The sequence below is a fragment of the Bombina bombina genome, chromosome 1 (genome assembly GCF_027579735.1).
Source record: "Bombina bombina isolate aBomBom1 chromosome 1, aBomBom1.pri, whole genome shotgun sequence".
NCBI classification, from domain to species: domain Eukaryota; kingdom Metazoa; phylum Chordata; class Amphibia; order Anura; family Bombinatoridae; genus Bombina; species Bombina bombina.
Window position 1 is genome coordinate 1,440,995,777 of NC_069499.1, and position 144,179 is coordinate 1,441,139,955.

Below are 144,179 nucleotides of genomic sequence, written 5' to 3' on the forward strand. Positions count from 1 at the left end.
CTGACTAGTCCAGGCTGTCCTTTGTCCAGAGATGGTCAGTCTTCTGGCACAGGTATGGTCTGTAGAAAGGGAAGAGAAAAACACAAAATTGCCCCAAAATTGCCTAGTACAGTCAGGATACCAGATAATAAGACAAAATCACTACTCACATGGATCAAAGCACCAAGAGGGATGCTTATATTGCGGGCTGGAACTTTGTAGTCATTCAGCTGACTAAGAACAGGCAGTGCAGATCCAGTAGATGAGTGAGGTATGGATATCCAAAGATGTGGGTAATTTCTAATTGTAAAAATCACAAAGCCACATCGCCTAGCAAAGTAAAACACTCAGACCACACACAGTGATAAAGTGTACTTACATATGTCTAGCACCAAAAAGTGCTAAAAACACAGGCTTGACTTCCGGTGGGAGGGCTTGGCAGACGGCAGCAAGGAACGAGAGCTCCGACATTAGAAACATCTAAACTTGCTATATACCTTGCTTTTTTGCTCCTGATCTGCCTCCCCGCAGCTATATCTTGTTGGGATTCCCTCACAGGGGACATCGCTAACCGACCAAAAGTGCTGCGCTAAGTCTAACAGCTACTTTATCCCCCGGTTGCGCTGCAGTGACTTTACCCACGTGGGCGGCCAGATTGCATGGCGCCACGATAGCAATATACTCTGAGGGGACAGCATTGGAGGATCCGGGACTGAGTGGCGTCCCTTAAAGTACCCAGAACCCGACTCGCTCCGGTGTGCTTGGGTTTGAAGCTTTGGGGAGCTGTGGACAAGCTACCTCCGGTCACGGCTAAGGAGGCAATTATCTAACTGTGCAGACTGGGCATGCACGATCGCATCAGTCCGGTAAGGAACAGACAGCCACTGAGATATCACACAAGCTGGCCCTACAACACACTTAGGCGGGTCTATAAAAGTATTTAGCCTGGGACTGTTTAAGACAGAGGCTTGGGTGGAGGAGTGAGTGACTACCGCAATACCTACAGTGACCGGGGGCCACATCTGCTAGGATCCCTTTTTGCTCTCTGGATCAGATTGAAGCTAACTATCACCTTATCCCCTTCTACTCTGTCTAAACTGGACTTATGAAATAGCTGGGGTTTTGCATCTGTGAGCCATTTTGATCTTTCTCTTCCCCTGGCACGCACCTTTACTATTGAGGCCTAACCTGGATATTTGCTCTGCTGGAGCTGTGAGATCTGTAATCTACATTACCAGCTTCTATATAAATATTCACTGGCGGACTCTGGGTGATTACTGAATTTGCTGATGAGAGTGGACGAATACTTTCAGAAATTGAAATCACATCAAAGTGACAGCATGAGCCAGAAAAATAAAAGCAGCGATAGAAAAGCTAAGCACCAGCTAGAAACTCAGGCGGTGATTGAGATGTACCCAGAGGACACCGCCAAACGCACTGGAGATCAGACACAACTTATGAAAGACCTGAAATCCTTTTTTCTCCCAAAAATGGAGAACCTGCAAGCAGGACTTGACACCCTAACTAGCGAGGTCAGGCAGTACTCTACCCGTATCTCTGAAGCAGAGGGCCGCATCTCTGAAATAGAAGACAGACAGGCGGCATCTAGTAATTCCCTGCAACAAATACTACGTCAGAATAAGTTACTGCAAGAGCGTGTGGACGACCTGGAAAACCGCAGCCGCCGCAATAATCTGCGGGTGGTGGGTCTGCCTGAAAAAGTCAAGGGGAAGGATCTCCTGGCTTTTGCAGCTTTAATTCTGCCAAAGCTTCTGGGCATACCACACAATATATTGCCCTTGGATGTGGAGAGGGCTCACAGAGTAGGCCCTGAAAGAAATCTGGAAAACAACAACATGAAACCGAGACAAGTAATCTTCAGGTGTCTCAACTTCCAAGAGAAGCTGCGAATCTTAAGGGCTTATCGCCTCCAGAAAGAAGTTTTATATGAGGGCAATCGGCTCTTGTTATTTCAAGATTTTTCTTCAGAGGTATCCAGGCAACGGAAAGATTTCTCACCTATTTGCTCACGCTTATATGAGCAAGGCCGACAAGTAGCCCTGCTCTTTCCAGCCAAGCTTCGCTTGCAAACCCCTACAGGCCCGAAATATTTCCACTCCCCTCAGGCAGTGGAAAGCTATTTGGAAACGGAGAGGAAACAGAAGGACGCGGGCTGAGGGCCCTGGACTCTCTCATGACGCAGCACGTAACTATATTATAATTATCACTGTTACTGTTTATGTTTTTATTTGTTTTTGATAGACTTTCACAAAGAAAATGCACATATGACTCTAAAAGAACACTCCTAGAGACTGGTGATTTGAAGGAGAGACCTGGTCTGGGTCTCACCTTGCATGCCCGAGGACAATGTGTAATCACGGGCTTGAACATGTTATGTCAGTTATTGTTAACTAGTGTGATGCTCGTTGTTTTAATTTTATTTGATGTTTGTTTGATTGCCTTGCTTATACTTGCACCTAACAGTTCTGAACTAACACTTTTCTTATGTGCCCTCATGGCTAGATGGACTCTAACATTGAATTTTCCTCCCATACAGGTCCTCAGGCGTTATACACCCTACCCATTCCTACTATTACTCTGTGTGTTTAAGACTTTAGGATGTCTGGACGGGTGTGGACTCTCTTTTTGGAGGTTCCACTCCAGGCCCGTGTTTGGCGGTCGCCTGGCCCGATTGCTGCTACCTCCGCGGGCGAGGCCCGCCTGTGGGGGGGGCGGTAGGGGGCCCGTGTGGGCCATAGGATTAGCAACACCATCACCTATTCGGCCCAGTGTATATCAATGTACTATGACTTGTCCTCTCCTATCCTGTGTACTCACCAAATTGCACTCATCACACTGTATTACCTTTTCCTTTCACGAGGGTTGACTTGTTACATGGGAGTTTCACATATGTGTATTTCTATCTGACTTTCCTGCTGCCTCCTCCGCGGGCGGAATCCGCCTGTGGGCTGGGTGGCGAGGGGAGCGGATCTGGTAATCGATTCACTGTATTACATGTCGCCAGGTGTGTTGTGTATTGCTGTGGAACCCCTTCCGATCCAATAATTTGCACATATCCCCAGACATTACCATTACAATGTATTGCTAGATATCTTTGCTGGGAGCTCATAGTTGCTTTATTGCTACAGGGGGTTCAATTTCTGGGAAATATTTGGGTTGTGGTTGGGATAGGGAGAACATTGCTGTGGGAATATATTGGTTCATATGGTATTATGGCTTATCTGGGAGAAATTTGCAAGTTCTGTTTCAGATATATATGGATAAGACCCCTCGTAACATTGCTATATATGTTAGTTGGATGCCATGTCCAAGCTTGTAGAATATAATATATACCTTATTCTGGCCAAACTAGGTAACACATACCTTAATTCCACATGTACACAGTTTAACCTTCTTCCCCCCCCCCCCCCTTTTTTTTTTTTTTTTTCTCCCTCTCTTTCTCTTCTTCTTCCCTCCTGCCTTTCTTTCTCCTCTCCCGCCCTCTCTGTACTCATTCCTCTTATCCCCTCTATATGGATAAAATGACACTTAAATTGACGTCTTGGAACGTGGGGGGTATTAACTCCCCAATAAAGAGGAGAGCGATCCTCTCTCATTTAAAAAAACTAGACTCTGACATAGCGCTCCTTCAAGAGACCCACTTAACAGATACAGAACATGACAAATTAAAACAAACATGGGTGGGATCGATCTCTTACCTGTCTTATACTAGCTCAAGTAGAGGTTTGGCTGTTCTATTTGGTAAGCGCCTTTCATTTGAACTGTTGCAGACGTATAAGGATAAGGAGGGTAGATTTCTGATACTGAGGGTTAAAATTCAGGACACCATCTACGTTCTTTGCAATATTTATGCCCCCAACTCTAAAACTTTTGCCTTTTGGAACACTTTGACTCAAGCATTGACTCCTTTTGGTGATGCTCCACTTATCCTGGGGGGAGATTTTAATCTGACTCCAAGCCCGCAGCTGGATAGAACTTGGTTGGGTCCGATAGACGCTAATGCTCGGCTTTCAAAACATAAGGGAAGATTTGAAACAAAGGGTTTTCTCCAAACTCCACTCAAATTAGAGGTGTGCGACATCTGGAGAAGGAGACATCCTCTGGAGAGGAGCTATACATGCCTGTCCAAGACAGCAAGCTCTCTATCTAGAATTGACATGTTTTGGATATCAGAAGGGCTAATTCCTAGGGTTAGTCAAGAGAAAATATACACTATCTTACTATCAGATCACGCCCCAGTGGGACTGATGCTGAAGCTCCACAGAAATAAGCCAAATAGGAATATGCTCAGGTTCCCATCATACTTGTTGACCTCGGAGGCCTTCAAAAAATACCTCACACACTGCTGGAACGATTTCTATACAGAGAACCACCAGCATCTGGATCGACCACAGCTGTTCTGGGATACTGCCAAAGCAGTTCTAACAGGACACATTATTTCCTATGTAGCTAATTTAAAGCATAGGGGCACAACAGAGACATGACGAGCTACAGAAGACCCTGGAACAGTCTTACCAAACTTACCATGTCTCCAGATCCAGGGACACACAAGAGGCTGTTCGTTGTTGGCTAGGGAGGAGTTAGAGGCTTTCCTGAAACAGAAAGCGGCTTCTGACCTGTTGAAGTCGGCGAGTAAATTCCAAGATATGGGAACAGATCGGGTAAGCTGCTTGCCAACCTAGTAAATGCAAGAGAGACGAGTCGAGAGGTCGCGGCGATACAGCTGAACGGCGATACATATAGGACACCTCTAGAGATAGCGGAGGGTTTTGCTCTCTACTATAAACAGCTGTACACTAGTCAATCAGAGCCTCCAACGGAGGTATTGGAACGATTCTGGCGCTCAGTATCACTTCCAAAGTTGACAGATGACCAATTGGAGTCTCTTAACGCCCCCTTCTCAGTGGAGGAGGTACAGACCACAATCAAATCCTTGTCTGTGGGTAAAGTAGCGGGGTCCGGACGGTCTCCCCATAGAACTTTATCGTCTGCTACTGCCGCAGGTGTCGCCCATACTTAATCAAGTGTACAATGGCCTCTTCAAGGAAGGTAACCACCCTTCCGATACCTTTCTTCTTCGCTCATATCACTCTAATTCCGAAGCCGGGACGAGATCCGTTGGAGCCGGGATCATATCGTCCGATCTCGCTCTTAAATTCGGACTACAAGATCTTTACGAAGATTCTTGCAAATCGCCTAAAAGTTATCTTGCCTACTCTCCTAGACCGGGATCAAACTGGTTTTGTGTACCAGCGTACCCCGGTAACCAACTTAAGACGTGTGCTACATGTTATCAACTATTACTGGGAACGGGGGCAGAACCGTCCTGGAGGAGACAATTCGGAGGCATTTCTCCTTTCCCTAGATGCAGAGAAGGCCTTCGACCGTGTCGAATGGCCTTATCTATTTGATGTCCTGAATCACTTTAACTTCCGAGGCTCGTATATGGAGGTATTGAGGAAACTCTACTCAACCCCTACAGCTCATATCCTGGTTAACGGCTGCTTCTCCTTGAGCTTCTCCCTAGGGAGGGGCACTAGACAGGGGTGCCCCCTGTCTCCTCTGATCTTCGATCTGGCCCTGGAACCCCTGGCAGTGACCCTGCGAAAAAAAATTCCGGGAATAAACTTGGGGAAACGAGTACTTCATCTTGCACTGTACGCAGACGACATGTTGTTATTTGTGGATTCCCCTAAGTCATCTATACCTAAGATCCTTGAGACACTGGAATTATTCGGCCGATTCTCGGGATATAAGGTGAACAACACTAAGCTCCGAGATCTTGTGCTACACAAACACACATCGGACACTACCCGGTACCCCTTTGTTGAGGTAACTGACTCCCTTACATATTTAGGTATTAACCTACATAAGAATCCACATAAAATATATGACCTCAACATCACCCGACAGTGCAATTCGATATGCTCTCGTTTGACAAGCTGGCATAACCTTCCGCTCAGTCTCACGGGACGGGTAAACTTATTTAAAATGTCACTATTACCTAGGCTCCTGTACCCACTGCTTGTTTGCCCTTCTTGATGACTAATGGAGGGGTGAGGAGGCTCAATAGAGCTCTGAACTGCTTCATATGGAAAGGGAAAAAAACCCAGAATTGCAGCCAATAAACTGCATGCCTCATTTCTTAATGGTGGCTTGGGTTTTGCCACATATCCAATATTATAACTGGGCTGCTTTAATAAGACTAGTACTGGATTGGCAGCTGGGTACGGCACACTTCTATGATAAGCAACTGGAGGAGGGCGGTAATTGAGCGCTGTGGCCTGGCATACCTCCCATATTGCCAACCAGGGGATATACCCCAACACATAAAGAACAACGTTTTTGTATAGAGATCCGCTTGCGGCCTGGTCTAAGGCGCACAAGGCACTGGGCCAACTGTGCCCTTCACCTAAGTATATACCTATCAGGGGCAACATTAAATTCCCAGGAGGAGATGAACATGCTCCATTTGCAATATGGGACGAGAGGGGACTGCGGAGGCTCGGGGATGCTTTAGACCCGTTGTCGCACACCGTCAGAACATTTCAGGACCTGAAAGCGTCCTACAACCTTCCAAATCAACACTTTTATGCCTATCTGCAACTCAGGCATTATATCAGAGCCATAATGGACGCCAACCCAGGATTCTGGAATCAGGCCCCATTTGCAATTCCCCAAACTGCCTTCAAACTGGGGAACTTTTCTATGTCAGGGATATATCAGGAAATTCTTCGGCCATATAGTGCTAAGGCCCAGGTAGGATTATTGGAAAAACTGAAATTGGACACTACTGCAGAGATATCCATTCAGGACGTCAAAGATAGTCTCCTGAAAACCAAATCAGCAACTTTGGCACTGCCATTGCGGGAGGCGCAAATTAGATTGATTAACAGAGACTATATCACCCCTAGTAGAAGGGCGAAAATGGAACCCCCATCTCCCAAACCAATGCATAAAATGTCAGTTCCCCAATCCCTCTTTAGTCCACTACTTTTTTGACTGCCCCTTACTTAAGAAATTCTGGGGATGCCTGCAATACTGGCTTAAGGTAACCATGAGTCTTGACATCTCATTCAATCCCACCAATATATATCTGTTTACATGGACTGGTATAGATAGTAAGAAACAGCCTCTACTGACTTTGTGTACACTACTTGCAAGACATTGTATTCTTACCCTATGGTGTTCTCGCTCAGCACCTTCATTGACACAGTTTAAGGGGGTTCTCTTTAGGCACATGTTTATTGAGAGACAAGACGCTTGCTGGGACACTAAACATAGACTACAACCTTTTCTGAGGAAATGGAGACATCTTATAGAAAAGCTACCACCAGGACAGCAAAAACAAATTCTTAAACCCTTTGCACAGCATGAGATAGTGTTGGAGGGCATTCTGCGGGGAGAATGGGCCGCTTTAACCACCGAGGAGACCCCCCAGAACAGAACTGATGGGTCTGAGATGATTCTGATTGAATCTTTCTTTTAATTGCACCTGGGAGGTCCCCCTCCTCCTCTTCACACTACACCCACACCCTCCCCCCCCCTTTCTCCTCTTTTCCTTCTTCCCCCTTTTTTTTTTTTTTTCTCTTCCTTCTCTCCCACTTACACATTTTTATTACGCCATAGGGCTGGACATGTGAGGGTCAACATGAGGGTATACTACTTAGGTAACAAGGCACTTAGTTTTAATTGTTGTTAGATGTATTAGAAATGTTAAGTTGTTGTTGTTTTTTAAGTTTAAAAAAGAAAAAAGATATTGAGGGATACGTGCAATCATCCACTGGAAACTAATACCTGCTTTTCCTTGTAAACAACGAATGGTTCTACAATACGGCTGTGTCTTACCCTTCTATGTGGGCTTAACTAGTCGGAAAACTTACTTACACTGTCCATATGTATCCTGTTAACTTTCTGGCTAATAAGTATGTAATCTTTTTATATGAATGCTGAGACGGTTGTATTTGTTGGTACCTGTACTCATTTGTTGTATCCTCAATAATAAAACCGAATTTAAAAAAAAAAAAAAAAAAAAACACAGGCTTTGATCTTCTCAGCTGCCCAGCAGACTGTTCTCCAGCAAACAGCTCACAGAGTTCCTGTGTAAAAATGTCTACAGCACTCCCAGGATATTAGGTTCCTCCAGGATTAATAAAAAGCAAGTGTATATAAAAAAGTATATAGCCTTTATTAAAAAAACAGCAACGTTTTTCTCAGTCACAAGAGGACTGTTTCATCAGACTAGTAAAAGCAATGAAATATACTTGCTATATATAGCCCCTCTGGAGGCTGTAATAAAATTAATCTAAATCTCAATTGGTAGCACCCTGTTGATGGGTAGTCATAGATACAAGAATAGAAACATTCTAATATTGTAAACAAACAGCATTCAAAACACAATAAATCAAATAATATACATAACTAAAGAAAAAAATAATAACAAAAATAACAAATAACAAAATACCACATCAATAGAAGAATTATAAATATATATATATATCATACTTACGAAGGATCACATATGTAGGGGGGAATCCTCTGTTGAAATGTAAGCCGAGATCAACTGACCTTATCTTGTCCCTGAGATGATGATCACACTTACCTGCAGGTGAATGGCAAACGGCAGACAGTGGTGGAAGCCCCACCCTTAAACAAAACGTGTTCGCGGACCATCTCATGACAAGATCACACCCCAAACAGGAGTTTGGCGAATCGTCTGAGAGAAAATAAGCAGAAGGAATGGCCATGACAGGAGCAGTATAAAGGCTGGGCTCCTAACTGGAATAGTGGGGGAGGAGAAAGGGGGGTAGGAAGTTAGAGGGGGAATAGGGAGAGAGCGATAGATAAGGGTCAGAGGAGGGCTTACAGGGATAGCAGGTAGGGGGTGGGGAAGAGGTATATATAGTTAGGAAAACAGGAAGTACAGTATTACTAACCTTTTTGTTTCAGAGAAGGTGTTTGAAGATGTCTACTAGAAGCAGGAAGATCCCCAGGCGTTTCCTTACCCACGATGAGACCCTTTGGAGGACAAGGGCAATGTGGGTGCAGAAGAGGCTGAAGCTGCTAGAGAAAAAACAGAAGGAGAGTCAGAAGCAGAAGTTTGAGGTTCCAGTTGGAGTTGAAGTGGTAACAAAACCTGCGAGAGCAAGCTTAGGAGAAGGAGCCATGAGTATTAGTAGGGTGTTTGATGAGGATGTGGTGGGCTTTGTCGGAAACATCCAATGTAAGTATGGGGGATCTTTTGCTCTTTAGTGACTCTGAGTGCTCAACTAGCCCCGAATTTCCCCTACGGCAAGGAGACAGAGCGGGCCCAACAGAAAATGAAAGGGCGGCTTCTAGGGAGAGTACCGGGTGGGCCGCCCTGCATGGTGCTAGATCCCCAGCCGGGAGGGAGGGCTTGCGTTTCGGCTAACAAGTGGCCTGTGAGTAGGGGCATAATAGGCGGCAGGGGGGCGCAACAGGCATAAAGCAAGGAGTCGCATCGATCTAATGCGGGGGATGCCCTCCATGTTTTTGGGTGTAGCCATAGCTGTAGAGTCCCCCCCTCCCCCTGGTCGCAGATCCTCAGCGTGCGCGTGCACTCTGGAAGGGTGTCAATGTATGTATGACATCACTCTAAAAGCAGCAGCGGATGCGCCCAAGGGAAGTCCGGCCCACTGGCCGGAGAATGATAATAGGAGCGGGAGGGGGGGTGCAATTACACCAGAGTCTATAGCGGATAGGAGGGGGGAGAGGTCCCAACCAGGCTGTGCTCGATCAAGGGAAGAGGGGCAATTGGCAGCGGAAGGTCCTAAGGGAGGCCTGGCACACTATACGGATAACGTTGATAGGAGCTGGAGGGGGGCCAACACCGCTGGAGGCAATAGCTGATGAAGGAGGGAAAGGGCCCAAACAGGCTGGGCTCAATCAAGGGAGGAGGGGGCCCGGTTGTGGACCCAGTGGTCCAAGCCGTGCTGGCACGATAGGAGCAGGGAGGGAGGGCAGTAAGGGAGAGAAGGGGAGTGTACAAGGGGCCTCCGGGTATGTGGAGGTTTAATAGCAGAGGAGTCAGAGGGAGAAAGGCCCAAGAAAAGAGTGAGGCAGGAGGGGTTTAGGGCAGAGCACCCCAGGACAATCAGGGATGTAGAGGGCAATACATATATAATGGTGGACGCTGGGGAAAGGGGAAGAGAGGCTATGAATTTAAATGTGAAAGGCCGCAGCAGCACAAGGGCTGGTCAGAGATCTGGGGGACATAACAGCTATAAGAGGGGTGATAGGACTAATGCGAATGGTTGATATCTTTCAGAAAGGGGATAGAGGGCTGGCAGCGCATAAAGGAGCAAAGGACAAAGAGGAAGGTGGAAAAGATGCAGCGTTGCAGGGAGCGGCAACAGCGGGCAATGAAGGAAAGAACGAGTTTCCTAGGCAACAGATGAAGCACGGTAAGAAAATGTATTATTGTGTGAGTAGTGAATCAGAGTCATCTGAGAGTTCCAGCGAATTTGATTCTGAGGATGACGGAGAGCAATGGTAGCAGGCAGAGAAAAATATTGAAAATTGTGAGAAGGATATATGCAAAGCAGAGAAAAAAGGGGGCGGGGAGAGAGATAGCAGAGGGCGTATATAGCACCGGAATGGGGTGAACCTGGATGATGAAGTAGCAGGGACCAAACTTTTACCCCTTCCCACGCATTTGAAAGCAAAGGTGGTCAGAAAGCGCAGAGGGGCAGATATGTGGATGTTTTTGAGATGACTAGGGATGCACTGGCATTTAAGTCCAGGGGAGACGAAGGCAAGGGGAGGAAGGCAAGGCAAACATTTCCAGAATGGGGATGAAGGGAATAGTAATCTATGCGGAATGCTTCATAACGGCTAACCCTGATAAAGCGAAGGGGGGTACTGCGGTACATCCATTTAATAGCCAAATTCTATACCACATATGGCGGTTTCGTCTGGAAGGATTACGATAGGGAATTCAGGAAGGGGAATTTACAATTAGGAGAGAAAGGGAGATAAAATTGTTGATGAAGGTATCTGATCCTTTTGAGGGCACGAGAGCAACAGTAACGGGACAGGAGTAGCGGGAAATGGCCAAAACACCACTGAGAACCGATAGAATTATTGAGGAATTAGCAGCATATCCGCCGAGAGAGGAAAGAAACCTATTAACAAAGGGTTTGCACGAAGGTTTTATTGTTCCAGTTAAAACAGAGGTTAAAGGGGCAAAGCAGGCTAGAAACCTGAAATCTGCAGCAGAATTTCCCGAGGTGTTAGCAGAGAAGTTGGAGAAGGAGGTTAAACTGGGTAGAATGGCAGGGCCATTTAAGAAGAGGCCTTGTGTGGATTTGATTGTTGTCTCCCCTTGGGGTAGTACCTTGAAAAAGAGAAAGGAAAATACAGGATGATACAGCACCTGTCCTACCCCAGGGGGAATTTTAGTCAATGACGCAATTGATAAATTGGATTTTTCAGTGCAATATCAATCCTTTGATAGTGCGGTGAATATAGTGAAATGGCTAGGGGAAGGGAGCATTGATGGCAAAGATTGATATGGAGTCTGCTTTTAGGTTGTTACCTTTGAATCCGGGTAGTTTTAATTTGATTGGTTGTAAGTTCGATGGTTGTTACTATATAGATAAGTGTTTGCCCATGGTGTGTTCGGTTTCTTGTTCAATTTTTGAAATGTTTAGTTCATTTTTACATTGGTTGTTTACGGAAAAGATGGGATGTGAGAGTATGATTTTCTGGTTGTGGGCAGGAAGGAAACTGATGAATGTAGAATCTGGAAAGCTGGAAGTCATGTTCAAAGAATTGGGGGTGCCAGTAGCAGCAGAAAAGTCGGAAGGGCCAGGTACAAGGCTTGTTTTTCTGGGAATCATGATAGATTCGGAGAGAGGCCAATGCGAGCTTCCTGTGGATAAGATTGATAAGGCGAAACATATGATTAAAATAATGTTGAAAAGAAATAAAGTGACACTCAGGGAGATGCAGAGACTGCTGGGGGGTCTTAAATTTTGCGTGCAGAGTCATACCAGTAGGTAGGTTATTTAAAAGAAGGTTGGAGATGGGAACAAAAGGGGCCAAGCTGCCTGAGCATATGGTCCGTGTGAATAGGGAAATGAAAGAGGACCTCAGAGTGTGGTATTCATTTTTAGACAAATTTAATGGAGTCAGGATATGGGAGGAGGTGATGTCAGTGGAGGAATTATAGTTTTTTTACGGAATGCAGCAGGCGTGCGGGTTTTGGGGGCATACTTTCAGGGTAGATGGAGCACAGGCGAATGGCCTCCTGATTGGAAGGAGAAAGGATGGGTAAGGAACATGACTCTGTTAGAATTATTTCCCATTATAGTGGCAATAGAGCTATGGGGCCATATATTGGAGAAGAAAAGAATAATATGCTGGTCTGATAACAAGCGGTAGTTGATGTAATGAATAATTTGTCATCATCATCTGGCCCAGTAATTAAATATTTGAGGTATTTTGTCTTGAAGTGCCTTAAGTATAATATTTGTTTCAAGGCTAAGCATATACCAGAGTATAGAAATATTGTGGCGGACGCACTTTCACATTTTAAATGGGAAATATTTAGAAAAGTCGCTCCTGGAGCAAGAAAGGAAGGTGATTACTGCCCTGTTTTTCTTTGGCAGATTGGCAGCAAATAGACGGAATCAGGGAAATGGTAGAGAAGTCTGTGGCGTCAGAAACGTGGGCAGTATACGTGAAATATTGGGAACGGTGTGTGAATTTAACAGGACTGTAGGTCAGAAGGAAGAAACCAGTTTTTTAGAATGGCTAGGGGTATTAAAACAGGGAGTTATGAAGAAAGGGCAGTTAGGCACAGTAATGGCAGGAGTGTCGTATTTTGCAACAGCTACACAAGGAAGAAAGGATGTAACAAAAAGATTTGTGGTGAAGAAGGTATTAAGGGGATGGGGCGCAGGAGAAAGGAAGCAAAAAGATAGAAGGTAACGATAACAGAGGATAGACTTGCGGAAATGATAGCGGTGCTTAAAGAAGTATGTTTTGATAAGGATGAGGCACTGGTATTCAGGGTGGCGTTTTCACTGGCTTTTCATGGAGCATTGCGAATAGGGGAGTTGCTGGCTAGGAATAAAAAAAGACTCAGACAGTGGTCTCCGACAAGTGGAGTGTGAGATGGGGTGCGAAGGCAGTACTAGTTCTGATCAGGAAATCAAAGACGGATACGGCTGGTAAAGGGGTATGGGTTTCAATGGGAACAGCAGGGGGTGCATCCTGCCCAGTAGCAGCAGTAAAGGAGTTTATGTTAGCAGAGAGGGCAGGGGGCCCGCATTTTGTTAGACATAAGGACGGGACTAGCATCTCAATTTTTCAATTTCGGAAGGTGCTAGAACGGGTGGTGAGGAAACTAGGTCGGGCAAATGTATACTACGCCCCACATTCATTTAGAATAGGGGCAGCAACAATCGCGGCAAGCAGCGGGGTGCTCGGCTGAGCAGATTAAAAAGATGGGGAGGTGGGAAATCAGCGGCATACAAGTCCTACATCAGGCTGAATGGGGGCTATAATTGCATTTAGAGGAAATAATTTATCTTGTAATTATGAACCAACCTGAATGAAAATGTTTTTTCTCCATCTTGTTGCAAGGAGGAGCTTTGTGGATATGGGTGGTGGGACACTCATACGTATACTGGGCACACGTTAGGGCTGCATCATTGGCAAAAGGGCGCACTTAGGTTTTAAACACACTGAGGCCAGTGTTAGAATGGATAGGTAAGCGGGGAATGAAGTGGGAAGAGTTAGAAGGCACCATACATCAGGCAAGACAAAGATGGGGGCGCCGGACGTATTGATTATACATTTAGGTAGGAACGATATTGGATCATACCCACTAAGAGAATTGGAGGAGAAAATAAAAGGAGTAATGGGTTGGCTGGCAATAGCATGGCGAGGAGTAAGGAATAGTATGGTCAAACATAATATTGAGATTGTTTTGGAGGAATACGGACACACAAAGGGCGGGCTATAGATCCAGGAAGAAGATTAATCTGGTAGTGGCCCAAGGCAGTGAGGGACATAGGAGGCCTAGTACTGGAGCATCCATTAATAGCAGCAAAAAGGGAGGAGATATTCATGCAGATGGAGTTCACCTAAACAAGGCGAGTAATTACCAGTTCCTGGAAGACATCAGGAGGATGCTGGAGGATATAATAAAGGTAAGGAAAGGTCACGGGAAAGTCTAAGTGGTGATTGGCGGAAAGAATCTTAGTGGTGGTGAAATTGGGATCTGGCATGTTGGCGGGGCATGCGAGGGGTGGAGGGGATCCTGTAGCAAACCCAGCCTAAGTCGTGATTTTGGTGGTCTAGCTAATGGCTGGTATATGCTGCAGGTTCTCTCCTCCCCATCCTGCTCTGCCACAGGGGGGGGTTTTGTGGTCTCCACCCCTGACACATAGGATCCAAGTTCTGGTGTTGCAAATGCTGGTGCATTTTGGTTGTTGAGTTTGATTTAGGGTATGTTATTACCCAATAAGAAATGTAATTAAATTATTAAACGTGACCTTTACATATTTAGCCAAACTCTGGTGTCAGTGTGATTATTTCAGGTGTCACGTGTCACCATAAGGGTGAGATTGGGGCAAATGGTGGGTTGTCAAGGGGTAGGCTGAAGATTTAATGGTATATGAAAGAGGAATGGAGCCTCTAAGACCTTAAATAAGCAGAAGGAATGGCTATGACAGGAGCGGCATAAGGGCTGGGTTCCTAACTGGAATAGTGGGGGAGGAGAAAGGGGGGTAGGAAGTGGGCAGGGCATGAGAGGGGCGGAGGGGATCCTGTAGCATACCCAGCCTAAGTCGTGATTTGATGGTCTAGCTAATGGCTGGTATATGCTGCAGGTTCTATCCTCCCCCTCCTGCTCTGCCACAGGGGGGGGTTTTTGTGGTCTCCCACCCTGACACATGGGATTCAAGTTCTGGTGTTGAAAATGCTGGTGCATTTTGGTTGTTGAGTTTGATTTAGGGTATGTTATTACCCAATAAGAAATGTAATTAAATTATTAAACGTGACTTTCCATATTTAGCCAAACTCTGGTGTCAGTGTGGATTATTTCAGGTGTTGCCATAAGGGTGAGATTGGGGCAAATGGTGGGTTGTCAAGGGATAGGCTGAAGATTTAAATGGTATATGAAAGAGGAATGGAGCCTCTAATACCTTAAGAGTAAAACAACATGACAGAGAGGAGGATAGTACACAAGTCATAACGGGAAAGAGTGGTGTCATGAATTGGATCGGCACATAAAAGAACCAATATATGACTAAACAAAAAAAACTGACATATCAAGAAAATTAAAGTGCTAAAACATATCTGATATATCAAAAACTAATACCATCTACCTATACACCACAATATAAAAATGAATTATGTCCAGGACTTTTAATATATGATGAAATTGAAGTGCCTGGGTGGAAGAAACTGATAGCTTAGGGGTGCTGAAAAGGAATGTGCTGGGAATAGGGCCACTAATAAAAATATATAAGGTAACCCTGATCATGGTGCCCTAGTCATAGACTAAAATGTATACTGGTGTCAAGCAAATATCGTTAATACTCTAGAAGTAGTACTAACATGTGGATGGGTGTCAAACAGGTGTCGCTGATAAAGTATGAGAGAATATCATACTGAAATATGAACTGCAGTGCAAAGGGACTTCAGGGGTGTAAAGGAGAGAATACTCTAAAAGGAGCAGAGATTAATAAAAAAGGAAGTATGGGTATGTATGAGAGCGACACACAGTCATAGACCATAAATGGCGGGGGAAAAAGCAATGTCTATTGATATGCATGAAGAGCAGAATAACAGTAAAGGCCAATATAGGAGCCATAATATGCAATAAACATCTGGTGTATTAAGCTAAAAACAGTGTTTGCAAGCCTCACAAGGACCAGTTAACCCACAAGGTCACCCTATTATTGCTGGTATAGGTAGCCTGACTGATTCGTTATCAGCATACATTGTTTTCTTCCTTCAAAAGTATTTTGTCACCCTGCCATCATATATTAAGTATTCAACATACCTTTTAAATAAACTAAAGGGCATACAAGATGATGAAGATTGTTGGTGGCTTACATGCGATATTTGCGTTTTATACTCCAACATTAAACAAGACTATATGTTCTTTTTTAGAACAAGATATATATATATATATATATATATATATATATAATATATATATATATATATATATATATGCCCTGTAGACAAAGGGAGTTTATTCTTGAGATAATTTCCTATATTCTCCAGCACAATTACTTCCTATATTAAGGTAAATTGTATCTACAGACAAGGGGAACAGCCATGGGCACCAGGTTTGCCCCTAGTTTTGCAAATTTATTTATGGGAATTTTTGAGAATCAATATATTTTTCGACTCCATGTTTGCGGCAAGCCTGATGTTCTATGGTCATTATATTGATGACCTCTTGTTAGTAATTAAAGGATCTGAATCTCATATTGTTAATTTTGTCACTCACCTTAACAATAATGTTTTTGGGATAATTTCTTTTATAACATATATCACATAAGGATCACATTGCTTTTCTTGATATATATCTTTCCTGGTCTAGTGAAAGATTAGTATCTTTCAAAACATATTTCAAACAGGTGGGTTGCAATAGTTTTATTACACTATGAAAGCAACCACTATTGGAAAAAACAATATCCCATTACAGCCAGTTCAAGAGAATAAGGAGGAACTGTTCCACTTTATTGGATTATGAGGAACAAGCGACAATTATTAGCGATACATTTTTGGAGAAAGGCTATCCGGAACATCTCATAAATAGAGACTATACCAAAGTTAGAGAGAAGGATATAAATCACTATTTTTTAAAGACCAAGAAACATATTTTTTAGAGAATGGTCCTACTTTACTCATTACCAAGTACAACTCCAATCATTGGGAGATTAGAAAGATACTTTATCGACATTAGCCAATATTATGCAATGACTCAATACTTAAGAACATTATTGGTACAAAAAAACAAAATAACATACCGTAGAGCCCCCACTTTGAAAAACACGATTTGCCTCTAGTAAAATCGTGTGGGACAAACTCACATCGGGCCTCTCATAAGAACAGCCTTACTAAGATGGGGTGCCTAGAAATGTTTTAAGAAACGTTGTGTTATGTGTAAATATATCACACACGGGGCTCAATCCTTCAAGTCCAGTATTACGGGTGAACAGTTCCCCATTAAGAAATCCACCTTTGTGGTTTATTTACTACACTGAATTTGTGGGCCCAATATGTAGGTCGCACCTGCAGGAAAGTAAACAAAGAGATGGGGAGAATATGCTAGTAATATGAAAAATAATATAAAAATATCTAGATTTGCACTCAGGCACACAAGGGACTATTAAAATGTTATTACAATTACTCCCATTGAACAGATCTTTAGGTTGAATCCAAATGCTTTCCTGGTGACTCTTACAAGAAGGGAAATCTTTTTGGATCACCGCTCTAAGAACAATTAGGCCCCGTTGGCCTGAATGAGAATCTAGAAATGGCAGCTTTTATTTATTTTCTCTGTCTATAGCATTATCTAAGGAAAGAACACACAATCTACATTACCTGATTCTATTATACTCTGCACTAGTGTATCCCATATTCTTATCTTCTCCACCTCCCTTAGTGTCTTCTGTCTCATTATAACATTTTCTCATTCATACAATATTTTATCTCCCTGAACATCTCATTTTCTCATCTATCTCACCACACAAATACTCCCCTTATCAACCCCCTGTTTTTGAGGCTTACAAACACAGTTTTTCAGCTTAATACACCAGCCATTTATTGCATATTAATAGTTCCTATATTGGCCTTTACTGTCATTCTGCTCTTCTTGCATATCAATATACATTAATTTTTTTTCGAACATTTATAGACTATGGCTGTATGTCACTCTCATCACATACCCATAACCTTTATTTTTATTAATTCCTGCTCCTTTTAGAGTATTCTCTCCTTTACACCCCTGGGGTCCATTTGCATTTGGTCCACATTTAAGTATGATATTCTCTCATACATTATTAGTGACACCTGTTTGACACCCATCCACATGTTAGTACTACTACTTTGTTTTAATACATTTGCTTGACACCAGTACACACATTCATTTCTGGCTAGGGCACCATGATCAGGGTTACCTTATATATTTTTTATTAGCGGCCTTATTGCCAACACATTCCTTTTCAGCACCCCTAAGCCATCAGTTTCTTCCACCTAGGTACTTTCATTTTCATCATATATTATAAGTCCGGACATATTTATTTTATATAATGGTGTATAGGTAAATGGTATTAGTTCTTGATATATCAGATATTTTTTAGCACTTTAATGTTCTCAATATGTCAGTTTTTGGTTTAGTCATATATTGGTCTTTTAAGTGCTGATCCAATTCAACACACCTCTCTCTCCCCCCATATGACGTGTGTACTATCCTCCTCTCTGTCATGTTGTTTTGACACACACCCTTTCCCTTCCCTCAGACGATTCGCCAAACTCCTGTTGGGGAGTGATCCAGTCATGAGATGGCCGTGAACACGTTGTGTTTAGGAGTGGGACTTCCGCCACCGGCTGACGTTTGCTGTTCACCTGCAGTTAAGTGTGATCATCGTCTCAGGGACAAGATAAGGTCAGTTGATCTTGGCTTAAATTCCAACAGAGGATCCATTAGAGACACATGATCTCAAATAACACCCAGACAGAGAATCTTTAAAAGTTATCTAGATCTATTCTTTTGAGCTCCATGTGTTTTTATTTTGTAACAAAAACACAAGAGGTAATATGTATTTACTCTCCAAGCAATATATGGGATATATTGGTTCCTATGAAGATTATATAGGCTTGTATATTGATACACTAATAAATATGCATTCAGTAAGATTCCCCCTACACAGGACCTCTGTAAGCTGTTTGCTTGAGAACAGTCTGCTGGGTGGCTGAGAAGTTTCATCCTGTGTTTTTGGCACCTTCTTGGTGCTACACCTATGTAAGTCCACTTTATCACTGCGTGTGGTCTGAGTGTTGTACTCTGCTAGGCAATGTGGCTTTGTGTCTTTTAAATATAGGAATTGCCTACATCTTTGGATATTAACACCTCACTCATCTACTGGACCTACACTGCCTGCTCTTAGTCAGCTGGACAACTACAAAGTTCCAGCCTGCAATATAAGCACCCCTCTTGGTGCTTTGCTCCATGTGAGTAGTGATTTTGTCACCTTATCTGGTATCCTGACTGTACTAGGCCATTTTGTAATCCATGCCTTTATTATTATATTTGTGTTGTGGCTACTGTCTGCTGAGTATCAAATTGCACTGTCAGGATAGGTTAAGTCCAGAGTTAGACCCAAATGCTAGAATGAAGTTAGAATAACACTCTAGCACTGTGAGTATATTCCAGGACCTGACCCTGCGACAGCTGCAATAATATACTCACTTAAATAAACTGGAAGATGGTACATCAGGGTCAGGAGAAGAAACTTCAGGTAGTTAAGGGTTAACCAAAAGAGTAATCCATCAAGCAATAACCGGCAACATGAAATCAGGCAGGAAGGGGTTAACCAGAAGGATTTGTCAAAAAAGCAAAGTCCAGCAACGTGTTATCAGGCAGATTGGGGTTAAACAGTAGAATTGTCTAGCAAGCAAAGTTCCAGCAACGTGTAATCCGGCAGTTTGGGGTTAACCAGAAGAATAGTTAAACAAGCAAAGTCCAGCAACGTGTTATCAGGCAGTTTGGGGTTAAACAGTAGAATGGTCTAGCAAGCAAAGTTCCAGCAGCGTGTAATCAGGCAATTTGGGGTTAAACAGTAGAATGGTCAAGCAAGCAAAGTTCCAGCAGCGTGTAATCAGGTAGTTTGGGGTTAAACAGTAGAATGGTCAAACAAGCAAAGTCCAGCAACGTGTTATCAGGCAGATTGAGGTTAAACAGTAGAATAGTCTAACAAGCAAAGTCCAGCAACGTGTTAACAAGTAGTTTGGGTTTAAACAGTGAAATGCTCAAACAAGCAAAGTACAGATAACAGGAATCAGGCAGGAAGGGTTAAGCAGGGTAGGAGTCAAATAAGCCAGCAATTCTTAATCAAACAATAAATACGAAAAGTACTCACAAGCCAGGAATTAGAACAAACAGGCCCCGAGGAGAGGAGAGGAGACGCCGGAATAAGAAGGCCTTCTGACGTCAGCAGAAGGGGCCGACGAGAACAGGGTTGCTAAGCAACCAAGAAAGCTCTACCGCGCTGACACAGGGAAGAAGGAAGCGATCAGCAGCAGAGCGATCGCGACAGTGCCCCCTCCTCAAGGACCCCTCCGAGGAACACGAACAGGCTTTGAAGGATTCTGGGCGTGGAACTGTTTGATCAAAGCAGAGGCACGGACATGAGAAGCAGGTTCCCAAGAACGTTCAGTGATGGGATATCCCTTCCAATGGACCAAATAATATAGAAGGTTACCCCGTAATCTGGAATCAAGAATTTGACTGATCTCAAATTCTGAAGTACCATCCACAAGGAATGGAGAGGGAACTTTACATTTGGTGGAAAACCGGTTAGAGACTGCTGGTTTAAGAAGAGATATGTGAAAGACAGGGTGAATCTTCAAGTTGTCTGGTTAAAGCCACCCTGTAGGCAGTAGAACATACCTTGGAAACAATCTGAATGGTCCAATGTATTTAGGACCCAATTTAGCACAAGGTTGTTTGAGTCGAATGAATTGGTGGAACTCAAACCTTGTCTCTAGTCCGAAATGAGGGTGCCTTACAGCGTCTGCGATCAGCAAACGTTTATACTTTTGAGAAGAGAGAAGAAGAATTTCCCGAATCTTCTTCCAGTGTTTACAAAGATTTCTTACTGTACCGATCTGCTCCAGGAACTCCAGAACCTCCCGAAGACATAGGAAAAGTTCTGGGTACAAATCCATAAGCTGCCTTAAAAGGAGAAGTCTGTAAAGAAGAATTGAAATGGGAATGTAAGCAAGTTCAGCTAAGGGAAGAAGTTGAGACCAATTGGAGTGCTGATGATTAACATAGTGCCTGAGATAGGATTCAAGAGATTGATTTACCCGCTCAGTTTGACAGTTGGACTGAGGATGATGGGCAGTAGAAAGAGATATGGTAACTCCAAACAGTTTGCACAGAGATTTCCAAATTCTTTGATACAAATTGAACTCCTCAATCAGAAACAATGTCCATAGGAAACCATGTAATCCTGGTGATATGGAGAATAAACAATTCAGCGAGTTTCTAGGCCGATGGTAAACCAGGAAATGGAACAAAATGAGCTGCTTTGGAAAACCTGTCTACCACAACCCATATGGTCTTATTTCCGGCAGATTAGGAAGATCTGTAATAAAGTCATGGAAAACATGAGACCAGGGATAATACGGAACAGCAGAGTTTGTAAGAGTCCAAGAGGTAAGATGAAGACTGTTTTTTAGAGGTACAGGAATGACAAGCCTGCAACATAATCCTTGACATCTTTGCCCATGGAAGGCCACCAGACATTTTGTTTGAGTCTCCACAAAGTATTACGCACTCCTGGATGTCCAGACAGAACATTATCATGAGCCCAACAAAGAAGTTTTAGGCGGAATTCTGTAGGTACAAACAAGATCCCAGGAGGTATGTTAAAGGATGAAGGAACAGAGGCTTGAGCAGACTGTAATGCTTGGAAAGGAAAAGTAGATAACTGAGCTAGAACTTTAGCAGGGCGGAGAATGGGTTCAGAATCCAAAAAATGTAGAATCAGGAGGCCCGAAATTGTCTAGATAAAGCGTCTGCTTTCGTATTCTTAGAACCCAGGAATATAAGAGAGGACAAAATTAAATCTGGAAAAGAACAGAGCCCATCGGGCTTGATGTGAGTTGAGGCGTTTGGCAGTATGAAGATACAGAAGATTTTTATGATCCGTGAGAATAAGAAATGGTTGAACCGTGCCTTCAAGCAGATGTCTCCATTCTTCCAAAGCCATCTTAATAGCTAACAGTTCCTTGTTACCGACGTCCTAATTCAGTTCAGAAGTATTGAACTTCTTGGAGAAAAATCCCACAGGAAGGATCTTGCTAGTAACAGGATTTCGCTGAGATAGTACAGCCCCAGCAGCAATCAGAGAAGCATCCACTTCAAGGATGAATTGGAGACTCGGAACAGGATGGCAAAGAATGGGAGCCGAAGTAAATGCAGACTTCAGAGATTCAAATGCCTATAAGGCTTTATCAGACCAATGCTTGCAATCCTGACCCCTTCTTACTAAGAGCTGTAAGGGGTGCCGAGATGTTAGCAAAGTCTTTTATGAATTTACGATAGTAATTGGCAAAACCCCAGGAACCTTTGAAGAGATTTTAAGGAAGTAGGTCTAGGCCAATCTATAATAGACGACAATTTGTCAGAATCCATCTTGAATCCCAGATGGGGAAATAATGTACCCAGGAAATAATAGATTCTTGATGAAAAGAGCACTTTTCAAGCTTGGCAAAGAGAGAATTTTCACGTAATCTCTGGAAGTAACTAGTGTAACATGATGAACGTGATCCTGTAAATTCCGGAATAAATCAAAATATCATCAAGATAGATAATAACGAATTGAATAAGATAGTCTCCTGAATATTTCATTAACAAATGTTGAAAAACTGCAGGGGCATTGCATAACCCAAAAGGCATAACTAAATATTCATAGTGCCCCAAACCTAGTGTTGAAGGCAGTTTTCCACTCGTCCCCTTTATGAATTCTGACCAAATTATATGCCCCCACGAAGATCCAATTTGGTAAAGATGGAAGCACCCTGGAGACAATCAAATAATTCGGGAATGAGAGGAAGTGGATAACAATTCTTGATTGTAATTTGATTAAGAGCACGATAGTCAATGCAAGACGAAGACCTCCTTCTTTTTTTTCCACAAAGAAAAAACCTGCTCCTACTGGAGAAGAAGAAGGGCGGATAAAACCTCGGGCCAAATTATTCTTGATATATTCCCTCAAGTGAAACATTTTCTTGAAGAGAAAGTGCGTATGTTTTACCCTTTGGTAGAGGTGCTCCTGGTAATAGTCAATGGGACAATCAAAGTCCGGTGTGTGAGGTAATACTTCAGCATCCTTTTTAGAAAAGACATCACAAAAAGAATGATAATGTTCAGGCAAGGAATCAGGAATGTCCAAAACTGCCACAACCTGTACTAGAAGTTTTGGGAGTATTCTGAAGACACTGTTTGAAACAAGAGATCCCAAGCAACAAGTTCTCCTTTAGACCAGGAAAAAACTGGATCATGTAGTTGAAGCCAAGGGAGTCCCAAAATGAGAGGAAACTGTGGGGAAGAGATGATGTCAAAACAAATGGTTTCGGAATGAAGTACTCCTACAGACATGAGAAGCTGGTATCGTAGAATATTGAATGAAACCAGAACCTAAGGGTTGACCACTGACAGTAGTGACCTTAATTACTTGGCTCTTGGAAAAGCAAAGGAATACGAAAAGCATTGACAAAATCCGAATCCATAAACATTCCTGCAGCTCCAGAATCGATGAGTGCTTGAGCCTGAAATTTGGTGTTGCCAAAGCGGACAGTGACTGGAACAAACAGCTTGGGATTGGAGGGTAGAAAAAGATCTTTGGCTTAACTCAGTCCCCTCTTTCTGGAGTTAAGCCCTGGCTTTTACTGGACGAGTTGGACAATCTTTTAACATATGCCCCTTAATACCACAGTAAAGGACATAGTCCCAGATTACGCCTTCTGAGAAGGTTCAGCTTCGGATAATTTGATTGCACCCAACCTCCATGGGTTCACTCTTGACTCAGAGATAGAAGTATTTAGAGTAGGAAGGTTTGGTGAACGAGGCATAGGACGGATAAGAAGATCTGATAAGGGATCTTCTGTTACGGTCACGTTCATGGAGACGCTCAGAGTAACGAGCATCTAGCTTTGATACATAAGTTGATAAGTTCTTCAAGAGAATCAGGAAGATCCCTATAAACCAGTTCGTCTTTCAAACGATCACAAAGACCTTTCCGAAACGCTGCACGCAGGGCCCCCATGATTCCCACATAGTTTCAGCAGTTTAAAGTCCGGAATTCTATAGCGTATTGTGCTACAGAAAGAGATCCCTGTCTTAAATCTAAAAGTCTGCTTCGGCAGCCGCTGATCTACCAGGTTTATCAAACACATAAGAAAATATGGATACAAAAGTGTCAATATCATGGAGCAAAGGATCATCCCTTTTCCCAACAGTTGAGAAACCAAAGCCAAGGCTTTACCCTTCATAAGAGAAATTAAAAAGGTGATCTTGGAGGAAGAGGAAACAAACATCTGAGGATTATTTCTGAAGTGAAGGCGGCACTGATTAAGAAATCCTCGACAGTGCCTTCAGGATTGCGTCATATTTTTCCGGTAGCGGAATTCTGGGAATAAAACTGTTCTGCATGTTGTGGTGGATTAAATGCAGGGTTAGAACTGGCCGCAGGAACAACAGGTGTTGCAGAGACTTGAGAAGGTGGAGAGAGATTATGCAAAGAAGCAGTAATTTGATCCAATTTAGAATCCAGGGATTGCAGGTGTGCAAGAGTGGGTTCCAAGAAGCTGTCCCTGTAGAGCCAAAGCTCTGGATAACTCACCAGGGTCCATTATATGGCCTGTTTGTAAATGTCAGGATAGGTTAAGTCCCAGAGTTAGACCCAAATGCCTAGAATGAAGTTAGAATAACACTCTAGCACTGTGAGTATATTCCAGAACCTGACCCTGCGACAGCTGCAATATATACTCACTGAAATAAACTGGAAGATGGTACAGCAGGGTCAGGAGATGAAACTTCGGGTAGTTAAGGGTTAACCAAACGAGTAATCCATCAGCAATAACGGGCAACATGAAATCAGACAGGAAGGGGTTAACCAGAAGGATTGTCAAACAAGCAAAGTCCAGCAACGTGTTATCAGGCGATTGGGGTTAAACAGTAGAATTGTCTAGCAAGCAAAGTTCCAGCAACGTGTAATCCCGGCAGTTGGGGTTAACCAGAAGAATAGTTAAACAAGCAAAGTCCAGCAATCGTGTTATCAGGCAGTTTGGGGTTAAACAGTAGAATGGTCTAGCAAGCAAAGTTCCAGCAGAGTGTAATCATGAGCAGTTTGGGGTAAAACAGTAGAATGGTCAAACAAGCAAAGTCCAGCAACGTGTTATCCAGGCAGATTGAGGTTAAACAGTAGAATAGTCTAACAGGCAAAGTCCAGCAACTTGTTAACAAGCAGTTTGGGTTTAAACAGTGAAATGTTCTAAAAAGCAAAGTCCCAGATAACAGGAATCAGGCAGGAAGGGTTAAGCAGGGTAGGAGTCAAATAAGCCAGCAATTCTTAATCAAAACAAGAAATACGAAAAGTACTCACAAGCCAGGAATTAGAACAAACAGGCCCCGAGGAGAGGAGACGCCGGAATAAGAAGGCCCTTCTGACGTCAGCAGAAGGGGCCGACGAGAACAGGGTTGCTAAGCAACCCAAGAAAGCGCTACCACTCTGACACAGGGAAGAAGGAAGCGATCACAGCAGAGAGCGATCGCGACATGCACATTTATTAATTCAGTTGAAGAAACTAAAAAAAAATGTAAGCACTCTCTTTCTCCCCAAGTGTTAATGTGTGGGTTGTCAAAAATAAAAACTTTATAAAAGCCCTTCTGGACCTCCGTTTGGCGGGAGATTCCTGGTGATTCTGGAGATGGATATTCCAAAAATCCAGAGATTTTGTTGTTCCATTTCCCCAATAAAATAAAGGACAGTCTGAAAAAGACACTTCTAAAATTGATGTTGACAGGAGCCAAGAACCTTGTCCCCCGGAGGTGGAAATCAGCTCAGATTCCCACGCTGGCGGATTGGAAACAAAGTGTGCAGACATCTGCTTCTGGAAAAATATCACTATGTTAGGATTCAGAAGCTGGACGTCTATATGACGCCCTGCTCTGCGATGTGGACGGTTGCCTGCCTGGCGGGCTAGTTAGTAGACCTGGAACCACTGTAACTTAACAGATAGGTGCACAATGTGAGATTACCTATCTCCCATTTTTTTTTTTTTTTTTTTTTTTTTCCTCTCTCCCCCCCCCCTTCTTTCACCCTTCTTTCTTTTCCACATCTCTCTATTTCAGCACACAATATCTCTCTGTATATTCTCTGACTATCACTTATTGACATGAAGTCGAGGGGTACGCAAGGACCGGTCATCTTAGTAGTGATGACATACTGAAATAAGTCAATATCATTTTATTTTACTCCAACTGGCCCTGTTAGGTTTTTATGTGTTTGTTTTGCCCAATTTTTGGGCCCCATCTACAAAAGTTATATTTCATGTTACAGAAAATTTCTAAAAATTGTAAAAATGGAGCAAAATGATTGTCAAAGCTCTTGTCAAATTCTGTATATCTTTCATGCATACCATTGACTTTCATGTATAATGTCTGTTTATTTTTTTCAATAAAGCTCCTTTAAAAAAAAAAAAAATAAATAATAATAAAAGGGGGTTAATTAAAAAAAACATTGAAGGCTAGTTATGATGAAACCTCACAGAAACAGCTATCACTTGGTACTTGCCTTCTTGGAGGTCAATACTATAGTCTTAAGCAAATGTTGATTTCTTCACAAGTTATATTTTATTCAAGGTAATACTATGTAATCCAACCTTTGTAAAAACAGGGATTATAATTTCCTAGAGTCCTGTAATAGTGCTAGAATCCTTTTAAGCATTAATAATATAGAACACTATACCTTTAAATATTTTAGTACCTTAATATTTATATAGCGTAAATAGTCAAAGTGTTACTCATGTATGTGGAATATTATTGAGAGGAAAGCTGATCTTTTTAAGAGTCAGTGAAATAATATACTTTCTTTTTAAGCCTTCTCAAATTAATTCCTCATGGAATTATCAGCATGAAAGGTAACTATAAAGGTATGTGGGATAATAGTGTTAATCTGGACAGAAGTGTTCCAATTAAAGTGTATATAATTATTAATTGAGTAAAAGAACATAGGTTTAGTATTTAGTGCAACCTTGGTTTCTTTAATAAGAAAAAATAATTTGAGAAGGCAATATGCATTATGGTACAAGATAAGGCCTTAAAGAGAAAGCGGAAAGCGTATAATTTCACTGATCAGCTTTCCTCTCAATAATATTCTGCATACATGAGTAACACTTTGATTGACTATTACACAATATAAAATATAAATATTAAATGTAATATAACATTTAAAGGTATAGTGTTCTATATATTAACGCTCATAGGATTCTAACACTATTCAAGACTCTAGAAACTAGACTACCCTGTTTTACAAAGGATGGGATTACACAGTATTACATATAAATAAATACTAACTTGTGAAGAAATCAACATTTTGTTAAGACTATTAGTATTGACCTCTAAGGAGGGGAAGTACCAAGTGATAGCTATTTCCTGTGAAGTTTTATCATTACTAGCATCAATATTTTCAAAGTATCCCACTTTTATTGTTTTTTCTAATAAGGTTTGAATTTTATTTTTTTGCAACCCACACATTAACTATTGGGAGAAAGAGGGTGCTTTCTTAATATCCCTTTTTCAGTTCCTTCAACTAAATTAGTAAATAAAATAAAAAAGATAGTCCTGGAGTTATACAAATTTGCATCTTTTTTGCAATTTGCATACAGCTCACTTACATAAATAAAGCAAACATGCAACACAAGTAATACATATGCACACACTTGATCCTTTGTCTAATGCACCACACTTTATTTTATATAGAATTGCTGGTGGTAGTGTGAGTTAGAGCTAAAAGAAGTAAGAGGGAGGGGAGAAGTCAAGTAAAAGGAGAATTGAATGTTGGAGAAAGAGGGGGATCAGAGTTGGAATGATGCAAGCAGGAATAAGGGGGATAAGGGTTAGTGACAGGATGGAAGTGACACAAAGGGACCAATGATCTAAAACTTTCCGCTCTGTTGAGATAATCTATCAAGTCTTATCAGTAATACAAGGGTCCCTCAAAAAGAATTTGAAAGGGACATTTTAGGTTGAGAGCTGTTTATTTCTCTATGTGGGTCCTATATAATTATTATTATAATTTATTTGTATAGCGCCGACAAATTCTGTAGTGCTGGAATAGCGCAGGAGAGCCTAGATATGGAGAGGCATCTACATAACAATTTAGTGCTCAGAAAAGCCACCAACGACTTTGTGAGATTGTTCTTCATGCTGGCAAGTTTCTGATTATCAGGTCAATAAAGCAACATTGTGAGAGAGTGATGATAAAGAGGGGTGAACCCTAAGGATAAAATGAGAAGTGAAAGAAATTTTAGCATACGGAGTAAGTAAATGAGGAACAAGTCAGTGAAGAGGTGTGCAGGAGAGAAAGAGCTAAACCAGAAGAAAAGGACAAGACTGGGAATATACAAAAATGGTCCCACTAGGCCTAACATGCTCTATGTGTCAATAGGTGAATAATTACAAGATAGATGATACTCCTTTGGTTATAATGGAGAGTGACTCACAACTTGTAGATGTAAAGAGGAGTGTGTACATATTTTGTATTCTGCAATTTTAGGAGTTGCAATTTGAGGATTTTCCCCATTAACTATTAGTTTTACAACAAGGTTTTGTTGAATGGACGATTGTATACAATGAGTAGGAATACATTTTATGAAACTCTGTATCCAAGTTTGTACATTGTATGGCTTCAAGCAGTTGCAGATATACAGGGGGAATCATCTATCAGAAAGCCTGGTAAATAAAACATAGAAGAAAAAAATAGAATTTATCAATACCATTTTACATTTCCTTTCACAGACACAAGGTAGATATAACAATACATTTCATTACATCATGTTTTTATGTTTTGTAGAAAAATGAATACATCTCCAATCTAAGCATATTAGTTCATCTAAGCACATCTATACATCATAAAATGATAGTAACGTGTAAAAAACGCATCAACTGACCACATTAGCCACTCAGCATTAAATTTGAATGATTTAGCTAAATTTTTAACTTTCATTTTGCTCATGTATCTTTTGTTTCCATTAATGTTAAAACCCATGGAAAAAGAATTCTTGGATATCGTATGAAATGTCTGTTTTGCTATTTGGTTTTTCTTTTTTTTTTAGTTTAACAGTTTTTCATATGCTTTGGAAGATTTTACTCTAAACATCACCCAGGCTGCACATAATATTTTTGCACAGCAAACACTATTACATAATATTGTTCAAATAAAAAAAACATAAAATCTAACCTAAGCAATTATATTTTAGATAAGCTATGCGACTTTGGATCCAGCTTTAAGTGATAAAGTGCAATTTCCTTCTTTTTACCGGACAGTCCCAACGATTTTTCACAATTCTTGGCAATGATAAAAATAATAAAACATTTTGGCTGGACATGGGTTGGTATCATGGTTTCAAATGATGAGGCTGGACTAAAGGCCAGCCAGGTGCTAGAGCATGAACTCATGGAAATTGGTGCTTGTGTTGCCTTTTTGGAATTTCTTCCTTACCAAACAGCATCAAGTTATAATCATAAAAAAGAATGATCACAAATTTGGAAACCTCTTCTGCCAATGTTGTTATTGTCTATGGTGATCAAGACTATGTTCTCACTTTACAGATAGCACTGTTCATGTTTCCAATCCAAAAATCCAAAGTATGGATTATTTCTACTCAATGGGATGTTTCAGCTGGATTTGACTATACTTTTTTAAATTTTAATAGTTTTAATGGTAGTTTGGCTTTAACACTTCATCAAAGAAAAATTCCAGGTTGGCAGATGCCCTTACTGGAGTAAATCCCGACATTTACCCAAATGATATATTTATTCAAAATATATGGTGGGAACACTTTCCATTGTCTGTGGACCACAGATCCTCATGAAGAAAATAGGGTGTAAATATAATGAGACAAAGGATTTGCCCAATCATAATATTTTAACTGACATTTCTGCTAATAGCTACAACATTTACATTGCAGTGTATGCTTTGGCCTATGCCTTGCATAATATGTATTATAATAAAAACCAGATGAACAAAGACACACAAGATATTAAACATTGGGAGGTAAGTTAAACAACAAAGATTATGGAATAAGACATAGTTCTTAATTAACTACACCAAAGCTAAATATTACATTTATTTATAATAAATAGACTAGTGTCCATGATGCTAAAATGATAGGGACAGTCTACTTGAAAATTGCTATTGTTGAAAAAGATAGATAACCCCTTTAGTACCCATTCCCCAGTTTTGCATAAGCAACATTATTATAATAATACACCTTTTTTACCTCTATGATTACCTGTATCTAAACCCCCTTAGACTGCCCTTTATCTCATTGCTTTAACAATCTTGCATTTTAGCCAATCAATGCTGGTTCTCGTATAACCATTATCATTCTTCCCAGGAGTGAGCACAATGTTATTTTTATGGCAAACATGAAATAGCAAGGCTGTTATGCAAGAATTAAAAAGTTTAAAAAAAAGCACTTTAGAAACAGGCAAACATAGAGGTTACCCTTTGATGCCTCCCATCTTAGGTACTGCCAGCGGTTTGCCAGAACCTAGTTTATTTAAATGCATTTGGTTGTTTTTTTTAGCTTTTCTTTTTTTTATTAATACACATTTTTTTTCTGTATTTATCCCCCCCCCCTCTCATCGCCCTTCCCACCATTCCCCTCCAAGCGATCCTTTTCTAGGGCCTTTTTTTTCCCCTCTGCCCTTAATCTCTCTCTCAGGCTAGATTACAAGTGGAGCGCTAAATTATTGCACTCCTGCAAATGGGAAAATTGTCCTGTTTGTGGGAGCACAATAATTAACCAGCCATTACAAGTGGCTTGTTATTGCTATCCACGACCTCGCACTTAGTGCTCTGAAAATTAAATTTAGAGATTAGATCTTTAATTCATTTTCTAAAAGTGCCCAAATGCCTTCAAAATAGAGGGCATTGTAGTTTTTTATTTAAAAAAATCTAGAATTTTGTTGTTAAAGAATAAAAACTGCACTAGGCAGTTTTGAGGCATTAAAGCAGGTGCGAGTGGGGTGTTAGAAAAAACGTCACTGAAAAGTGACTTTACATTGCGGTCTATGGGAACTGTGTTTTCCCGTAGACCCGCAATATAAATATATATTGTATATGATTATATATATATATATATATATATATATATATATATATATTTATGTGTTAATATGTGTATATATTCAAATAAACACTTAAATATATATGTATATATTCATATATATATATATATAAAAATGCTGCCGATCACTGTGCAAGGTTTTGTGACGGCATCCTAACTAGGCTCACTTAGGAGCCTATGGGAGTGCGCTCTTGTGAGCAGAATGCTTCCTAGCAATGTGAATGCAAGCTTGTGGTCGCATTGTGATTAACTTGTAATACCAGCGTGCACTGGTATTACAAAGTGAAGCGCTAATATTGCTTGCATGTAAGCAATATTTAGTGCTCCCACTTGTAATCTGGCACTCAGTGTTTCATTTCTGTAGTGTATCGGTCCCACACTTTCCCCACTCCTGACCCTCCCACACCACCAACGATCTGCCCTACCACTACCAGATGCAGAGAGGGACACTGGAAGATGCAGAAATGATCTTGCCACTGATAGCGAGATTGCAACAGAAAATGTCCTGTCGGTGCTGGTCCTTAAGGGCTAAACGACCAGCGTCATTCAGGTTACAGAGCTGGTAGTTAACGGGTTTAAGAAGAAAATGGTGCAAAATATTTTTTTTAGTTACCATTTGTGATCAAATATTCCTATCATCATATTACCAAAACACCACCATGCAGAAGTGTTTTTTGTTTTAAGTAGAAACTGGCATCCCAATCAGGAAACTTCTTCATGAATTAACAAGCCGCATACAAATTAGAGTCTCTCCAACATGCGTTTCACTACCCATTTTCACACATTTATGTTAAAATAGTTTTTATTGAGATAACATCTTCCAACATAACACATGTCTCATACAATGGTTTACAAAATCGTCTCATCAGGCATTGACATACAAAATTTAGTGCATTTCATTTTCAAGTTTACAAGTCTGTCATTGATATCCTATGTATACAGTAAGTTTTTGAAACTGATATCTCATACCTGATATGTTGCCCATGAAAGACATTCAGCATATAACTCATTTTCTTTATACTAAAAAAAATGAAATTAATCGAACAAAAAATAACTGAACAAACAAACCTAACATTTGGTCTTTTAGGATCTATTAATCAAGTATCAATATAATCTCTTATGACTAATTCTTCTAGTGTGTCTCCCTTCACCACTGATGAAGGAAGACTATCGTTACCTGGTCTACTCTGACATCCCCAGTTGCTTCATGCATAGACTAACATGCCTCCTGACTGTACTCTCATCTGCATTTGTGGTATTCAAGTGAAATTGGTTAAATCTGATGCATAATCCAGTAAAACCAGATCTTGTGAAATATATCAACCGTGCCCAATATCATTGCTGCCGTTTCATGTAAGGAGTATGTCATTTTAAATCTTCTAGTATTTCATTCCATGTCGGTACTCCCTCCCTCCAGTGTCTAGCGATACTAACCCTCGTGACCGTGCACAGTATTCTAATGAGAGTATTAACATGTTTATTAAAATTTGGTAATGGAGCGTTTAACAATCCCTGAGATATAGTTAACTATATTTGCTCTTCTAAAAGAAAACTCAGGTGAGCTGAGAGTTTGGTCCAGATGTGGGCTACTCTGGGGCATTCCCACCACATGTGTATATAAGTTCCGGTTGAGTTACATCCCCTATAACAGTTACTATTCCCACCCTTTGAGTAGTGGGATGTTCTAATTGGTGTTAAATACCATCGAAAGATGACCTGAGGCTATTTTCTCGCAAGTCAGCACTAAATTAATCCTTTGCAAGAGGAATGAAATAAATCCTGCCACTCTACTATTTCCATTGTTGTGTTTGTGTCTGCCTCCCATCTAAGCATAGTAGGGTGTTCTAGTGCTCTCCCCCGAAGCCTGCATTGCTAGATATAGCTGTGAGATAGATTGTTTAGGTCTTACCGGATTCTGCAGAGCCTCTCCAGTGTGGTGCTGGGTTTGTTTACTAATGTTTGATAAGAATTTATTCAGGGCAGATATGATTTGTAAATATAGATACCATTTAAGGGGATAAGGCATTAGTTTATCTTGCGTCTGATTGAAAGTCAGTGGTTTGCTATTTATTAAGAGGTCTCCCACCCTGTAAAGACCTTTGTTCTCCCATTTATCTAGCTGTTTTCGGTATTCAGTCGGGATGAGATATTTGATTGGCATCTTGGAGGAAAATTCTGGCATCCTACCCTTCCTAAGTGCTACTGTCTTCCAATGATTAAGCGAAAGTGTGGTGATGGGGGAGCATTGCTTAATTTGGCGTTGGTATTGTGATCTATCCCAAATCAGGTCATCTGGTGAATCCAGGTTTCCTATCTCTGCCTCCAGTACCTTCCACACCACATCTCTCACTGGGGAGCTCAGCAAAAGCATTTTGGGCCAATCTAGATGCCTCATAATAATCCAGTAAGTTAGGCACCCCCACAACCCCCAGCTGCCTATGTCTCGTTAATGTTATATAAGGGATTCTTGCCTGTTTCTTGCCATTTATAAAAAGGTTGATCTCTGACTGTAGGGTTTTGAGATCAGATTTTTGGATTGGGACAGGTAGAGTCCAAAACAGGTACAGGATCCTAGGCAGGAAGTTCATTTTTATGGCAGATATTCTGCCGTACCAGGAAAAGTTTAATAGTCTCCATTAGTGATATCTGCCCGTAGCTCTTTATACAGGGGAAGATAATTTATCTTATACAAGTCAGTATATTGCGTTGATAGCTTAATACCTAGATATTTAACATGTGACTTCACCCAGGAGAATGAAAAGTTTAATTCAATTCATTTTTGCTGGTAAAGCTATGGCCATTGCCTCACTTTTTTCCATATTTATCTTATAGCCCGACACTAGGGAGAACCTCTGCAGGATATCATACAAACCTGTAAGGGATGTCAGGGGTTTAGTAAATGTTAATATGACGTCAATCTGCGAACAGAGAAATCTTATAGTCAGTGTCTTTAATTTTTGAGTCCGGTTATCTCAGACGTGTGTCTGATATTAGCCGCTAGCGGTTCCATGCACAAGGCAAACAGTAGTGGGGAGAGCGGGCAACCCTGTCTCGTCCCATTTCTTATGTCTATGGTTCTAGAATGATGTCCCATGGCCCTCACCGCAGCCGTGAGAGTGGAGTATATACTACGTAGGGCGTCTACAAAGGGGCCTTTGAATCCCATTCTATCTAGGACTGTGAACATATATATCCAATCTACTCTATCGAACGCCTTCTCTGTGTCCAAGGATAGGACCAGAGAAGGCGTTCTCGTTCGGGTCAAGTTGGGTTATCGTAGTAATTATTCGTCTGACATTGTCAGGAGCTTCCCTTCCTGCCACAAACCCCACCTGATCTGGGTGCACTATACCTCGGCAATATATACTTTAATCTGTTCGCCAAAATTTTGGTAAAGATCTTCAGATCCTGATTTATAAGGGAAATAGGCCTATAACTGCTACAGTATTGTGTTTTTACCTGGTTTGGGTATCACGACTATTCTAGCTCCCAGTAAATCGTATGGGATCTCATACCCCTGCATGATATAGTTCGAGAGTTTGACTAAATGTGGTGTTAGGGAGGATTTAAATAGTTTATAATATTCTCCAGGCAGTCCATCAGGACCTGGAGCTTTTCCCGGTTTCAAATCCTTAATGGCCCTTAGCACTTCCTCTGCAGTTATTTCCTGGTTTAAACTATCTCTATCCTTTTCTGATATAGAGGGCAATTGCGCGTCGTTCAGTAAGTTTGCTAGTATGGATTTAGTGGTTGGGGATTGGACTACATGGGTTCCCTCGTATAGAGTGCTATAGTACTGGGCAAAGCAGTGTACAATTTCCTGTGGGTGAGTGGCTGTCGTGCCATCTTGTTTTTGGATCTGTGCTATAGAGGCTACTCTCATACGTTCGCGAATCCTATTTGCTAAATATTTCTCTGGCTTGTTTGCGTATATATAATAGTTTGACTTAAGCCGAAAAGCTGCTCTAACTGCTTGGTCATTTAGGATACCTGCGAGTTCTGTTTGTTTGCTCTGGAGCTTCGTCAGTACAGTTTGAGATTGTGTGAGCTTATGTTGTCTTTCCAGTGCTTCTATTTCTTTCTGTAAAGCTAATCTCTGAGAATTTCTCTTTTTTAAAAGAGTAGATTTTTCTTTTATAAGTAATCCCCTTAAGTGAGTCCTGTGTGACGCCCATGTCATGATAGGGTTAACCGTCATCCCTGTGTTAATGCCCCAGTATTCTAACATACCACGTTCAACTGCATTAAGGACCATGGGGTCCCTCAGGCAAATTGGATCATATGTCCATGATCTCATCCTATTCGGTACTTGAATATTGCCCATTGCGAGCTGTACTATGGAATGGTCTGACCACACACAGGAGTGGATGGCAGAGTCTATCAGTATGGGTTGCAAAAATTGGCTAACAAAATATGTAGTCCAGTTACTATATGATTTGTGTGTCGCTGAAAAAAGGTGGTGTCGTTTGTGTGGCCATATAGCGTCTTCAGGAATCTAACAGTAACCCTGTGGTTAAATAATCTTGTATTACTTTAATCTTCTGGTATTGTTTATTTTGTTTATTTGTAAGCGAGGAGATATGTTTTTTAGATTGCAATGTCAGATCTACATTGAAATCACCCACCAAAATGGTCCTAGTTTGGGACCATCCCGTCAGGAGGTGGTGATTTGTCTAAAAAAGGCGTCTTGCTTGTCGTTGGGTGCGTAAACATTGCAGAGCAAAATATCAGAACCCTGAATTTGGCCTCTCACAATCAGATATCTACCTCCTTGTCTTCAATTGTTTCTTGGTGTATAAAGGGCAGGGAGGAGTGTATTAATATGGATACCCCACGTTTTTTAGAGTCAGAGGTGGAATGAAAGTGTTGTCGAAAGTCTTTAGTCCAATACCTAGTATCCTGGAGAAAGATCACATTTGCTTTCAAAGATCTGTATTGTGTGATTGCTGTCCTGTGCTTAATGTCAGAGTTTAGCCCCTTAACATTAGATTTTTCACACATTTTAAAGGTACATTTTTACTTGTCCCACAACCCCTATTTACTTGTCCCACAACCCCTAAAGAGGACAAAATGCAAATTTTGTTTTATTCAAAATGATGCAAATTGCCTAAAGCAACTACTGGTTTTCAGCATTTTAAAGAAAACTTAGTAATGTACCCCCTGAATGTACAGAATATTTGTATAGTGCTAAACACGGTGGACATAATAATAATAATAATAATGTATATTTTGCAAACTATTGAACAACGATTAAAGGGATATGAACCCAACATTTTTCTTCAGGATTCAGAAAGAGAATGTCATTTGAAACAACTTTCTAATTTACTTCTATTATTAATGTTTCTTCATTCTATTGGTATCGTTTGTTGACAAGCATGGGATGTAAGCTTAGGAGTCAGCCAATTTCTGGAGCTCTATATGGCATCGGTTTTGCAAGAAAGTTATCCATTTGCAACTTTACTAGATGGCAGCACTATTTCCTGCTGTGTAGTGCTCCAGATGCCTACCTAGGTATCCCTTCAACACAGAATTTCATGGGAAGTGAAGTAAATTTGATAATAGAAGTAAATTGGAAACTATATTTTTAAAATGGTATTCTCTGTCTGAATCACAAAAGACAATTATTGGCTTTCATATCCCATTAATGCTTTTGAATTTCATAGTTCTGAAAATAATAATCTAATTCTTTTTAAAACACAGACTTAAAGGGACAGTCTAGTCAAAACTGAACTTTCATGATTCAGATAGGCATTGCAATTTTAAACAACTTTTCCAATTTACTTTTATCATCAAATTTGATTTGTTCCCTTGGTGGTATTTTTGAAAAGCTAAGCCTAGCTAGGCTCAAACTGATTCTAAACCGTTTGAAAACCGCCTCTTAGCTCAGAGCATTGAGATAAGGGGGCAGTCTGCAGAGGCTTAGATACAAGGTAACCACAGAGGTAAAACATATATTAATATAACTGTGCTGGTTATGCAAAACTGGGGAATGGGTAATAAAGGGATTATCTATCTTTTTAAACAATAACAATTCTGGTGTAGACTGTCCCTTTAAAGGAGCACTAGATACAGTAGAAATTAATAACTGACAAATACACCAAAAAAAAAAGACAATGCAATAGCACTTACATTGTATTTGAAATGAGCAATAGAATAATTTCTGGCAAATTTTAAAGTTAATCCAATCTTCCCTCCCCCTCTATCATGTGACAGCCATCAGCCAATCACAAAATGTATATACATTGTGCACTTTTTCTGGAGCCTCAGTTTGCATTTAAAAATAACGTGCATGTTTTGAAAATAAAAGTGTATTAGAACATTGTTTTTTTTTGTTTGTTTGTTTTTTAAATTGCATGCTTTATCTGAATCATGGAACTTTATTTTGACATAAGTGGTTCTTTAAAACCTTTATCCTGCAAAAAGCTACAGTAATCTATTTATCTTTTATATTTAATTAAGCTCCATAGGTATTTGAAGAAGGTATATTTTACAAACACTGCTGGTGAAGAAGTGTCATTTGATGAAAATGGAGATATGTATTCTGGGTTTGATATTTTGAATTGGTTTGTTTCGCCTGTCAATGATACTCTTCTGGTAAAAAAGGTTGGGCACTTTAATCAACGGGATTTATACAAGGAGCTATTTATTAATGATAGTATAATACAGTGGAGCAACTTTTTAATCAGGTGAGTTTTAGTTATATACATTCAAGTTTGTAGTAAATTATACATAACAAATGTGCCCAGAAAAAAATAAAAATAAAATAAAATAATAAAGAGCTGTTAAAACCTAATTAATTTGTTACTCTAGTCCAGAACTACTGGGGAAAAAAAGAGAGATGTTTGAATTTCAAATGTTCAGAGCATCATTTACTATTTGCATTTTGCTAATGCATTAATTAGCACTGATTACCTTACAAAGTACATACATTTCTATCACATTTATTTTAACGTAATAACTTTATTTGTGTGAGTTCATAATGAAAGATTTAAATTAAATGTATGTTTTCTATCAGAAACAAGGAGGCAATCTGCTCATTTTAATTAGATTATATAGTGAAAGATTAAGCTAAATTAATTAATAAAACATGTTTATTTAATAGTATTATTATTATTATTATTTTTATACAACATTTTGATCCTCAGTTTAAGGGACATGAAACACAAACTTTTTTTTCTTTTGTGATTCAAAAAGAGAATCTAACTTTTCAACAACATTCCAATTTACTTCTGGTATCTATTTTGCTTAATTCTTTAGATATCCGTTGTTGAAGAAATAGCAAAGCACATGGGTGAGCCAATCACATGAGGCATCTATGTGCAGCTATGTGCAGCCACAATCTGCCGCTACTGAGCCTATTTAGATATGCTTTTAAACATCTTATATCAAGAGAACAAAGCAAATTAGATAATAAAAATAAATTGGAAAGCTAAAAATGGCATGTTATTTCTAAATCATACAAGAAATAAATTGGGTGTCATGTTCCTTTTAAATGTGACAGATGATTGGTGACTACATACATATGCTGCTCCTTATAAGTTAATGTTGTTTCTATGGTTGCCAGTGTGAATATAAATTGAACTAGATGTTTAACTATTTTTCAAGTAATGGTTAATTATAACGGTGTAGCCTTGCAAGAATACTTACCTTAGTCACATCAGTCATGGTACATGCCATTTGGGAGGCACATAACATGTGTCTTAAGAGGATAATAGCTAGCCTTTAAGACTTTACAGCAGAAAAAACAGAATTTATGTTTACCTGATAAATTACTTTCTCCAACGGTGTGTCCGGTCCACGGCGTCATCCTTACTTGTGGGATATTCTCTTCCCCAACAGGAAATGGCAAAGAGCCCAGCAAAGCTGGTCACATGATCCCTCCTAGGCTCCGCCTACCCCAGTCATTCGACCGACGTTAAGGAGGAATATTTGCATAGGAGAAACCATATGGTACCGTGGTGACTGTAGTTAAAAAAATAAATTATCAGACCTGATTAAAAAACCAGGGCGGGCCGTGGACCGGACACACCGTTGGAGAAAGTAATTTATCAGGTAAACATAAATTCTGTTTCTCCAACATAGGTGTGTCCGGTCCACGGCGTCATCCTTACTTGTTGGGAACCAATACCAAAGCTTTAGGACACGGATGAAGGGAGGGAGCAAATCAGGTCACCTAAATGGAAGGCACCACGGCTTGCAAAACCTTTCTCCCAAAAATAGCCTCAGAAGAAGCAAAAGTATCAAAACTTGTAAAATTTGGTAAAAGTGTGCAGTGAAGACCAAGTCGCTGCCCTACATATCTGATCAACAGAAGCCCTCGTTCTTGAAGGCCCATGTGGAAGCCACAGCCCTAGTGGAATGAGCTGTGATTCTTTCGGGGAGGCTGCCGTCCGGCAGTCTCGTAAGCCAATCTGATGATGCTTTTAATCCAAAAAGAGAGAGAGGTAGAAGTTGCTTTTTGACCTCTCCTTTTACCGGAATAAACAACAAACAAGGGAAGATGTTTGTCTAAAATCCTTTGTAGCATCTAAATAGAATTTTAGAGCGCGAACAACATCCAAATTGTGCAACAAACGTTCCTTCTTTGAAACTGGTTTCGGACACAGAGAAGGTACGATAATCTCCTGGTTAATTGTTTTTGTTAGAAACAACTTTTGGAAGAAAACCAGGTTTAGTACGTAAAACCACCTTATCTGCATGGAACACCAGATAAGGAGGAGAACACTGCAGAGCAGATAATTCTGAAACTCTTCTGGCAGAAGAAATTGCAACTAAAAACAAAACTTTCCAAGATAATAACTTAATATCAACGGAATGCAAGGGTTCAAACGGAACCCCCTGAAGAACTGAAAGAACTAAATTGAGACTCCAAGGAGGAGTCAAAGGTTTGTAAACAGGCTTAATTCTAACCAGAGCCTGAACAAAGGCTGAAACATCTGGCACAGCAGCCAGTTTTTTGTGAAGTAACACCGACAAGGCAGAAATCTGTCCTTCAGGGAACTTGCAGATAATCCTTTTTCCAATCCTTCTTGAAGGAAGGATAGAATCCTAGGAATCTTAACCTTGTCCCAAGGGAATCCTTTAGATTCACACCAACAGATATATTTTTTCCAAATTTTGTGGTAAATCTTTCTAGTTACAGGCTTTCTGGCCTGAACAAGAGTATCGATAACAGAATCTGAGAACCCTCGCTTCGATAAAATCAAGCGTTCAATCTCCAAGCAGTCAGCTGGAGTGAAACCAGATTCGGATGTTCGAACGGACCCTGAACAAGAAGGTCTCGTCTCAAAGGTAGCTTCCAAGGTGGAGCCGATGACATATTCACCAGATCTGCATACCAAGTCCTGCGTGGCCACGCAGGAGCTATCAAGATCACCGACGCCCTCTCCTGATTGATCCTGGCTACCAGCCTGGGGGATGAGAGGAAACGGCGGGAACACATAGGCTAGTTTGAAGGCCCAAGGTGCTACTAGTGCATCCACTAGAGCCGCCTTGGGATCCCTGGATCTGGACCCGTAGCAAGGAACTTTGAAGTTCTGACGAGAGGCCATCAGATCCATGTCTGGAATGCCCCACAGCTGAGTGACTTGGGCAAAGATTTCCGGATGGAGTTCCCACTCCCCCGGATGCAATGTCTGACGACTCAGAAAATCCGCTTCCCAATTTTCCACTCCTGGGATGTGGATAGCAGACAGGTGGCAGGAGTGAGACTCCGCCCATAGAATGATTTTGGTCACTTCTTCCATCGCTAGGGAACTCCTTGTTCCCCCCTGATGGTTGATGTACGCAACAGTTTGTCATGTTGTCTGATTGAAACCGTATGAACTTGGCCCTCGCTAGCTGAGGCCAAGCCTTGAGAGCATTGAATATCGCTCTCAGTTCCAGAATATTTATCGGTAGAAGAGATTCTTCCCGAGACCAAAGACCCTGAGCTTTCAGGGATCCCCAGACCGCGCCCCAGCCCATCAGACTGGCGTCGGTCGTGACAATGACCCACTCTGGTCTGCGGAATGTCATCCCTTGTGACAGGTTGTCCAGGGACAGCCACCAACGGAGTGAGTCTCTGGTCCTCTGATTTACTTGTATCTTCGGAGACAAGTCTGTATAGTCCCCATTCCACTGACTGAGCATGCACAGTTTGTAATGGTCTTAGATGAATGCGCGCAAAGGAAACTATGTCCATTGCCGCTACCATCAACCCGATCACTTCCATGCACTGAGCTATGGAAGGAAGAGGAACGGAATGAAGTATTCGACAAGAGTCTAGAAGTTTTGTTTTCTGGCCTCTGTCAGAAAAATCCTCATTTCTAAGGAGTCTATTATTGTTCCCAGGAAGGGAACCCTTGTTGACGGGGATAGAGAAACTCTTTTCCACGTTCACTTTCCATCCGTGAGATCTGAGAAAGGCCAGGACAATGTCCGTGTGAGCCCTTGCTTGAGAAGGGACGACGCTTGAATCAGATGTCGTCCAAGTAAGGTACTACAGCAATGCCCCTTGGTCTTAGCACAGCTAGAAGGGACCCTAGTACCTTTGTGAAAATCCTTGGAGCAGTGGCTAATCCGAAAGGAAGCGCCACGAACTGGTAATGTTTGTCCAGGAATTGCGAACCTTAGGAACCGATGATGTTCCTTGTGGATAGGAATATGTAGATACGCATCCTTTAAATCCACCGTGGTCATGAATTGACCTTCCTGGATGGAAGGAAGAATAGTTCGAATGGTTTCCATCTTGAACGATGGAACCTTGAGAAACTTGTTTAAGATCTTGAGATCTAAGATTGGTCTGAACGTTCCCCTCTTTTTTGGGAACTATGAACAGATTGGAGTAGAACCCCATCCTTGTTCCTCTTAATGGAACAGGATGAATCACTCCCATTTTTGACAGGTCTTCTACACAATGTAAGAATGCCTGTCTCTTTATGTGGTCTGAAGACAACTGAGACCTGTGGAACCTCCCCCTTGGGGGAAGTCCCTTGAATTCCAGAAGATAACCTTGGGAGACTATTTCTAGCGCCCAAGGATCCAGAACATCTCTTGCCCCAAGCCTGAGCGAAGAGAGAGAGTCTGCCCCCCACCAGATCCGGTCCCGGATCGGGGGCCAACATTTCATGCAGTCTTGGTAGCAGTGGCAGGTTTCTTGGCCTGCATTCCCTTGTTCCAGCCTTGCATTGGTCTCCAAGCTGGCTTGGCTTGAGAAGTATTACCCTCTTGCTTAGAGGACGTAGCACCTTGGGCTGGTCCGTTTCTACGAAAGGGACGAAAATTAGGTTTATTTTTGCCTTGAAAGGCCGATCCTGAGTGAAGGGCGTGGCCCTTAACCCAGTGATATCAGAGATAATCTCTTTCAAGTCAGGGCCAAACAGCGTTTTCCCCTTGAAAGGAATGTTAAGTAGCTTGTTCTTGGAAGACGCATCAGCCGACCAAGATTTCAACCAAAGCGCTCTGCGCGCCACAATAGCAAACCCAGAATTCTTAGCCGCTAACCTAGCCAATTGCAAAGTGGCGTCTAGGGTGAAAGAATTAGCCAATTTGAGAGCATTGATTCTGTCCATAATCTCCTCAAAAGGAGGAGAATCACTATCGACCCCGCCTTTATCAGATCATCGAACCAGAAACATGCGGCTGTAGCGACAGGGACAATGCATGAAATTGGTTGTAGAAGGTAACCTTGCTGAACAAACATCCTTTTTAAGCAAACCTTCTAATTTTTTATCCATAGGATCTTTGAAAGCACAACTATCCTCTATGGGTATAGTGGTGCGTTTGTTTAAAGTGGAAACCGCTCCCCTCACCTTGGGGACTGTCTGCCATAAGTCCTTTCTGGGGTTCGACCATAGGAAACAATTTTTTAAATATGGGGGGAGGGACGAAAGGAATACCGGGCCTTTCCCATTCTTTATTAACAATGTCCGCCACCCCGCTTGGGTATAGAAAAAGCTTCTGGGAGCCCCGGCACCTCTAGGAACTTGTCCATTTTACATAGTTTCTCTGGGATGACCAACTTGTCACAATCATCCAGAGTGGATAATACCTCCTTAAGCAGAATGCGGAGATGTTCCAACTTAAATTTAAATGCAATCACATCAGGTTCAGCCTGTTGAGAAATGTTCCCTGAATCAGTAATTTCTCCCTCAGACAAAACCTCCCTGGCCCCATCAGACTGGGTTAGGGGCCCTTCAGAAATATTAATATCAGCGTCGTCATGCTCTTCAGTATCTAAAACAGAGCAGCCGCGCTTACGCTGACAAGTGTTCATTTTGGCTAAAATGTTTTGACAGAATTATCCATTACAGCCGTTAATTGTTGCATAGTAAGGAGTATTGGCGCGCTAGATGTACTAGGGGCCTCCTGAGTGGGCAAGACTCGTGTAGACGAAGGAGGGAATGATGCAGTACCATGCTTACTCCCCTCACTTGAGGAATCATCTTGGGCATCATTGTCATTATCACATAAATCACATTTATTTAAATGAATAGGAATTCTGGCTTCCCCACATTCAGAACACAGTCTATCTGGTAGTTCAGACATGTTAAACAGGCATAAACTTGATAACAAAGTACAAAAACGTTTTTAAAATAAAACCGTTACTGTCACTTTAAATTTTAAACTGAACACACTTTATTACTGCAATTGCGAAAAACATGAAGGAATTGTTCAAAATTCACCAAATTTTCACCACAGTGTCTTAAAGCCTTAAAAGTATTGCACACCAAATTTGGAAGCTTTAACCCTTAAAATAACCGGAACCGGAGCCGTTTTAAACTTTAACCCCTTACAGTCCCTGGTATCTGCTTTGCTGAGACCCAACCAAGCCCAAAGGGGAATACGATACCAAATGACGCCTTCAGAAAGTCTTTTCTAAGTATCAGAGCTCCTCTCACATGCGACTGCATGCCATGCCTCTCAAAACAAGTGCGCCACACCGGCGCGAAAATGAGGCTCTGCTTATGCTTGGGAAAGCCCCTAAGGAATAAGGTGTCTAATACAGTGCCTGCCGATATTATTATATCAAAATACCCAGATAAAATGATTCCTCAAGGCTAAATATGTGTTAATAATGAATCGATTTATCCAGAAAAAGTCTACAGTCTTAATAAGCCCTTGTGAAGCCCTTATTTACAATCGTAATAAACATGGCTTACCGGATCCCATAGGGAAAATGACAGCTTCCAGCATTACATCGTCTTGTTAGAATGTGTCATACCTCAAGCAGCAAGAGGCTGCACACTGTTCCCCCAACTGAAGTTAATTGCTCTCAACAGTCCTGTGTGGAACAGCCATGGATTTTAGTTACGGTTGCTAAAATCATTTTCCTCATACAAACAGAAATCTTCATCTCTTTTCTGTTTCTGAGTAAATAGTACATACCAGCACTATTTCAAAATAACAAACTCTTGATTGAATAATAAAAACTACAGTTAAACACTAAAAAACTCTAAGCCATCTCCGTGGAGATGTTGCCTGTACAACGGCAAAGAGAATGACTGGGGTAGGCGGAGCCTAGGAGGGGATCATGTGACCAGCTTTGCTGGGCTCTTGCCATTTCCTGTTGGGGAAGAGAATATCCCACAAGTAAGGATGACGCCGTGGACCGGACACACCTATGTTGGAGAAAAAGTAATTAGATTGCTACAGTTCTCACTGATGTATAGACAAGTTAAAGTCACAGCATAAAAAAAACACAGAACTTAAATTAAAACTTCCATGATTCAGATAGAGCATGCTATTTTAATCAACTTTCCAATTTACTTCTATTATCAAATTTGCTTTGTTCTCTTGATATATTTTATTGAAGAATAAACTAGGTAGGCTCATAAGCGCTCAGGAGTGTGCACGTGTCTTTAGTACTCTATGGCTTGAAGTGTTCGCAACATTGTATAACAAAGCTACAAATAATTTTGCAAAATGCTGCTGTCATACGGCTAGATTTGGAGTTTTGTCGGTAACGACCCGAAAAACTAACGCCGGCTTTTTTCTGGAGGCACCATAAAAATAACTCTGGTATTGAGAGACCACATAAAGGCTGCGTTAGGCTCCAAAAAAGGAGCGTAGAGCATTTTTAACGCAGCTTCAACTCTCGATACCAGAGTTGCTTACGGATGCGGCCAGCCTCAAAAACGTGCTCGTGCACGATTCCCCCATAGGAAACAATGGGGCTGTTTGAGCTGAAAAAAAAACCAAACACCTGCAAAAAAGCCGCGTTCAGCTCCTAACGCAGCCCCATTGTTTGCTATGCGGTAACCCTTCCTACGTCTGCACTTAACACTCTAACATGTACCCCGCGTCTAAACACCCCTAACCTTACACTTATGAACCCCTAATCTGCCGCCCCCCGCTATCGCTGACCCCTGCATATTATTATTAACCCCTAATCTGCCGCTCTATAAACCGGCCGCTACTTACATTATCCTTATGTACCCCTAATCTGCTGCCCTAACATCGCCGACCCCTATATTATATTTATTAACCCCTAATCTGCCCCCCACAACGTCGCCTCCACCTGCCTACACTTATTAACCCCTAATCTGCCGACCGTACCCTGAGCGCTACTATAATAAAGTTATTAACCCCTAATCCGCCTCACTAACCCTATCATAAATAGTATTAAACCCCTAATCTGCCCTCCCTAACATCGCCGACACCTAACTTCAAACATTAACCCCTAATCTGCCGACCGGAGCTCACCGCTATTCTAATAAATGTATTAGTCTAACCCTAACACTAACACCCCCCCTAAGTTAAATATAATTTAAATCTAACGAAATTAATTAACTCTTAACTAAATAAATTATTCCTATTTAAAGCTAAATACTTACCTAGTAAAATAAATCCTAATATAGCTACAATATAAATTATAATTATATTATAGTTATTTAGGATTATAATTATTTTACAGGTAACTTTGTATTTATTTTAACCAGGTACAATAGCTATTAAATAGTTAAGAACTATTTAATAGCTAAAATAGTTAAAATTAATTACAAATTTACCTGTAAAAGAAATCCTAACCTAAGTTACAATTAAACTAACACTAGACTATCAATAAATTAATTAAATAAACTACCTACAATTACCTACAATTAACCTAACACTACACTATCAATAAATTAATTAAATACAATTGCTACAAATAAATACAATTAAATAAACTAGCTAGAGTACAAAAAAATAAAAAAGAACTAAGTTACAAAAAATAAAAAAATATTTACAAACATAAGAAAAATATTACAACAATTTTAAACTAATTACACCTACTCTAAGCCCCCTAATAAAATAACAAAGCCCCCCAAAATAAAAAAAATGCCCTACCCTATTCTAAATTACTAAAGTTCAAAGCTCTTTTACCTTACCAGCCATGAACAGGCCCTTTGCGGGGCATGCCCCAAGAAATACAGCTCTTTTGCCTGTAAAAAAAAACATACAATACCCAAGCCCCCCAACATTACAACCCACCACCCACATACAGTCCAGAGAAAAGAAGGGGTGCTGTGGTTGGGTGTGTACGTGGTGTAAACTTTCATATGTGAATATTAATGATGAATCACAATACATAACCAGCCTGGTTATACAGACAAGAGTTTCATGGTCATGCTATGTCCATGGGTCCACCCCCAATGTCCCCTGACAATAGCAAGATAGAAATAAAGATGTCTTCAATATATGTAAGGAACTCTCCAATCAGTTCAAATGGTATCACATATGTATATATCATAAACAGACTCACCACAGTCCTGTTTCAGGTTGATCTGTCTCATGTGTCCTTGCGGTGCTGTTGATAATGTTGTGATACTCCTCTTTGTTGCTGGTGAGTGTCCAAGCTGGGAAATGCCAAGCCTCCGCAATAGGGATTTTAAAAAGTGTTATCAACTCGCTGTGTGTGCACACAATGGCCACAAAATCTCTCAAACGAAAACAGTTAGGAGCACCAAAAAGCAAGTGAAAAAGCAAAATTTATTTACAGTTAATTTAAACATGAGGGTTAATTAACCCCAGGGTAAGAGTGTGAAAACAGAAAACAATAAACAGGAGAACAAAAAACGGCTGACCGGTTTCGGCGTCTGCCTTAATCCTAGCCTGCTTAAAAAGTGATTGTAAATTCACAATTAAAAAACCCTTCTCTGTGTTTCCATTGGGTGTGGAGTACACACCCTTCAAGTAATTAACCAATGTCAAACATCAACTTGATTTAATTTTAATTTATTCAGACACCTGTTTCCCTACTGACTCACTGTTAATAGGTGTGGCGATTTTGGATTAGCTAACTTGAAGTCTTTTATTTTGTTGTGAACTTTCAAATGCTATCATCAAAACTGCATAAAAGTGCTCCTCGTCAATCTATTTAACCAGACAGTGTGGTGTTCATATTAAGACATTATGCTAATATAACCAAAGTTTGCATTTTTGTAGTCTCATTTGTAAATGTTTGTATTCCTATGTAATTAAAACCGCTCTAAGTTCCCTTGCGTTGATTTTATCTACCTCATCTTGGTAAAAGGAAAGAAAGAAATGATACCTGGGACCGCCAGGGTCCGAAACTGACCACTGACTGTTGTGTATGTAACCTCATGACCTGGGATGCGATTACGGTTCTTAGATTTCGTGTGTGTTTGTTTGTATACTAGAGTGACGTGTGGTGCACACCTCTATTTTGACACTATGGGCTTTCGTTCCCTATGGGCTGATCGGAACAGCCAATAGAATGCAAGCTCAATCTGATTGGCTGATTGGATCAGCCAATCGGATTGAACTTGATTCTGATTGGCTGATTCCATCAGCCAATCAGAATATTCAATACCTTAATTCCGATTGGCTGATAGAATCCTATCAGCCAATCGGAATTCGAGGGACGCCATCTTGGATGACGTCATTTAAAGGAACCATCATTCGTCGTTCAGACTCGTCGGCCAGGATGGATGTTCCGCGGTGGAGGTCTTCAGGATGCTGCCCGGCTTCGCTCCGGATGGATGCCGCTTGGATGAAGACTTCAATTGATGGAAGACCTCTTCTGCCCCGCTTGGATGAAGACTTCAGCCGGATCATGGACCTCTTCAGCCCCCCGCTTGGGCTTGGATCAGGGACATCGGAGGAGCTCTTCTGGACGGATCGGTGTGATACCCGGTGAGGTGAAGACAAGGTAGGATGATATTCAGGGGCTTAGTGTTAGGTTTATTTAAGGGGGGTTTGGGTTAGATTAGGGGTATGTGGGTGGTGGGTTGTCATGTTGGGGGGCATGGGTATTGTATGTTTTTTTTTACAGGCAAAAGAGCTGTATTTCTTGGGGCATGCCCCGCAAAGGGCCCTGTTCAGGGCTGGTAAGGTAAAAGAGCTTTGAACTTTAGTAATTTAGAATAGGGTAGGGCGTTTTTTTTATTTTGGGGGGCTTTGTTATTTTATTAGGGGGCTTAGAGTAGGTGTAATTAGTTTAAAATTGTTGTAATATTTTCTTATGTTTGTAATATTTTTTTTATTTTTTGTAACTTAGTTCTTTTTTATTTTTTGTACTCTTAGCTAGTTTATTTAATTGTATTTATTTGTAGCAATTGTATTTAATTAATTTATTGATAGTGTAGTGTTAGGTAATTGTAGGTAATTGTAGGTAGTTTATTTAATTAATTTATTGATAGTCTAGTGTTAGGTTAATTGTAACTTAGGTTAGGATTTCTTTACAGGTAAATTTGTAATTATTTTAACTATTTTAGCTATTAAATAGTTCTTAACTATTTAATAGCTATTGTACCTGGTTAAAATAATTACAAAGTTACCTGTAAAATAAATATAAATCCTAAAATAGCTATAATATAATTATAATTTATATTGTAGCTATATTAGGATTTAGTTTACAGGTAAGTATTTAGCTTTAAATAGGAATAATTTATTTAATAAGAGTTAATTAATTTCGTTAGATTTAAATTATATTTAACTTAGGGGGGTGTTAGTGTTAGGGTTAGACTTAGCTTTAGGGGTTTAATACATTTATTAGAATAGCGGTGAGCTCCGGTCGGCAGATTAGGGGTTAATAATTGAAGTTAGGTGTTGGCGATGTTAGGGAGGGCAGATTAGGGGTTAATACTATTTATTATAGGGTTAGTGAGGCGTGATTAGGGGTTAATAACTTTATTATAGTAGCGCTCAGGTTCCGGTCGGCAGATTAGGGGTTAATAAGTGTAGGCAGGTGGAGGCGACGTTGAGGGGGGCAGATTAGGGGTTAATAAATATAATATAGGGGTCGGCGGTGTTAGGGGCAGCAGATTAGGGGTACATAAGGATAACGTAGGTGGCGGCGCTTCGCGGTCGGCAGATTAGGGGTTAATAAGTGTAGGTAGGTGGAGGCGACGTTGTGGGGTGGCAGGTTAGGGGTTAATAAATATAATACAGGGGTCGGCGATGTTAGGGCAGCAGATTAGGGGTCATAAGGATAACGTAGGTGGCGGTCGGCAGATTAGGGGTTAAAAAAAAATATTCGCGTGTCGGCGATGTGGGGGGACCTCGGTTTAGGTGGTACATAGGTAGTTTATGGGTGTTAGTGTACTTTAGATACAGTAGTTTAAGAGCTTTATAAACCGGCGTTAGCCCAGAAAGCTCTTAACTACTGACTTTTTTCCTGCGGCTGGAGTTTTGTCGTTAGATGTCTAACGCTCACTTCAGAAACGACTCTAAATACCCGGAGTTAGAAAGATCCCATTGAAAAGATAGGATACGCAATTGACGTAAGGGGATCTGCGGTATGGAAAAGTTGCGGATGAAAAGTGAGCGTTAGGACCCTAATTTGAGTGACTCCAAATACCGGCGGTAGCCTAAAACCAGCGTTAGGAGCCTCAAACGCTGGTTTTCACGGCTAACGCCAAACTCCAAATCTAGGTCATAGTGTACTAAAGACACGTGCACACCCCTGAGCTCTTATGAGCCTTCCTAGTTTTACTCTTCAATTAAAGATACTAAGAGATTCATAGCAAATTTGATAACAGAAGTAAATTGGAAAGTTTTTAAAAAAATTGCATGCTCTATCTAAATCATAAAAGAAATGGTTTGACTTACTGTCCCTTTAACTGACCTACAAGAATCAATAAAATTACCTAGAGGATCAACAAAACTGTCTAATAACAGCCTTCAATAAAAAAATAACAATTTTCTTTTTCATTAACATAAATATTATAAGAGTAACAATAAGCAAGGCTGTCTCATATTTTTAAAAAATGTACTAATAAAGCATATGTGTTGTCAATACAAGATGACCAAGTTAATACAATTGCCTCTTCTATTTACATCGTAGAAGCATTTCAGGTATATTTTAAAACTTATATAATCGCACTAACCAAGGCCCCACCACTACCACCCCCAAACCTGGCAACAAATATGACTATAGGAGATGTCTTAATTTACCATGCCTCATGGATTTGCAGAGAAACTTTTTAGCCCTTTTACACCTGATGAATTGAAGCAGGTAATGAGTCATCTTCCATAAATAAAGCACCAACAGAATATGCAGCACTATACACAGTTCAAACATGTGTGGATGCATTACTCTAACAAGTACAATAAGGGTAAATTACATTTGTAAGAGTGCATAACAAACAGTGCAATAATTGAGTTTTCTAATTTATACAAAAGGAGATAAACACCCTGCCCTTGAGCACAATCATTAGTAGTTCACCTTACATACAAAGTGGCCTACAGGTAAAGTGGCTTTCAAGCATGCATTCTGAAGAAACTAAAAATGGATACAGAAGGTAATTGAGAAGGGAAATAAGTCTGATATAAGGCAGCGTGAACTGAGAATAATTGATTACTTATTGAGCATTAAGGAATTAAATTGTGAAGTGAGTGAGCAAATGAGATTTCAAAAAGTTTAGTAGAATGTTGAAGAGTGTCAGTATAAAGGCTGTGAATGTGAAGTAATTTCTCTATCCTGGATCATGTGTGACATCTTCACCTAATTATTGTTAAGATGTGTTATTTATTAAAGAAAATCTCGCGTCTTTATCCACGCACGATCACAATTCACATGTACTAAGCAGTCAAACATGCCTAAATCCACTGTTTTTTACTTGCGAGCGTACCTGTTTGCTATTACTCGATCTGACTTGTTTTTCCCACTAAAAAGACCTTGCTCGCCAAATAACTCGCAATTATTCATAATAACTAAACAATCAACTTATCCGCTTGTAACATTTTACGCAGTGTATTCGTGCAAATATGCTCGCCACCATTTAGGTTGCAAGCACAATACAAATTAATAGTAGATTCGAACCTGATGCCAAAGTATAGCTTAATCTATATTGCGGAAGTGTATTACTTATTTGTCGTCAGTGATGAAGTCACTTATGCTCTTGTTCATAGCTTCGATACATCCAAATTAGAAGTCAAAGGCAAATTCAAGAAGCTCCTGTGGATGATGACAGAAGAAGGAGAAGAAGAGTACCAAGAGTATTCCTCCAAGAGAGGGTTTACATGACCTTTCTGACAGACAAATTGTGCAAACGATTTGGCTAGATAGAGAATCCATTATTATTCTTTATAACAAAATTTCTCAATATCTGGAGCCAATGACAGCATGATCACGGGCCATTCCCGGATCACTGAAGTTGTTGGCGGCATTACATTTTTTGGCTACTGGTTCTTTTCAGGGTTTTTAAGCGTCATCATCGGAATGAGTCAGACTGCTTTTTCAAGGCTCCTTTCTAAGGTAATTGACGCATTGATGGTTGTATTTCCGCATTACGTCCTGTCTCCCATCTACCCAGGAAGAGTGGAAATCAGTCACGGCCAATTTCTACAGGATGGCAGGGATGGCAAATGTCCTTGGTGCAATTGACTGGACTCATATGGCTGTCAGACCATCATGTGACCGTGAAGAGATGTTTAGGAACAGAAAGTTTTGTAAATAATGGAAGGGGAGAGAGATGAATAAAGAAGGGGTTAACTAGCACTCTATCCTAACAATTTGTAATATGTTGCTGTTATTACGCAACTAAATAATCAGTAAACAACTTTATAATATGCTGGCCATTTCCAGCTAAAAGAGAAATTGTGAAATTGCTGTATACAATAACAGCTAAATATGTCTAAAGTTAAAATGTAACCTTTATTGGAAAATCAATAAAAGAGTGGTGGCGAAATTCTAATCGCCAACAAATACCCCCTTGTGACTTACACCAAATACAATAACCACCAAATAATTAAAACTAGATCGCTGGAAACTGCTCCTCTGTATTCCTGGCCGATAACAGGCACCATCGGCTTCAGGTGCCAGGAGTAGCTAAGAACAGCGTTCTAGGTAAAATTAAAATTGAAGCCCAGAACAATTACACAGCTCCAAAAAGTAAGGTGATATATACACAAACAACGTTTCGTCTCTCACTACTGAGCCTTTCTCAATGTGACGATTTGGATAATGTTTGACAAGACGAGTACCTCTACCCACTCTTTTTTAAACCCTATAGGTAACGTTATATCACCAATCATTGGTGGTTCTCAGTACAACACCTTTTAATCCTCCAATCCTGGTTATGTTTACTAATGACGAATGTGGGGTGACAGTTTGTGATCGTTATTTTCATATAACATGTTATTCTAACCCATCATCACTATAGAACATCTTACACATTCATGATAAAATCATTTGTCCTTGGTTACAAAATAATATATGGATGGTGCCTGTATGTACTGTATATCATAATGAATGGGTTAAAAAACAACAAAGAATGGAATGGTGAGAAAATCGTGAGCTGATTCATGAAAGAAACATTATGTGCACTTATTATAGAGTTAGTTGCCATTCTTTCCTAGCCGGGCTACAAGCATTCCCATATCATATGTTCACTCATACACATTACAATCGTAGGTTCCTGTTTAAAGGCCAATATAGTAAAATGAATGGCATCAAAACGAAGTATGATGTATTATAAAATATGTTGCAAAATACATTCACCTAGATTACGAGTCTTGCGTTAGCCTTAAAAAGCAGCGTTGAAAGGTCCCAACGCTGCTTTTTAACGCCCGCTGGTATTACGAGCCTTGCAGGTACAGGTGTACCGCTAACTATTTTGGCCAGACTCAAAAATACCGCAAATCCACTTACGTCAATTGCGTATCCTATTTTTTCAATGGAATTTGTCAAGACTGGTACCGCATGGTCAGTAGTTAAGAGTTTTACACTACAACGCCGTAGGTCAACAATTACATGTTTTAACTGGAATATTAAGCCTGCTATTTTGAGAAAGGAAACCACTTTGAGGAGTGCATTTTAAAGTCAGTAGTTAAGCATTTTATGGGCTAAAGCCGTAGCATAAAACTCTTAACTAAAGTGCTAAAAAGTACACTAACACCCATAAACTACCTATTAACCCCTAAACCGAGGCCCCCCACATCGCAAACACTAAAATAAAATTTGTAACCCCAAATCTGCCGAACCAGACATTGCCGCCACTATAATAAATATATTAACCCCTAAACCGCTGCACTCCCGCATCGCAAACACTAGTTAAATTTTATTAACCCCTATTCCTGCCATCCCTAACATCACCGACACCAACCTACATTTATTAACCCCTAATCGGCCGCCCCCCAACGTCGCCACAACTATATTAAATGTATTAACCCCTAAATCTAAGTCTAACCCTAACACCCCCTCATAAATAAAAAAATAAAATTACTTCAATTACCTAAATTATTCCTATTAGAAAACTAAATAGTTACCTATAAAATAAACCCTAAGCTAGCTACAATATAACTAAGTTACATTGTAGCTATCTTAGGGTTTATTTTTATTTTTACAGGCAACTTTGTATTCATTTTAACTAGGTACAATAGTTATTAAATAGTTATTAACTATTTAATAACTACCTAGTTAAAATAAATACAAATTTACCTGTAAAATAAAACCTAACCTAAGTTACAATTACACCTAACACTACACTATAATTAAATTAATTCCCTAAATTAACTACAATTAAATACAATTAAATAAAATTATCTAAAGTGCGAAAAAAAACAAACACTAAATTACAGAAAATAATAAAATAATTACAAGTTTTTTAACTAATTACACCTAATCTAATCCCCTAATAAAATAAAAAAGCCCCCATAATAAAAAAAGACCTACCTTATACTAAATTATAAATAGCTCTTAAAAGGGCCTTTTGCGGGCATTGCCCCAAAGTAATCAGCTCTTTTACCTGTTAAAAAAAAAGTACAATACCGCCCCAACATTAAAACCCACCACCCACACACCCAACCCTACTCTAAAACACCCACCCAATGCCCCTTTAATAAACCTAACACCTAACCCCTTGAAGATCACCCTACCTTGAGAAGTCTTCACCCAACAGGGCCGAAGTCCTCACGAAGCCGGGCGAAGTGGGTCCTCCAGACGGGCAGAAGTCTTCATCCAAGCCGGGAAGAAGAGGTCCTCCAGGCGGGCAGAAGTCTTCATCCAGATGGCATCTTCTATCTTCATCCATCCGGCATGGAGCGGCTCCATCTTCAAGACATCTGACGTGGAGCATCCTCTTCATCCGACGGCTTCTTCAACAATGATGGGTCCTTTAAGTGACGTCATCCAAGATGGCGTCCATCAATTCTGATTGGCTGATAGAATTATATCAGCCAATCGGAATTAAGGTAGGAAAAATCCTATTGGCTGATCAACAATTTTAATGGAATATTTTTACATTATGGAATTTATTGTATAATTTTAATCGATGTATTGTCATTGTCATTTGCATTTTTAAAGTATTGTACATGGATATTTGTAATATGTATGTAAATAAATTTAAATTTTAATTCAGCTGCTATTTATTGTAACCTTCACGTCAAGATCATTCAGACCTAGCCTTGTTCATTGGCGCTTTGGTTTTCTACACTTTTGTATTCTGTATTTTTTAGTAGACAACTAGGAGTCTATTTACCAGAGCCAAGGTCTAGTTTCAGTAGGCACTAAGTGTCTCCATAACCCTCAATTGTTTTCTTTATCCTAGTCACACTGAGCTGCCAGCTGATATTATTTAAAAACATTTGCCTAGTTTTTTCTATTAACATTTTATTATGGACTCCTTAAAAAATCTAAGAGAAGCTATTGATATCAAAGTTGATCAAATTAGAACTAACTCAGACACAAGCACAGATGAGGAAGCCAATGTAGACATTCAATTAATATTTAGAGAATTTGAGAAACTACTTATCACCGAGGTAAAATATAAAGCAGAAATCTCTTTTTTTGCACAAATGTCTAGAGCTAGATATCATACCGAAAGGATTAATGGTACACAAGGAATGTGCCTTTCCCCTTTCAGAGTCTATCGCTCAGAATGGAGAAAAGTGCTAATAGACACCTCCAGACAATTGATAGAACTCATAATAGAATACAGGATAGTCTTAGCATCAAACATAAATTTAGAGATTAAGGATGATGAGGAAATCATCCTAAACTTAAAAAACTCAGGACCAGAATCTCAAGAAATAATAGAAAGGAAAGAAAGTTTAGTTAAAAAAGTTAGTAAAATTAAAGAGGATGTGATCCAAAAGAAAACTAAAAAATTGATGAGAGAGCTAAATAACAAAGAGAAAGACAAAAAATTTAACATTAATAGACGGAGTGCAATAGAAAGTACACAACTAGAAGAATGTAAAAATAATAAAAACATCCACAACAGGGTCAATTTTGACAAAAGGGACTAAGCTAGATGAACAAGTTGAAGGCCATAGAGAGACTTATATTAAAGACAACACAGTCCTTACTATTCACCCAATGGACGTCAGTTTAACAATAGATACAACAATTCTTACGGGTATAAAGGGGGGGTCTATGGAAGACAATACAAGAACCAGATATGGGACAGGGGACAACGGTATAACATGAGGAATAGAGAGAATTATTCAAATAATTGGAATAAAGAGAGGAGAAATTTGGATGAGCACTCTAATCATTGGAATAGAGAAAGAAGGACAATATAGACCGGAATATGGAATGAGGGAAAGATCAAATTATTATGGAAATGGGGGTGATTATTACTACAAAGAAAGAGATTACCATCAGGAAGAAGAGATATACCCATCTAGATAGCATCTAGATAGACCAAGGAACTTCTACGCCACACCAAGAAATCAATATAGAGAATATGGTAATTATCCAGAAAATACAAATCTCTATGAAACGCCAAGATATGATGGGAGATTTCCCAGACAGAGGAATGAAAGAGATGATAGAAGGGAAAAGGAAGTCGTATGGACTGAAGAACCTAAAAAACAAACATGGACAAGGAAAATAGAAGGAGAAGCGCAATTGTCCATCTCCACCACACCGACTATGATACAACCATCCTCCTCCTCCTCTTCTTCTTCTTTTTTTAGAGTTGGACCACCAACAACAAAAAGGAACAGAGAAAAATTAACATATATCAAAAACAAAGGCAAGAAACATACAGGAAAGAGAGGAGGTGTAAAAATCAATAGAGTCAGACATGACAATAATGATGATGAAAATAAAGGGACGAACAAAGGCATTTTCAATTTAAGTCCATATGAACTAAATGAAAGTGAAAACACAGTCCTAAACTTCGGTCTCTCATTTGCTCCATCTAGGAGTTTGGATAAATGTAACACTTTCGTAAATACAAAGGAGTTTATCAGGAAATTAACCTTGAAAGGGTTCTTCTTGAAATCTGCATTGGAAGGAACAGGATATAGCACAACAGGGACTAACACTCCGCCACCAATAGAAGAATATCAACATACCGAATTGAGACCAAAGTCTACCTTCTACCCTGTGAACAGTAAAGGAATGGCAATAGAAGCCTTTGAAACCATAGTGTGCAAAGAGATACGGGAAATACAACAGAAAAAACTTAAACAAAAGAAACCAAATTTATCATTCAAACAACTGGAGACCATCAAAAAGTTGGAAAACAACCAAAACCTGATTATAAAACCTGCGGACAAAGGCGGAGGCATTGTCGTGATGAATAGGGAAGATCATGATGCAGAAAACAAGCGTATTCTGAGTGATACAGACACCTATCAAAGGCTAACAGGAAATCCGACTGACCTATATAAAAAAGAACTAACAGATCTACTAAAAGAGGTAAAAGAGGAAGGTATTTTGAATAACAAAGAATTTGACTACATACATGTGAAGTACCCGAAAATACCGATATTGTATCATCTCCCAAAGATTCATAAATCGTTGACAAAACCACCAGGGATACCAATAATCTTCGGGATAGGGTCCCTAAGCAGTAACCTTTTGGAGTATGTAGACAAACACCTACAAAAACTAGTCAGACAACTGCCGTCTTATTTGAGAGACTCAACACAAATTCTAAATCTCATAGAAGACCTACCATGGGAGAAGGACTACATACTAGCATTGTGCGATGTGACATTGTTGTACACGAGTGTCCCACATGAAGAGGGTATAGATGCAGTAAGATTCTTTCTAGAAAAAGACTCCGATATACCATCCAGACAAAGTGAATTTATACTGGATTGTATCGAATATATCCTTACACACAATTCTTTCTGTAATGACGGCAAGTTCTATCACCAAATATGGGGTACAACGATGGGGACCAGGTTCGCGCCTAGCTACGCAAATTTGTACATGGGCAAATGGGAGAATATATTTTGGGACTCCTGCCCAGCGAGTGCGGACCTGGTCCTCTATCGACGTTATATAGACGACATTATCTTGGTTTGGAAAGGAACCTTAGAAGACCTTGAATATACGTTCAAAATTATGAACAACAATACTGCAAATCTCAAGTTTACTACAAATGGAGTTACACTACCCTTACTTTTTTAGACCTCAGAATAGAAGTGAAAGGAGGGAAACTGGAGACATTCTACATATTTCAAAGAAGTGGACAGCAATAATTATGTTCACAAAGAAAGTTGTCATCATGCAATATGGAAAAACAACATCCCGAAGAGTCAACTTCTACGAATGAGGAGAAATTGTTCCAGTCTGTCCAAATGGGAAGAACAAGCTTCTATAATTAAAACAAAATTCTTGGAGAGAGGCTATGATGAAAAAATGTTGGACCAAAAGATGGACGAAGTAAGGAAAACAGAGAGGCAAGAACTCACCAAATATAAATTGAAGATCAAGGAAAATACAACAGACGGTGTTCTGAACATACCATTGATAACTGAATATAGTGATAACAAACATATTGTCGAAAACATCTTTCGAAAACATTGGACACTCCTAAAAGATGATGACATATTGGGAGAGAGATTGACTGAAACACCAAGATTCATATATAGAAAAACAAAAAATCTGAAGACCAAACTAGCACCCAGTTTACAAAAGAGGAAAACTTCAGGAATAAAGGATGTATTTGGGAAAAAAGGTGAAAGGATTTTATCCCTGCCATACATGTAAAGCATGTAAATGTGGGATGAAAGCAGCCAAATTACAATCTAATAACACCAAAGAAGAATTCAAAATAAGGGTTTTAGTAAGATGTCAAGACAGGGGAGTAATCTACCTATTACAATGCCCGTGTGGGCTTCAGTATGTGGGACAGACGTCCAGGATCCTTAGAGACAGGATACGGGGACATCTCCTATTGATTGACAAACGAAACATGGATACACCCCTGTACAGATATTTTTCTACTAAACACCAGGGAAACATTAACACACTTAAATATATGGGAATCCATAAAGTCACCAAAAATTGGAGAGGTGGTGACCATGAAAAGCAATTGTTAACAGCTGAATCAACGTGGATATTCCAATTGGACTGTCTGTATCCTAAGGGTTTAAATAATAAAGAAGACTTAACCCATCTTCTAAATTATCAATGACCAGACAATCTTTAAAATCTCCCTAGTCCCCATTGTGCAATTCTTATCACAACTGAAGATGTTCTATAAAGGACACTTTATTAAGAATTCCTTGCTCTTTTCTCCTCCCTTTTATCCAATTTTATTAACATATATGTCATTGGTCTTGTCCTTTGTTTATTCTCTCTCTTCAATGTGAGATAATGACGCAAAATATTCTCTCTTCAATGTGAGATAATGACGCAAAATATATGACAGATATGTCAAAATTCCTCTCCTTCAACCAGGCAGATAGAATGAACTATCATAATAATAAATGATAAGTATCATGTAATTATAGAATTCTCTTTTCTCCAAACTCAAAGTAATCTTTACCTACCTACTATTATTGGAATACAAATATATTGGTATACTCGCCCTCTGTCCTCCCTTTTTCTACCTCTGATAAGAGCCAATGATTTTCTATAATATGTGAGCAGCATTACACCAAGTTATGTACTATCTTCAGATAAGGTAGATAAATAATATGAGATTTTAGATAGTCTCTTCCTTTCAATTACTCTAGTTTCTCCTTTTTCTTCAAACACTTATATGTGTCAGAGAGATCTATAATTCTGATAGGGACTCCTCCTCCCATCAATTACTCTAGTTTCTCCTTCTCCCTCACACACCTATATATGTTCGAGAGATCTATACATCTGATAGGGATTCATATATTGTTAACCTATATATTTATTCTTACTTAGATAAGCATATGATAACATGCTTACCCTAATTCCGATGAGTCACACACTAATGTATGATTATTTGCATGGGGATTACTATTATGGATAATGTGATCCACTTTAGCCAAGTGGATACATTCTTTAGATCTGTTATGTTATATTAGGTAGTCGGCCAATTTACTTATATTTATTTTTATTTTTATTTTTTATTTCTTTGTATTATTCTATTTTTTTTTATGATTATTATTATTTTCACGTTAAGGAAAGTTTAGCGTTATATCACAACACCGCACCACTATAAAGGAGTCCAGACCATAAGAAATTTCTAATTTTTCATTTTAGCCAAGGGGATATATGCTTTGGATTTGTATGAAGTATTAGGTAGTCGGTCAATTTTACATAATCTCTAGATAAGGAAAGCCCCGTGGTATATTACAACTATATAGGAGACTGAATTGATAATAATGACATAAAGAAAAAAACATTTTTTCTCTGTTTCAATAATATTATTATACTTAATCTCCCTCGGGACCCTCCTGGAACTCGAAACATATTCTAAAGTGGACACTGTCTCGTACATATAGATGTTTCCTTTATCCTTATTTTAATCCAAATACCGAATGAAGAGCAAAATAGCTCATATGGGAAATATAATTAAAGAGAAAAACTATTAATCTGGAAGCGAATGTATATTCACTAGTGTTCAACAAGATTTTTTATAATAACTGAAAATAAGAAAGGAGGTACATCCATTTTTTACACCCCCCCTATATCAGCCAATAACATCGTAATAAGACATAGTGAAAGCGCCAATGAAAGGGGCCCCAACACATTTAGACAGAAAAAACACGAGTACCAATAAAATAACTGCTTGTGAAACTCCTATTTTTATTTGAATAAACCCCTTATATGTGAATAAAAAACCCGTACTAGAAAAGTAATAACATAGAAAATGCTAGGTCTGAATAGATGTTTTCTGAAGGATCTGACACAGAAAAAATGTGAAATATGCTATTGGAATGAAATGTAAACAATTGATTTTATGCAGCGTACAAGATAAAGATATATGATTTAAGGCTATCGGAAGTTATCGCACATAAAAGACAACAAAAGATCTTACACTTGATCTCGTATAAAGGATGCACAACACATAAAGAATAAATTTTTGAGCACAATAACTATTTAATAATAGCCGATGAAACCGGAAGTAGTATGGCAAACACTTCCAGTTCACAATTGTACAGACCGGTTAACGATCTGGTATAAAAGACCATAATATACACCAAATACCAGTCTTGATAAAGGTTTTGGATAAGACCGAGATGCGTCGACTGGTGAGTACTATTCCTACTTTTATTTGGAGATAAAACACTCTGCACTATTGTGTATTTCTTTTTTCACAACAGGAGTATCTTGGGGACGTTCATCTAGCAAGAAGATAGCCCAAACACTTTTGTTATTCAGAAGCTGGCACCCACACTATCTGGAGGTTTATACTTATCACATTCCCAGGCGGCTTAAAGCCTCAAGAAAAACTTTTACACATAGAACTCACGGATTTATTATTAATATTTCTCATATCTGACAGTAATCCATTTGTTTATTGTTTGATCTCAGTTACTTTTTTTCTCACAAATTTGAACACCAACAGGATTATTTATTTCGTGGCTTTGCAATTTTTTGGACTTTAATGCTTATTTTATTATCCCAGCACTTTATTTGACCACATTTGTTTTTTTCACATTGGATCACTTTTTGTTACAATTGGATTGTATGTTTTGACACAACTTATCCTATGATATTCATTAAATACATCTGAACGCTATTTTTTTCACACATCCTAAATTGACACTCTTATGTTGTCACACCCATTTGATTTGTCTATGTTAAACACACATGGCTAGATTTAGAGTTTTGTCGGTAACGACCCACGTAGCTAACACATGCTTTTTTCCCCCGCACCTTTTAAATACCGCTGGTATTTATAGTTCACAGAATGGCTGCGTTTTCAGTGCGTTAGGCTCCAAAAAGGGAGCGTAGAGCATAATTTACCGCCACTGCAACTCTCGATACCAGCGGTGCTTACGGACGCGGCCAGCTTCAAAAACGTGCTTGTGTACGATTCCTCCATAGGAAACAATGGGGCTGTTTGAGCTGAAAAAAAAACCTAACACCTGCAAAAAAGCAGCGTTCAGCTCCTAACGCAGCCCCATTGTTTCCTATGGGGAAACACGTCCTAAGTCTGCATCTTACACCCTAACATGTACCCCGAGTCTAAACACCCCTAACCTTACACTTATTAACCCCTAATCTGCCGCCCCCCGCTATCGCTGACCCCTGCATATTATTATTAACCCCTAATCTGCCGCTCCGTACACCGCCGCAACCTACATTATCCCTATGTACCCCTAATCTGCTGCCCCTAACACCGCCGACCCCTATATTATATTTATTAACCCCTAATCTGCCGCCCCCAACGTCGCCTCCACCTACCTACAATAATTAAACCCTAATCTGCCGACCGCACCGCACCGCTACTCTAATAAATGTATTAACCCCTAAAGCTAAGTCTAACCCTAACACTAAAACCCCCCTAAGTTAAATATAATTTAAATCTAACTAAATAAATTAACTCTTATTAAATAAATTATTCCTATTTAAAGCTAAATACTTACCTGTAAAATAAATCCTAATATAGCTACAATATAAATTATAATTATATTGTAGCTATTTTAGGATTAATATTTATTTTACAGGCAACTTTGTAATTATTTTAACCAGGTACAATAGCTATTAAATAGTTAATAACTATTTAATAGCTACCTAGTTAAAATAATTACAAAATTACCTGTAAAATAAATCCTAACCTAAGTTACAATTAAACCTAACACTACACTATCAATAAATTAATTAAATACAATACCTACAAATAAATACAATGAAATAAACTAACTAAAGTACAAAAAATAAAAAAGAACTAAGTTACAAAAAAAAAAAAATATTTACAAACATTAGAAAAATATTACAACAATTTGAAACTAATTACACCTACTCTAAGCCCCCTAATAAAATAACAAAGACCCCCAAAATAAAAAAATGCCCTACCCTATTCTAAAATTAAAATAGAAAAGCTATTTTACCTTACCAGCCCTTAAAAGGGCCCTTTGCGGGGCATGCCCCAAAGAATTCAGCTCTTTTGCCTGTAAAAAAAAAAAAAAACAATACCCCCCCCAACATTACAACCCACCACCCACATACCCCTAATCTAACCCAAACCCCCCTTAAATAAACCTAACACTTAGCCCCTGAAGATCTCCCTACCTTGTCTTCACCACGCCGGGTTCACCGATCGATCCAGAAGAGCCTCTGATGTCTTGATCCAAGCCCAAGCGGGGGGCTGAAGATGTCCATGATCCGGCTGAAGTCTTCATCCAAGCTGGAGCTGAAGAGGTCCATGATCCGACTGAAGTCTTTTATCAAGCGGCATCTTCAATCTTCTTTCTTCCGGATCCATGTAGTTCATCCCGCCGAAGCGGAACATCCATCTTCACCGACGACTTCCCGACGAATGACGGTTCATTTAAGGGACGTCATCCAAGATGGCGTCCCTCAAATTCCGATTGGCTGATAGGATTCTATCAGCCAATCGGAATTAAGGTAGGAAAATTAAGGTAGCCAATCAGATTGAGTTCGCATTATATTGGCTGATCGGCGGCGGTGTGCGGTCGGCAGATTAGGGGTTAAAAATTTTTAATAGAGTGGCGGCGATGTGGGGGGGCCTTGGTTTAGGGGTACATAGGTAGTTTATGGGTGTTAGTGTACTTTAGAGCACAGTAGTTAAGAGCTTTATGAACCGGCGTTAGCCCAGAAAGCTCTTAACTCCTGTTTTTTTTCTGCGGCTGGAGTTTTGTCGTTAAATTTCTAACGCTCACTTCAGCCACGACTCTAAATACCGGCGTTAGAAAGATCCCATTGAAAAGATAGGATACGCAATTGACGTAAGGGGATCTGCGGTATGCAAAGTGAGCGTTAGACCCTTTCCTGACTGACTCTAAATACCAGCGGTAGCCCAAAACCAGCGTTAGGAGCCTCTAACGCTGGTTTTGACGGCTAACGCCAAACTCTAAATCTAGCCGATAGTTAACACATACAGCATTTCTCATCTTTATTTATTTATCTCACTGAATATTGCAGTAGGGATATTCACATCAACATTATTGTTGATTTATACTGAAAGCGTTAGAATACATGCAATATATTTATCATATGTTATATACATAGTTGCAGGAAACAAGTTTGTTTCTACTTTGTATCCATTTGCACAAATAGTTTCTACATTGTCCTAAATAGGAATATCGCAGTTCATTAATCAGTTTTTACAATTTTAATGGAATATTTTTACATTGTGGAATTTATTGTATAATTTTAATCAATGTATTGTCATTGTCATTTGCATTTTTAAAGTATTGTACATGGATCCTTGATATTTGTCATATGTATGTAAATAAATTTAAATTTTAATTCATCTGCTATTTATTGTAACCTTCACGTCAAGATCTTTAAGACCTAGCCTTGTTCATTGGCGCTTTGGTTTTTTGTATTCTGTATTTTTTAGTAGACAACTAGGAGTCTATTTACCAGAGCCAAGGTGTAGTTTCAGTAGGCGCTCAGTGTATCCATAACCCGCAATTGTAACTTAGGTTAGGTTTTATTTTACAGGTAAATTTGTATTTATTTTAACTAGGTAGCTATTAAATAGTTAGTAACTATTTAATAACTATTGTACCTAGTTTAAATAAATACAAAGTTGCCTGTAAAATAAAAATAAACCCTAAGCTAGCTACAATGTAACTATTAGTTATATTGTAGCTAGCTTAGGGTTTATTTTATAGGTAAGTATTTAGTTTTAAATAGGAATAATTTAGTTAATTGTGTTAATTTTATTAAGATGTATTTAAATTATATTTAAGTTAGGGGGTTTTAGATTTACACTTAGTTTTAGGGGTTAATAACTTTAATATAGTGGCGGCAACATTGGGGGCGGCAGATTAGGGGTTAATAATTGTAGGTAGGTTGCTGCGTCATTGGGGGTTGCAGATTAGGGGTTAATAAATATAATGTAGGTGTCGGCAATGTTGAGGGCAGTAGATTAGGGGTTCATAAGTATAATGTAGGTGGCGGCGGTGTCTGGAGCGGCAGATCAGGGGTTAATAATATAATGCAGGTGTCGGAAATGTCGGGGCTGGCAGATTAGGGGTTAATAAGTGTTAGATTAGGGGTTTTTAGACTCGGGGTTCATGTTAGGGTGTTAGGTGTAGACATAAAATATATTTCCCCATAGGAATCAATGGGGCTGCGTTAGGAGCTGAACGCTGCTTTTTTGCAGGTGTTAGGTTTTTTTCAACCAGCTCTCCCCCATTGATTCCTATGGGGAAATCGTGCATGAGCACGTTTTACCAGCTCACCGCTAACGTAAGCAGCGCTGGTATTGAGGTGAGATGTGGAGCAAAATGTTGCTCTCCGCTCACTTTTCTGCGGCTAACGCCGGGTTTGTAAAAGCCTGTAATACCAGCGTTGTCTTAAGTTAGCGGTGAGAATAAAATGCTCGTTAGCACCGCACACCATTACCGACAAAACTCGTAATCTAGCCAATTGTTAGTATTACCATTTCATGATCTTAATTTTTCAGCAATAATATACTCCAGAACAACATAATGACACTTCACATTGAGGTTGAATATCTAAATTAATTATTAATAACCTAATATGGTGTCAAATTAATTGTTTCAATAACTCTGGGTGCACATATTATTATTATTATTATTGGATAAAAACAAAACAAGTTTATTGTGTGGCCATACCGCTATTAAAAAAGTATAAAACACATTACATTGAACTGCAAAGTAACTGTTACATGTTGTTATCACACTGTGCCTTAAGGGATATTGTAGGAAGTTTAACATAATGTTAATCATTGTCCCATACAATACCTATGGTTTAATAAAACAATTATTAGTTTGACTGGGCTCACATATGCCTAGATTTTGAGTTTTGTCGGTAAAAACTTGCGGAGCTAACACTCCTTTTTTTTTCCAGCACACCCTTAAGCCAACGCTGGTATTAGGAGTTTTCTGAATGGCTACGTTAGCCTCAGAAAAGTGAGCGTTAAGCCAAATTTAGCTCCACTTCTACCCTCAATACCAGCGTTGCTTACGGTAGCGGTATGCTGGAAAAATGTACTCGTATACGATTTCCCCATAGGATACAATGGGGATGAGCTGGCTGAAAAAAACCTAACACCTTCAAAAAAGCAACGTTCAGCTCCTAACGCAGCCTCATTGTTTCCTATGGGAAAATACTTTCTAAGTCTACACCTAACACCCTAACATGAACCCCAAGTCTAAATACCCCTAACCTTACACTTATTAACCCCTAATCTGCCGCCCTCGACATCCTCGCCACCTGCATTATATTATTAACCCCTAATCTGCCACTCCGGACACCGCCGCCACCTACATTATCCCTATAAACCCCTAATCTGCTCACCCCAACATCGCCGACACCTATATTATATTTATTAACCACCAATCTGCCCCCCCAATGCCGCCGCCACCTACCTACAGTTATTCGCTGCCACTATAATAAATGCATTAACCCCTAAACCGCCGCAATCCCGCCTCGCAAACACTATAACACATTTTATTAACCCCTAATCGGCCCCCCAACGCCACCACAACCTACCTACAATTATTAACCCCTAATCTGCCGCCCCCAATGTCGCTACTACTATAATAAAGTTATTAAGCCCTAAACCTAAGTCTAACCCTAACCCTAACACCCCTCTAAGTTAAATATAATTTAAACAAATCTAAATAAATTTACTATAACTAAATAAATTATTCCTATTTAAAACTAAATACTTAACTATAAAATAAACCCTAAAATAGCTACAATATAATTAATAGTTACATTGTAGCTATTTTAGGATTTATATTTATTTTACAGGCAACTTTGTATTTATTTTAACTAGGTACAATAGCTATTAAATAGTTAATAAGTATTTAATAACTACCTAGTTAAAATAATTACAAAATTACCTGTAAAATAAATCCTAACCTAAGTTACAAATACTCCTATGTAACGGTTTGTAGGAACTGTTTTGTCCTTTAAATAATGACAGAGTTCCTATGAAGACTGATAAAGGTTTTGGTGTAGGCTAGGTAATCCAGGGAAGGATTTCCCAGGATAACCTAGTACTTTTATATATGCCTGGAAAATAGATTAGAGTAATTCATATGAGATTAAACCACTCTGTCTATAAATTTGGCAGTGAGACATATGAATATGAGAAACTTTGGTAAAGCACAGTCAAATGCCGCAAACTTGAAGCTAACAGAACATGAAAACACAGGATAACATTTATGTAAATAGTCAAGTAAAAGCCAGACCTGATGAAAGTTTCAGCCTTGGTCCGGTTTCCACTGTGTCTGGGAGTCCTTAAGCTGAGTCTCCAGGGGGAAAGCTGCAGGAGCGTGGCGAGCGGTCAGATCTAACAGGCAGGGAGAGGTGCAGTCGGCTGTGTCTGATGACGTAAGCGGCAGCGTGTACCGCACAGACACAGCTGAATCAGAGAAGTAACGGAGGTGTACCTGTAGTTTGACCGGAGCAGGGAGAGGTAATTGAAGAGGTTAGTTCACAGCTTGTAAAATCCTTCAAACAGTTTAGGTAGCGGCTGTATCAAGAAATGACTGTGAGAATTATCCAAAGAATTGAGTGCGCACACGGTGTAGCCGAAAGCAACTCAATAAAGCAGCATTGAAGCATAGGTAGGAGGTGCCTTAAATAAGCAGGTGCTTAAAGGTACAGAGAGTCAGCCTTAACCCATACAGAGCTCCCCCGACAAGGAACCACAGCGTGGGTCAAGGTCTGGGACGATCCGGGTACTGCCTGTGGAAAAGGGACACAAGGCGAGGAGCAGAGACATTGTAGGCAGGTTCCCAGGAATCCTCCTCATGTCCAAAACCCTTCCAATGAATGAGATAGAACAGAACACCTCTGCGAATACGGGAGTCCAGGATGCTATGTACAACAAATTCTTGATCCGGAGGAGGAAGCAGAACAGGATCAGGAACATCAGGACATGGTGTAGATAGAGAACAAGGTTTAACTAAGGACACGTGAAATGTCGGATGAACCTTGAAACTGGATGGGAGCTGTAGGGTGACAGTAGAAGGATTACTGATCCGTATGATAGGGTAAGGACCAATAAAAACTTCCCCAGTTTTCTGCAGGGGTATGACAGTCTTAAATTTTTTGTGGAGAGCCAAACCTTTTGACCCACTGTATATTTGGGACAGGTCCTATGACGGAGGTCGTAGTACCTGCTCTGGTATGCTTGTGCTTGCAGTATGTTGTCACGGACAGTAGAAAACAAATTGGATATGTCATTGACAAGATCATTAACCAGAGGACAGGGTGTCTCCACCTTCGGGAGTAGAGTGAAACGAGGGTGTAAACCATAGTTAATAAAGAAAGGAGAGAAACCAGTGGAGGCATTCTTGTTGTTGTTATACGCAAATTCCGCGAGAGGGAGAAATGTTATCCAGGAATCTTGCTGATGTGCACAGTAGCAACGCAAGTACTGCTCCAGCCACTGGTTCACTCTCTCAGTCTGCCCGTTAGTCTGGGGATGATATGCGGTGATAAGTTTTTGTTCTATGTGGAGAGATTTACACCAGGATCTCCAGAATCTGGAGGTGAACTGAGTCCCGCGGTCACTGATTACTGTTAGGGGAATACCATGCAACCGGACAACATTTTGTATAAATAAGTCGCAAGTGGTTTTTGAAGTAGGTAAAGAGGATATGGGGATGAAATGAGACATTTTCGAGAATAGGTCAGTAACCACCATGATTGTGGTGTAGTTGTTAGATATCGGGAGATCAACAATAAAATCCATAGATACAGTCTCCCATGGAACATGGGGTGCTGGCAAAGGTTGTAAAAGACCAACAGGCAGTTGTCTAGAAGGCTTGGAGGTAGCACAGACGATACATTGATCCAAATGTTCCCTGAGATCAGTCCGTAGGGATGGCCACCAGTAGGATCTAGTAAGTAAGTAAGATTTATCCCTACCCATATGACCAGCTAATGGAGAGTGGTGTACAGAGTTCAATACTGCCTTACGGAGGTTTAGAGGTACATACAACTTGTGGTCTTTGCATAATACTCCAGTAGAGTCACGTAATAATTCCTGATGAGGAACGGAAGTGTCGGTTGCAAGGGCTTTTTTAAAGAGAGGTTCAAGACCTGTCAAGATTCCTACTATACAATCCCTTGGTATGATAGTAGTCGGGTTAGTGGCTTGTAGGGGTTTAGTGGCTTGCCTGGAGAGGGTGCCAGCCTTACCGTTTCTGGTACCTGGTCTGTAAGTGATAATGTATTGAAAACGAGAGAAATAAAGACTCCATCTCACTTGTCTGGAGGACAATGTACGGTTAGATTGCAAGTACTGCAAATTTTTATGATCCGTGTAGATGACTGTAGGTTGAATAGCTCCTTCCAAGAGGTGTCTCCAATGGTCAAATGAACATTTTATAGCCAATAATTCTTTTTCTCCGACTGGGTAATTTAACTTGGCAGGTTGTAGGAGTCTAGAGAAGAATGCCACTGGATGCAAAGGATCCTTGAAAGATTTCCTCTGAGAGAGGATTGCGCCAATGGCGAAATTAGAGGCATCCACCTCTAGTATGAATTGCTTCTGCATATCTGGGTACTGCAAAATAGGGGCTGAAGTGAATTTAGTCTTAAGACTGTCAAAAACTGACTGAGTCTAATGGTTCCAGTCAAACTGTTGATTGAGTTTGGTGAGTTCAGTCAATGGTTTAGTAAGGGCTGCAAAACCAGGAATAAACTTTCTATAATATTTAGAAAAACCGAGGAAGCGCTGTACATCTTTCTTTGTTTGGGGTGTAGGCCAATCTAAAATTGCCTGTACCTTGTCATTTTGCATCTTTATGCCATTAGGGGAGATATCATAACCGAGGAAGGATATATTTTGAGACTCAAATATGCATTTTTCAAGTTTTGCATATAGGCTATTTTTCCTAAGTCTGGAGAGGACTTCCCTGACGTGTAGTCTATGTTGATCCAGATCTTGTGAAAATATCAGAATATCGTCCAAATAGACAACTATAAACACATCCAGGATGTCTAAGAACAGATCATTGATAAGACATTGGAATGTTGCTGGAGCGTTGCATAATCCGAATGGCATCACTGTATATTCGAATAGACCGTATCTAGTTCAAAATGCAGTGAGCCATTCGTCTCCAGCTCTCATTCGTATCAGATTATAGGTGCCACGAAGATCCAACTTGGTGAAAACCGTGGCTCCCCTCAATCTTTCTATCAATTCAGGAATTAAAGGGAGGGGGTACCTGTTTTTTCTTGTACGCCTATTTAATTCTCTATAATCAATAATAGGTCTCAAGGTACCATCTTTATTTGTAACAAAGAAGATCCCAGCCCCTGCAGTGGAGGTACTGGGTCTGATGAAACCTTTTCTAAGATTATCATTGATGTAGTTTTTTAAATGATCCAACTCTGGCTTAGAGAGTGGATAAATGTGGCCGTAAGGGATGGAGACCCCAGGTAATAAGTCAATTGGGCAATCATAAGCCCTGTGGGGAGGTAGAATCTCGGCATCCTTTTTATCAAACACGTCGGCGTAATCTGCGTACTGAGTAGGTAAAATATTTACATCAGTTTGACATAGGATAGACATGTCAATGTTTGAGATGGAAGTGTTAGGGATTGGAAAAGTAAGGCTGAGGTTATCCCAATTAATAACAGGTTTATGGGTACACAACCATTCTATACCGAGTATAATGTCAAAGATAGGGGAAGTGATAACATCAAATATACAAGAGTTTGTTACAGAGTTGTTAACAGTTACCTGTATAGGTTCAGTTTGGTATAATACAGGCCCAGAGGCAAGTAGAGACCCATCAATAACCTTCACAGTGACTGGATTGCTTTTGCACACAAAAGGTATTTTATTACGTTTCACAAAACCTAGATGAATGAAATTTCTACAGGAGCCTGTGTCTACAATTGCTTCAGTGGATGTCTGGAAGTGGTCCCACTGTAAAAGAATTGGGATAGTGATGTAAGTGCTTTTAATCGTCTTTAGCATATAATTAGTATGTGAAGACAATAACCTACCCTTCTTAGATTTTGTGAGTACAGGGCAGTCCTTCACTTCATGAGAGGGGGAGGCACAGTACAAGCATAGACTATGCATTTTTCTTCTTGCTTTTTCCTGTAGGGTGAGCGGCCCCTTCATAAACCCGATATCCATGGGTTGAGGACTTTCTTTCACCTGATAAGGTGGAGTAGGAAGGAAGATCTTAGAGCTAGTAGCCTTTTCATTCCGTCGTTCTCTGAGGCATCTATCAATATTTATAGTGAGCATAAAGAATTCCTCCAGGGAGTCAGGGATTCCGATACGTGATAGTTCGTCTTTTATCTCTTTGGATAACCCTAGACGAAATTGTGTCTTGAGGGACATCTCATTCCAGCCTGAATCACGTGCAGAGATTTTGAACAGCGTGATATAGTTTTCCACTGGATTTTTTCTTTGTTTTAGTGACCTGAGAGCATTTTCGGCAGAGACCTGTTTAAAAGGGTCATCGTATAGTGCCGCCATCTGGTTAAAGAAATTTGAAAGAGACCCTAACACAGGGTCTTGGCTCTCATAGAAAGAGTCAGCCCAAGCTCTGGGCTCCCCCCTTAGGTAGGAAATGACTGTTAGGACTCTGACCCTTTCAGTAGTGTAAGTACGTGGCTTTAGGTCAAATAACAGTAAACATGAATTTCTGAACTCTCTGAAACGAGCTCGGTCTCCAGAGAATTTCTCAAGAGGGAGACCAAGGGCTCAGGTGTTTGTTCCAGAGGAATTGGCTTGGGGGCTAGTACCTCCCTTAAACAGGCTTTTAAGGCCTGATTCTCAACTTGTAGCTCATGGAAAGAGCCTGATAGAGCATCTAGTCTGTCAGACAAAACTTGAACTCTGTCACTAAGTGGGTCCTGATCCATAGTGACAATATAGAATAAGTATCAGTACACTAGAAATCTTCAAACAACAAAACCTTTAAGAATCTTTTGAGGCTGCTTTATTATGTAACGGTTTGTAGGAACTGTTTTGTCCTTTAAATAATGACAGAGTTCCTATGAAGACTGATAAAGGTTTTGGTGTAGGCTAGGTAATCCAGGGAAGGATTTCCCAGGATAACCTAGTACTTTTATATATGCCTGGAAAATAGATTAGAGTAATTCATATGAGAATTAAACCACTCTGTCTATAAATGTGGCAGTGAGACATATGAATATGAGAAACTTTGGTAAAGCACAGTCAAATGCCGCAAACTCGAAGCTAACAGAACATGAAAACACAGGATAACATTTATGTAAATAGTCAAGTAAAAGCCAGACCTGATGAAAGTTTCAGCCTTGGTCCGGTTTCCACTCAGAGTGTCTGGGAGTCCTTAAGCTGAGTCTCCAGGGGGAAAGCTGCAGGAGCGTGGCGAGCGGTCAGATCTAACAGGCAGGGAGAGGTGCAGTCGGCTGTGTCTGATGACGTAAGCGGCAGCGTGTACCGCACAGACACAGCTGAATCAGAGAAGTAACGGAGGTGTACCTGTAGTTTGACCGGAGCAGGGAGAGGTAATTGAAGAGGTTAGTTCAGAGCTTGTAAAATTCTTCAAACAGCGGCTGTATCAAGAAATGACTGTGAGAAATATCCAAAGAATTGAGTGTGCACACGGTGTAGCCAAAAGCAACTCAATAAAGCAGCATTGGAGCATAGGTAGGAGGTGCCTTAAATAAGCAGGTGCTTAAAGGTACAGAGAGTCAGCCTTAACCCTTACAACCTAACACTACACTATCAATAAATTAATTAAATAAATTAGGTGTATTTGTAACTTAGGTTAGGATTTATTTTACAGGTAATTTTGTAATTATTTTAACTAGGTAGCTATTAAAAACTTATTAACTATTTAATAGCTATTGTACCTAGTTAAAATAAATACAAAGTTGCCTGTAAAATAAATATAAATCCTAAAATAGCTACAATGTAATTATTAATTATATTGTAGCTATTTTAGGGTTTATTTTATAGGTAAATATTTAGTTTTAAATAGGAATAATTTATTTAATTATAGTAAATTTATTTAGATTTATTTAAATTATATTTAACTTAGGGGGTGTTAGGATTAGATTTAGGTTTAGGGTTAATAACTTTATTATAGTAGCGGCGACATTGGGGGTGGCAGATTAGGGGTTAATAATTGTAGGTAGGTGGCGGCAATGTTAGGGAGGGTAGATTAGGGGTTAATAAAATTTATTATAGTGTTTGCGATGCAGGATTGCGGCGGTTTAGGGGTAAATACATTTATTATAGTGGCAGCGATGTCCGGTAGGCAGATTAGAGGTTAATAAGTGTAGGTAGGTGGCAGCAATGTTGGGGGGGCAGATTAGGGGTTAATAAATATAATATAGGTGTCGGCGATGTTAGGGACAGCAGATTAGGGGTTCATAGCTATTATGTAGGTGGCGGTGGTGTCCGTTCGGCAGATTAGGGGTTAAATAATTTTATTTTAGTGTTTACGATGTGGGGGGGCCTCGGTTTAGGGGTTCATAGGTAGTTTATGGGTGTTAGTGTACTTTGTAGCACTGCAGTTAAGAGCTTTATGTTCTGGCGTTAGCCCATAAAACTCTTAACTACTGACTTTTTTATGCGGTAGGAGTCTTGGAGGTAGAGGCTGTACTGCTCACTTCTTTCAAGACTTGTAATACCAGCGTTAGCCAAATCCCATTAAAAAGATAGGATACACAATTGATGTAAGGGGATTTGCGGTAGCCAAAAGTCGCGGAAGAAAAGTGAGTGGTACACCTGTACCTGCCTGACTCGTAATACCAGTGGGCGTCAAAAAGCAGCATTAGGACCCCTTAACGCTGCTTTTTAAGGCTAACACAGAACTCAAAATCTAGGCGATAGTTTTTATAAAAATACCCAAAAATTATTATTTTCATTCATGCCATATGGCATCACTGTATTCAGATTAAAAATCCATTGTGCTTCTTCTTTTAATAATGCCTGTTCAGTATCTCCCCCTCTGATACCCAGTTTTATAGTCTCCAAACCCCAGCATTTAAAGGTACATGTGTTGCCATGATGATGTTGTACCTTTTTCTATGTCCTTACTAGCTGTTCTAATGTTACTTAAATGTTCTGTCATTCTCCTCCCTAGGTTCCTAGTAGTCATTCCTACGTAAAGTAGGTCACATTTGCATGATACACAATAGATTACATTTGTGCTTTTGCACGTTATGTGGTTTTTGATAGTCCATTTATTATGGACTATATCCACTATGAATTTCTTCTTAATCATGTATTGGCATACTTTACAGTCGCCACATGCAATGAAGTCTTTATAAAGGGGTGTTTTTTTTTGGCATATCGGTCAAAATGACTAGTAATTAGACTGTTACTTAAAGGGACAGTACACTGTAAAATTGTTTTTCCATTAATGTATGTTCAATGACTTGTTATAACAGCTGCAGAGTATAAAATATTTGAGAAATTGCATTTTCAGATTTATTTGTGTATATGAAGTAGCTGATTTTGTGCTTTTAAACCACAGCCTATTACAATGGGTTGAGCTTCAAGTAATATCAGATCTCATTATGTTATCACTTTGTGCACACACACTTGCTTCCTTATCTTTTATTTGTCTGGAACACCAAAGCTCAATACATAGAGAGAACAATGGAAAATTATAATTGTATTACTTAACTATCCTGCACCCCCACTGGCAGTGTAACTTCTGCTGCTGGCTGTGTTTACTTAGGCTTGTCAATAGCATATACTCCAGTATCAAAACTTTCAGTATATGTGGGTATACCGCAGGCTAAATCAGCTGTTTCAAATGCTGAAATAGGAGTCAAGGAGCTACTTGTAAACAATTTAATACACTCTAGCAGGTAAAATGGATCATTGGGAATAATTTAATGGGGAAAATTTTTTGGGGTGAACTGTCGCTTTAAATTATTTGTTCTTCTGTAAGTGAACAATGGTTTAACAGGGACTATTGATTGCAATCCCTCATCTGCTTGCAGGACATGCCAATGCTGGTTGATTATTTTTGAGACAAGGACACTTTGGTTAGTGAATGTGGATATAAATCTGAGGGGGTTATCATTTGATTTAGGTTTAGGCATTAAAAGCTCCTGTCTGTTCCTATTGAGAGCTTTATTATATCCTCTAGCTAAGGAGTATCCCCTTTGGAGAAGCCTATTTCTTAGTTCACTTGCTGCTTTTTTGAAGGATTCCAAGGTGGAACTATTCCTTCGTAATCTTAAATATTCACCTATTGGTAAACTCTTAATTGTATTAGGGTGATGAAAACTTTCTGCACATAATATGTTGTTAGTTGTTGTTGGTTTTCTATATATAACAGACTCTAAATGAGTTATTGACTCTTTTATTAGTCAGGTCCAGAAATTCTATCGCCTAGATTTAGAGTTTTGTCGGCAAAGACCCGCGTAGCTAACGCAGCTTTTTTTCCCAACGCACCCTTAAGACAATGCTGGTATTTAGAGTTGTCTGAAGGGCTGCGTTAGGCTCAAGAAAGGGTGCGTTGAGCCGAATTTACCGCCACTTCAAGCCTCAATACCAGCGTTGCTTACGGTAGCGGTAAGCTGTCAAAACGTGCTCGTGCACGATTCCCCCATAGGAAACAATGGGGCAGTTTGGGATAAAAAAAACCTAACACCTGCAAAAAAGCAGCATTAAGCTCCCAACGTAGCCCCATTGTTTCCTATGGGGAAACACTTTCTAAGTCTGCACCTAACACCCTAACATGAACCCTGAGTCTAAACACCCCTAACCTTACACTTATTAACCCCTAATCTGCCGCTCCCGCTATCGCTGACACCTGCATTATATTATTAACCCCTAATCTGCCGCTCCGGACACCGCCGCAACCTACATTATACCTATGTACCCCTAATCTGCTGCCCCCAACATCGCCAACACCTACATAATATTTATTAACCCATAATCTGCCCCACCCCAGCGTCGCCACCACCTAACTACACTTATTAACCCCTAATCTGCCGACCGTACCTTGCTGCTAGTCTAATAAAGTTATTAAAGCCCTAAGCCGCAGCACTCCTGCCTCTCAAACCCTATAATAAATAGTATTAACCCCTAATCTGCCCCCCTCAACGTCGCCGCCACCTAACTTCAAGTATTAACCCCTAATCTGCCGACCGGACCTCGCTGCTACTCTAATAAATGTATATAATACAATATAACAAATAATTATATTGTAGCTATTTTAGGATTTATATTTATTTTACAGGCAACTTTGTATTTATTTTAACTAGGTACAATAGCTATTAAATAGTTAAGTATTTAATAGCTACCTAGTTAAAATAATTACAAAATTACCTGTAAAATAAATTATAACCTAAGTTACAATTAACCCTAACACTACACTATAATTAAATTAATTAAATAAATTAACTACAATTACATACAATTAAATAAACTAAACTAAATTACAAAAACAAACAAACACTAAATTACAAAAAATAAAAAAAGATTACAATTATTATTAGGCTAATTACACCTACTCTAAGCCCCCTAACAAAATAAAAAAGCCCCCCAAAATAATAAAGGTCCCTACCCTATTCTAAATTAAAAAGTAACCAGCTCTTTTACCAGCCCTTAAAAGGGCTTTTTGCGGGGCATGCCCCAAAGTAATCAGCTCTTTTGCCTGTAAAAATAAAATTCAAACCCCCCCCAACATTAAAACCCACCACCCACATACCCCTACTCTAACCCAAACCCCCCTTAAATAAACCTAACACTACCCCCCTGAAGATCTCCCTACCTTGAGTCATCTTCACCCAGCCGGGCCGAAGTCTTCATCCGATGGGGCAGAAGAGGACATCCAGACCGGCAGAAGTCTTCATACTATCCGGGCAGAAGAGGACATCCGGACCGGCAGACATCTTCATCCAAGCGGCATCTTCTATCTTCATCCATTCGGAGCGGAGCCATATTCTTCCAGCCGACGCGGATCCATCCTCTTCTACCGACGCCTACTCGCCGAATGAAGGTTCCTTTAAATGACGTCATCCAAGATGGCGTCCCTTGAATTCCGATTGGCTGATAGGTATAATAGGATTACATTTTAAAGTTGATTTCAAATTAAATGCTCTATCTGAATTATGAATTACCAATCTGTGGCTTGTGTCCCTTTTTTATATCATTATATGCATTTAACATCTTCTTCTAAACATGTTCTGTAGCAGATATATATATATAGATATATATATTGTGTGTATATATATATATATATTATATATGTATATATATATATATATATATATATATATATATATATATATAAGTTGTGCTCATAAGTTGCCCCCATTTTATTGGTGGGCATTTTTCAGAGAATTTGAATGATAACACAAAACATTTTCTTTCACTCATGGTTAGTGTTTGGCTGAAGCCATTTATTATCAATCAATTGTGTTTACTCTTTTTAAATCATAATAACAACAGAAACTACCCAAATGACCATGATCAAAAGATTACATACCCTAGTGATTTTGGCCTGATAACATGCACACAAGTTGACACAAAGGTGTTTAAATGGCTATTAAAAGTAACCATCCTCACCTGTGATCTGTTTACTTGTAATTTGTGTGTGTATATAAAAGTTCAATGAGTTTCTGGACTCCTAACAGACCCTTGCATCTTTCATCCAGTGCTGCACTGACAATTCTGGATTCTGAGTCATGGGGAAGCAAAAGAATTGTCAAAGAAATTGTGGGAAAAGGTAGTTGAACTGTATAAAACAGAAAAGGGATATAAAAAGATATCCAAGGAATTGAGAATGCAAATCAGCAGTGTTCAAACTCTAATCAAGAAGGGGTAAATGAGGGGTTCTGTTAAAACCAAACCACGTTCAGGTAGACCAACTAAAATTTCAGCCACAACTGCCAGGAAAATTGTTCAGGATGCAAAGACAAACCCACAAATAACTTCAGGTGAAATACAGGACTCTCTAAAAACATGTGGTGTGGCTTTTTCAAGATGCACAATAAGGAGGCACTTGAAGAAAGATGAGCTGCATGGTCGAGTCGCCAGAAGAAATCCATTACTAAACAAATGCCACAAAGTATCCCGCTAACAATACACTAAACAGCACAGAGACAAGCCTTAAACCTTCTGGCACAAAGTCATTTGGAATGATGAGACCAACATTGAGCTTTTTGGTCACAACGATAAACTTTACATTTGGAGAGGAGTCAACAAGGCCTATGATGAAAGGTACACTATTCCTATTGTGAAACACGGAGGTGGATCACTGATGTTTTGATGATGTGTGAGCTACAAAGGCACAGGAAATTTGGTCAGAATTGATGGCAAGATGAATGTAGTATGTTATCAAACAGAACCCCTCATTTTCCACTTCTTGATTAGCGTTTGAACGCTGATGATTTGCATTCTCATTTCCTTGGATATCTTTTTATATCCCTTTCCTGTTTTATACAGTTTAACTACCTTTTCCCGCAGATCCTTTGACAATTATTTTGCTTTCCCCATGACTCAGAATTCAGAAACGTCAGTGCAGCACTGTATGAAAGATGCAAGGGTCTGTCAGGAGCCCAGAAACTCATTGACCTTTTATACACACACACTAATTACAAGCAAACAGATCACAGGTGAGGATGGTTACCTTTAATAGCCATTCAAACCCCTTTGGCCTCTATTTATCAAGCCGTCAACCGCAAATACTCTGGAATTCTGCAGCCGTATTTGTGGCGAGGCTGATTTGCCTTAGTTATCAAGCCCTACAGACTGGCAAAAGTAGAATCTAGTGACGTAACATACGATCCAATGGACTCAGTCCGACACAGATCGATGCTTACGTCATTACAGATGTTCCGAACGCAAGTTCAGCACAATCTGACTACTTTTGCTAGTTATCAAAGAACAACCAGGTACGCTCACCACTATTCAGGCCCAGCGTACCTGGTTTTCAATCCGCCGCCCTGGAGGCGGCGGATCCCATAGGAATCAATGGGAGTCTGACAGCAGCGAAAGCTCAAGTTCGCTGCTGCCCGATATCCCATTGATTCCTATGGGAAATGTCTGCACCTAACACCCAAGTCACTGAATGTGACCGCAAAGACCACACTAAAAGAGAAATCAGGTGTGCCAAGAGACCAGCGTAAGTTGCAATCTCCCTCAAGACTCCCTAATTACACATGGAATAGGGGAATACACCTTCTGATACACATACAGATTAAAGTTAAAAAAATTGCAACATAATAAGCACTTGACAGAATATCAAGGATCACTGGTTACATTACAACTATATTGAAACAGCTACGATCACAAGTGTGACGTAGGAAAAGTCACATGACATATTTTTAAATACCAGTCTCTCACTAACGGACCGGTAACACACACCCGCCACAATAGCGGGGAGGTCATCTCGTTTGGATCTTTAAGTTTTTTTAATCCAATTTCTGGACATTATCATTTGTTACACTATATAACAGGTACCTGATTATCAAATAGCGGAAATATATACTACAGTTATTCAATTGTTTTCTCTGATGAAATCGATGTTATAAGGGAGACGTCCCTTTTTATTTTATGTATGCTTTTAACAAGTTATTAAATTTCTGTCTAATTATACAAATGTTTTATTAGTTTTTATATATAGATAAGAAGCTCACATTAGACAACAAGTTTATATATATCAGTTGTATATACCTGTTTATATCTTTTTATTAACTGAATGTTGATAAATACTATTACCTACAATAAATATATAATAACAACATTGCAGTACATACATTAAACATTTATCCAATCACAAAATACAATATATTCAAATTATAGAATATAACTAAATACTCTACCCGTGCTAATCTAGTGCTGGACTACATTCACTACATATCAACCACTGTTTTCTTAGAGGGGAATACATTAGTCTAGCAGGGTCAATTCTCCAGCGTCTCATCTTTCTCACTACCAGTTTAATCTCCTATCCTCTCAAGTGTTCCATTACACTAAAGTTTGAGGCAGCTTCAGAATGGAAGATGATATTTTTATGTGGAGGGATAAAACACTTAAAGAAATAACTGAAAAAGAAAGTCATAACACACACACTGAATATTATGACCTAAACACAATCATGGGTGAACTAGAAAAATTTTTAACTAGCGAACTAAAACAAAAGACTGAACTTAGTTTCCTAGAAAAATATATAAATATGAAAATAATACCGAGAGGTTTGAGACTAAAAAAGAATTGCACTTTTGAACTAAGGGATAGTTTAAGAAAAGAATGGGAGGGGGCACTTGAAACAGCATCACTCACTTTTTTTAAATATTTTAAAAAAATCACGTGAGGAATCACTAGAATTAATTGAGAAAAATATTGCACTGTTAAAAAATAAATTGATTGATAAAAAAGAACACCAAGAATATAAAAATAGACAAAGGGAAATCATGGCTAAACTAATTAGCCTAAACAATGAATTACAAGAGGTAAAATGGAGAAAACTAAACAGGGATAAGGATGATTATTCAGACACAGAGCCAATACGCATAGATGAGAACCCTAACACTGAAACACAAAACACAAGAGAGAATATAAAACCAAAAGAAAATACAAAACTTAGAGAAAGGACAAATTATAGACCTAATCATCGGTCCAGAAATAGATATGATGATCAATATTCATCTAATATACACTATAATTCGAGAACATACAACAGACCCAATCAAATAAGATCACAATACAACCATACCAGAGACAGATAATTTGGACAAAATAGAAATATATCACAAAATGACCAATATTACAAACAAACCCAAGATAGATCTGAATATAGAAACTATATCAGATACAACTCTTGGGAACAATGGGATAGAAGATATAACGAAAGATCACATTCAGACAGACAAAGACAATATTATGATAGAAGAGATGATGAGTGGGAAAGACCTAGACACTATAACTCATATGATCAACAAAATAACGAATGGAGAATTAGAACATCAAATCGATTTGAACCATTAAATACAGATACATATAAAAATGAGAACCAGAAAAATGAGAGTGATATTTTAGAGTTACGCCATCCAACACCAGGGACTTCAAAAGATACAGAGTACAATATAGGCCCACCACAAAGGGAAAGAAAAAGAAACAGAGAGGGTCTAGAGGAGGGCGAAAGAGAAAGGGACACAAAGAGAGTCAAATAACACCTACTAATGGAATCTTTAATATAAGTAATAAAGTTTTAACAGAGGAAGAAAAAAGAGTCCTCAACTTAGGTTTAAGCTTTGCCCCCTCAGCTACAATGAACAAATTTAATACTCACATCAATGTGAGTCAATTTGTTAGAAAACTTACACTTAAGAGGTATTTCCTCAAGAATCCAATAGAAAGAAATTGGCAAACACAATCTATCAATTCAACCCCAACATCAACCACATTTAAACACATTTAAACACTCTAACTTAAAACGTCAACCTTTTATCCGGTGAATGAGAAAGGGAGAAACTTAGAAATGTTTGAGAGATTGGTACAAAGAGACATTAAAAAAGCAAATACAAAAAATAGATCTAACAATTTAACATTCACAGAAAGAAAAACTTTAAAAAATTTACAGTCAGACCCTAACATAATCATAAAACCTGCAGACAAGGGGGGAGGAGTTGTACTAATGAACAGATACCAATACACAGAAGAAGCACATCGACTATTGGGTGATACCAACACATATGAAATACTAAAACTTGATCCTACAAAGAAGTACTCACTTAAATTCATGAAATTAATCGATGAAGCTAAAGATAAAGATATATTAAATGATAAAGAATATGGCTTCCTGCTACCAAAAATAACCAAAATCCCTGTGTTCTATTACCTACCTAAGGTTCATAAAAATTCCACCAATCCCCCAGGTAGACCAATAATATCAGGTATTGACTCCCTAACCTCTAACTTATCAAAATATATAGACGGATATCTCCAAACATATGTTAAAGAATTACCTTCATACCTCAAAGATACTACAGAAATACTTCAAATTTTAAATAATATTAAATGTGAACACAACTACACTCTTGTAACATGTGATGTGACCTCCTTATATAAGATAATTAATCATGAATTGGGCATAGAATCTGTTAGAAAATATCTTGATAAAGATACCACTCTAAAGAAAGAACAACAAGAGTTCATATTAAATGGTATCAGATTTATACTTGAACAAAATTATTTCTCTTTTGAGGGCAAGTTCTATAGACAAAGGACTGGGACGGCCATGGGTACAAGATTTGCACCCAGCTATGCCAATCTCTTTATGGGATATTGGGAAGAATCTTTCTTCCATAGGCATGAGCTGGGTGCAAATCTTGTACTCTACAAGAGGTACATAGACAATGTTATTTTTATATGGAAAGGGGAACTGTCAGAATTAGAAATGTTAATCAATGACATGAACAATAATGATATGAATATTAACTTTACACATACTTTCAGTAAACAAAAAATTGTCTTCCTAGATCTAGATATAGAAATTATTGATAACCAATTAAATACGTCTACCCACTTCAAAGAAGTAGACGCTAATAATTTCATACACTACAAAAGCTGCCACCTAGAAAGGTGGAAAAATAACCTACCCAAAGGTCAATATCTGCGTATTAAAAGGAATTGTTCAAAACAATTAGACTATGAAAGACAAATAACAATCTTAGAAAATAAATTTAAAGAAAGAGGGTATGAGGATAAAATAATACACCAAGCAAGGGAAGAGGTAGATAAAATAGACCGCAAAGATCTACTATCTTATAGAAATAAACAAAGTAGGGGCCATGTTGATACAAAGAATGAGGTAAATGTGTCATTTATTACGGATTACAACGGCAATAACAAATTAATAAACAAAATACTTAAAAAACACTGGCACATAGTACAGACGGATCCCATAATAGGTGATAAAGTAACACAATTTCCAAAAATCATATACAGAAGAGCAAAAAATTTAAAAAATAAACTAGCGCCAAGCGAATTGAAACCACTAAAAACAAGAAATCAAGATATAAACTTAGAAGGAAATAAAATAAAAGGCTTCTTTCCATGCTTTGGATGCCGATCCTGTAAATACAGTAGCAAACTAAAAGAAATAGAAGTGAATAACTTTAAATACAGAATTGATGAAACAATCAGATGTCAAGACAAAGGAATTATATACATAATTGAATGTTCATGTAAAAAGTACTATATAGGTGAAACGACAAGAACCCTCAGCGATAGAATTAGAGAACATCTGTCATGTATTGATAGAGGCACTCTTGACACGCACCTCTATTCTCATTTTAGGGACATTCACAATAACAATCTCAAACATTTTAAATTCTGGGGTCTAGCCAAGATAAAACTTAATTGGAGAGGGGGAAATTTAGAAAATCAATTATTGAAGTTAGAAGCAAAAATGATCTACAATATGGACACACTATTTCCAACTGGCTTAAATTCAGAGCTAGATATTTCCCCTTTCTTATAATAATTTTACATCATACTAATATATATAAATACCTCCATTCTATGCTAACACAGAAAGTGAGATACACATAGCCTAATGGTTAAGATCTCTCTCTCTCTAACCCTAAAGGTCATAAGTTCAATTCCCACCACATTCCTTTGATGGTTCAGGTAAATGTTACTAAACATCCCTTACTACCACTAAAAACTATCTATATAGATTTTAGTCTCTTATGAATATCATCACTTCTTTCTCTATGGTCTTCATTTATACAAACAAAACCATATTGTAAATATAAATGTATATAAACATATATGTGTGTGTATATACATATACTTTTACTAATACATGTATTTCACTATATACAATGATGTGGTTTAGTGGATAATACCCTCTGCTCAATTACCAAAAGGTTGTGAGTTCAATCACAAAAGGGAATACTGAAAACAGTTTTATTTTATTTTTTATTTTTTTTTGTGAAACATTACTCACTAAGTCATAACTTTTTTATTTTAAAAAAATTCTATTTGTTTTATATATTTAAAAATTAACATATGCTCAATGTTCAAGCAACTATAAGCACATCAAAATCAATACAAATACATATATTATACATTATATAGATATATTTAGAACTCTCTAAATAATGTTTATTGCATTCTTACAAGAACCTTTCTAGGATCTATTCATTCTCTTTCATTTATTACAACACAAAGAACAAAAACAAATGAAGAACAATAAGCTTTTTGTAGACACACACAACTATATAATTCCACCTTTATATTGAATTTTCATATATCTATACTTTCCACCTTTAATTAAATTACATAGAATAGCCAATCCAAACCAGTTAAGCCCTATATATAGACTCAGGTGACACAGACAAACATGTCTTGATAAAGCCTAAGGGCAAAACGCGTTGACCTTGACACTGTTGTCACTCTGCACTTTATGTTTTTATTTTGATTGCTGTTATAATTGCCAAGAAAGGAAAGACAACTACTAAAAGACTTCCTTTGCTGATTACCTCCTGCAACATTGCAGCTGGATGTTGTTACAACCTGCATTTGTTTCTAATCAGCTCTACTAAGTTGCACAGAGAGATAGCCAAGTTTTACTTTGATCTCCAACGATACAGATCATTCTGTTAGTCACTACTAGTGACCGCAAAGATTTCCTCTAAGTCACCACTGTTAGTGACCGCAAAGACCACTTTTAAGTCACAATCTGTGACCGCAAAGATACAACCGCAAGTTAATACATGCAAGTCACAATCTGTGACTGCAAAGACCTTGCTGTATAACATCACTGATGTCCGGTAAAGATTCTACTCCTAGTCACCACTTGTGACCGCAAGGACCCCACCACTAGTCACCTCCGTGACCGCAAAGACCTCATTACAGTCACTACAAGTGACCGCCAAGTCAATTATTCTAACACAGAAAGTGAGATACACATAGCCTAATGGTTAAGATCTCCCTCTCTAATCCTAAAGGTCACGAGTTCAATTCCCACCACTACAAGTGACCGCCAAGTCCACACTGTGAGGATTGCATTATAGTCACTGCACGTGACCGCAAAGTTTAACATCCAAGTCACTGAATGTGACCGCAAAGACCACACTAAAAGAGAAATCAGGTGTGCCAAGAGACCAGCGTAAGTTGCAATCTCCCCCAAGACTCCCTAATTACACACGGAATAGGGGAATACACCTTCTGATACACATACAGATTAAAGTTAAAAAAATTGCAACATAATAAGCACTTGACAGAATATCAAGGATCACTGGTTACATTACAACTATATTGAAACAGCTACGATCACAAGTGTGACGTAGGAAAAGTCACATGACATATTTTTAAATACCAGTCTCTCACTAACGGACCGGTAACACACACCCGCCACAATAGCGGGGAGGTCATCTCGTTTGGATCTTTACGTTTTTTTAATCCAATTTCTGGACATTATCATTTGTTACACTATATAACAGGTACCTGATTATCAAATAGCGGAAATATATACTACAGTTATTCAATTGTTTTCTCTGATGAAATCGATGTTATAAGGGAGACGTCCCTTTTTATTTTATGTATGCTTTTAACAAGTTATTAAATTTCTGTCTAATTATACAAATGTTTTATTAGTTTTTATATATAAATAAGAAGCTCACATTAGACAACAAGTTTATATATATCAGTTGTATATACCTGTTTATATCTTTTTATTAACTGAATGTTGATAAATACTTAGGATTAACTACAATAAATATATAATAACAACATTGCAGTACATACATTAAACATTTATCCAATCACAAAATACAATATATTCAAATTATAGAATTTAACTAAATACTCTACCCGTGCTAATCTAGTGCTGGACTACATTCACTACATACTGCACCTAACACCCTAACATGTACCCCGAGTCTAAACACCCCAAATCTGCCCCCCCGCTACACAGCCACCACCTACTTTATACTTATTTACCCCTAAACCCCAGCTCCCGGACCCCGCCGCAACTAAATAAAGGTATTAACCCCTAAACCACCGCTCCCAGACCCCATTGCAACTAAATAAAGGTATTAACCCCTAAACCGCCACTCACGGACCCCGCCGCAACTAAATAAATGTATTAACCCCTAAACCGCCACTCACGCACCCCGCCGCCACCTACATTAAACTTATTAACCCCTATCCTGCCCCCCTACACCTCCGCCACTATATTAAAGTTATTAAACCCTAAACCTAAGTCTATCCCTAACACCCCCTAACTTAAATATAATTTAAATAAATCTAAATAAAATTACTATTATTGACTAAATTATTCCTATTTAAAACTAAATACTTACCTATAAAATAAACCTTAAGATAGCTACAATATAACTAATAGTTACATTTGTATCTATCTTAGGTTTTATTTTTATTTTACAGGCAACTTTGTATTTATTTTAACTAGGTACAATAGTTATTAAATAGTTATTAACTAAATTACAGAAAATAAAAAAAAATTACAAGAATTTTAAACTAATTACACCTAATCTAAGCCCCCTAATAAAATAAAAAAATCCCCCCGAAATAATAAAATTCCCTACCCTATACTAAATTACAAATAGGGCCTTTTGTGGGGCATTGCCCCAAAGTAATCAGCTCTTTTACCTGAAAATAAAAGAAATACAACCCCCCCCCAACATTAAAACCCACCACCCACACACCCAACCCTACTCTAAAACCCACCCAAACCCCCCTTAAAAAAACCTAACACTAACCCCCTGAAGATCACCCTACCTTGTGCCGTCTTCATCCAGCCGGGCCTAAGTCCTCAACGAATCCGGGCGAAGTGGTCCTCCAGATGGGCAGAAGTCTTCATCCAATCCGGCCAGAAGAGGTCCTCCAGATGGGCAAAAATCTTCATCCAGGCGGCATCTTCTATCTTCTTCCATCCGACGAGGAGTGGGGACCATCTTGAAGATGGCATCCCTTGAATTCCGATTGGCTGATAGGATTCTATCAGCCAATCGGAATTAAGGTAGGAAAAATCCGATTGGCTGATGCAATCAGCCAATCGGATTGAAGTTGAATCCGATTGGCTGATCCAATCATCCAATAGGATTGACCTTGCATTCTATTGGCTGATTGGAATAGCCAATAGAATGCGAGGTCAATCCTATTGGCTGATTGCATCAGCCAATCGGATTTTTCCTACCTTAGTTCTGATTGGCTGATAGATTCCTATCAGCCAATCGGAATTCAAGGGACGCCATCTTGGATGACGTCATTTAAAGGAACCGTCATTCGTCATTTAGTCGTCGGGATCGATGGATGCTCCGCGTCGGATGTCTTCAAGATGGTGCCGCTCCTTGTCGGATGGAAGAAGATAGAAGATGCCGCCTGGATGAAGATTTCTGCCCATCTGGAGGACCTCTTCTGGCCAATTGGATGAAGACTTCTGCCCATCTGCAGGACCAATTCGCCCGGATTCGTTGAGGACTTAGGCCCGGCTGGGTGAAGACGGCTCAAGGTAGGGTGATCTTCAGGGGGTTAGTGTTAGGTTTTTTAAGGGGGGTTTGGGTGGGTTTTAGAGTAGGGTTTGGTGTGTGGGTGGTGGGTTTTAATGTTTGGGGGGTTGTATTTTTTTCAGGTAAAAGAGCTGATTACTTTGGGGCAATGCCCCGCAAAAGGCCCTTTTAAGGGCTATTTGTAATTTAGTATAGGGTAGGGAATTTTATTATTTTGGGGAGATTTTTATTTTATTAGGGGGCTTAGATTAGGTGTATTCAGTTTAAAATTCTTGTAATTTTTTTATTTTCTGTAATTTTGTGTTTTTTTTTGTACTTTAGTTAATTTTAGTTAATTTTATTTAATTGTAAGTAATTGTATTTAATTAATTTAATTTATTTGATTATAGTATAGTGTTAGGTGTAATTGTAACTTAGGTTAGGATTTATTTTACAGGTAATTTTGTATTTATTTTAGCTAGGGAGTTATTAAATAGTTGATAACTATTTAATAACTTTTGTACCTAGTTAAAATAAATACAAAGTTGCCTGTAAAATAAAAATAAACCCTAAGATAGATACAAATGTAACTATTAGTTATATTGTAGCTATCTTAAGATTTATTTTATAGGTAAGTATTTAGTTTTTAGTAAGAATAATTTATTTAATAATAGTAATTTTATTTAGATGTTTTTAAATTATATTTAAGTTAGGGGGTTGTTAGGGTTAGGGTTAGACTTAGGTTTAGGGGTTAATTCATTTAATATAGTGGTGGCGGTGTAAGGGGGGGCAGATTAGGGGCTAATAAATGTAATATAGGTGGCGGTGGTGTAGGGGGGGCAGGATAGGGGTTAATAAATGTAATGTAGGTGGCGGTGGGCTCCGGGAGCGGCAGTTTAGGGGTTAAACACTTTATTTAGTTGCGGCAGGGTCCGGGATCGGCAGGATAGGGGTTAATAACGTTATGTTATTAAAAACTGAAACTGATCTAAGTTATAGGCATGTATGTTGGTTTTTAAATATGGGAGACTCATGTAAACAAAACAAAACTTTAGAACCATTGATTTGGTTGTTTTATAAACCACAAAAAATAAAATTCAAGCCAGTCTGCAAAATATTTCACAAAATGATAAATAGGGTCAGAGCCCTGATAGCAAAACTTGAAAAGAAAAGAGGCTCCTATGTTGTTCATGAGGATATATAAAGTATTTTATTTATTAGATCTAGAGGAATAACACTGTCATGAATATAGTAAAATAGATACATATGCCCATATGACTTTGACGTGGAAAGCCTACCTGGTTAACCAACTCAATTCTAGCAAACCTATAGAATCCAGTCAAAAACCTGAGGTATCTAGGAACACCTCACCTATCTAAAAAAAATAATGTGTTGCTTATGTCAATTTTGAGAGGGGCCTATAACCTAACTCCCTCACTTCCGATTGACTTACATTATAAACTGGGTTTCAATTTACAATGGTTTTGATTTACAACCATTCCTTCTGGAACTTAACCCCGGCATAAACTGAGGGCTACCTATATATATATATATATATATATATATATATATATATATATATTTCCAATACAAATGACAGCACTCTCAGGTCTTTTTATATATATATAATACCGTCCATACCACACAGGATATACCCTCCAAAGGTCGTCTGCCTGGGTGCTATGATGCTGTAAATATTTCCAATACAAATGACAGCACTCTCAGGTCTTTTTTCAAAGTGAGATCAACAAAAGTCTCTTTTTAATGGAACGTTTTCGAGGAGCTTGTCCTCGTCATCAGCATCAGAGACATGGCCAAGGTAAGAAAGGCTGAAAGACGATCACCACTGAACAAGACACACAAGCTGAAACGTCAAGACTGGGCCAAGAAATATCTCAAGACTGATTTTTCTAAGGTTTTATGGACTGATGAAATGAGAGTGAGTCTTAATGGGCCAGATGGATGGGCCCGTGGCTGGATTGGTAAAGGGCAGAGAGCTCCAGTCCGACTCAGACGCCAGCAAGGTAGAGGTGGAGTACTGGTTTGGGCTGGTATCATCAAAGATGAGCTTGTGGGGCCTTTTTGGGTTGAGGATGGAGTCAAGCTCAACTCCTAGTCCTACTGCCAGTTTCTGGAAGACACCTTCTTCAAGCAGTGGTACAGGAAGAAGTCTGCATCCTTCAAGAAAAACATGATTTTCATGCAGGACAATGCTCCATCACACGCGTCCAAGTACTCCACAGCGTGGCTGGCAAGAAAGGGTATAAAAGAAGAAAATCTAATGACATGGCCTCCTTGTTCACCTGATCTGAACCCCATTGAGAACCTGTGGTCCATCATCAAATGTGAGATTTACAAGGAGGGAAAACAGTACACCTCTCTGAATAGTGTCTGGGGGGCTGTGGTTGCTGCTGCACGCAATGTTGATGGTGAACAGATCAAAACACTGACAGAATCCATGGATGGCAGGCTTTTGAGTGTCCTTGCAAAGAAAGGTGGCTATATTGGTCACTGATTTGTTTTTGTTTTGTTTTTGAATGTCAGAAATGTATATTTGTGAATGTTGAGATGTTATATTGGTTTCACTGGTAAAAATAAATAATTGAAATGGGTATATATTTGTTTTTTGTTAAGTTGCCTAATAATTATGCACAGTAATAGTCACCTGCACACACAGATATCCCCCTAAAATAGCTATAACTAAAAACAAACTAAAAACTACTTCCAAAACTATTCAGCTTTGATATTAATGAGTTTTTTGGGTTCATTGAGAACATGGTTGTTGTTCAATAATAAAATTAATCCTCAAAAATACAACTTGCCTAATAATTCTGCACTCCCTGTATATATATATATATATATATATATATATATATATATATATATATATATATACAGTGACAACTGTCCAAGACAGACTCTGTATAACACGTAAACCTGTCCATGTCGGAAATATCCCTTCGTCCCGGCGCTTAGTGGTATACTTTCATTGTTTTACTACCTGGATAAGCCGGAAACTGTCCAACGTGGAAACGGAACGTGAGTGTTATTTGCATATACATTTGGTTCACTTACTTGGATAAGTCGGAAAATGTAACGCTGAAGGGTGTGGCAACGCTGGAACAGAAGTGAGGTGGGAGCGAGACGACGGAACAGATGCTGACACGGAAGTGATGTGAGAAGGACGCAGAAATGGAAGTTGTGTGGGAAGGAAGCGGAAGGGGTGTTGTAAGGATGCTAAAATGGAAGTGGTGTACTCTACCTGTATGTACTTTTCATTTTTTTAGTGTACACCTGTTCTATACAGTACAGTACAGTATCTGGGTTTATTTTTACAGTTCAGTACTGTACTTCAGTACTTTTTTATTCTAACAGAAAATGGTACAGTACTGAACATTATTAAAATATTAATTATTTCATCAACTTTGTTCATAATTACTGTACTGTATAATACCGAGTGAAACTTTCTCTAAACCAAAGTATGATAGAGCCTCTGTATTAAATCTATGTTTGTAAAAAAAAAATGTTTTGCTACTTGAGTAATTTTTTTGCCTTTATGCAGATCCGATTATGCATTTGTTATATTACTCATGTGTTCACCCATTCTTTTCTTTAGTGGTCGTGTAGTCATACCGACATAATATAGCTTACAACTACATTGTAATGCGTATATAACGCCATTGGTATTACATGTGATGTGTTGTTTTATTTTTTGTATTTTACCAAATCTGTCTGTGATTTGGTCTATTTGGATAGTATGAGAACAGTAGATGCAATTTCGGCATGGGTAATTCCCTGGGTAGGTAATTTTGGATTTCTTTTGAATTAAATGGCTTTGGACCTGTCGGTCTTTGAGATTTCTGGACCTTCTGTAGCAAATGGATATCCTGTCTCGAAGACTTTTATTCAAATCAGGATCATTTTGGAGAATATTCCAAGATATTTGTATGATGTTGGTTACATCTTTGATTTGTGAATTGAAGGTGGTTATGAGTCTTGTTTGATCATACATTTTTTTAGGTTTCGAGAATAATAAATCTTTCCTTGGAGTATATAGAGCCCTGTGTTTGGCTTTTTTCAGACTCCTATTGCTATATCCTCTCACTTTGAGTCTGATCTCTAGTTCAGTAGCTCTTGCTTGAAAGATTATTTCAGATGAACAATTTCTGTGTATCCTTAAGAATTCACCAGTTGGTAGTGATCTTAGGGTACTTCTGGCATGTGCACTACTGTGATGTAAAATAGAGTTGGTGGCAGTTTCCTTACAAAATAGATCCGTTATTAGATTGCCATCCTCATCCTTTGGTATTTTGAGATCTACGAAACTTATCTCAGATTGACTACAATCATAAGTCAATTTGACATTGATATTATTCAGATTGAGTTTCATTAGAAATATATCAAGATCAATGTTGGATCCTTCCCAAATAAACAGGATATTGTCAATATACCGAATTCATAATGGTATTTGCTGCATATATGTAGCATTGTTGTCAGTAAATACCATTTCTTTCTCCCACCACCCTAAAAACAGATTAGCATATGTGGGTGCACATGCCGTGCCCATCGCTGTTCTGCAAATTTGTAAATAATGTTGGTCATTGAATACGAAAAAAATTGTGATTTAATATAAATTTAACTAGTTCCAAAATGAAAGAGTTATGATCTTTGGATTCAATGGGATCTAAATCAAGAAAGTGTTGTACTGCTTTTATACCATAGATATGCTCTATACTAGTATACAGTGATTCAACATCAGCGGTAACTAAACATGTTTCTAGCGTTAGTTGAATACCATCTAATTGTTGGAGTACTTCTGTTGTGTCTCTAACATATGAGGGTAATTCCTCAACAAAACATCTTAATCTCTTATCAACATAAATACTTGCTTTATCTGTTAAACAGCCATTACTAGATACAATTGGGTGTCCAGGGGGATTGGTGATGTATTTATGTATTTTGGGGATAAGGTATAGTGTGGAACCTTTGGGATGTGTCACTTTTAAGAATTTGAATTCTTTATAACTGATAATATAATTATATTTTGCTTTTTCAATAATATCATTGTATTGTCTTATATATGATGCAGATGGATTAAATATTAATTTCTTATAACAGTTTGCATCACTTAGTTGTTTGTTAGCTTCACATAGATATTGATTGGCCAGATGACAATTTTCCCACCTTTATCCGACCCTTTTATTACCACATCCTCCCAGCTTTCCCAGCCTGTTGCTCATTATAAGAAATGTTACTGGCCTTATTTCGAATAGTAAGTGAGTTGATCTTAATACAAACTATTTGATTGAAAGTTTGTATGTTGTGAAATTGTGTTATGTTTGGTATATATTGGGATTTGTTTTTTATTAAATCATGCCATTTTCTATTAGATTGAACAACATCATTCTCCTTTAAGAGCTCTTCTAGGTCATTTAAAGTTTCTAATTCTTCATTAGTCCACTGAATATTGTCTGGATTATTTCTCATAGAATGAATCTTTTTTAACATTACTGTATCCACCCTGGCCCAGGGGACCACTTTGCTTACACAATGGGGACTCAGCTGATAACCTACAAGAACCTCCTCCTACCCGAGCAAAACTGCGGGCGACTGCCCCGGAATGGTCGGGCAAAGATCAAGGACCTAAAAGGTTTAAAATACAGCATCCGCAGGACTCTCAGCGACACCATGCACTCCCTCCCTGACCAGAATTTCTTATTGTAGGACAATATTGACTCCCTCCAACAAATCTTCCTACCTTAGTTAATTCTGGAAGTTGTACTGGAATGATATGAGGCCCTCAAATTGCACACGGCTGATAAGATGCCCTATTAGTTCATTTTTCCCTTTTCTATTTATTCTGTTTGATGTTGTACATGTTAAATTATGGAACGGGGCTGGCATGGCATAGGTTAAAAGCTCATATCTTCTAAGGAGGGAGGATAATAATAATGATAGCATTGCTGGTATTTCAATGTATTGTTATTTTGTTTTTGTTTCTGAACAAATGTTATTATATTTCTATACACTCCTTAGGTTGACAGACACCAACGACCATTCACATGACTAGATTTCCATACATGTGGAGTGGGGCCGGACATCCAGGCCCTACAACCCCTTTATTGTGTTTAGCTCCCCCCATATAGAATAGCTCACTCCAGGGTTCCACCCAGGTGGACTATTTCTACTTCAATCCTTAATAAATTACCCAGACTTAAGAACTTGACTGACTTCCCCTTGCCTCTCCTCCTTTCCCTTCCTTCTTTTCTATCTCTCCTCCATTATCTTCCACTGCCTAGAAGCCCATCCTGAAATGGCTTCAGTTTCTCCCTCCCTCTCTCGAGTTAATGCTCAAGATCAGACAATGACGACAAACCGCCTCAGACTTCTCACCCACAATGTAAGGGGCCTCAACTCTCCATTTAAGATGAGCTTTTTGGCTCGCTCCCTTAAATTCCATAACCCAGACATAGTCTTCTTGCTTGAGAATCATTGGCAGATGGGCACCCCCCTAAGTTTCCATTCTCGTTCTTACACGAATTTGGAACATTCCCGGTTCAGTATGAAAGCCAGAGGTACAGCTATTTTGATACATAATAGGGTGGCCTATTATGGTCTGTAGACTGGATCATGTGCTCCACACATTGGTGTCAATATACTTGCCCAACTCTCGTCAACCAACATACCTTAGAAAGGTATTACAACTAGTGGACAAATATAGACAGGGCAGGGTCCTTTTGGCGGGGACTTCAATATGGTTTTGGAACCCAAAGTTGACCATAAGACAGAGACCAGGGGCAGGAACAATCCACATGCTGACCACACCTCTGCCCAGTTCAGGATGGTAATGTCACATTTTGGCTATTTTGATATCTGGAGATCGCTGCATACTAGAGAGAGAGAGACTATACCCATTATTCCCAGCCACACAAAACCTATTCCCGGTTAGACCACATTTTTTGCAGAGCGGAGACCCTTGACTTGATATCTTGTACTTGCATTTCCCTCAGCTCCTGGTCAGATCACGACTTAATCATACTAGACCTACGCCCCTCTGACAACCCACCACCCAGAACTAGTTGGTGCCTTCTGAGGCACATTTTGGTAGACATCCCATTTCGGGAGGAACTGAGACAAAATATGATTGAGCTTATTAGACAGAATGACAATATGCAGACTTTGGACGATATCCTCTGGGGGGCCATTAAAGCAATGATTAAAGGATTTATTATTCGAAAGCAAGCCCACCGGAGAAAGCTGGCCGGACTCACACTGGTGCAGGCACACACTAAGCTTCGAAATTTAGAGTCTACTAATCAGGCTTCTATCACTGTAGGATTCACATCACAAATCAATACCATTAGAGAACACATTAATCAGTTAGAACTATGCTGCACCCAGTACACTCTTACCAAACTAAAGAAGCTTTTCTACCACAAAGGTAATAGGGCCAATACCATGCTAGCTAATAAATTACGACATAAACATAATGCTTCCCGAATACACTGTATTCAGTATAACCACAAAACACTCAAGACCCCATCTTCGATAGGGGATCATTTTGCAGACTACTACTTCAAACTATATAATATTGAAACCAAAGTAAAATCACAACCAGCCCCCATTCATACCATCAGGCAGTTTCTGGCTAGTCTGAATCTCCCGACACTTACAGCTGACCAACAAGACTCACTCACGGCCCCATTTACACTGATGGAACTTAAACAGACGGTCAAACGTCTAAAGCCTTTCAAGGCCCCTGGATCGGATGGATTCCCTGCCCAATTTTACAAGACTTATATTCACAAATTATCTCCCCTACTGTTGAGGTTTTTTTACTTTGAGGGAGGTGAGGGACACTTCAGAGAGGAGTTCTTAGAGGCCACCATTGTCACGATACCTAAACCGAATAAGGACCCCTCTTCTTGTTCTAGCTACAGACAGAACTCTTTGATCAATGTAGACGTCAAAATATACTCTAAACTGTTAGCAAATCATAATTAACCCTGACCAGGTGGGCTTCATCCATAATCGTGAGGGCCCATATAATACCAGGCGACTCATCAACATTGTGAACGAGTTTCTCAGTCATCTCTTTGGATGCTGAGAAGGCTTTCGATCACGTTCGCTGGGCCCACTTATGGGAAACTATAAAAGTATTCAAATTTCCCTCTACAATTTGTCGGGCTATCCAAGTCCTATACTACACTCTGACGAAATGGGTCAGGGGCTTGGGTTTCTACTCCCTTTCAAATCTCGAATGGCAATAGACAGGGGTGTCCATTGTCCCTCCTGCTATTTGCCCTAGTGGTAGAACCCCTGGCAGAGCAAATTCGTTTAGACAAAGACATGCAGGGAATTATGTTATCGGGTACCAAACATAAAATCGCCTTATTCACGGACAATATCACTATTTTCTCGGCAGATACCTCCAACACCATACCTAGGCTCTTTGATATCCTACAGGCCTTTGGGGACCTCTCTATTTACAAACTCAATGTCTCTGAGACTGAGATTTATTGGTGAGGATACCCGCAGGACTATATCCTTAAATTAAAGGACACATTTAATTTTAAGTGGACAAGTGAACAGCTCACCCATCTAGGTGTGTGGATATCCAATAGTGTAGCACAAATGGTCAAAGATAATTATCTCCCCCTCCTGACACACATGGGATCACAGGTCCATCTCCTGGATCGGGCGAATAGCCTCCCTTAAAATGTCCTTTCTCCCGAAACTCATTTATCTTTTTCGATGCCTCTCGATTAAGATCCCCATGCATCCCTTGCTGCAATTTCAGAGTGAGATAACAAAGTTTATCTGGCAGGGTAAGACTCCCAGAATTGCCCACAAAGTTCTTCAGTTCCCCATCCACCTGGGGGGCTTGGCCTCCCACTCTGTCGTGAAATATTATGAGGGTGCTATGCTCACACATTTTTCCCAGTGGGGTGTTCTCCAGTAGTGCAACCGTGGAGGGAAATTGAGCAGGCATCATTTCCCCCCAATGTCTTCCTTAAAGATTTGATCTGGACCCCATCGCACTGTCATAGAGTTCTGGGTATTCATAACGCAGTCATTCTAGATGCCTCTTGGTTTGGGATAAGATTCGACATCATCAGCTAATTGCCCTTCACCCCTTCCCGATCACCTCGGTAGTGGGTGTTTTTACGGGACTTGGTTAGGCAGGTCTCAGATTTCTGATCTACGACCCAACAAGATGGATTTATTGAGCTATCCCACTTAGAATCCCATGCAGACATTCCCCCCATTCTACATTTTGAAGTCTTAAGAGTCAAAAGCTTCCTAAAAAGATTTTTGCCCTCATCCTCCCCCCCTCTCACCCCATGGGAGTCCATCTGGCGTGGGGGTCACAGGCTTGTATAAACCACTGACGACACAATACAATTTATTAGAGGGCACTTTGCCTCCCGAGCCAGCTCCAAACCTACTCAGGTGGTATACACTCTTGCACACTCGCATTCCAGTTGACAACTGGCAAAAAAAACATCCTACTAACAAAGAAATCACTACACTGCATAACAATGTTTGAGACTTATTACAAAGTCATTTCTCCCTGGTATCTTGTTCCCACGCGGCTATCCAAAATGTTTCCTGGCACATCCCCCCTTTGCTGGAGAGGTTGTGGTCTTCCTGTGGATATGTTACATACTTGGTGGGAATGCCCCAAAATTGCACCCCTCTGGTATAAGGGATTTTGCACACTAGAACAAATAAAACAAGGCTGTAATGCACACTTCATATTAATTAATAGCATCAGTCATATAGTGCAACCTAGAAGGAAAATTTCTATATATGAAAGAAAGGTAGGGTAGATCACACGAATCAGTGCAGTGTAAAAGTCTAGGATAAACAACACCTATAAGACAATATAGTATAGTATAAAGGTAAGACAAGATGCAAACAATATATGCAAAAATAATCAAATACATTTATTAATCTAAATATATAAACATATAAAAACACATATACAATTCAGGGGTCCCCATAGAGAAATGACATGCAAAGATATGTCCAAGGTTGCTTGGAAATAATAAACAAAGCGATAGGCATATGCGCATAAGTGTTAGCAGGCTCAGTAGTATATCACCAACTAGGAATGTTCCACAGGCCGCAGGTTCCACAAACTGCAGAGCTTAAGCAAAATAGGGAGGGGATTTCTCTGGCAAATAAAGGTAGCGACAAACCAACGCGTCCCTGTGCGCGTTTCACTCCGCTCTTGTGGATGCTCGGACCTTCTTCCGGGTTATGACGTCACCTCAGCAAGGTTACTATTTATTGGGTGCAGGTGTCACATGGTACTCAGCAGGACTACCAGTATTCTTAAAGAGCCATTATGCTATCACATCAATGGAACACATGCGGTTGGCTTATTAGGCTTTTTTTTTTTTTAATTAAATGTTCCAAAACAGCCTATTTGCAACCTAGATACTGGGTGTGAAGGGTTAAAAAGATTTATAATATTAACAACCATACTGTATATGTTGAAATAGTGTTTCAAAAACTATGAAACAACAGGAACAATTTGATTACATTTGAAATTCAATTAATACATTTTTTACATTTTTTCAAATCATAATAGTGACTCGCAGACTGCCGAGATTCTGAGGGGATAAGCAGGAATCCTGCTTATTTTAAGAGAACATTACTTTTACTGAATGTTTAGGTTAAGAAGGAGGCAAACTCCAATTTTTCATTTAGCCCATTAGGGGACAATGTTTTAAGGTTATGCATCCATTTGGCTTCTTTTTGGAGAAGGATTGTATCTATGTTGCCACCTCTCCTACTAGCGTTTACTGATTGAATGCCAACAAATGTTAGACCATCTACTTTGGATCTATGGTACTGTGCAAAGTGCCTTGCGATAGGGCTATCAATATTAAAATCTTTAATATGATCTCGATGTTCTGTTATTCGTGAACGAAATTCCCTATACGTTTTCCCTATATAAAACAGGGGACAAGAGCATGATAAAAGATATGCCACACCTGTAGTAGAACAATTTATTGATTTTATAAACTTTGTTAGTACTGGTTTCAAATGTTCTTGTTTTTTTAACAAATTGACAGCAAACACAATGGTTGCAGGGGGAACATCCTACAATATTTTAGGATTGTGTTTCTAAACAGTTGGTGTTTTGTCATGCACGTAACAAATCCAAAGGGCCACATGTGCATCAACCCATGCAGCATGTTCACTAAACACAATGTTATTCTCCCACCATCCCAGGTGTAAGCAAGCATAGGTTGGTGCACATGTGGCCCCCATAGCTGTACCACGTTTTTGTTTGTAGTATTTGCCATGGAACAGAAAGATATTATTGGTGAGTATAAATTAAAGAAAGTTGATAACAAAATGAATATGTTTCTCATACCCAGGTCCTCTATTTGCCAAAAAGGATTTACTAGCCTTCAATCCCACTGAGTCTGAGATAGAAGAGTATAAAGATTCCACATCCAAAGAAACCAACAAAGTATTGTTGGTTACAATAATTCCATCTAATTTTTTAATAACATCAGTGGAATCTTGGACAAAAGTCCTTAGTTCATTAACCAAGGGCTGTAAAAAAAAGTCCATGTATCTGCTGATTCCTTTAGTGGGACCTCCTATCCCAGAAATAATAAGATGACCAGGAGGTTTTGACAGAGATTTATGAAGTTTAGGAATCCAGTAAAAAACAGGTATCTTAGGTTTTGCATTATACAGGTAGCTTTGTTCCTGACTAGTAATCAAGTTCCTGACTTGCATCATTTAAGAGAAATAACTCATTATGTGATTTCTGAAAGTCATGATTAGACACTGGAATGTATTTATAAGAGTCAGAGAGTTGACGTATAGCCTCACCAATATAGTATTTCTGATCAAGGCTTACAATATTTCCATCCTTGTCGGCAGGTGTTATAACCAACTCTTTATGGCTAATAAGATCATCTAGGGCTTTACACTCACCATGAGACAAGTTGTCATTAACTATTCCAGTGGTTTGTATATGTGCAAACTGTTCAGAAACACTTTGTATGAACACAGATAAATTAGGTATTGCAGAAAAAGAAGGTATATACGTGGACTTTTTCTTAAAATTAGATCTAGGACAAATAGCTATTTGTTCATCAGATTGTTCATAGGCCAAAGTTTCCAAATTATGTAGAGCTTCCCTATCTTTCCCACTACCCAAATAGATAGTAGTGTGCGGGCTCATTATTTTCTTCAATGATAATTTACGAGCAAAAAGATGTAAATCTTTGATGACCTCAAAAAGGTCCAATCTATTCGAGGGGCAGAAGCTAAGTTCTTTTTCTAAGAGTTTAACATGTTCTTGATTGAGGGGAAAAGAAGATAAATTAACAATGTTAGATGACTGGTTTCCGGGAGGTTCACCTAAAAGGGACATCCTATCAGGTTCTAATTGTATCTTAGTCTGTTCCTGGTTATCATATAGTGACCTCTGTTTCTCCTTCCTCCACCCCCATCTCTTCTTTCCTGAGGAGGCCTTCGCGTGTTGACGCTTCCCCCCTCTTCTTGTCCTACTCCTAAAGGGTGTAATTTTTGGTTAATAGCTAAATTTGTATTGTCAGGGTCAGAATCAATATCAGAATTATCAGTTCCAGAATCGTAATAGTTTCTAGTATTGATTCTATTACGATAAATATACACTTTGTTCCTTTTAAAATCATCTTGATCTCTTATCAGTTTGTGTTTTTTCCTCAATTTGATTTCACTCTGCAGTTTTTCAATCAGTTTCTGTGTCTCCTTATTAAGTTTTTAAAAGGAAGAATCATATTTATAATGATGTAATTTTTCATAAATAGTGTCAACTTCTACTTTACAATTCTCCAATTTTTTGTCATCCTCAGCTATTAGTGCAATTAACTCAAGAGAGCACTTAGTCAATATTTCATTTCATTTAGCCAAAAAAAAATCATTATTAGCATCAACCCCCCTTAAATTAAGTCCTGGATCCAATCTAATCCTTAATCCTCTAGGAATAATCTCAATTTTTAAGTAATTAGTTAGACTTTGATGTTCCCATTTAATTTTTACCTGTTTGGTTAGTTTCTTTTTATAGTACTTAAATGCTAAAACAACATCATTAATGAGGTCCTCCTCCGCCTCAATCTGTACATTCTCTTTTAGTGTAAAAGCTTCTGAAATATCAGTATTCCAATGCTCTTCAGTTAGTTTAAAAGCCATTGCTCAAGAAAATCTCAACAGTCTACTAGCAAAAACTTCTGCATAAATAGTATAAGTATCTCAATCAGCAAATCTTAAGTATTTAGAGCTTAGGTCTGAAATCACTTATTATATCTAATAACTGTTCTTTCCTCAAATGGAATTTATCAAAACATTATAGTAACTGTGAAGGAGCAAAAACAAGAAACTCCATGGTTACAGCAACTCTTGGATAGAGCTATTAGGTACTATAGAATAAATAAAACAAGGCTGTAATGCTCACTTCACATTAATTAATAGCATCAGTCATATAGTGCAACCTAAAAGGAAAATTTCTGTATATGCAAGAAAGGTAGGGTAGATCACACAAATCAGTGCGGTCTAAAAGTCTAGGATAAACAGCACCTATAAGACAATATAGTATAGTATAAAGGTAAGACAAGATGCAAACAATCTATATAAAAATAATCAAATACATTTATTAATCTAAATATATAATCATATAAAAACAGATATACAAGTCAGGGGTCCTCATAGAGAAATGACATGCAAAGATATGGCCAAACAAGAAACTTAAGTGGTGCACAACTAATGCTCAAATAAGCAAATTAGCATGGATGTCCAAGGCTGCTTGGAAATAATAAGCAAAGCCATAGGCATATGTGCATAAGTCTTAGCAGGCTCAGCAAAGCAGTCAATGCCAATAAAGTTCTCCAATTAGTGCTGGAAAGCGTAATGCACTAAACAGACATAGATCAGCATGAAGCAGAATATATCCACAAGCAGTTGTTGAATCTTCAGACAGCCTGACATATCTTAGCAAAGTCACAGTTAGTAACCCCCTACGTGCGGTACAGTTAAAGCATATGTAATTTATTCATTCATTCCACATATTAAAGGTGCTGCACTTTCAGATTGCAAACAGAACACATCCAGTGTTTACTTCAGTAAACCGGACAGATGAATACTTATCCACATGCAGTATATCACCAACTAGGAATGTTCCACAGGCCGCAGGTTCCACAAACTGAAGAGGGTACGCAAAATAGGGAGGGGATTTCCCTGGCAAGTAAAGGTAGCGACAAACCAACGCGTCCCTGTGCGTGTTTCACTCTGCTCTCGTGGTCAATCAGAGTTATGACGTCACCCCAGCAAGGTTACTATTTATTGGGTGCAGGTGTCACATGGTACTCAGCAGGACTGCCAGTATTCTTAAAGAGCCATTACGCTATCACATCAGTGTAACACTTATGCGGTCGGCTTGTTAGGCGTATTTTTTTAATTAAATGTTCCAAAACAACCTATTTGCAACTTAGATACTGGGTGTGAAGGGTTAAAAAGATTTAGGGCTCCATGTACTAAGCAGTCAGTGAGCTACCCGCAACAAATCTTGCGTCAAAACTCGCAAATTGATATGTACAAAGCCGTCAACTATGTTCAAACTTGCATCTTTAAAATTGCGAGCGTACTTATCCGCCAAACCTCGCTACCTCTCCATTTTTCACTGTAATTAGACACATTTGACCACCAACTCGCCAAAAACGAATGTACTAAAAAATCTATTTGTCCGCTCGCGTCAATTTCCACCCCCACCTCGTTATTTTTGCCTCGCCACCTTTTAGGTGGCGGGCAAGGTACAAAACAATAGTAAGTCACTCTAGACGCCAGTCTAGACATATATAGAAGGCAGTAATATCAGCATTGTATTACATTGTTCATTTCAGCAGCTATGGAGAGAATTCTGTATTTGTTTATTCTCCGTGTGATGCAAATCCGGGCTAGAAGACAGAATACTGGAAATGTCGCTAATCGAATGGTTAGAAGAAGGAGAGTTCGTGTCCCCCGTGTATTCCTTCCACGGGTTGGTTTGCACTGCCTTTCTGACCAAGAGATCATACAAAGATTCCGGCTTGATCGTGAATCCATATTACACCTGTATCGAGAGATTGAAGATCATTTGGAGCCGATGACGGCTCGTTCACAAGCTATTCCGGGACTTCTGAAACTATTAGCTGCATTGCATTTTATGGCAATAGGCTCCTTTCAGGCAGTTTCTAGCGTCATTATTCTAATGAGTCAATCAGCTTTTTCCCGCCACTTATCCAAAGTCATTGGGGCTATGATGGTGATTTTTCATTGATATGTTTGTTTGGCAACTACCCCTGAAGAATGGCAATCTATAAAGTCAAATTTCTATAGGATGGCTGGGATGCCCAATGTCCTAGGTGCCATAGACTGTACCCATGTTGCTGTAAGACCACTTCAAGATCGTGAGGAGATCTATAGGAATAGAAAGCATTTCCATTCCTTGAATGTCCAGATGGTCTGTGACCCCAACATGAGGATTATCAGTGTCCGTTCTAACTTTCCTGGCTCCTGTCATGATTCTTACATCTTAAGGCAGACTGGCTTATACCGGAAGTTCGAGGACAGAAATATGCCTGAAGGATGGCTTCTAGGTAAGCATAACTGGCGTCTAATTTGTCTCTCATTTCAATGTACAAAAATTGCGCCCAATTTGTTGACTGTAATCTATATATTTTAAATTTGTATTGTATAGTTCTCAATCTTTATAATTATTCTTATATTAATATTTATATTTATTATATCTTCTATTAGGAGATGGAGGGTACTCATGTACAGAATGGCTGTTGACTCCCTATAACAACCCACAGACCAGAAGTCAAGTACGTTGAGAGGACTTTCGGTCTTTTGAAAATGCGGTTTCGATGTCTTGATTGTTCTGGTGGTGCTATGCAGTATGCAACTGAGAAAGTTGCAAAAATTATATTGGTTTGCTGCATACTGCACAATATAGCAATAAAACGAGGCTGTCTATTAGAAGATGAAGATACCATAGATGCTGATGATTTACCAGAAGAAATATGTGTAGAACAAGCTAATAGGCACGGTATGGCAACAAGGGACAAGGTTTCAGAACAATATTTTGAAGATTAAAGTTTCAGTTGATCAATAAAAGACTTTCTTTATTAACTTGTCTTCTACTTTTTTTTAAGAATTTACGGCTAGATTTAGAGTTTGGCGTTAGCCGTCAAAATCAGCGTTAGAGGCTCCTAACGCTGGTTTTGGGCTACCGCTGGTATTTAGAGTCAGGAAAGGGTCTAACGCTCATTTTGCAGCCGCGACTTTTCCATACTGCAGATCCTCCTACGCCATTTGTGTATCCTATCTTTTCAATGGGATCTTTCTAACGCCGGTATTTAGAGTCTAGGCTGAAGTGAGCGTTAGAAATCTAACGACAAAACTCCAGCCGCAGAAAAAAGTCAGGAGTTAAGAGCTTTCTGGGCTAACGTCGGTTCATAAAGCTCTTAACTACTGTGCTCTAAAGTACACTAACACCCATAAACTACCTATGTACCCCTAAACCGAGGCCCCCCCACATCGCCGCCACAATAATTTTTTTTTAACCCCTAATCTGCAGACCGCACACCGCCGCAACCTACGTTATCCCTATGTACCCCTAATCTGCTGCCCCTAACACCGCCGACCCCTATATTAAATTTATTAACCCCTAATCTGCCGCCACCAACGTTGCTGCTACCTTACCTACAATTATTAACCCCTAATCTGCCGACCGGACCTCACCGCTACTATAATAAAGTTATTAACCCCTAATCCGCCTCACTCCCGCCTCAATAACCCTATAATAAATAGTATTAACCCCTAATCTGCCCTCCCTAACATCACCGACACCTAACTTCAAGTATTAACCCCTAATCTGCCGACCGGACCTCACAGCTACTATAATAAATGTATTAACCCCTAAAGCTAAGTCTAACCCTAACACTAACACCACCCTAAGTTAAATATAATTTAAATCTAACAAAATAAATTAACTCTTATTAAATAAATTATTCCTATTTAAAGCTAAATACTTACCTGTAAAATAAACCCTAATATAGCTACAATATAAATAATAATTATATTGTAGCTATTTTAGGATTTATATTTATTTTACAGGCAACTTTGTATTTATTTTAACCAGGTACAATAGCTATTAAATAGTTAAGAACTATGTAATAGCTACCTTGTTAAAATAATTACAAAATTACCTGTAAAATAAATCCTAACCTAAGTTACAATTAAACCTAACACTACACTATCAATAAATTAATTAAATAAAATACCTACAATTAAATCTAACACTACACTATCAATAAATTAATTACATGAAATACCTACAAATAAATACAATTAAATAAACTAACTAAAGTACAAAAAATAAAAAAAGCTGTTACAAAAAATAAAAAAATTAATTACAAACATAATAAAAATATTACAACAATTTTAAGCTAATTACACCTACTCTAAGCCCCCTAATAAAATAACAAAGCCCCCCAAAATAAAAAAAATGCCCTACCCTATTCTAAAATTAAAATAGAAAAGCTCTTTTACCTTACCAGCCCTGAAAAGGGCCCTTTGCGGGGCATGCCCCAAAGAATTCAGCTCTTTTGCCTTTAAAAAAATAACATACAATACCCCCCCAACATTACAACCCACATACCCCTAATCTAACCCAAACCCCCCTTAAATAAACCTAACACTAAGCCCCTGAAGATCTCCCTACCTTGTCTTCACCACGCCGGGTTCACCGATCGATCCAGAAGAGCCTCCGATGTCTTGATCCAAGCACAAGCGGGGTGCTGAAGATGTATTGGAGTGACGTGGTGTTAGGAGCGCCCCTAGAGGCTGACTTTGAAAGTATCTAGACTTGTAATATACTAGAATGGTGTCTTTAATAAGAAGAATATATACCAAGTGCAGTATTCACTGATAAGAATAATCTTAAATTATACTGTGACCTTAAATGGGTGTTCTAATACTGATAGACGTTACTATAGAGAATGCACTAACGGACCCAATGTTCGCTCAATGAGAAATAATGAAACAAGAGGGTCTATCCAAATAAAATTTAATATATAAAAATAAAGATTTAAAAAATGAAAACAGATTAACAATTCAATATCTCGATATATGTTAATAATATATAAAATTTAGACACCGGTGTCGCTATCAATAAAATATAAAAACTTTGCATAAAAACATTGATACAATTGTCTGATGATAGAGGTATTTCGATAATGTTGCTAATAGCAGCCACGTTTACATGTAAAAAGATACAATAAGATACTGGGGATATGTTCTCAATCTCAATCAGTACATTCTGATATACGGTGTAGTTATGAGTAATACATCAGTCCATTATTCTCCTTTAGCGTATGTAAATGGATATAGAAAAGTCCAGGTTTATATCGTGGTGTGTTTGGGTACAATGATATTTTTGGGTATAGTTTGTTTGTATTCCAGATAGTTGGTATATTATACTTTCAATATGTACTCACTGTTGATTCTTCGGCTTCAGAGCTGGTGATATTGTATATTTACTCACAGTTCTTAGAAGCTACTTTATTTCACTAGATGCTTCGACCGACTGGTCTATTTACAGTCTGTTTGGCTGTGTCCAATCTTATCCAATCCGTGTGGAGTATGATCAGTGCGCGCACTTTTTTGAAAATCTTGTCTGTTGAATTCCCGTCTCCTACTGCTTCTATCTGTATTCAGAATTGGTTCTGGGAGTGGAATCAAACAATCTCCTACCAATCCAGTCTGCACCTACATGTGTCAGTGCAATACTGGTACAGGTCCTGGGAGATCTGCTTTGTCTGTCTTAAAAACACGGAGCTGGGTAGTGTGATCTACGCGTTTCAGCTAATAAGATAGCCTTTATCAAGATGGTTTCTTAACTCCCGCTCCTTCCTTTTATACCCGTATGCTTAACCCTTTCATCATTTCCTCGCTCTATTGGCATATTTTTTGTTTGACCCAATTGCATCTGCTGATTTGTTGTTATATACTACTTACTTAAATAAAGTATTTATAAACTCGCATTTGAATCTATCATCATGATGTGTGATCCTTTTTTATACTTTAATAAACATGCAAATAAAACAAGCAAATAAATACAGTTAGATTTGTTTAGAACGTCTTTGTTACCCCTTCTTTCTTCTCTTAAATGAACATTGGATCCGTATGTTTAAATTAGTTTTTTAGTTTTTTAAGACCTTAACCAATGTTAAATCGAACTGTGTTATTCGGTTAATTTATTATTCTTTATGTTATCTTTTTCGGAAGATGACTGACGTTTTTGTGTCTTCTCTTATTTAATCATTGTTCTAAGACGTAGATGATATACCATAACTTTTCTCGTATGGAGATTATTTGCACTATAAGGGAGATTTAGTAAAATAAAGTAAAATAAAATGTTCACTCGAATTCTCTTACGACATTCTTGACGGGGAAAAGAGATTGAAATGATAATGATATATAGAGTGTATTTGATTAATTATGTTTAAATGTTGCAAAAAAGTAACTGTTGGATTTTATGTGTCCCTTTTATTAATAATTCATTGTTCTTCTTTAATCTTTTGAGATAAGGTGTGTTGTTTTCAACATTCATTTTATACATGTTAACCCCTTAAGGACACAGCCATTTTTCAATTTCTTTCCCTTAAGGACCAGGGCTATTTTTACATTTCTGCGGTGTTTGTGTTTAGCTGTAATTTTCCTCTTACTCATTTACTGTACCCACACATATTATATACCGTTTTTCTCGCCATTAAATGGACTTTCTAAAGATACCATTATTTTCATCATATCTTATAATTTACTATAAAAAAATTTATAAAATATGAGGAAAAAATGGAAAAAAACACACTTTTTCTAACTTTGACCCCCAAAATCTGTTACACATCTACAACCACCAAAAAACACCCATGCTAAATAGTTTCTAAATTTTGTCCTGAGTTTAGAAATACCCAATATTTACATGTTCTTTGCGTTTTTCGCAAGTTATAGGGCAATAAGTACAAGTAGCACTTTGCTATTTCCAAACCACTTTTTTTCAAAATTAGCGCTAGTTACATTGGGACACTGATATTTTTCAGGAATCCCTGAATATCCCTTGACATGTATATATATTTTTTTAGAAGACATCCCAAAGTAATGATCTAGGCCCATTTTGGTATATTTCATGCCACCATTTCACCGCCAAATGAGATCAAATAAAGAAAAAATTCACTTTTTCATAATTTTTTTTCACAAACTTTAGGTTTCTCACTGAAATTATTTGCAAACAACTTGTGCAATTATGGCATAAATGGTTGTAAACGCTTCTCTGGGATCCCCTTTGTTCATAAATAGCAGACATATATGGCTTTGGCATTGCTTTTTGGTAATTAGAAGGCCGCTAAATGCCTCTGCGCACCACACATGTATTATGCCCAGCAGTGAAGGGGTTAATTAGGGAGCATGTAGGGAGCTTCTAGGGTTAATTTTAGCTTTAGTGTAGTGTAGTAGACAACCCCAAGTATTGATCTAGGCCCATCTTGGTATATTTCATGCCACCATGTCACCGCCAAATGCGATCAAATAAAAAAAAATGTTAAATTTTTTTACAATTTTAGGTTTCTCACTGAAATTATTTACAAACAACTTGTGCAATTATGACATAAATGGTTGTAAATGCTTCTCTGGGATCCCCTTTGTTCAGAAATAGCAGACATATATGGCTTTTGTGTTGCTTTTTGGTAATTAGAAGGCTGCTAAATGCTGCTGCGCATCACACGTGTATTATGCCCAGCAGTGCAGGGGTTAATTAGATAGCTTGTAGGGAGCTTGCAGGGTTAATTTTAGCTTTAGTGTAGAGATCAGCCTCCCACCTGAAAGATCCCACCCCCTGATCCCTCCCAAACATCTCTCTTCCCTCCCCCACCCCACAATTGTCCCCGCCATCTTAAGTACTGGCAGAAACTCTGCCAGTACTAAAATAAAAGGCTTTTTTTTTTTTTTATGAATTTTTTTTTAAAAAAAAATATATGTTTAGCTGTGATGGACCCCCCCTTAGCCCCTAACCTCTCTGATCCCCCCCAAACAGCTCTATAACACTTGCCCACATCCTATTTGCTGCCATCTTGGGTACTGGCAGCTGTCTGCCAGTACCCAATTTGCCTCCAAAAAATGTTTATTTTTATTTTTTTTCATGTAATTAAATGTTTTCTGTAGTGTAGCTGCCCCCCCTAATACCCTCCTCCCTCTCCCCCTCCCAGATCCTTTTGAAAATTATTTCCCCCCCTCCCTCTCCCTCTCTCCCCCCCTCCCTCTCCCTCTCTCCCACCCTCCCTCTCCCTCTCTCCCATTCATAAATTCATTGGTGGCAGTGGCTGTTACGCGATCGCGCGCACATATGCGCGCGCACGCGCGCTCCCTGCAGGCCCCGCACGCTCCCGGCACCCGGCTTGCACATTGCACATTCAGGAACCGGATGCCGGGTAGCGATGGGCCGCCCACCCGCCTCCCTGAAGCTGCTCCCACCCACCAACGATCGGGCCCATCGCAACCGGTGCAGAGAGGGCCACAGAGTGGCTCTCTCTGCATCGGTTTGGGAAAAAAGGTATTGCAGTGATGCCTCAATGTTGAGGCATCACAGCAATACCTTGAAAGCGGCTGGAAGCGATCAGGATCGCTTCCAGCCGCTTTAAACCCTGATGTCGTACAGGGTACGTCGCTGGTCTTTAAAGACCAGGTTGTGTGCGACGTACCCTGTACGACATGTGTCGTTAAGGGGTTAAATGAGATTATAAATGTCTTTATCAGCTTTATTGATAGATAGAATGTTTCTATTTTTAAAGTTTTTACAGAAGTTTTTTATCAGTGTATTTCTAGGTTTAGCAGATATTGTTTTATATTACCTATACTAATTTCTTGGGTTATTGTGTTTTATAATTTTGAATTTATTTTATAGATGTCTATCCAATGGAATCGGATTTTGCAAAAATAGATTGTTTACTATAATTACTTGAGAATGAAGTTAAGGTCTAATTCACTGTTTAGACCCTTTGGAGCTAACGTACCAAAACTATAAATTAATTCTGCTTCCTGTCTAATAAGTTTTTCCTCCATATTCCCTCGTCTCCCGTCTGGTTCTATCTTTTTAATTCCCCAATATTTAAAGTCTTCTAGTTTACCTGAATGGACCTCCAAAAAATGTCTGTAAAGATTTGTGTCTTTTCTTTTATGTTCTATTGCCAATAAGTGTTCTCTTATGCGGTCTTTCAGTTTCCTGCCAGTTTGTCCGAAATATTTCAAATTACAGCTGCATTGTATTAGATATATTACATTCATATCAGAACATCTTAATATAACATTAATTTTCATTATTTTTCCTGTTTTGTCTGATTTTATACTTTTTATTTTGCTACTAAATTTGCAAGATTTACATTGCCTACATGGAAAAAAACCTTCAATTTGGTTTCCCTCAAGGTCCTTAATTTTTGTCAGAGTCATTTTATTCCCTCTATACTCACTTGGTGCCAGTATGCTTTTGAAATTCTTTGCTTTTTTATAAATAAATTTCGGATTTCTCCCCATTGTATGTCCTATGACTGGATCTTTTAATAATAAAGGCCAATGTCTCTTAACAATTTTTTCAAAATTTTTTTATATTGTTCTGAATATGTTGCTATTATAGGTATTTCTGAATTAAATTCACCATTTATCTTTATCCCTTGACTGGATTGGGTGCTGAAGATGTCCATGGTCCGACTGAAGTCTTCATCCAAGCGGGAGCTGAAGAGGTCCATGATCGGGCTGAAGTCTTCATCCAAGCGGGAGCTGAAGAGGTCCATGATCGGGCTGAAGTCTTCTATCAAGCGGCATCTTCAATCTTCTTTCTTCCGGATCCATGGTCATCCCGCCGACACGGAACATCCATCTTCACCGACGACTTCCCGACGAATGACGGTTCCTTTAAGGGACGTCATTCAAGATGGCGTCCCTCAAATTCCGATTGGCTGATAGGATTCTATCAGCCAATCAGAATTAAGGTAGGAAAATTCTGATTGGCTGATGGAATCAGCCAATCAGATTTAAGTTCAATCCGATTGGCTGATCCGATCAGCCAATCAGATTGAGCTCGCATTCTATTGGCTGATCGGAACAGCCAATCGGATTGAACTTGATTCTGATTGGCTGATTCCATCAGCCAATCAGAATTTTCCTACCTTAATTCCGATTGGCTGATAGATTCCTATCAACCAATCGGAATTCGAGGGACGCCATCTTGGATGATGTCCCTTAAAGGAACCATCATTCGTCGGGAAGTCGACGGTGAAGATGGATGTTCCGCGTCGGCGGGATGACCATGGATCCGGAAGAAAGAAGATTGAAGATGCCGCTTGATAGAAGACTTCAGCCCAATCATGGACCTCTTCAGCTCCCGCTTGGATGAAGACTTCAGTCGGATCATGGACATCTTCAGCCCCCCGCTTGGGCTTGGATCAAGACATCGGAGGCTCTTCTGGATCGATCGGTGAACCCGGCCTGGTGAAGACAAGGTAGAGAGATCTTCAGGGGCTTAGTGTTAGGTTTATTTAAGGGGGGTTTGGGTTAGATTAGGGGTATGTGAGTGGTGGGTTGTAATGTTGGGGGGGTATTGTATGTTTTTTTTACAGGCAAAAGAGCTGAATTCTTTGGGGCATGCCCCGCAAAGGGCCCTTTTCAGGGCTGGTAAGGTAAAATAGCTTTTCTATTTTAATTTTAGAATAGGGTAGGGCATTTTTTTTATTTTGGGGGTCTTTGTTATTTTATTAGGGGGCTTAGAGTAGGTGTAATTAGTTTAAAATTGTTGTAATATTTTTCTAATGTTTGTAAATATTTTTTTATTTTTTGTACTTTAGTTAGTTTATTTCATTGTATTTATTTGTAGGTATTTGTAGGTATTGTATTTAATTAATTTATTGATAGTGTAGTGTTAGGTTTAATTGTAGGTAATTGTAGGTATTTTATTTAATTAATTTATTGATAGTGTAGTGTTAGGTTTAATTGTAACTTAGGTTAGGATTTATTTTACGGTAATTTTGTAATTATTTTAACTAGGTAACTATTAAATAGTTCTTAACTATTTAATAGCTATTGTACCTGGTTAAAATAAATACAAAGTTGCCTGTAAAAAAAATATTAATCCTAAAATAGCTACAATATAATTATAATTTATATTGTAGCTATATTAGGATTTATTTTACAGGTAAGTATTTAGCTTTAAATATGAATAATTTATTTAATAAGAGTTAATTTATTTCGTTAGATTTAAATTATATTTAACTTAGGGGGGTGTTAGGGTTCGGGTTAGAGTTAGCTTTAGGGTTAATACATTTATTATAGTAGCGGTGAGGTCCGGTCGGCAGATTAGGGGTTAATTATTGTAGGTAGGTGGAGGCAACGTTGGGGGCGGCATATTAGGGGTTAATAAACATAATATAGGGGTCGGCGGTGTTAGGGGCAGCAGATTAGGGGTACATAGGTATAATGTAGGTTGCGGCGGTGTACGGAGCGGCAGATTAGGGGTTAAAAAAAATATGCAGTTGTCAGCGATAGCGGGGGCAGCAGATTAGGGGTTAATAAGTGTAAGGTTAGGGGTGTTTAGACTCGGGGTACATGTTAGAGTGTTAGGTGCAGACTTAGGAAGTGTTTCCCCATAGGAAACAATGGGGCTGCGTTAGGAGCTGAACGCTGCTTTTTTGCAGGTGTTAGTTTTTTTTTTCAGCTCAAGCAGCCCCATTGTTTCCTATGGGGGAATCGTGCACGAACACGTTTTTGAAGCTGGCCGCGTCCGTAAGCACTGCTGGTATCGAGAGTTGCAGTGGCGGTAAATATGCTATACGCTCCCTTTTTGGAGCCTAACGCACTGAAAACGCAGCCATTCTGTGAACTCTAAATACCAGCGGTATTTAAAAGGTGCGGGGGAAAAAAGCATGCGTTAGCTACGCGGGTCGTTACCGACAAAACTCTAAATCTAGCCGTAAGGTTATTAAAAATCACTCATGATAAACAGTTAAATACATAACAGTTGTTGCTCTTCAATTATCAAAGGTTTCAAATAAATAAAGTTTATGATCAAAGTTATTACAGACAATATATTATAGGTAATACATTGTCTTTGTGACATCACACTAGAGCTGCTCTCACTCTTTTACATAATGTGATTAGTGTAATGTAATCCCTCCATAGCTGATGGTAATTCATTGTATTGTGTCATTGAATTGTAGCTGTAACAAGCGACAGTATATTCCAAAGTGCTTTATGTTTTCAGATAGGATTTTTTAGTTAAAAAAGACTTGCTAATTTGCTTTGTTTTTTTCTAATCTGAATTTTTAACAGGTACTAGGTTGTCCCATATTCCAATTAAAAATACCTTAAGGGCTTACTCTTAACACTTATTTTCTTATCCTTAATAATATCTATTTCCATTCAAGATTTGTTAAAAGAATAGTGGCATATAGAAAATAATGGAAAATAAATTATTTTATTACAAAATTACAATCTTGAAACATTATATAATAAATATTATTAATAACAATTGTAAACCAAAGTAAATTTTAATACATATCAACACATCTGAAACAAAGAAAATGTTTAGAAACAAAATAACAATTGTAAACCAAAGTACATTTTAATACATATCAACACATCTGAAACAAAGAAAATGTTTAGAAACAAAATAACAATTGTAAACCAAAGTAAATTGTAATACATATCAACACATCTGAAACAAAGAAAATGTTTAGAAACAAAATATCATTTGTAATAACTATAAACATCGATTCAATTTACAAACCTTCATAAAATACATTAATCTACATATACATTATATATTTTTCAATTTTTCGGGGATACATATCTAGATCAATGCGCTAATGATTGTCATAATGATTAATCACGTCATCGTCAAACATGTCGCGTCCTGAACCTTTTGGTGCTGGAGAATTGGTGATATTAGTTTATGCCATGGATAAATATTTCCCTAAACGGATTGGTGGTGTGAGGGCAGTGAGACAGGAATGCAGAGACAAAATTGTATACGAGATGCTGAGAAGAATGCATCGTATTTCAAAAATTAAAAGAACAAGACGACAGTGTCTTAGAAAATATAGTGATTTGAAGAGAAGAGAACCGAAGTACTATAAATCTATTCGAAGATTGATAAGGACATGTAAGTTCCAAAATTATATATGAAATTATTTTTTATAATATAAAATAAGGATGGTATTTTTGAACTGCGTCATCATTGACGAATCAAGGACAATATTATTTTCTGAGTGTTACTTTAACTATATTAGTATATACAAGTGCAACAAGTTACAAAAGTAAGCATGCAGAACTGAGTTAGTAGATTAAAATTTAACTATATTACTATATACACTTAAAAGGTTAGAAAAGTTAGCATACAAAACAGAGTTAGTAGAGTAAAATATAACTATATTAGTATATACCATTGAAACATCTTCTAAAAGTAAGCATGCAGAACTGAGTTAGTAGAATAAAATATAAATATATTACTATATACCATTGAAACTTGTTAGAAAAGTAAGCATGCAGAACTGAATAAGTATAGTAAAATGTAATTGCCATTTTTTTTTTTTTTTTTTTTTAATTTTTATTGAGGTTGTGCAAAAACAATACAGCTGAAATGGAGCATCATGTCATTAAAAGAAACATAAGTGAAACATTGCAAGTTAACAACTGCTGCATGGACAAAAAGACAAAATTCTCCATGTAAATATCCTAATGGGTAAAACTGAAACCTCTTTTTCTATATTATCTCTTCATGAACTGAAATTAACAATTATAGTGGTCACTTATGGACCTGTAGACTTAGAATAATGTAATACATGTCATTTTAGATAGTGACAAACGTGAGAATATCAATTTGCTATTTAAACACAGTGGTATCATATGTAGATATAAATAGTACAGATAGTAACTTCCCAGGAACAAATGAGGTGTTAAGAAAATAGCAAGTGTGCTTAATACAATGCTGCAAACAATATAGTATGGAACTCTATGAATGATAGGTAGAATCTACAATGAGATATTATGAGAGTGACCAGACCTGCTGATCTAAATGGGCATACAGGCTCGATGGTTTGGTGTTATGTAGGATCAACTGATTTGAAGAAGGTAATTAGGGCACGGTATAATAAGGGTTGTTGTAAAGTAAAGACATATGGTGCTGTTGGGAAGGAACTATGATGGGAATGCGGCATAGAAAAGACAAGCCGCGTAGTTAGTTCTCCTATATTAGCCTTCTGAAGGAGATTCTTTATGGTGGTGGGGAGGGGGGGGGGGTGGATGAGGTAGTAATGAGAGTAAGATGAATGAAGTAAGTGACTTAAGGACTTAGAGGTTTGTTGCGAATGAAAAGGAGGACAGGTGAACATATATAATAGATAACAGGTGCTTAGTGTACTAAGTAGACTGGCTTCAGTATTACTGGGTAGCACAGACATGCATATATTCACAAAAACATATAGACTACTGGAGGTATATCAAAATTACATCTCACATCAAATGCTCATAAATAATCAACATTACTAAACAGGTATTGGATCTATGGATATATATAGCAGGCGTTAAGTTATAAAACAGTTTGGGAAAATAACTGAGGGGCAAATGATGAATGATTAAGCGTAGATATGTTAAATATGAGAAGAGGGTAAATGTTAGCCAAATGTTTGGGGAGTCAGCATAATATATTTTAGACATTGAGAAATAAAATGATGTACAGAACTCTGCCTCGGCCGCTGACAGATCCTGCCATCCAAAAGCATATTGTGAAGATATATGAAAGTTACACATGACTTTCCTAGGCTGATTAAAGGAAAGAAGTAACTATACCCCTCAAATATTCAGATTGTATTAATAACAGATCTAAACCTGCGAAAAAAGATTGCTCCATAGATGGGTCATAAGACATATTATCGTGCATACGCGTGAAGTAGTTAGATAAGAGCATAGGCCCTCACACTTATAGAAAAATATAAGGTATAAAAAGTCTAACATCCAGATAGAACCTAAGCCCAGCCTTTAGTTACAAAATATATATATAGATATAGTAATGCTATTTATAGTGTAAATGAATCGTACAATTAGACCATGCAAATAGGATAGAGCATAATAATCAAAGGGAGATAAACTAGCCCCTGTGAAACAATTTGTCAAGTAACACATCCAGTGGTAGAAGCTGGTAATTACATCCTATAAGAAAGAGTATTGATTTATGTCTCAATTCTGTAGTATGGAAGAGATCTATCTATTGTGTATAAGATATTGAAGACGTTATAAGATAGTGAGTGCCAATCCCTGCAAGTAAGGGTAAAACAATTCAAACATTAGTCACAAGATTGTAACAGCAACTTGGTTCAAGCAGTTAGAAGCATATTGACATAATGATATAACATAACTCGTTGTAATGGTAAAGTAATACACTAGATAATTAGTGAAGCAGACAGTAATATACATTTAAATGCCTATAGAGAACGTAACTGGGGATGGTTAGTCCAACTGATGCAGTGGTAAATTGAGGAGTCCAGGTCAAGGCTGCTATAAAGTTCCTGTATTTTGTCTCACAAAGGAGAGTCCCTCCAAGTAAAGCCGTTATCGACAGAAACCACGCACTATAAAAAGCCAGTCAAACAAGCCTCCATACAATCACTGTTATACCAATATCTGCAGAGAATGTATTGGAAACAGTGAAATCCAGGTCTGACCCCTTAACCAATGCCTCTAGGGGTTATAGTCTTTGTGCCCGTTAACAGTAGCCACTCTTTATAGCCGGTAGGGCTTGCAGTGCCAGAGAGTAAGACTGGGATGTTCAGTGCTTGGATTGTGACCCGGTAACATACCTTGTCAGGCGGAGGCCCCTGCGACAGTAGTTGGTGGTGTTCCTGGGGGTATGGCACAGCTGTCAACCCAGGATGGACCCTCAATTGCACCTTATTTAGGGGCTTGATAATGTGAATGGGTACGTCCTGAACACGATACCTGCGATGGACTCTCCCAATTGGAGACCCTTTTAATTTACCAGATGGTGGTGGCTGCGGTCCCTGAGGTGACAGCTCCGCCACATATTGAGGGTGTCTCTTGATCGTCGAACTGTGGGCGTTTAGCGGGTCTGTTTCAGTGTCTCTCAAATCATACATAGGAAACTGCGTGGTAGGGCGCTCTTCATTGTGCTTCCTAGCATCCCTGTCTGAGTTAGCAGTGCGGTATGCTGCGTCACAAACTTTAGTCGCCATACTGAGCGATTGATCAAACGCTGCTTGGTACTCTTCTAGGAGGCTGCTGAGTCCCGTAATGACATATGTCACCATATCCATGGTCAGGTACTTCTGTGAGGACATTCTCTTTCGTTAGTGAAGTATAAGATAGCGGTTTTCACTCTGTGTGCAGGCCCTCCACTAAAATAAATATGGCCGCTCCCGATAGCACTAAGCACCAAGAGACATGGAACAGTGATGCAAATATCTGCAAGAAACGTCTTATCATCCAAATTTTCAGCATGCAGAATTTCTTATTCACCAGGGTCACAATAATAGCAAGGTAGAGAATCCTGAGCGGTCGCAAAATATGAGTTTTATATAGAAATTGGCCGGAGCTGCTGTGATGTGCGACCGCTCAGGCTCAAAGTTGGCTCCTCCCCCGTAATTGCCATTTTAACCAACTTTACAATGTACTCCTATCATCAAATTTATTTTCATTCTCTTTGTATCTTTATTGGAAAAGCAATAATTTCAGTTTATATGCAGGCACATTGTGTGTGAAAACATTATTGTATTCTTCTTTTCTTATTGGTTGGTAAATCCATGCACCAATAAAGAAGTCTTTTACATTGTATAGAACCAAAAACGTAGATGGCTTTTTTTTATATAAAAAAAAAATAGAGAATGAAGCAAATTTAAAATTGAAGTGAATTATACATTTTTTTAAAATGGCATGTTCTATTACAATCCCAATTGAAAAAAAATTGGTTCTGTATCCAATTATTGTAATTGTAGTTTTAAGCATAATTTTTATGTTTTGAAAATAAAAAATTACTTGGATTAATTACATTTATTTTTTAAATTCAAAATTTTTTTTTTATATTTTTTTTTTATAGATATGAAAAGTAGGAGAATGAAGTGTGAACAGCCACCATGCTACCTCAGGTCAGTGTTGGTGCAAACACCCAGAAGTGAAGCTCTTTCTCCACCTTTGCCAATAACATTATTGGATATTGAATTATCTCCCAAACCATATGAAGTTTTTCATAAAAACACACAGACAGGTAATGACTTATTATTTAAGTTTTAAATAATATATTTTAGGTTTTGGATGTAATAGTATTCTATCTTTATCTTTGTAATTACGTTCATAGATATTACCATGGAAGACATGGAAAATAGTATGAAAATGGAAGATTTTCAAAATCCTGATAGTGTGCCAATATTTGAAGCCTTGAGTTCAGATGATACTCAACCAAGGATAGACGTTTTAACAACAATGATGGTAGATAAAGGTATGTTTCATATTCAGTAATCTTAAATCTAAGAAAATAAAAGTTTTAACTAATACATATTGTATACTTCTACTAGGAGTTGGCTCAGATGAAAGCTTTAAAGGAGTGGACATAAGTGTAGAATCCAATATAGTAGATAACCTAGATAACAGCACATCAGGAGGTAATATTTGTGATTAAATAAACCATATTATACATTGCATATGTATATGTAAATGGAATTAAAATTTTCTTTGCCTTTATTTTTCTACAGATTTATCTTCAACATCAACTACTGAAACTGAAGACAAAAGTACTCAGAGTTGTCTTGAAGATCATGTTAAACAAAAGATTTCTAAAATTAGGGCAACTTTGGGAATGTTAATGGAGCAAGTAGATTTTTTATACCATAAATATGTTATTTGATTTAATTTTTTGTTTTGTCATGATGATTGTCAGAAGAATGACAATTAATAAATGAGAAAAACTTTTTTGATGAAGAATCAATAGTGATTTTGAATTTATGTAAATAAAACTTTTTTTTGGGGCATAAAAAAAATTGTCTTTATTAAACAATAAAATTTTAAACTTAAAGAACACAAATAATAACTAATTAAAAAATATATCGAAGAAAACAATTAACATAAAATAAAACTTTAGGGACTATGGTGTTATAAATAATAAATTAAATGTTCACTGCAGACGTGGCCTTTTTGGGTCTGTTGTACCCTCCCTTTCACTGACAATAGACAACAGAGATTGTAATGTCCTTTCACTGATGGATAAAGCTCTGTTAATTTGCAGGTTTTTCTCTTCATCCATCCGCCTCTGCCACTGGAACATTTCTCTTTGCAGCTGTAATTTCTGCCTTTCAATGTCATTCCTTTGCATTTCCAGTTCAGTGTTAATAATATTTTGCATATCTCTGTGGTCCTCTCTGTATTGCCTTGTAAGGGTCAACATTTCCCTTAATCCCACATTGGCCAATAGTCCTTCTGCCGGTGTATTATCAATATTTACACCACCTGTTTGCAGTGCAATTTGTGGTGCCTGTGTTTCAACAGGTTCCTCCAGGTTTTCCGGTGTGTGTATTTCATCCGGTTGTGCATCTCCACATTCTTCAAGAATATCTGGAGTCTCGCTTCCATCATGCCCTCCTGGTGGTTCATCTTGAATGGGATTTTCCACTATTGGCATGAGATTGATAGTGATCTCCCTTGATGAGTTTTCTTCTTCTAGATCAAGACATAACAAATTGTTAGTAAATAAAAATAAAATTTTCTAAAAACACTTGCATAAATAGAATAGAAGGAGAGAGCAGATACAACAGTCATACGCAAATTTAAGTTATATTATGTATATATACATATGTGATACATACCATCAAATAATGGAGATGAATGTCCAGTCAATCTCTGGAAAAGACGTCTCAAATCACCTATAAAAAAATAAATAAAATAAAAACGTTTTTTTTTTAGTCAATGTAATCATATATTCAAACGCTATTACATTCAGTGAAATTTCTATTAGTAAAATTATTAATGAAAATGTACTTTGCAATTAACTGGACACTGAACCAAAAATAATATTTTTGAGAATAAGATATATAGCATGGAATTTCAATCAACTTTCTAATGTAATACTATGATCAATTCTCAAAAAGAAAATGATAAAATTTAAACCCATTAGAAAGTTGCTTACAATTGCGTGCATACTCTACATGAATCCTCATTTAAAAAAATTTGTACAGTGTCCCTTTCATGAAAATCTAAGATCATTGCTATTTGTCCTTCAAATTCCATTCCATCTGTAAAAGATCTCAAACTCGATTATGTCAATAATGACATTTAACATTTTTTTTCCAAAAAAAAAATAAATATTTGATAGATAAAAGAGATAAAACACACAACATTGAAATTATTCATTAAATTTGTAAATTACTTACCAGTTGCTCTGCCAACACCAGTTTCTGGAGTGCTGGTCCTTACATCAGGAAGTGTGTCCGCCGATGAAGTAGTGTGTGTAACATTAGATGTGGAGCGTATGAATTGGCCATGTGAAAAACTGGCCGAAAGTCTGGAACCAGCTGCACTGGGTGGTATGGAAACAGCAGAAGACAAAGTAGAACAAGTGGGCACTTCGTTGTTACTCCTCACAGGCTCTGCTTGTGTTGTTGGTGTTGCTTTAAAAAAAAATAAAAAAAATTAATACTTTAGTTTTATTTTTATTTCTAGTTTAAACTGAAAGCTAAAAGTGTTAATAATAATATAATCACAGCAGTGAATGAAGGCTCAATCATTAAAGGGACATGCCACTCACATTTTTTCTTTTATGATTTAGAAAGAGAATGCAATTATAAACATCTTTCTAATTTATTTATATTATCTAATTTGTTTTATTCTCTTGATATTCTTTGATGAAAAGCATATCTAGATATAATCACTAGCTGCTGATTGGTTGCTGCACAAAGAAGCCTTGTGTGATTGGCTCACCATGTGCATTGCTTTTTCTTCAACTAAGAATATCTAGAAAATGAAGCAAAATAAATAATGGAAGTAAATTGTAATGTTATTTAACCCCTTAATGACCGGACCATTTTTCAATTTTCTTACCCTTAATGACAATGGCTATTTTTACATTTCTGCAGTGTTTGTGTTTAGCTGTAATTTTCCTCTTACTCATTTACTGTACCCACACATATTATATACCGTTTTTCTCGCCATTAAATGGACTTTCTAAAGATACCATTATTTTCATCATGTCTTATAATTTACTAAAAAAAAATAAATAAAATATGAGTAAAAAATGGAAAAAAACACACTTTTTCTAACTTTGACCCCCAAAATATGTTACACATCTACAATCACCAAAAAACACCCATGCTAAATAGTTTCTAAATTTTGTCCTGAGTTTAGAAATACCCAATGTTTACACGTTCTTTGCTTTTTTTGCAATTTATGGGGCAATAAATACAAGTAGCACTTCGCTATTTCCAAACCACTTTTTTTCAAAATTAGCGCTAGTTACATTGGAACCCTGATATCTGTCAGGAATACCTGAATATCCCTTGACATGTATATATTTTTTTTAGAAGACATCCCAAATAATTGATCTAGGCCCATTTTGGTATATTTCATGCCACCATTTCACCGCCAAATGCGATAAAAAAAAAAAAAAGTTCACTTTTTCACAAAATTTGTCACAAACTTTAGGTTTCCCACTGAAATTATTTACAAACAGCTTCTGCAATTATGGCACAAATGGTTGTAAATGCTTCTCTGGGATCCCCTTTTTTCAGAAATAGCAGACTTTTGTGGCTTTGGGGTTGCTTTTTGGTAATTAGAAGGCCGCTAAATGCCGCTGTGCACCACACATGTTTTATACTCAGGAGTGAAGGGGTTAATTAGGGAGCTTGTAGGGAGCTTGTAGGGTTAATTTTAGCTTTAGTGTAGTGTAGTAGACAACCCCAAGTATTGATCTAGGCCCATTTTGGTATATTTTATGCCACCATTTCACCGCCAAATGCGAGCAAATAAAAGAAAAAACTTTACATTTTTCACAATTTTAGGTTTCTCACTGAAATTATTTACAAACAGCTTGTGCTATTATGGCAGAAATTGTTGTAAAAGCTTCTCTGGGATCCCCTTTGTTCAGAAATAGCAGACTTATATGGCTTTGGCGTTGCTTTTTGGTAATTAGAAGGCAGCTAAATGCTGCTGCGCACCACACGTTAATTATGCCCAGCAGTGAAGGGGTTAAATTCGGTAGCTTGTAGGGAGCTTGCAGGGTTAATTTTAGAGATCAGCCTCCCACCTGACACATCCCACCCCCTGATCCCTCCCAAACAGCTCTCTTCCCTCCCCCACCCCACAATTGTTCCCGCCATCTTAAGTACTGGCAGAAAGTCTGCCAGTACTAAATAAAAGAGTTTTTTTTTTTTTTTTTAAATAAAAATAATAAAATATTTTAGCTGTGATGGACCCCTGCCTTAGCCCCAACCTCCCTGATCCCCCCTCCAGCTCTCTAACCCTCTCCCCTACCTAATTACCGCCATCTTGGGTACTGGCAGCTTTCTGCCAGTACCCAGTTTGGCCCCAAAAACCCCCCAAAAAGTATTTTTATTTTATTTTTAACTTTAAAACTATTTCTGTAGTGTAGCAGCCCTCCCACAATACCCCCACCCCTCCCCCTCCCAGATCCTTTTATATTTAAAACATTTTTTTACCTTTTTCTCCCTTTCTCATTCATTGGTGTCAGTGTGGCTAATGCGCGCATGTGCACGCGCCCCCCGTGCACACGCCCATGCACGTTCACGTGCACACTCACCGCTCGTGCATGCGCACGTGCATCGTGCACGCGCGCACGCACCCTCACACCCGGACTCTGGCACCATCGCTACCGGTGCAGAGAGGGCCACAGAGTGGCTCTCTTTGCATCCGAGGCTTGTAAAGTGGTATTGCCGGATGCCTCCATATCGAGGCATCACTGCAACACCCTCAGAGCTGCTAAAAGCATTTGTGATCGCTTCCAGCACTCTGTTAGACAACTGACGTACCAGGTACGTCCATTGTCATTAACTGTTAGTTTTTGCATGACGTACCTGGTAAGTCAGTTGTCATTAAGGGGTTAAATTTCTATTCTCTATCTGAATCATGAAAGAAAGATTTTGGGTTTAGTGGCCCTTTAAAGGGACATGAACAAATAAAATTTCCTTTCGAAATCTCATAAGAAAATGCTTTTTCAAAAATATTTAATTGTATTATGTTTTTGGCTTCATTGGATTGATATACTTTGATGAAAAGCAAATCTATACAGGCACAGTAAATGATCATTGGTTGATGCACATAGATGGGTCATATGACTGCGTCAACTATGTGCATAGCTATGTCTGAAAAAAGTATATGTTTAGAAAGCGGAGAACAATTATATATTCTGATTTTGAAAGATGTTAAAAATAATATTCTATACTCAAATAACGCTACATGGAAGTCAATAGAGCAGAGATTTAAGAAGGCATGTGATCTGGGGTCAGTCTCATGATTAATGTCGAACATACCATGTTACACAACATCAATATTTTTGTAATAGTTTCAAAATACATTATTTCTATTGTCATTATCTCTTTAAGGTGTTTCAATACTGGTTTGTAAATGAACACATGGGTGTTATCTTTAGGGATCACTATATTTATAATCAACAAATGTATATTTCCGTTATAGCTATAAAAAAAAGGCAGTATAACAACCCTATTATTGTACAATCCCTTAAACATATATGCAACATAAATGATTACAGTATTTGGGGCCTAAATGGCCTATATAGATTCAGATACGGAAGCGTAAGAAGTCAGATAATGTTATTTTTAAGAAATATATATTGGAGACAATGAGCTATCATAATTTAACAAACATTTTTGCGTCAATTATGTTGTACATTTACCTCTTAAATCACTGTCACAATCATCCGTTATGCCAGTGAGGATCTCTGGTCCCAGACGCTGAACAAGCTTCTGCTCATAATCATTGAGGTCTGCCACATATGCTGGTCCACCTCCGGTAGCACGTGCCGAATTTTTTTCTCTGGCCAATTTAGCTTTGGCGAAACGTTTAATGTCGTTGTAATGCTTCTTCAGCTGATCGACATCCTTTTTTCCTGGACCCTGGGCACTAACAGCATCGCTGATCCTTTGCCAGATCTGCTTCCTCCTAGAAAAATGTGTCTGTTTGACACGACATCCAAACAAATAATCATGAGTCAATAATCATGTCAATCAAAACGACGTTTTGCTGATGAGAAAAGTGAGGATTCTTGGATTTTGAAGCGGTTTCAGATCCAGATGAAGCCATATCAAATTTGTAAATAAAGATCACAAAAAATAACGCTCTGTAATCACTCTCCAAAAATTTTGGAACAATAATAAAGTTGTTTAGAAAAGTTGTACATTTATAGGAACAAAATTCTATTCCCGCGACTACTATGATGTTCGTGACACCTTGCATGTCACGTGTTAACAATTGGCCAGACAATTCAACTGAAAGTTAAGTACATCAGCTTAGTCACGGCGAGCGAGGCGTCAAATTTATCAATATTCCGCCACTGCTCGCGGCGGGCTAGACGTGTCTATTTATTGTGGGATTATTAGTACATAGCAACAGCGGACCCGCGGCGAGTAACGGCGAGTTTAGCCGCGTCTGCAATGACGGATGAATTGACGGCTTAGTACATGGAGCCCCTATAATATTAACAACCATACTCTATATGTTGAAATAGTGTTTCAAAAACTATGAAACAACAGGAACAATTTGATTACATTTGAAATTCAATTAATAAATTTTTTACATTTTTTCAAATCATAATAGTGACTCGCAGACTGCCGAGATTCTGAGGGGATAAGCAGGAATCCTGCTTATTTAAAAAGAAGGTTACTTTTACTGAATGTTTAGGTTAAGAAGGAGGCAAACTCATATTTTTCATATAGCCCATTAGGGGACAATGTTTTAAGGTTATGCATCCATCTGGTTTCTTTTTGGAGAAGGATTGTATCTATGTTGCCACCTCTCCTACTAGTGTTTACTGATTCAATGCCAACAAATGTTAGACCATCTACATTGGATCTATGGTAAAGTGCCTTGCGATAGGGCTATCAATATTAAAATCTTTAACATCATCTTGATGTTCTGTTATTCGTGAACAAAATTCCCTATACGTTTTACCTATCTAAAACGGGATAAGAGCATGATAAAAGATATACCACACCTGTAGTAGAACAATTGATATAGGACTTGATTTTATAAACTTTGTTAGTACTGGTTTCAAAAGTTTTTGTTTTTTTAACAAATTGACAGCAAACGCAATGGTTGCAGAGGGAACATCCTACAATCTTTTGGCAGTGTGTTTCTAACCAGTTGGTGTTTTGGACTTGGTTGAATTTACTTTTAACTAGAAAGTCTTTTAGGTTATTGGCTCTGCGTGCTGTCATAAGGGGGTAATCCCCTACATATTCCTGTAAAACAGGATCCAAAGAAAACAGATGCCAGTTTTTGTGCAAGATAGTTTTAATTTTATCCCAATGAGAATTACATTTTGTAATAGATCTAATCTTACTGGTAGCTTTTCATTAGTAGATTCTTTATTTTGAAATAAAAGATCCCTTCTGTTTTTTATTCCTAGCTTTAAAGAGGGCTCTTTTTACACATCTTTTGGAATAGCCTCATTCATGGAACCTATTAGACATCTCAACAGCCTGTTTGTCGAAGGTATAGTCATCAGTACATATCCTACGCAACCTCAAAAATTGTCCGTATGGAATAACTTTTTTAAGGTTTTCCGGATGATGACTAGATCCCAACAAAAGACTGTTGGATATCGTGGGTTTTATGGTATACTTCTGTTACAATATACTCTCTTTAATTAACAAGGAGGTCCAAAAAGCTGATCTCATTAAAATGATAACTACATGTGAGAAAGATATTTAGGTCATTTTGATTGAGAATAGACACAAACTGGAGAAGCTCCTGTTTTGTTCCTTCCCATAAAATAAGTATGTCATCCACATAACAAATCTAAAGGGCCACATGTGCATCAACCCATGCAGCATGTTCACCAAACACAATGTTATTCTCCCACCATCCCAGGTGTAAGCAAGCATAGATTGGTGCACATGTGGCCCCCATAGTTGTACCACATTTTTGTTTGTAATATTGGCCATTGAACAGAAAGATATAATTGGTGAGTACAAATTCAAGAAGGTTGATAACAAAATGAGTATGTTTCTCATACCCAGGTCCTCTAGTTGCCAAAAAGGATTTACTTGCCTTCAATTCCACTGAGTGTGGTATAGAAGAGAATAAAGATTGCACATCCAAAAAAAAACAACAAAGTATTGTTGGTTACGGTAATTCCATCTATTTTTTTAATAACATCAGTTGAATCTTGGACAAAAGTCCTTAGTTCATTAACAAAGGGCTGTAAGAAAAAGTCCACGTATCTGCTGATTACTTCAGTGGGACCTCCTGTCTCAGAAATAATAGGACGGCCAGGAGGTTTTGACAGAGATTTATGAAGTTTAGGAATCCAGTTAAAAAACAGGTATCTCAGGTTTTGCATTATACAGGTAGCTTTGTTCCTGACTAGTAATCATGTTTAATCTCCTTGCATCATTTAAGAGAAGTAATAACTCATTATGTGATTTCTGAAAGTCATGATTTGACACTGGAATGTATTGATTAGAGTGAGAGAGTTGACGTATAGCCTCACCTATATAGTATTTCTGATCAAGGATTACAATATTTCTACCTTTGTCAGCAGGTTTTATAACCAACTATTTATGGCTAATAAGATTATCTAGGGCTTTACGCTCACCATGAGACAAGTTGTCATTAACTATACCAGTGGTTTGTATCTGCTCAAACTAAAACTTTTGAAACCAGTACTAACAAAGTTTATAAAATCAAGTCCTTTATCAATTGTTTTACTACAGGTGTAGTATATCTTTTATCATGCTCTTGTCCCCTGTTTTATATAGGGAAAACGTATAGGGTATTTCGTTCAGGAATAACAGAACTTTGAGATGATATTAAACATGTTAATATTGATAGCCCTATCGCAAGGCAGTTTGCACAGTATCATAGATCCAAAGTAGATGGTCTAACATTTGTTGGCATTGAATCAGTAAAGGTTATTAGGAGAGGTGGCAACATAGATACAATCCTTCTCCAAAAAGAAACCAGATGGATGCATAACCTTAAAACATTGTCCCCTAATGGGCTATATGAAAAATATGAGTTTGCCTCCTTCTTAACCTAAACATTCAGTAAAAGTAACATTCTCTTTAAATAAGCAGGTTTCCTGCTTATCCCCTCAGATTCTCGGCAGTCTGCGAGTCACTATTATGATTTGAAAAAATGTAAAAAATGAATTAATTGAATTTCAAATGTAATCAAATTTTCCTGTTGTTTCATAGTTTTTGAAACACTATTTCAACATATACAATATGGTTGTTAATATTATAAATCTTTTTAACCCTTCATGCCCAGTATCTAGTTTGCAAATAGGCTGTTTTGGAACATTTAATAAAAAAAAAAACGCCTAACAAGCCAACCGCATAAGTGTTACATTGATGTGATAGTGTAATGACTCTTTAAGAATACTGGCAGTCCTGCTGAGTACCATGTGACACTTGCACCCAATAAATAGTAACCTTGCTGGGGTGACGTCTCTGCTCTGAGCGACCACGTGAGCAGAGTGAAACGCGCACATGGACGCGCTGGTTTGTCGCTACCTTTACTTGCCAGGGAAATCCCCTCCCTATTTTGCTTACCCTCTACAGTTTGTGGAACCTGCGGCCTGTGGAACATTCCTAGTTGGTGATATACTGCATGTGGATAAGTATTCATCTGTCCGGTTTACCGAAGTAAACGCTGGATGCGTTCTGTTTACAATCTGAAAGTGCAGCACCTTTATTATGTGTAATGAATGAATTACATATGCTTTAACTGTACCGCACATAGAGGGTTACTAACTGTGACTTTGCTAAGATATGTCAGGCTGTCTGAAGATTCAACAACTGCTCGTGAATATATTTTGCTTCATGCTGATCTTTGTCTGTTTTGTGCATTACACTTTCCAGCACTAATTAGAGAACTTTATTGGCATTGACTGCTTTCCTGAGCCTGCTAACACTTATGTGCATATGCCTATCGCTTTGCTTTTTATTTCCAAGCAGCCTTGGACATTCATGCTAAATTGTTTACTTGAGCATTAGTGGTGCACCACTTAAGTTACTTGTTTGGCCATATCTTTGCATGTCCTTTCTCTTTGGGGACCCCTGACTTGTATATGTGTTTTTATATGTTTATATATTTAGATTAATAAATGTATTTGATTATTTTTGCATTTATTATTTGCATCTTGTCTTACGTTTATACTATACTATATTGTCTTATAGGTGCTGTTTATCCTAGACTTTTAGACCGCACTGATTTGCGTGATCTACCCTACCTTTCTTGCATATATAGAAATATTTTGCACCCTAACTGACATGGGAATAAGGGTCCCCAACAGCCCAGCCTCTGCCCTTCTACACCTGGGATTACACACCTTGACTAAGCAACATAGCTTAATACGTATCTACCTACTGTCCTGCATCAAAACAAATATATCTAGAGCGTGGAAAAAAGAACTACCCGATAGGGAAATATTGAAGGTACGATGGCCTTTCTCTACGATATGGAGAAGGCTATATATTATGATCTGAATAAATCTGATCTGTTTGAAATGGCATGTGCTGACTGGAAAGCTAGACATGAGACCTCATGGCGCCCATCTGCCATGGCACAGGACCCTCCCCCCTACTAACTGAAACATTACTTGACTGTTCCTGCCACAAGGACGGCCTCCTTAAGGAGATAGCAAGGATCAGCTTTTTTCCTCTAATTCCCCCACCCCACTCCCACTCCCACTCCTCCTTCTATGTTTCCCTTCAATCCCCCTTCCTCCCCCTTACCACCCTTATAAGACTTAAGGTATTGGGGGTAGTTATCAACGCGTCTACTTTACCTGCCTTCGCCGGCCCAATACGCCCGCCTAAGCTCGCCTCACATCGCCACCGTGGACCTGCAAAAATTTGCCTAAGTTATCAAAAAAGCTGTCAAAAAGCCATGCACCAAGTACGGGGCGATGAGAAGTGGACTGTGAGAGTTATCACTCATCAGATCTCGCTGCTCTTTGGCTTTTTTACAGCTTTCTTGCTAGCCTGTCACTAAGCACCCACACTAACTACACTGTTCTATGCCCTATACCGGTAATAAAGTTACTAACCCCTAAACCGCCACTCCTAGACCCCGCCGCAACTCTTATAAATGTATTAACGCCTAAACCGCCACTCCCAGACACCGCCGCAACCTACATTATACCTAGTAACCCCTATCCTGCCCCCCCTATACCGTCGTCCTCTATAATAAAGTTATAACCCCTATCCTGCTGATCCCGCACCTCGCCGCAACTAAATAAATAGTTTAACCCCTAATCCGCCGCTCCCTGACCCCGCCACAACTATAATATATGTATTAACCCCTAAACTGCTGCTCCCGGACCCTGCCGCAACCTATATTAAATTTATTAACCCCTATCCTGCCCCCCCTACACCGTCGCCACCTATAATACATTTATTAACCCCTATCCTGCCCCCCACTACACCTCCGCCACTGTAATAAAATTATTAACCCCTAAACCTAAGTCTAACACTAACCCTAACACCCCTCTAACTTAAATATTAATTAAATAAATCTAAATAATATTTCTATTATGAACTAAATTAATCCTATTTAAAACTAAATACTTACCTTTAAAATAAACCCTAATATAGCTACAATATAAATAATAATTATATTGTAGCTATGTTAGGATTTATTTTTATTTTACCGGTAACTTTCAATTTATTTTAACTAGGTACAATAGCTATTAAATAGTTATTAACTATTTAATAGCTTACCTAGCTAAAATAAAGAGAAATTTATCTTTAAAATAAAAACTAACCTAAGTTACAATTACACCTAACACTACACTATACTTTAATAAATTATTCCTATTTAAAACTAAATACTTACCTGTAAAATAAACCCTAAGATAGCTACAATATAATTAATAATTACATTGTAGCTATCTTAGGATTTATATTTATTTTACCGGTAACTTTGTATTTATTTTAGCTAGTTAGAATAGTTATTAAATAGTTATTAACTATTTAATAACTACCTAGCTAAAAGAAATACAAAATTACCTGTAAAATAAATCCTAACCTAAGTTACAATTAAGCCTAACACTACACTATCATTTAATAAATTAAATAAATTAACTACAAATAACTACAATTAAATACAATTACATAAACTAACTAAAGTACAAAAAATAAAAAAAGCTAAGTTACCAAAAAAAAAAAAAAATAGGTTACAAACCTTTAAAAAATATTACAACAATTTTAAGCTAATTACACCTAATCTAAGCCCCCTAATAAAATAACAAAGCCCCCAAAATAAAAAAAAATTCCCTACCCTATTCTACATTAAAAAAGTTCAAAGCTCTTTTACCTTACCAGCCCTTAAAAGGGCCTTTCGTGGGGCATGCCCCAAAGAATTCAGCTCTTTTGCCTGTAAAAGAAAAATACAACCCCCCCCAACATTAACACCCACCACCCACATACCCCTAATCTAACCCAAACCCCCCTTAAAATAACCTAACACTAATCCCCTGAAGATCATCCTACCTTGAGTCGTCTTCACTCAGCTGAGCAGCGATGGAACCGAAGAGGAGATCCGGAGCGGCAGAAGTTATCCTCCAAGGGGCGCTGAAGAAATCTTCCATCCGATGAAGTGATCCTCCAGTCGGCGCTGAAGAAGTCTTCCATCCGGGTGATGTCATCTTCCAAGCGGCGCTGAAGAAGTCTTCTATCCGGGCGATGTCATCTTCCAAGCCGGGTCTTCAATCTTCAATCTTCATCCCGCTGATGCGGAACATCTTTCTTTCCCGACGGACTACCGACGAATGAAGGCTCCTTTAAGGGATGTCATCCAAGATGGCATCCCTTCAATTCCGATTGGCTGATAGGATTCTATCAGCCAATCGGAATTAAGGTAGGAAAAATCTGATTGGCTGATTGAATCAGCCAATCAGATTCAAGTTCAATCCGATTGGCTGATCCAATCAGCCAATCAGATTGAGCTCGCATTCTATTGGCTGTTCCGATCTTGGATGATGTCCCTTAAAGGAGCCTTCATTCGTCGGTAGTCCATCGGGAAAGAAGGATGTTCCGCGTGGGCGGGATGAAGATTGAAGATTGAAGACCCCGATTGGAAGATGACATCGCCCGGATAGAAGACTTCTTCAGCGCCGCTTGGAAGATGACACCGCCCGGATGGAAGACTTCTTCAGCGCCGACTGGAGGATCACTTCATCGGATGGAAGATTTCTTCAGCGCCCCTTGGAGGATAACTTCTGCCGCTCCGGATATCCTCTTCGGTTCCATCGCTGCTCGGCTGAGTGAAGACGATTTAAGGTAGGATGATCTTCAGGGGATAAGGTAAAAGAGCTTTGAACTTTTTTAATGTAGAATAGGGTAGGGATTTTTTTTATTTTGGGGGGCTTTGTTATTTTCTTAGGGGGCTTAGATTAGGTGTAATTAGCTTAAAATTGTTGTAATATTTTTTAAATGTTTGTAACCTATTTTTTTTTTTTTGTAATTTAGCTTTTTTTATTTTTTGTACTTTAGTTAGTTTATGTAATTGTATTTAATTGTAGTTATTTGTAGTTAATTTATTTAATTTATTTAATGATAGTGTAGTGTTAGGTTTGATTGTAACTTAGGTTAGGATTTATTTTACAGGTCATTTTGTATTTCTTTTAGCTAGGTAGTTATTAAATAGTTAATAACTATTTAATAACTATTCTAACTAGCTAAAATAAATACAAAGTTACCTGTAAAATAAATATAATTCCTAAAATAGCTACAATGTAATTATTAATTACATGGTAGCTATCTTAGGGTTTATTTTACAGGTAAGTATTTAGTTTTAAATAGGAATAATTTATTAAAGTATAGTGTAGTGTTAGGTGTAATTGTAACTTAGGTTAGTTTTTATTTTACAGGTAAATTTCTCTTTATTTTAGCTAGGTGATTATTATTTATATTGCAGCTATATTAGGGTTTATTTTAAAGGTAAGTATTTACTTTTAAATAGGATTAATTTAGTTAATAATAGAAATATTATTTAGATTTATTTAATTAATATTTAAGTTAGGGGGGTGTTAGGGTTAGTGTTAGACTTAGGTTTAGGGATTAATAAATTTATTACAGTGGCGGCGGTGTAGTGGGGGGCAGGATAGGGGTTAATAAATGTATTATAAGTGACGACGGTGTAGGGGGGGGCAGATTAGGGGTTAATAAATTTAATATAGGTTGCGGCAGGGTCCGGGAGCAGCGGTTTAGGGGTTAAACTATTTATTTAGTTGCGGTGAGGTGCGGGATCAGCAGGATAGGGGTTAATAACTTTATTATAGAGGGCGGCGGTATAGGGGGAGGCAGGATAGGGGTTACTAGGTATGATGTAGGTTGCGGCGGTGTCCGGGAGCGGCGGTTTAGGGGTTAATACATTTATTATAGTTGCGGCGGGTCAGGGAGCGGCAGTTTAGGGGTTAATATGTATAGAGTAGCTTGCGGTGGGCTCCGGGAGCGGCAGTTTAGGGGGTAATACATTTATTTAGTTGCGGCGGTGTAGGGGGGGACAGATTAGGGGTGTTTAGACTCGGGGTACATGTTAGGGTGTTAGGTGTAGACAGCTCCCATAGAAATCAATGGGATATCTGGCAGCAGCGAACTTGTACTTTCGCTATGGTCAGACTCCCATTGATTCCTATGGGATCCGCCGCCTCCGTACCTGCTAGTTTTTTGATAACTAGAAAAAGTAGTCAGATTGTGCCACACTTGTGTGCAGAACATCTGTAGTGACGTAAGAATCGATCTGTGTCGGACTTAGTCCGGCGGATCGAAGCTTACGTCACAAAATTATACTTTTGCCAGTCTCTAGCCTTTGATAACTAAGGTGAATCAGCCTCGCCACAAATACGCTGCGGAATTCCAGCGTATTTGAGGTTGACGGCTTGATAATTAGGCCCCATTGTATTAAGCACACATTTGCATCTCATGTTTTACTGTTATGATAATTATATTTACTTCTACATTTGTGGAGAACTGTTTAAATAACAACGTACTGTTTATGATTGTTTTGGACAATTGTGTCCGATCCTCTATTAAGTGTCTATTTGTGTAGGGGACCTGCATGTCCCCAATTGTTGTCACTTCTTTTTCACAAACAAATAAAAAAAAAAAGTTTTACAAATGTGCACACAATACAAAAAAATAAATAAACATATGAATATGTTACACAACAAAATGTATTATATAAATGCACTCAGCACAATAAAGGATATGTTTAAAACTTAACGACTCATGTCGTACAGGGTACGTCACACACAAACTGGTCTTTAAAGACCAGCGATGTACCCTGTACGACATTAGGGTTTAAAGCGTCTGGAAGCAATCCTGATCACTTCCAGCTGCTTTCAAGGTATTGCCGTGATACCTCGATATTGAGGCATCACTGCAATACGTTTTTTCCAAGACCGATGCAGAGAGAGCAACTCTGTGGCCCTCTCTGCACCGGTAGTGATGGAGCCGATCATTGGTGGATGGGAGCAGCTGCACGGAGGCGGGTGGGTGGCCCATTGCTACCCGGCATCCGTTTCCTGTATGTACAATGTGCCTGGAGCGTGCGGGGTTCAGCCTGCAGGGGGCACGCGCGCAGCAACCACTACGGCCAATGAACTTGAAAGGAAAGGAGGGAGAGGGAGGGGGGAAAAATAATGATTAAAAGTATCTGGGAGGGGGAGAGGCAGGATGTATTGAGGGGGGCAGCTACACTACAGAAATATTTAAATTATATAAAAAATAAATAAAAAAAAAACTTTTTGGGGAGGCAAATTTGGTACTGGCAGACAGCCTTTTATTTTTGTACTGGCATACTTTCTGCCAGTACTTAAGATGGCAGGGACAATTGTGAGGTGGGCGAGGGAAGAGAGATGTTTGTGAGGGATCAAAGGGTGGGATGCTTCAGATGGAAGGCTGATCTTTACACTAAAGCTAACATTAACCCTTCAAGCTCCCTACAAGCTACCTAATTAACCCCGTCACTGCTGGGCATAATACAAGTGTGGTGTGCAGCGCATTTAGCGGCCTTCTATTTAGCAAAAAGTAATGCCACAGCTACATTTATCTGCTATTTTTGAACAAAGGGGATCCCGGAGAAGCATTTACAACAATTTGTGCCATAATTGCACAAGCTGTTTGTAAATAATTTCAGTAAGAAACCCAAAGTTAGTGAAAAAGTGAACAATTTTTTTTATTTGATCGAATTTGGCGGTGAAATGGTGGCATGAAATATATCAAAATGGGCCTAGATCAATACTTTGGGTTGTCTACTACACTACCCTAAAGCTAAAATTAACCCTACAAGCTCCCTACAAGCTACTTAATTAACCCCTTCACTGCTGGGTCTAATACAAGTGTGGTGCGCAGCGGCATTTAGCGGCCTTCTAATTACCAAAAAGTAATGCCATAGACATAAATGTCTGCTATTTCTGAACAAAGGGTATCACAGAGAAGAATTTACAACCATTTGTGCTAAAATTGCACAAGTTGTTTGTAAATAATTTCAGTGAGAAACCTAAAGTTTGTGAAACAGTTTGTGAAAAAGTGAACCATTTTTTTTTATTTGATCGCATTTGGCGGTGAAATGGTGGCATGAAATATACCAAAATAGGCCTAGATCAATACTTTGGGTTGTCTACTAAAAAAAAATATATACATGTCAAGGGATATTCAGGGATTCCTGACAGATATCAGTGTTCTAATGTAACTATAGCTAATTTTGAAAAAAAAAAAGGTTTGGAAATAGCAAAGGGCTACTTGTATTTATTCAAAAATAGAAAAAAAAGAGTCCCAACTGGACTATAGAGTAAAATGCCCCACTATGGGTTAACCAGATTAAATAGACTTAAGACTACCCTCAGGAGAACATCAAAATACTATAAATCACTGAGTATGTTTATATGTCCATTCCACTATGTAGCACTAATTTTGTATGTGCTTCCATTCAGCCTTACACAATAGAAATAGTACCTGATGAGCTTATCCTTAAGCAAATTAAAACATTATATGAAACAGTCTGTGCAAAAATATATATATGTCCTTTTTTCAAACACACAGTTGCAGGACAATAGCAGCCCCAGTATCTTGTTCACAGCATAAAATGTAAAATGTAAGGACCCCTACGTGTGTACCCAAGCATCCAATAACACTGTTATAACGTTAGTAAGCTAAAAGTTGCTTTTTGGGGGATGTTAACTTTTCTCACCGGCTCAAAGTTGTGCTGTTCCAGGCTCCAGCCTGTCCACCATCCGCGGATCAAGCGTTCAAACAGCCGGTCAGGGAACCACGTGTGCTGTTCCTTCCATCGTTCTGATTGGTCCGGGTAAGGTGACGTATCCTGCATGTCACTCCTGCCTCTGTGTTTTGAATGCCAGGTAAGGGAATCCAAAGACCGCACTGACAGATCTTGTAATTGTAAATAGGCGGTTCCACTGAAAACAGCACCCAGCAAACTGTAGGCTCTCAGAGTGGTGTCCACTTACTCAGGATGGCTCCGGTAGGCTCTATCAGGTACTAAGTGTAGGCGGCTCCAAGAAATCAAAGGCAATATTTCCATGGACTTGTTCCCACTCACTCAGGGTAGCTCCGGTGGGCTATGCAGCTAGGTGCTGGCTTGTGGCAAATAATAACAAACCAAAAAATCAGGAGAAACACCAAGCACCAAAATTATTATATAAAAAGCTTAGACTTTATTAATAATCATTAAAATGTATACATTTTAATGATTATTAATAAAGTCTAACGGCTAGATTTAGAGTTTGGCGTTAGCCGTCAAAACCAGCGTTAGAGGCTCCTAACGCTGGTTTTGGGCTACCGCTGGTATTTAGAGTTTTGTAGGTAAGAGTCTAACGCTCACTTTGAAATCTAACGACAAAACTCCAGCCGCAGAAAAAAGTCAGGAGTTAAGAGCTTTCGGGGCTAACGCCGGTTCATAAAGCTCTTAACTACTGTGCTCTAAAGTACACTAACACCCATAAACTACCTATGTACCCCTAAACCGTGGCCCCCCACATCGCCGCCGCTCTATTATAATTTTTTAACCCCTAATCTGCTGACCGAAAACCGCCGCAACCTACGTTATCCCTATGAACCCCTAATCTGCTGCCCCTAACACCGTCAACCCCTATATTATATATATTAACCCCTAATCTGCCGCCCCCAACGTTGCCTCCACCTACCTACAATTATTAACCCCTAATCTGCCGACCGGACCTCACCGCTACTATAATAAATGTATTAACCCCTAATCCGCCTGACTCCCACCTCAATAACCCTATAATAAATAGTATTAACCCCTAATCTGCCCTCCCTAACATCGCCGACACCTAACTTCAAGTATTAACCCCTAATCTGCCGACCGAACCTCACCGCTACTCTAATACATTTATTAACCCCTAAAGCTAAGTCTAACCTTAACACTAACACCCCCCTAAGTTAAATATAATTTAAATCTAACTAAATAATTTAACTCTTATTAAATAAATGAATCCTTTTTAAAGCTAAATACTTACCTGTAAAATAAATCCTAATATAGCTACAATATAAATTATAATTATATTGTAGCTATTTTAGGATTAATATTTATTTTACAGGCAACTTTGTATTTATTTTAACCAGGTACAATAGCTATTAAATAGTTATTTACTATTTAATAGCTACCTAGTTAAAATAATTACAAAATTACCTGTAAAATAAATCCTAACCTAAGTTACAATTAAACCTAACACTACACTATCAATAAATTAATTAAATAAAATACCTACAATTATCTACAATTAAACCTAACACTACACTATCAATAAATTAATTAAATACAATACCTACAAATAAATAAAATTAAATAAACTAACTAAAGTACAAAAAATAAAAAAGAACTAAGTTATAAAAAAAAAAAATATTTACAAACATTAGAAAAATATTGCAACAATTTTAAACTAATTACACCTACTCTAAGCCCCCTAATAAAATAACAAAGCCCCCCAAAATAAAAAAATGCCCTACCCTATTCTAAATTAAAAAAGTTCAAAGCTCTTTTACCTTACCAGCCCTTAAAAGGGCCTTTTGCGGGGCATGCCCCAAAGAAAACTGCTCTTTTGCCTGTAAAAGAAAAATACAACCCCCCCCAACATTAAATCCCACCACCCACATACCCCTAATCTAACCCAAACCCCGCTTAAAAAAAAACCTAACACTACCCCCCTGAAGATCATCCTACCTTGAGTCGTCTTCACTCAGCCGAGCCACCAATGGAACTGAAGAGGAGATCAGCCAATAGAATGCGAGCTCAATCTGATTGTCTGATTGTCGGATTGAACTTGAATCTGATTCCATCAGCCAATCAGAATTTTCCTACCTTAATTCGGATTGGCTGATAGAATCCTATCAGCCAATCGGAATTCGAGGGACGCCATCTTGGATGACGTCCCTTAAAGGAACCGTCATTCGTCGGGAAGTCGTCGGTGAAGATGGATGTTCCGCGTCGGCGGGATGAACATGGATCCGGGTGAAAGAAGTTTGAAGACCCTGCTTGGAAGATGACATCGCCCGGATGGAAGACTTCTTCAGCGCCGCTTGGAGGATCACTTCATCGGCTGGAAGACTTCTTCAACGCCGCTTGGAGGATCACTTCTGCCGCTCCGGATCTCCTCTTCAGTTCCATCGGTGGCTCGGCTAAGTGAAGACGACTCAAGGTAGGATGATCTTCAGGGGGGTAGTATTAGGTTTTTTTAAGGGGGGGTTGGGTTAGATTAGGGGTATGTGGGTGGTGGGTTTTAATGTTGGGGGGGTTGTATTTTTCTTTTACAGGCAAAAGAGCAGTTTTCTTTGGGGCATGCCCCGCAAAAGGCCCTTTTGAGGGCTGGTAAGGTAAAAGAGCTTTGAACTTTTTTAATTTAGAATAGGGTAGGGCATTTTTTTATTTTGGGGGCTTTGTTATTTTATTAGGGGGCTTAGAGTAGGTGTAATTAGTTTAAAATTGTTGTAATATTTTTCTAATTTTTGTAAATATTTTTTTATTTTTTGTAACTTAGTTCTTTTTTATTTTTTGTACTTTAGTTAGTTTATTTAATTACAACAAAATAATATCCAAAACACGTCCAGGTAGAGAAAAAAAGAGTCCCTTGATATCCAACTTGTAGGTAAAAAACAGCAAGCCTTTATTTAAACAATTCAGCAGGATAAAACATGGTCATGTAAAAACTCTTAGCAGAGAGACAAGAGGAAAAGGTCTGACCGGTTTCGGCCCAGTGTGGCCGTAGTCATAGACAGTTAACAGGTACCCATAGAGCACTCCTTATATACCTGTTAACCACTCCCCTACTGGGAGTGGTATAGAGAAATAAATTAAAAACAAACTTGTAACTCTGTGCTGTTAAGAAAAAAGGGGGGAAATAGTATGGTACAAATATAATGACCATTGGAGAATTATGTGTATAATCAAATATACAAATATAAATATAAATATAAATATGGACTATAGGCAATTGTAATCGATTCATTTAAAGGTGGAGGTGATAAGAGATAATAATACTAATGTGTAAATAAATAAAAAATTAAATAAATCAATAGATGTATACATACATATTTAGATACTAAACTAATCTGAGCCTATTCGGGATAACAGAGAAAAGTAAAATATGTAAATTAATAATTGTTGAAACAAATATCAAAAAGGCCAGATAAACCACTAGTACATAGATATAGATTTTCATTATACAATTATGTTAAAGAATGAGCAATCCATAAAACCGCATAAGGGTTATTATTAGTAAATAAATGAATAAATAAGTACCTTGATATAGGCTAGAGAGCCAAGTAATTGAATGGCCACACAAAGTATTAAATATGAGCAATATTTTATACATTAAACCTAAATATTTATCAACATAATACAGTTATGCCCACCACACCTTAACCTAATGTATGCCTGTCAGCCCAAAAAGAGGGGTTTAATTTTTTAATAAATTAATGAATGTCTGTGGGTTTTAACCTCCTCTAGAGTGTCAGGAAAGATATCCAGTGAAATTTGTATAGAGTCAGAAACTATCTGTGCCAAAAATTTATAATATCGAATTCCGAGTTAAAGCCCTCAGGTACTAGGCTACCGAGCCTGTGGATCCAATAGATCTCTTGCCTGGAGAGGATATGAAGTAAATCACCTCCCCTAGGTGGTCTGGACACAGACTCGATAGCCCGCCACCTGAAGGTTCCAACATCTCCCATATGTACATCCAAAAAATGTTTGGATAAAGCAGAAACAGCCCTTTCCTGGGAAACATAAGAGAGGTGCTCTCTAATCCGCTTGCCCACAGGCCTAGTCGTTCTACCAACATATTGTTTTTTGCACTGGGTGCATTCAATTAAGTAGATGACATATCTACTACCACACTTGATGCAACCCCTAGTGTCAAAAACCTCCAGCGTTTTGGTTGAAGAAAAGGATTTTGAAACAACCATGTGGTCGCATGACTTACATGTCTTTTTCCCACATTTATATGTTCCCTTAACTTTTAACCAAGAGCTGCCACTCTCCTTTTGGGGCAGCATACTGGGGGACAGCATGTTGCCCAGAGACACATTACGTTTATAGATGAAATTACATCCATCATCCATAATGTGTCTCAGTACTGTGTCACCTCGGAGTATGGGCAAATTCCTTTCAATGACCTTACAAACCTTATCATATTGGTTAGAGAAAGCAGTCACTAGAGTGGGTTTAATTCTGGAGGAAGTATCATTACTGAGTATGTTATCTCTTTTCCTTCCCCGATTACATCTCATATCCATTACGGAGACTTCCATAAAAGCCTTATTGATAAGGTGTTTGGAGTAACCCCTCTCTTGTAATCTCACTTTCAAATCCTCACTCTCCCTCAGGAAGTCCTCTCTCCGTGAACAATTTCTTTTGATGCGCATGAATTGACCTTTGGCAATGCCTTTAAATACATGCCTCAGATGGCTACTTCTGGCATGCAACAACGTGTTCCCGGAGATAGGCTTCCTATAGAGAGTTGAGGATACCCCCCCAGTTTCGCCATCAAATCTGAGGGTAACATCCAAGTAATTTATGCTGGTCTGGTCCCACTCAAAGGTGAACCGCAGACCAACACTATTGATATTGAGCAAATCGACCAGTGTGTCAAGTTGATCTATGCTACCTGACCAGATGACTAGCAAGTCATCAATGTAACGCAGATATTTAACAATATGTTGCGTACAGTTTCTGTTACCCCCAAAGACATGGAAACGCTCCCACCATCCCATAAACAGGTTCGCGTAGGAGGGGGCAAATTTCGCCCCCATAGCAGTTCCACGTCTTTGGAGGTAAAACTTGCCCTCGAACATAAAGAAATTATGCCGGAGTAGAAAACTGACCACTCTCAGTACATACTCTCTTTGTTCGGGTGATATTTCAGTGTCTCTTTTCAAAAAATACGAGATGGCTTGCAGACCACACTCATGTGGTATGGAGGAGTACAGGGACACCACATCAATGGTGGTCCAACTGTACCCCTCCTCCCAAGTCACATCCTCAAGTCTTGAGAGCACATGGGCGGTATCCTTCACAAAGCTTGGTAGTCTTTGAACTAGTGGTTGCAGGAATTGGTCCACCCATTTGGACAGGGGTTCCAAGAGGGAACCAATTCCTGCCACTATAGGCCTGCCTTGTACATTCACCAGGCTCTTGTGAACCTTTGGGAGGTGGTGGAAGATGGGCGTCACTGGATTTTCAACAAACAGACAGTCATATGTCTGTTCATCAATAATGCCCATCTCCACCCCATCATCTAAAAGGTCACTCAGGATAGCTTTGTACTCTGGTGTTGGATCCCTAGATAGACTCATATAGGCCTCGGGATCCTCAAGTTGCCTTAATGCCTCGTTTATATAGGTTCTTGTATCAAGCACAACCACGCTTCCCCCTTTGTCTGATTGACGGATTACCACCTCCTTATTGTTTTGTAGAGAGGCAACCGCCTCCCTTTCCAACCTAGACAAATTGGAGTTATGATTATATTTCCTAGATTCATCTAGTTGTGTAAGATCTTCAATGACTCTCTTGTGAAAGACTTCTAAGCTTTTACCCCTCATTTGTAGTGGGTAAAACTTAGACCGAGATTTCAGATTATGTTGTTTATTATGTCTTATCAGTGTATCCTCTGTTCTAGCCTCTTGTGTACCACCCAGATCTTCTAAGTCTATTAAAGCGCAGACATCACCGAATGGCATATCGCGGGCAGGCCCCTCCCTCTCCTGGTTATGCACTACACTGGGCATACTATCAGAAGATGTCGAGAAGAACAATTGCCTATAGTCCATATTTATATTTATATTTGTATATTTGATTATACACCTAATTCTCCAATGGTCATTATATTTGTACCATACTATTTACCCCCTTTTTTCTTAACAGCACAGAGTTACAAGTTTGTTTTTAATTTATTTCTCTATACCACTCCCAGTAGGGGAGTGGTTAACAGGTATATAAGGAGTGCTCTATGGGTACCTGTTAACTGTCTATGACTACGGCCACACTGGGCCGAAACCGGTCAGACCTTTTCCTCTTGTCTCTCTGCTGAGAGTTTTTACATGACCATGTTTTATCCTGCTGAATTGTTTAAATAAAGGCTTGCTGTTTTTTACCTACAAGTTGGATATCAAGGGACTCTTTTTTTCTCTACCTGGACGTGTTTTGGATATTATTTTGTTGTATTTTTACTGTGGAGTACAGGGACTCCACTTCCGCCAGCACGTACTAGCCGACACGGATCCCCGGATGATCCCAGCTGACAGGGGAAGGTGTGCGCTAAAGAGAGAGGCTGAGTAGTGTTACTTGGGAACGGAAGTTCATTAATTGCTACTGACACCTGGGATTGCATCACATGTTTAACTACGGAACCCAGGCACTGGGAGCATTACAGACGCTGGCACGGGACTGACATTTAGGCATCTAATAGCCATAAGAAAAGCGGAGATCCAGCGCTGTGAGTATGCCTTTTTATATCTGCACGAGATCATTTGCATGTTACTTGTTGTGACCCCGCTTTGTGCCACGGAGATGTGGAATAGTGCCTAACCTTGAGCCTGATTAACGCTATGGATACCGAGCTGACAGGCAAACAATATCACTAACTGCTATATTATCCTACTCCTGCAAGTGTAATAGTGGGTGGCTTGTGAGATCGCACTTTACAGCTGGGCTACTCAGGAGCACTAAGTCTTTGATGCATATGTCCAAAAGTGACTGTTTCAAGGTACATTGTTTGCACGGCCCATTTTAGAGGTCTAAGAAAAGTCGCATCAATAGCCAGCCTTCTACCCAGTGCCTAAATGCAGGTTGATCCGCTGCACTTCCTCCAGGTTTGAAATTATTCTATACAGATTTGTCATTCCATTTAACATTACATGTCGCGAAGGTGACAGTCTCTCTCATAGCACATTATAGTATATTGTTCTGAACTTTGCTTTGAGCAATATTGGTTGCTCTCTTTTTTGTTAGTTTATTTAATTGTATTTATTTGTAGGTATTGTATTTAATTAATTTATTGATAGTGTAGTGTTAGGTTTAATTGGGATAATTGTAGGTATTTTATTTAATTAATTTATTGATAGTGTAGTGTTAGGTTTAATTGTAACTTAGGTTAGGATTTATTTTACAGGTAATTTTGTAATTATTTTAACTAGGTAGCTATTAAATAGTAAATAACTATTTAATAGCTATTGTACCTGGTTAAAATAAATACAAAGTTGCCTGTAAAATAAATATTAATCCTAAAATAGCTACAATATAATTATAATTTATATTGTAGCTATATTAGGGTTTATTTTACAGGTAAGTATTTAGCTTTAGTGTTAGACGTAGCTTTAGGGGTTAATACATTTATTAGAGTAGCGGTGAGGTCCAGTCGGCAAATTAGGGGTTAATACTTGAAGTTAGGTGTTGGCGATGTTAGGGAGGGCAGATTAGGGGTTAATACTATTTATTGTAGGGTTATTGAGGCGGGAGTGAGGCGGATTAGGGGTTAATACATTTATTATAGTAGCGGTGAGGTCCGGTCGGCAGATTAGGGGTTAATAATTGTAGGTAGGTGGAGGCGACGTTGGGGGCGGCAGATTAGGGGTTAATAAATATAATATAGGGGTCGGCGGTGTTAGGGGCAGCAGATTAGGGGTTCATAGGGATAACATAGGTTGCGGCGGTGTACGCAGCGGCATATTAGGGGTTAAAAAACATCTGCAGGTGTCAGCGATAGCGGGGGCGGCAGATTAGGGGTTAATAAGTGTAAGGCTAGGGGTGTTTAGACTCGGGGTACATGTTAGGGTGTTAGGTGCAGACATAGGAAGTGTTTCCCCATAGGAAACAATGGGGCTGCGTTAGGAGCTGAACGCTGCTTTTTTGCAGGTGTTTGGTTTTTTTTCAGCTCAAAATGCCCCATTGTTTTCTATGGGGAATTCGTGCATGAGCACGTTTTTTAAGCTGGCCGCGTCCGTAAGCACCGCTGGTATTGAGAGTTGCAGTGGCGGTAAATATGCTATACGCTCCCTTTTTGGAGCCTAACGCAGCCCTTCTGTGAACTCTAAATACCAGCGGTATTTAAAAGGTGCGGGAGAAAAAAAGCCAGCGTTAGATACGCGGGTCATTACCGACAAAACTCTAAATCTAGCCGTAAGCTTTTTATATAATAATTTTGGTGCTTGGCGTTTCTCCTGATTTTTTACTTGTATTTATTGCCCTATAACTTGCTAAAAAATCAAAGAACATGTAAACATTGGGTATATCTAATCTCAGGACAAAATTTATAAACTTTTTAGCTTGGGTGTTTTTTGGTGGTTGTAGATGTGTAACAGATTTTGGGGGTCAAATTTAGAAAAGTGTGTTTTTTTCCATTTTTTCCTCATATTTTATCATTTTTTTATGGTAAATTATAAAATATGATGAAAATAATGGTATCTTTAGAAAGTCCATTTAATGGCGAGAAAAATAGTATATAATATGTGTGGGTACAGTAAATGAGTAAGAGGAAAATTAAGGCTAAACACAAACACTGCAGAAGTGTAAAAATAGCCCTGGTCCTTAAGGGAAAGAAATAAAAAAATGGCCTTGTCCTTAAAGGGAAAGTAAAGTAAAAAAAAATCTTTCATGATTTAAATAGGGCATGTAATTTTAAACAACTTTCCAATTTACTTTTATTACCAATTTTGCTTTGTTCTCTTGGTATTCTTAGTTGAAAGCTAAACCTAGTAGGTTCATATGCTAATTTCTTAGACCTTGAAGACTGCCTCTAATCGGAAAGCAATTTGACAGTTTTTCTCCACTAGAGGGCGTTAGTTCATGTGTTTCATATAGATAACATTGAGCTCTGGCACGTGAAGCTCCTAAGAGCAATCATTGATTGGCTAAAAATGCAAGTCTGTCAAAATAACTGAAATAAGGGGGCAGTTTGCAGAGGCATAGATACAAGGTAATCACAGAGGTAAAAAGTATATTATTATAACTGTGTTGGTTATACAAAATTGGGGAATAGGTAATAAAGGGATTATCT